Here is a 108,832-nt window from a genome sequence, read left to right as displayed (position 1 = left end):
TGTGGAAAGAGAGCAAAAGCCGAAACAGCCAAGCAGTGGTGGGAAAGCGTCCCCACTGAAATCAACTGGATAGCTTTCCCACCCCCCGTGTATTTATAAACGTGGTACCTCTCAGCTATCATATGCATTAAATATCAAACAAGGACAGGAGTGTCCCTTTAAAGGAGTTTTTAAATTATATCAGTATTACATCTCAAGTTAACAGTTGTCCCAATCTAGTTTCCTCAGAAAGTGATCGGAAAGCTTGGATTTTATGATATCGAGTCCTGTTTACAAAATCTAGAAGCTCACACATTCAGAATAATTTATCGGATCCCTTGTAAGGTGATTGAATAGAAAGAATCTACACTTGTAAGTCTGCGTTCAACCAACCCTCCAACTTACCTTCTTCTTTAAATATAAAACTATGCTTCCCTCGGATCCAGCTCATGTTCTCAAACCCCAACAACGTAGCATCCACCCGAAGCTTGGCGCCACTCTTCCATATCCGACAAACATCACTGGGACATACCCTGGACAGCAGCGGAACTAAGAAGAAATACAATATGTGGGGAATTTAATGTTAAAAAGCATTTATTTGGATAATAAAAGCTTGAATTTTACATATCTGTAACGTTTTATAGTGATAAAATAAAGATAAATTAATATTAGGGAAACAGTCCCTTATAAATATATGTTACCTAATTCACAAACACATACTAACATGCACTCCCTGAAAGTCTATATATCCATATAAACTTACACCCTGCTGAGCGATATTTTATATATGTTATGAATCAGTTAGCCACAATATTCGGGACAAAAAAAATCCCAAAACAAAGTATAGTATTAGAGGTGCGGCATACGAAGGGGATTAAAGTCTTCAAAAATAATTATCTGTAGACAGGTCATGGAGGGCACTGGTTATGCCACTTTCCAGACCACTAGTATAAGGGGTAACTATATTCCAAAGGAGGAAGAATGTTAGAAGAAGAAATCATCATCTAAAAGGTAGAAGGTCAAAGGCATACACGCAACGTAAGGAAGTTTTACTTCACCGAGAGGGTGGCACGTAAGTGAAAGTCTTCCAAGTGAAGTTTAAGGTTGATATAGGGAGGAAATTTAAACATCCATGGGAAGAACATAACGTTTGATGTTCCCACAGTAAAGAAAATAAGTGGAAAGACTAGATGGTTCTTACTTGCCATCAAATTATATGTTTTATTATAATATATATATATATATAAAAAAAAAATTCTCAGACAACTTTAAAAATCATTAATAGTCTACTGAAAAAAAAAAATGAGGAGCTAATTAGCAGATTATTGATGACCACTGAGCACCTACACTGCTTTTATACCTTTTACATGGAGCTCAAAGTGTAGTGGAGGAAACCCCTTGACCTGCAGGCTGATTATGAGAAGATTGCTAGGGTTGTTAAATGTAAATTGAAAGCTTAACCTAATCATACACAGTCATTAAGTCGCACATTTCCCCCTATTTTGTCCAAAATCAGAGTTGTCAGAAAATAATGCAGTTGATAGAAAGAACTATTCCTAGTTCATTCGGACGATTCCACCTTCGCCAAGTAAACAAACTGAATGGAAATTATTATACGCTTACCCCAGCTAGTAAACTCCCACTTCATTTCCACATAAAAATCCGAAGCCTGTGGTTAAAGAAAGAAAGAACATAAACATGCTTAATGTTTTGGCTAAAAGGACTCCCAAAAATGTTTTGGCATTCAATAGTCGCTAATCCTGCATTTCGTTATAAAGGTGTTGTGTCCAGCAAATTAAGTTAAACGGCAGCTTCCAATATGACCTTGAGAAATGTAATGCAGTCATTCCAATCAATATGGAGGTTAACTTTCATAAGCTTTTAAGATCTCGAATGCCCATAACGCATATAAAATATGTTTCTTATATGGTGCTATTTATGTGATAGAAATCATCTTCCTGTCTACTGCAGTGATTGCCGACATGTTAACCAGTCATCACAGGGTTTATATCTTGCCACCATTAACGCAAAATTGGTATAAGCTTTGTGGAAGGCCAGCTTAAGACAGTGTAAGCTACGTAAAGGCAGGATAACCAATAACATCAAAGACTATATTGTGTCTCTGCTCATTGAACCTCAGCATTCATAGAAGCTTGTTTGCTCATTTGATACCACCAGAAAATATTAAGGCTTCCCCTTCAGGTAAAAATTGGTTCACATAAAGCATGAAATGGGCAAAGTCATTACCAATGATGAACACTTTGGGAACATGCCCACTGTGGCCATCAAAACACCAATACTTGGTAAAATCAAGTACATAAATGTGAATTATCCCTAAAAGCTCTGGTGTATACTTTCTAAACCCATGTGTTGGGGACCATCCTGGATGAGAGGACAGGGTGGGTATAAAAAGTTACCTCTAGCGTTTTCGTAAGCAGCTCAGGGACTCCTCCAAGAGCTGTAGATGCTTTATAGAACTCTCGGTACTGCAGGACCATCTGGACCATTTCTGGATCTCCTGTGCTTACAGCCTCATGCAAAACTGGGAAACATAATAGAATGATGTGATAATTACTATCTATATGCCTATATATCTATATGCATATATATACACACGCACTATGGACAAAAGTATTATGACACACCTCTTAATTATTGAATTCAGGTGTTTCAGTGATGAACCCTGCTTCTCTGAAGTGCGAGTCTGGGTTTGGCCAGAAGAACGTTACCTGCCTGACTGCATTGTGCCAGCTGTAAGCTTGATGGAGAAGGGATGACGGTATGAGGCTGTTTTTCAGGGATTAGGCTAGGCTCCTGACTTCCAGTGAAGGTAAATCATTATGCTTCAGCATACCACAACATTTTGGTCAAAGGTATGCGCTTCCAACTTTGTGGGAACAGCTTGGGGAAGACCCTGTTCTATTCTAGCATCACTGTGCCCCAGTGCACAAAGCAAGGTCCGTAAAGAAGTGGAACGGAGATTGCGAACCAGGCGTTCAACATCAGTGTCTGACCTCAAAAATGCTCTACTGGATGAATGGGCCAGAATTCCCACAGAAACACTTCAAAGCCTTCCCAGAAGGGTGAAAGCTGTTATAGCTGCAAAGGGGGGGCCCAACTTCATATTAATGTCCATGTTTTTATGATGCAATTTCATAAATGTCCCTGTTGGTGTAATGGTCAGGTGTCCCAATACTTTTGTCCATATAGTGTATGTACACACACAAGAAAAGAAAATGGTGCTGCACCAGGAAAGTAATTTACTTCATACATGTCTGCGTTGTGAGGGTCAACCAGTGATCCCAAAAATCTTTCATACAAAGTGTGAAAGATGTGTATTTAAAATGTGGTTTAGAAGACAGAGGAGGAAGCAGGGTAAAGCTTTCAGAAGCAGGTTTATCGGTTTCTATAAGACTCCAAACGACTCCAAAGCCTTTTTAAAGTGGACAACATGTACAATAAACGTAGAAACAACCTTGATTACAAAGATTACAAAGATTACAGCCAATTCAAAAGATTACAATCACAAAAGAAACTCACTCAAGTGCAAACATACAGTATGTGCTTCAAGCTTACCTGTCCATCCATCGCGGTTCTCTTTAGTGACATCCGCCTTGCGCCTCAGGAGGACTCGGACCGACTCCAAATTCCCTAAGGAGACCGCGAGGTGCAGGGGCGTTCTGCCTCGTGGATCCAGCTGTTCTATATCCTGCGTGACACAGTAACAGGGACGACATGCTGAACCTTACACATTTAAAACGTCTGTGGAGTTACAGTTCTCTTAAAACATATCAACCACTATTCTTTTAATTATCGCCCAGTTCATTTAACATCTGGATATTTCATGTAAGTGAAAAATGACATTATCCCTCCTCGATCCACAAAGTATTAGAATGTACTTTACATTAGTCTGAAAGAAGCAACGTTCTCCCTGCCATTCACTGAATAAAAAGCAAGATTTGTAATAACGCCAAGACTGCGGGGTAGATCTCCCGTTAAATCTCGCCAAAGCGGTGATGATTTTTTAATCCTACGTAATTAGACGTTTTAGGAGACTAAGGGGATTACAAAGCATGGCTAGAAAACAAACACAATTAACGTTGTGTGTACAAGGACGAGCAACACCAAACAGGGGTGACAATCGCTACTGCGATCATTTTGCACAAACATTGGCACGGTGAATAAAAGGCGGTACGGTGAATATCATTATTAGAGAATATTTCAAGATAAACAAATACACACACAACTGATATGGCTTACAATAGTTTACCATTCCTCGGGGTTGGTGTATGCATATTTTTATTTATCTTTATTTTTAACACTTAATATTATAATAAAGGGGGATACAATATGTACAGTTATATAATAAGCACATTGTTGCACACAGATTTTGGTTGGGGTATAATAGGCAAGAATACATAAGGAAAGAAGGCCCCTGTCCCACAGAGTTTACAGTCTAACTACATTAATGATAGGATTAGCTGGGTGTTTAATCTCTGAACTATCAACCAAATTACACAAATTAGCAACGTCCTACTGAGTACCCTTAACATAAACGAGAGGTATCCGATTCCTCCAATGATTCCTCAGTTTCATATAATTATCCTCTAATAACAATAAGAAATCGCCAGCTTAAACACCGGGAAGACGAAATGACACAATGTCTGTGTGAAAGCAATTGGTTTTTATTCCCGTCCATGGGCTATAACAGCGAGATCGATACAGGAAACCCTGGCAGTCTCACTGCCTTTCAATAAACACTTAGGGTGCGAAATGCGTCGAGTCGGAGTCCGGTCCTGCCAGGGGTTTCACATACTATGTTTTCGCATTTCATTCTAAAATAAAATATGCAGCGGAATATAAGCCTGACCAAGTTTTTAAATAAAAGTTTGATGTGTCAGTAGTGTTGTATGCTGGCCTTTGGGGTTTATTCATTAAAGGGAGAGTTTTTTTTTTTTCCTTTTTTGAAGCCTCGAAGTTCAGTGTGTCGACGTAAATTAAAAAACAAACAAAAAACAAGGTGGAACAAGAGCCAAAGTGACCACTTAATCAGGACTGGGGTTAATGAGGCGGGCCCTGGCACTTTAAAGCCAGTGGCCGGCTAATGGCATAAGCGCGTCCGACAGCTGGCTACGACAGGCTGCGTGTACATTGTTGCGCATGCGGGGGCATATATACATCCGGTGGCTGGAGCAGCAGATCGGGTGTGTATGGAGAGATGACAAGCAAGTCTCCAATAACATATGTGACCCCCTTCCTTTCCTCCTTGGCCCAAAGGCATGCAGGAGGATCGGATTCTCCTGGCCCTTCTCTTGCAGGGAGATACCATTGGAGTCGTTTCAGGAGATTCGGCTCCAAAGCGGCCAATCCTTAATGATTTTTTATAAAATTCTTAAAATCGACAGAACAAGTGCACCAAAGTCATGTAAAAGGTGCTATTTCAGCCCCAGCACCGTAACAAATGTTCTGCATCGCTGTACAACCGAAAAGGCTGCAGCTAGTGATAGTTCTGTTTTGCTATACATTATAATGGGCCACCCCCAGAGAACTTCTACAGCAGTGAGAGTTTGGTTGCCCCAGATAACATATGGCTAAATCAGTGAGATTTCTTCAAACTCTCCCCTTAACCATTAAATTATACATTACAAAGGGGTAGCTCAGACCTTTACACAGGAGAAAGCTATCAGTGCTGGCCCTTCATAATGAATTGTAAAGTGAGGGCATTAAAACATTCATTTAAGTGAATAGGACATATAGTGGGTAGAGGGCACACACACATATACATACATACACACTCAGTGGCCACTTTATTAGGTACACCTGTTCAATTGCTTGTTAACACAAATAGCTAATCAGCCAATCACATGGCAGCAACTCAATGCTGAAGTTCAAACCGAGCATTAGAATGGGGAAGAAAGGGGATTTAAGTGCCTTTGAACACGGCATGGTTGTCTGTGCCAGACGGGTTGGTCTGAGTATTTCAGGAACTGCTGATCTACTGGGATTTTCACGCACAACCATCTCTAGGGTTTACAGAGAATGGTCCAAAAATATCCAGTGAACAGAAGTTGTATGGACAAAAATGCCTGATGCCAGAGGAGAATGGGCAGACTGGTTCGAGATGACAGAAAGGCAACAGTAACTCAAATAACCACTCATTACCACCAAGGTATGCAGAATACCATCTCTGAACGCACAACACATCAAACCTTGAAGCAGATGGACTACAGCGGCAGAAGACAACAGCGGGCGCCACTCCTGTCAACAGTTCAGGCTGGTGGTGGTGTAACGGTGTCGGGGACATTACATTATATTTATTTATAAAGCGCCGGCAGATTCCGCAGCGCGGTTACAGTCAGAACAATTTCATATACAAAAGCACATACAGTAACAAACTGGTGCAAAGGAGAAGAGGGCCCTGCTCTTGCGAGCTTACAATCTAGTAGTCAGTGGTTGAGGAAGAAGTGAGACAATAGGAGAGGACTGCTTGGATGGGGATGAGTTGATCTGGTTCCAATGATGTGTTGAAGCTGTTGATTGTTCAGATGGGGGACATTTTCTTGGCACACTTTGGGCCCCTTAGTACCAACTGAACAGTGTTTAAAACGCGACAGCCTACCCAAGTATTGTTGTCCATCCCTTTATGACCACAGTGTACCATCTTTTGATGGCTACTTCCAGCAGGATAATGCACCATGTCACAAAGCTCACATCATCTCAAACTGGTTTCTTGAACATGACAATGACTTCACTGAACTCCAATGGCCTCCAGTCACCAGATCTCAATCCAATAGAGCACCTTTGGGATTTGGTTGAACAGGAGATTCGCATCATGGATGTGAAGCCGACATATCTGCAGCAACTGCATGATGCCATCATGTCCATATAGACCAAAATATCGGAGGAATGTTTCCAGCACCTTGTAGGAGTATCAAACAAAGAATGAAGGCAAGAGGGGGTAAAACCCGGTACCAGCAAGGTGTACCTAATAAATTGGCCAGTGAGTGTGTGATATACATTTGCCAGTGCTACTACTAGTTCTTTGTTAAATCAGGAGAACATGGTGGACCCTGACATCTGCACTATGTCAGCTGCTATTACAATGAAGAAAGGGAGCAGCATCGTTAGTAACCTGATACACCCGCTGTCACCGCCGGCAGCAGGGTGAATGCAGGCCAAGAACAGGCAGCTCCCCCATACACACGGAGCTCTAACACAGTCCGCTGAGAGCGGATGCCCGCTTCCTGTCACAAACGAGGAGTGTCTGAGGCTCTTACCTTCCCTTCCAGCTCCCTCTCCAGTGCACGGTAGTCATTATTCCAGACGAGGGCATGCAGGGGGTAGTCGTCCTGGGGCTCCTCTCCGGAGCTCATCCTGACGGCTGCACCGGATACCCCTACGCTTCCAAGGCCTGAGTCCGGCGGCTTCTCACACGTTTCGAGCCGCCCCAGTGACGCCGGAGTCTCGGATAGAACTTTTCAAAACAGGGAAGCGACTGGAGCCTCACAAGAGACAGCTGTGGGGGAGGATTGTTAAGGTAACATTAGTCCATCGCCCCGGAAACTGCATAATCACGGCTGACATAACCACTGCAATAATGCGGACTATCCCACATCTAGCTCTGATTGGAGCTGTAAGTATTTTTCTGTGGTAGACGTAACAGCCCCACTTGACATGCAAGTTGCCCCTGGGAGGTGCTGCAGATGGTACAACCCAATTATGGTACCCGTCCATAAAGAAAGGGCAGGGAGAGAGATGCTATGTGTTGAAATTACGTTAACGAGTATTAAATACGATTTCCGGTTTTCAGAATTTGACAGGAACAAATTTGAGAGAAGCTACATGGGAACAGCTTGTGCGGGCCACTGGCTGGCTAGGTTTATGGTGCTAAAGTGAACCCCATATTACGTTTTGGGTGAACCCAACTCTAGATGCGTTATTGAGATAACATGGCACATACCAAACTGGAACTTACACCTCTGGAAATATCAGATAGCTGCTGTTCAGAAGGAATAAAAGCAACGACCATAGGCCTCATCAATAGCGAAATTTCCAGTAGTATATGGATATATGCGGAAACATTTGCGTTTCAGTCCCTGCGTGTCACGCCTCTTTCTAGCTTCGTCTGTGGACGTGTGGTTTACGTTCATAGGTCGAATAGTATGAAAAATGAAAGGGAGATTTCTGGAACGAGGCATGAACCAAGCAAGTGCAGGAATACCCGTTCGCTTGCGTATCAAGACGCGCTGCGGACGTAAAGCACGCCCCCTTGACCTGCTAGGGATTTTCATTGGCTGGCAACTCCCATCTTTTGCATTAATTACAATATCCGACAGCTTCTGCGGTACAAAAGGTAGCCGTTCTACAGGGCTGTTTGACCCTGTCTTTACTGAGGGTGTCTTGTGTCTAAAAACCTGAGGTTTTTCAGCATTTTTACTCTTTTCTTAACCACCCACAAAAATTATATATATATTTTTTTTTATTTTATACCATTTTAGTCCAATACAGTAAAATAGGGAAAATATTTAAAAAAAAACACACACGCACACACACACACACACACACACACAAACCAGTTCAGTTGACCAAAATACCACAAAATATAGAATATTTTTCAAGATATTGAATTTGAAAAGAGTCCAACATGCATTTTTATTGGTTTTGGAAGTTACGGGGCACAACATGCCTGTTCTCTTTCCCAAACTTGAGATTTTTACATTAGATTTTGTGACCCCAATGTTTCCTTTGGGACTGTTTAGCAGCCCACCAGTTCAAAATACCCCCATAAAATAGAAGGCAACCCAGGGTATTTCACGAGGAGCGTTTGGACACGTGTCATGCAACCAGTTGGTCACCAATCACTGGCAAAGAAAGCCGTGACGTTAACTTTCGTAATTATTCACCAAACTTTCCATATTTTTGGGGATTGGATTGTTTGCACAGATTACATGCAACTGCAATGAATGTATGAATGAAAAAAATAAATTTGGGTGTAGGGTTATTTGTGATTTATTGTATTGATTTTATTGGGGGGGCAGTGCCATAATGTCTGATGCCAGTCCGCTTATCTATCTATAGATCAGTTTGCAACCTCTTGGCACACGTTCCGACCAATCAGCTACCCTCACTTAACCCCTTCGCGACCTTTGCCGGTTCAGGACCCTCATGACATGAAGGTCGCTAAATGACCTTTGACGGTCCTGAACCGTCATAAAATAAAATAAGCTTAGAAAGTGATCAACGATCACTTTCTTCGCTTAAACGGCGTTACTGTAATGCCTCGATGTCGAGGCATTCAGTAACGCCGAGATCGGCATCGGGGGCCATGTCTGGCCCCTCCCCGGGGCGTCAACAGCCGCCATACATTGTATGGCGGCGGACGCCCGTTTTAAAAGCGTTTAGGAGGCGATCGACGATCGCCTCCTAAACTTAAATGGTGTCGCTGGAATGCCTCAATCAGGAGGCATCCAGCGACACCAAACACTTACCTCTGGGTGGGCTGTGACCGCTCCGGAGAGCGGTCACAGCCGCCGCTGCCGGTGATCTTCGCCATCAAGCAAGATGGCGGCGGTCCGGGAAAATAAACAATAAAGATGATAGAGTTAGCTAGACGGTCTCCAGACCCTCTAGAGAACTCTGGCTCCACTTGCAGGTTGAATACAGGTACTGCATTCAACCATGCAAGTCAATGGAGCCCAGCTTTCTAATCACTATGTGATTAGTAAAATATTAAAAAAAAAATAAAAAATGGAAAAAAAATAAAAAAAATGTGCTAACATTTAAAAATAATTATGCAGTGATGTCACTAGATGAACCATCCAGTACATTGCAAAATGTGTAAAAAAAATATAAAAAAGTATTAAAAAGATAAAATAAAATAAAAAAATAAGGTTTATTATTTTGAGCAAGTGCTAAAATTTCTCAAAAATCTCAACAAAGAGTTAAAATAAAAGCACTTCAAATACCCAAGGGGTGTCTAATATATAAAAAAATGGCTGATGGGGTAAATTGGAGTGGCCAAGCTCAAAGATAGGGCATAGGTCCAGACTGACCAAAACGGAGAAAAAAAGCGCACTTCCCAAATGTGGCATTTTAAATCTCAAACAACCCGACAAACCCATGCATGTCGGGTATCACTGCACTCAGGAGATGTTCCTGAACACATATTGGGGGGTTGTTTGACAGTGGCATATACCAGAACCTGTATATCTATAACTAAAGTACAATTTGTGTGGAAAAAAAATAAAAAAAAAATACTATTACAAAGTTTGACAAAGTGTAGTTCTATAATTGGTGCATGGAAAGGGTTAAAATAACAGCATTTGGAATACCCTGGGGTGTCTAGTTTTCAAAAATATATGGTTTAAATGGGTTAAATTGAGTTAACCCGCTTCAAAGATATTCCAAAGAGGAGATGGAGGCAGAATGACCAGATTTGTTAAAAAAGATTTGGAAATCATAAAACGCTGCTTGTACTTATTGCCCTATAACTTACAAAAAACAGCAAAAAAACATAAAAACATTGGGTATCTCTAAACTCAGGACAAGTAGTAGAATCTATTTAGCTAGTTTTTTTACTTGCTTTTTTAGGTGAGTAAAAGATTTTTCAAATAAAAGTCATAAAATGTGTTTTTTTTCAATTTTTCACCATGTTTTTTTAATTTTTTTTATAGTAAATAAGATGATACGATCAAAATAATGGTATCTGAAGAAAGCCCATCTTGTCCTGAAAAAAACAATATATAACTTATGTGGGTTCACTAAATGGGTGAGGAGAAAATTACAGCTGAACACAAGCACCACAAAAGTGTCAAAACAGCTGCGGTCCCACAGGGTACAAAACGAAAAATGAGCCTGGTCCTTAAGGGGTTAACATGAATGGAGCATCACATTTGTTATTTATTATTTTATCATATTCCGTAGCGCTGTACAATTGGTAAACAAGACGTAACAAGTAGTATATAACATAACAATTTGACTTACAGAAACAATAGGTGAGGAAGGCCCTGCTCAAACGCCCTTACAATCTAGAAGGAAGTCATCAAGCAAGACTCTCACGTGGGGAAGCACGAATGGCAGTTCCCGAGGATTGCCTTGGGCGAGAGGCAGTCTCCTGCACTGGGAACCGTCGATCATAGTGATCTATGGAAAACTTTTATTTTAAATTATTTTTATCATTTATTTTTTATTTAACTTTACTGAGGCTGCAGATCAGTCTCTGACCGATCAGCAGCACTCACTACACATAGAGAGAAGTCTGGTTTGACTTTCAGGTATGTGGCAATTTGTTTGGGCTAGTATCAGTGATGACCTGGACCTCCATTCCACTCCATTATGTTAATCCTCCAAACGTTAAAAAAAGGCCACCAGCTCTTTCACAGGGACCCCATGGAAAAGAAGTACACCTCCTGCCATAAGTAGACAGGGAATGGTTCAGGTGCGTGGATGACTGCTATTTTACAGCTTCTTTGCCGGGTCGGATCAGAGGATCTCTCCAACCAGGCCATGATCCCCATTGCCAACTAAAGGGGTACAGAGGGGCAGCACAGCAGGACAGGGCTAAAAATATGGACAGTACCATCCAAACCGGGACAATTGGGACGTGTGAGATTTGACGCAACCATAACTAGAAAAACACCTCATATAAGGCCGAATTTCTTTTATTTTAGACTTTCAATACATTAAGGAAATATTAATGAAATATATCAGAAAGCAATAACAGAACATACTATTTACATGTATTAGTAAGCGTTGAGATGCAGTGCAAACCCCAATTATATGGGAAAGTCAGGTTTACAGTAACAGCACAGTACAATTACATTTCCAGAAACAGCTCATATGAAGAGCAGACGTGGAGATTCCACTCCGCGTGCCCGTCCCACCCATTAATACGCATCCACGCGTCAGACGCAAAACAACACCGAGCGACTAAACGCGCAAATTGGAGGGGAAATTGGGCGCGCCCCCGAGTGTCGTGAACGAGCACCAGGGGGCGTGTTTTCCCGGGAGGGCGGGGCTTTGGTCCGACAGTCAGTCACGGCCCGTGTGTGCGGGCAGGGTAGCAGCTGCGAGCGTACTGCCCTACACCCCCCACCTCTCCCAGCCCTGTGTCTGGCCGCCCGCAGCCTTGCTGTATCTACTAGGTCACTGTTGCTTTCCCTCTTTTAGCCCCTTCGGGCCCGGGAGTCTCGGCTCTCGCCATCATGTCGAAGCGCCTGAGAAGCCCGGAGGTGTGCGCGGACTGCAGTGTGCAGGGTAAGCGGGGCTGTCACCTGGCCGGGGGCTTTGGGGAGCAGTCAAGTAACCGGAACCTAGCGGGAGAGTGAGGAGAGCTGTGACACCCCGGACACCCTTCCTGTGTCCGGGCGGCCCGCTAGAGCCTGTCAGAGCTAGCACTGAGAGGGGGGATGGGGACCTAGCAAGGGGACATATTTGGAGATGATGTGTTTGAGAGGATAGTGTTTCTCAGTAATGCCGGGCCATTGTTTGCAGGGACTCTCTCCACGTTGACATGAAAGGTGCTGAGACTTAACATCTCTTTATTTGGGGTCCTCACACAGTTGATTTATGACATCACTAGGTGGGATGCTGCCATGATGATAACAGTGGTGTCAGTCTCTGAGATCTGTGCTATTTTTGATAAATACCCTGTTTGGGCACTTAGCAAGTTGGATGTGTGGGGCGTTTAGCCTGTCACGGTTCTTCCTTGTACTGTGATACGTCATTTACACAACATACAAAGTTCATGATGTGAAGTTCTGGTTCTTCTGGATGTTTGTAAATTGTACCCATACATTTGCGTCGTCCCTCAGTGTTTGTACTATTTCCTTCATGTTATTTGTTTGGGAAAATGTTGTTGGCTGTTTACTTAACACTTAGTTAAGCTAACAGGTGGTGAGCATCAGATCCGTACCTGTTTGGTTACTGATGACCTTTACAATATCTCTTATGCCATGATCTCTAGTTAAATCAAAGCGGTTTGGATGGGGTAAGATAGCGAACCCTTCCTGAAGCTGCCCTTTTTGTAGCCTCTTGTAAACATTCTCCCGGTGCTTTGGGGTTTTGGTGGCGTGGGTTGTCGGTACATGTCTGTGTGCTCTTTGTATGGTGTATGTCATGTGTATCATCTTTTTTTTTTAGTATGTTTCTGTCTTTGCGCTTTTCTGTTCTTTGTCAGTCAGGAAGAATTGTGTAATTTTGCTGTTTAATGGATCAGTTCTTCCACCCCTGCCTGTTTGTGTCTTTCTCTCGACAGGCGACCTCTTACTACGTGTCTCTTAAGAGAGCAGGGAGAGCTGGCTGTGTTTCTAGACACATTCCAATATGGCAGCTTCCAGCAGATGCTATGATGTCATCAAACTGATTAAATGATACTTCCCCTTTAAGCATCTCTTGAAGTAGAGCTAGGGATCGAGGATATCATGGTGTGGCCTTTCCTGAGTTCTCAGGCCGCTGGTCTGTAGGTTTCATCAATCCTTGTATTTAGAATGTCAAACATTGTTCTCTTCCGTGTCTACTTAAGTTGGCATTTGAGTTAAGTTTAGCCCACAAGTGTGTCTGAAGGTAGCCCATTTAGAAATGAGCCCCTTTTGTTGCCTTTGCCTTCAACATTGCGTTATCTGTGTGTCTGTACTAAACATGGCATCTCCAAAACAAAGTAAAATGACAAAAAGTATGACATAAATCATATATCTGCCCATTCACACCCCCCATACCATGCATTCTTTTGCTATTTTAGGTAAAAGTAAGTACACAAATTCTGCATCACACTTGCAACAACTAATCAAAGTGGAGCTTCCTAACATTCCAAAACATTACATTGTTTCGAGCAAAATCAATGACTACTATTTGTTTGCTTTTATGGACTCTTAAAATTCTGCACTTAATTCCATGCAATGGTGATTATTATTTATTGGTTTATATAGCGCCATCCTACTCCGTAGTGCAGTGCAATGGGCAGACGGGACATAACAAGTAGTATATAACATAACAATTTGATTTACAGAAACCACAGGTGAGGCGGGCCCTGCTCCACTGAGCTTACAATCTAGAGACTAGGTAGGTACGTTCTGATTTGTGACCGGATACTTTTTGGCTTGCGGGCTTCTCGGGTGCTCTTGTGAAACCTTTTTCCTGGTGGCTATTTTTGTTTGGGCTTGTGACGCGCCCTCCCCGCCGAGCACAGGATACATGTGCATGTCTCTGCCTAACGTGCACCCGAATTCTTTGTGAGAGACATCCTGCCTTCCTGTTTTTAGTTCAGCTTTTTTTTTTTTTCTTTCTTATTAGTCACTTTGACAGCGATAGAAGCCAGTCGTTTTTTGGCTCGCTTTTGTGTTAAGAGGCCCGGTAGTGCATTTGGTGGCTAATAGTTCAGACCCGTCACGTCTGTGTATTACAGTTTAAACAGAAAACTGGATTTCGGCACAAGGCGGTAGACACGAGTACCCGTGCGATATCTGATCTTTTGTTGGTTAAGACAGGAAGAGGATAGCAGAAGTTTTCTCTCTTTCCTAACAGTATGTGATATGCTTTGATATCGGCTCTTCGCTCTGTATGCCAGCTGATGGCTGTAAAGCTGTGGTTTCTGTTCACACCCTAACTGAACCAACGAGTTTCTGCTACGGTAGATGCTTTTTGGAAGAAACTTGTATCCAGTGATATCCTAACTGAAAACAGATGCACATTTTTGCCATGTCAGCAATTAGCGTGCGAAGCGAAAAGGCAGATTTGAAACCTAAAGTGATTTGCATGCTGTATTAATTAATCGGAACGAGTTCTAGGATTCTGGGGATATGTGCGGTGAATGCAATATACAGCGTTCGTACAGATGTGTATTGCAACCGCTTCTTTCCACGAATAAATTGCGCCAAAATCATTAAATATATGTTTGGTTTAATGCTTTATTAGAATGTATGCAATGAGATGCATGAGATGTCTTCCTTGTTGTATCCTTATGTCTAGTCTGAGTGGCGTGTCATATACTTGTGCTTAAAACAAATGATGTCAGACTTTAAGAATGCCGCAGCTATGTTACTAGAGACCAGACCCGGTCCTGTTAGGTCTATTTTAAGGTTGGTCTGTTGGTTAACACAGCATACGATTCCTAGTCCGGGGTTGGACTCCAAATGTAATAATTATACAAATGACTGTTAAACGTGTAGTCACATCCCTGTAATCTGACTTTGGTTTTTTTGTCCTTAGCCTTTCATTATGCATCTTCTGCTTCCTGTAACTCCATGCCTCAAGCAGCTGGGGATCTTTGGCCACTCGGTCCCCATCACATACTTGAAACACTCATAAAGTAGCCTATTTTGGTTCAGTAATATATATTGCTGCTTAGATGCATATAATCAATATATATATTTCCATTTTTGCATTCACTATTGGCTCTCTGCCCTCTGAGTGTGTATGCGGCGCTGTCTCCCTCTCCCTGGGGTTTAGTAGCAAAGCCATGAGTTGTTGAAGTTGGTTGGATGCAACCAGCTATATGTTATGGGATGAGATCTGTGTCCTAGCTGAGAAACTGGTACAGTGAAAAATAGTTTGATAAGTAAAAGTAACAAAGCCTGTTTAAAATGTTTTTTTTAGACTGATATTTTATATACATTTTGTTAATGTTTTTTAGATCCTCGCTGGGCATCCATTAACAGAGGGGTGCTGATCTGTGATGAATGTTGCAGTGTCCACCGCAGTCTGGGTCGTCATATCTCACAAGTGAGGCACCTTAAACATACACCGTGGCCTCCCACTCTTTTACAGGTAAGATGTCAGAATGTCACAGGCAGGCATTGGGGTGTTTTGTCTGTGGGTTATCAAGCTGTAATTCAGATTTTTTTTCTAATATTATGATGTGTGAGTATTGCAGAAGCCTGTGTAGTTTAGTTTCCCACGGACATGACTTTACATAAGGAGCCCGCGTTCATAGCTTGTAGCTGATGCTAACACCTGCTCCGTATTATGTGTTATCAATCAAAATTTAAAGGGCCGCTCCAGGCATCAAATGCACTGTAAATGCATATGATAGCTGCGTGGTCCCCTTACATTTTTTGGTGATGTTCCTTTTGCAAATGCATGGGGATGATTCTGCAAAATCTCCTATATGCTTTTGCCCCTGCTTTTGCCAGGCACTGATGTTGGACGAGAAGGCCGGGCTTGTAATCTCAAAATAAGTCTCTAAATAATTAAAAGGTGTGTCCCAATACTTTTGTCCATATAGTGTACTTTCTTACAGTCCGCTCTAGAGCAGGCTTGCGAATACGGCAGACCCCTGTGCTCAGTAAATACTTTTACTGGTTTCAGTGGGAGCCTTTCCCTGCCACTGATTGGCTGCTTCAAGCTGGCAATCAGTGGCAAGAATTGGCAGACCACAGAGGAGGAGAGCAGCTACAACAGTAGGGCTGCAGTTTCTAGTTTTGAAGAATGCATGTTAAACTACTCGGAGTACCTTAATATGCATTCTTCTTTAGTGGGGGTGTTAGGAATATTGAACTGTCCCTTTAACGCATGAAGGATTAGTGGTGTACCATGCTGTTGTGTTTAGTTACTAAGGCTTGTTGCCCTGTGCCAGAAGAACATGATTTTTATTTTTTTTTACACCAACAAGGCTTTGCTCTCCTGGTACTAGGCCCAGGGTGGATTAAAATTACTGGCTTTATTTTTTTATATTTTATTATGCTGTATTTATTTTTTATATTGGATTTTATTGATTTAAATCGAATTTATTCTAATGCTTTTGGAGGAAAAATCTACGTAAAGATAAGATACATTATAGTTCAACGGTTATTTAGCATAAAATAGAACTGAGTTATGTACTTTTTTGAAAGATAGTTTCCATTAATAAACATTGACATTTAAGCAAACACAAGAATATGTATAGTATATAATGTTATTGTTTTAGTTAAATAAAACAATGTAAGTAGTTCTCCAAATATGAGGGATTAACCTATTAACTAAAACCAGTCGTGATGTAGGTGGTTTACTGATCTGACAGGCTCTTATTGTAAATATGAAATCTTCATCTGGTTGCAAATATTAAAGATTAAGAATGAGTCTTTACACACATGTACAAACACACGGTAACATTCTCCGTCAGCATGCTGGGGCTGAGGGAGCACAGGACTGCGGTATGAGAGAGGGGGTTGTTGGCGGTACTGGGCAGTAAGCAAAGTACGGTGCTCTCCTTTAAAACCGTGACTCTGCCTCACTTATCTTTGTTAGCTGAGACTAAATCTTACTGGTTCCAAGCTGGAAACATTAAATACAGCGAGTATGATCACTGTGACATGTAAATGCTGAAACAGTAGGAATAAACCCATACAGACCACACAGCAGCAGCCAGCAAAAGTATCATCTTTACCAGATTTGCTCATTTTGCATCTAAAAGACTTAAATTGTTTATGTATGTATGTATGTGTATATAATATATATATGTGTGTGTGTTTTTTTTCTGACAGATATGCTTTTTACATAAAGCCTTCTAGATTGTAAGCTCGTTTAAGCAGGGCCCTCCTTACCTCTTGTTTCTGTCATATTACGCTATGCACTACTTGTACAGCGCTGTGGAATATGATGGTGCCATATAAAACAATGAATAATAATGCATTCATATAAACTGAACAATATTTTGGATTTCTTTACCTTTTTCTTCTGTTTCAGATGGTTCAAACACTGTATAGCAATGGTGCAAATTCCATATGGGAACATTCTTTGCTTGACCCTGCATCCATAATGAGCGGAAAACGTAAAGCCAACCCCCAGGATAAAGTACAGTAAGCAAACCATTCAAAATTGTACAGGTCATATTTAAAACAGTGGATAATAGTCTCCTGTGATATTTACGTTTGGTATTGAATCCAGCCTGTGGACTAGAAATCGTTAGAGCCATCAGCATATTGTGCATTGATTGATGTTGCTATGTTAAGGCTTCCTTCTGCCAGTAATCAGTGTTAACTGTTAAGACAAAATACTTTTTGCTACACAATCTGGAAACTAGTACTAATGTTGTCAGCTTTAGATTGAAGCTACACACCAGAGGATATATTTACTTTTATGATATATCAAACTGAGCCAGGGAACTTTGGTGTGAATTTTATTTCATTGCATAGCTGGATCCCCAGTGTCCAATGCAATTGATCAATAAAGTTATATGTTTACTAATTACTTAGTAATTTTCTTTGTTGGTATGCTGCCACTCTGTCCCGAAGATGTACCCCCCCTGAGATATGCTGCCACTCTATCCCACCGAGATATGCTGCCACTCTACCCCCCCCCCCCGAGATATGCTGCCACTCTGTCCCCAAGATGTCCCCCCTCCACCAGACTTACCGGTGCAGACTCGACGGGGTCTTGCGGGGCCGGCTGGGGACATCTACACATAACACTTCCGGTGCCGGCACTTCCGCCGTGGGAAATACCGGCAAGGAAGATTGTTCGCGCAGACGTTCACCGGCAGCGGTGATGCGAGCAGAAACAACGTCCGCTGCCGGCACGTCTGCACGATGTGCTTTAACAATCTCCCTTGCCGGGACTCCCCCCGTGGGAAGTGCTGGCAGGGGAGGCTGTCTGAGCGCATCAGAGAGTAGGATACAGGTCCCCTGCACCGCTGCGGGGGATCTGCATCCTAACCCCGCTGCGGGTTATCTGCATCCTAATCCCGCTGTGGGGGATCTGCATCCTAACCCCGCTGCCTGCCCGGGCGTCGGGCGCTAGACCCCGAATATAGGCCGCACCCCCACTTTAAAGACTTAAACTGGGGGGAAAAAGTGCGGCCTATATTTGAGCCAATACGGTATGTGTGTGTGTGTGTATGTATGTATATATATATATATATTATATAGACTCTGTATATGGTTTAAGTATGTTTTTATTATATACAGTCGTGTGAAAAAGAAAATTCAACCTTTGAACAACAACAAATAATATATATCACATGGCTTCTCCATGTTGGCTTTATTTTTGTTGAATAAATCTTGACCCCGTGTAATATGTCATGTGTTGTTCATCTGATGTTGTATTTTTAGACCTGCTAAGGAACAGATGATTATGTCCTGATATGTAAAACCGTAGAATTCAAAGAGGCTGTACTTTCTTTTTCACATGACTGTATTACCACCTTCTTGTTTTGGTGTTCTAGAAAAGATAAACAGTATTCATGGTTACTGTACAAACCTAACTGGTTTGGTTGTACAGGCAGTTTTGTGCGCTTTATCGTTTGCAAATAGAACAGATGCCAGTACTGTGTGTGTACATTATGTTTCCTGATTTGTATGTGATTATTTTGTGTTTGCAGTCCTAACAAAGCAGAATTTATAAGAGCCAAGTATCAAATGCTGGCATTTGTGCATCGCTTGCCATGTCGTGATGATGATACAGCCAAAGACCTTAGTAAGGTGAATATGCATCTCCTCGTTAATATACAGTTGTTGCTTCAAAATCACTAACTGATAGCCCTGTGTTATCCTGCTACAGAACACAACAAATGTAAAGGCTTCTAGCTCACTGATCTGTGAAGGGGAAATACATTTAAATACCCAGTAGTATAATGCTTTCTAATTACGTTGCTGTATTGATAGGCGAGAGAATCGCTTGTTGCATTTAAATCGCGTAATGCATTCATTAATTTTCTAGTACTGTGCCTGGACTTGGAATTCCATCCTAGAATATCATGTTTATATACTTTAAGCACATTTAGAGTATGCAAATTATATACAGAAGTCCTTTACAGCACAATAAGACATGTCTATATGCAATGAACTACAGAATGGTATGTAACGTACAAAACTTTCTTTACATTAGATGTCTTTATTTGCATTGTCGTGTATGCTGTAACAAGAACATAGGATATCTATTTCATAATGTAGATTTATTTGAACTTTAATTTTAGGTATATTAAAGCTAAATCCTTTAAACATTATGTCATCTACTCTGTACATTAAATGCAGAAAATAAATCTAAATAAAAGTTTTGCTTAATTCCTTTTTCTTCATATTTTTATTGATAGGCTATGGTCGGTTGCCACACAGTTGTCATATTTTGTTATCCTCAATCTGTTTTAATTCCAGCAACTTCATTCAAGTGTGAGAACCGGGAATTTGGAAACATGTCTCAGGTTGTTATCCTTAGGGGCACAGGCCAATTTCTTTAACCCAGTAAGTACCATTGCTCGTTTTGTGAGAAGTATATATCAGGGACTTTAGCCAGTTCTGCGCTACAGCTATAGTGTCCCCACTTTTGTAACTGCAACTCTCTACATAGTTTAAGGGGAAGTCCCACTGAAGAATATCAGTCAGGGTTTGTCTAATGGGTTGGGCTGAGATAACAGAACTAGGGCACATACAAATGGCTAATATGCAGATGCCTGAAAGCATTGTATTATGCAAAAAGTAGAACTAATTTAAAAATATTTTTGGAAATGTCTGATGAAGTATCAAAGACTCTTTGTATATCCAGTCTATGGTGGGAGAGGCTAGTAGGCTTCCTATCCTCTCTTTAAGCATTGTTGTTTAACTAAAGAAATTGAAATTACTTTTTCATTAGTATTGAACATTTGGGTTATTGCAACTTGCCAAGGTTGTGTAGAGAGTTCTGTGTGCTTTGGTCCTTCCCGTTTTTAGTGAAAACCACACATTCATTTGTTTAGTTTACGTGCCCAGTGGCAAGGTCAGGAGAGAGCTGGGTTCAATCCTGAGCCCAGCCGCTGGAGGGAATGCATTGTGCAGGCACAAATCTGCATGTGCAGGGAGCCAGTGATGTAAACAAGCAAATGTAAGCAGGCAGCTGACCGAGCAGTTGTTTTATTTTTTGTCTTTTTTTTTTTTTTTTTTTTTTTTTTAACTGAAATTGCTTTTCAGAAACCCGGTTTGTGTCACTGATCCCTGGGCAAGAATATGTTATCCCTGCCTTTTTAACTTGCTGTTTCGCTGTAACATGATAAACTGCATGCGCTTAATTTTGCAGTGAAATAATGTGTTGAATATTTATATACACTGTTAACAGTGTTGTTTGTCTTCTTGCTCGTGTTTGTAGGAAAAGGGAAGTACACCTCTCCATGTTGCAGCTAAAGCAGGGCAGATCTTACAGGCTGAACTTCTCACGGTGTATGGGGCAGATCCAGGCACCCCAGATTCTGCTGGAAAAACACCCATTGACTATGCAAGGTGACATTATACCTAATTATTAAAAGCAATGTGGATTTTTATTTATTTTTGCAACTATATCTTATCTCGATACACTAGTTTACTAGTTTAAGCCTGGTTGAGATACTTAATAAATAGTAAGCAGTCTGCTCTGCTTACTATTTCATGCCTGGTCATAGTTCAGAGGCATTCTTCAAATGTTTGGTCCTACTATTATGATTTAACTATGGGAGTTACCCGAGGCAGTCCTGTGGCATAGCGATCTAAGAGGTCTGTACTTAATACAGCATCCCCATTCAAAATTTACATTTTAGTTAATGTTGCTGAAACCCAGAAAGCCTGATTTACATCTAAATACAATGAATGAACATCTATCTGCTAAAGTTACAATGATGAGAAAAATAGGGAATCAAGAAAACTCTAAATCTTTGTTTTCTACTTCTCTCATTTTCAGACCCTTTTCAGTTTTATGGCGGTGCTAGAATCAATCATTGCTTTGCCTCAGCCAATCTGTGGCTCTTTAACCCATACTACAGTTTGCATATAACTTCCATCACTAATTGTTTGTAGAAGTGGTAGTGTCTCCATCCAGTGTGGTGTTAATGCAGCCATGGGTATTTATTGTTCAGTTGAGCTTCTTTAACCTTCCATGAATATATGCATTTCATTTCGATCCCAACATCCCCAAAATGTATTTATATTTATGGCCAGATGGGATGGGATGTTAAATTCTTCTATATACATATACAAATTCAGTGAAGTTGGTTAGTATAGATTTGAGGACTCTTGTATTTTCTCTTTTTGACAGCAAATCAAATTTTAATGGGATACTTGAAAAAAAAGAAGTGATGGGAAGTTGAATAGGATGGTGTTTGGGTGCAACATTATAATAGATGACAAGCTTTCGTCATTGATTTTGTTTACTTACCTTAAAGCTTATTAGGTACTCTTAAAAAGAAAAACTCTTATTACAGTATGCTGCTGTAATAATCTGTGTGTTAAAAAAGGTGTTCTACGCTTCTCTTTTAGGCAAGGAGGCCACCATGAGTTGGCAGATCGACTTGTGGAAATACAGCATGAATTGACAGACAGGCTAGCGTTTTATTTATGTGGCAGGAAACCAGGTGAGTAGACATGTCTTGACTGTGGCAAATCGTCGGATAACTTTTTAGATGTCTGTGGCTTTTTAGAATAGAACAGTGCTCTAGCAGATAAACCTGTTTCCCATTGTACAGCACTATGGCATAAGTTGGCACTATGTAATTCAATACATAAAATTCCTACAGAAACTAGAAGTGCATCTTACAATTTCACTCAACCTTTTTGGTTTTCAGATCACAAAAACGGGCAGCACTTCATCATACCACAAATGGCAGACAGGTATGGTGCATTATCATTTTACATGTAGCAGTCAAACATCCTTTCGGACGCTAAAACAAAAATTAGTGCATTTTTGGTGCGCATTTCAAGTTTATCTGTTTAAAATAAAGCAGACGTTATTGATCCTACAAAAAGGTTACGTATAAGAAGTGATTTCCTGGGCGAAAATCGATAGTCACTATAGCAGCGAATGGAAGGCTTCGCCAGGCTGGGTTACGATGGTGATAACTCTTTTGAAATTGTGCACCGGTATCCATTTTCATGTTTAACCCCAAATATGTGCATTTTTGCATTTTACCAACCAAATACATTGGACATTATCAAAGAATAAAATAACAGCCTGTAAACATTGTTTATACCCCTATAAATATGACTTCAAATCCCGCCAGTGGTTCTTAACGCCGAGGCTGTAACTTAACACAGCGGCCAGATGGTTTCATGTTAAATGGTCAACATTTGGCACAATGATAATTATGAGAATTCAACAGCTGGAGAATCTGTGTGTGAATGCCATTAAATTACCGGAAAAACTATATAGTCTGGTTTTACATGTGGCTAGTTATGCTTATCAAGAAATGTATCTGAATAATGTTTCCTGCTCGCTCTATTGTCATTTCCACTTTTACAACCTATACATTTTGGTTTTGTTATTGTACAGCTAGCGTAGGCAGTGTATTAACCTGATTTATATCAGCTGAAACAAGAATACTTCCGCAAGGGCCTGTGTCAAAGTGGACAGTCTGGCTACGCTGGATGAAAGCGAGGGCCAAATGATGCCATGGCTTGTAAATAGCATGCATGGTTACGAATTAGCATTTCTTCTCAAAGGCTTGCAGTCTGTAATAACTACAGCTGTCGTTATGTTATTGGATGTGATCTGAGATACTGACAGCTGTACGCCAGCTGCTGAAGGACCTTGTAAATCAAATCTTTGTCATTAGCTCTGTTTTTATGTTGAAGTATTTTGAGCTGAAATCTGAAATTGCATGTCCTTAATACCAATTTTTCCTTCACTCTGCGGCAATGCATTTGGAAATAAGACGGCTGTAAGTAAACTGTTCCTGACCAGGATTGTGCATTTTCTACCCAAGATACAAACTAAGAATAATTAAGCAATGGCTTCAATAAACTGTTCCTGTTCAGAGATCCTTGGAAAATAAGTAGATTTCCAAGGAGTAGAAATTTGCAGTAGAGCCATCTACAAGAACAAAACAGTATCTGCTTATGGTTATTTATTATTATTATTATTCCCAGCTCCTTAAGGGAATACTCGCTGATGGTACCATGTAACTCTATAATTCAGCACCTACTGAAAAATGCATGGATCTGCTTTGACCCTTTTCGTAGAATGCTACAAAATAACGAGGTTGTAAATAGTGGCTTTAGAAATAGCAGCTGTGGTATCAATTCTCATCAATATGCTTAAGCAGACAAAGTAAATATACTGTTACTGAGAAACAATTTCCCAACAAAACATTGTGCAAGGCATACGTTAAGTGAACTCGGCTTTTCTCTTCTTAAACTTCATACAGTAACACCAGTTAAGTGCTCTTAGGTTCTATTTCTTGTGTAAAGGTTGTGTTGCGAATACGATATATGGCATAATGTCCTCTTTTTGCTTTGTAGTAGTCTAGACTTATCAGAACTGGCCAAAGCAGCAAAGAAGAAACTTCAGTCTGTAAGTATTATTTTTATCCCATGCATATCATGTCACTTATGTCTTTGATTCTTTTGAGCTCTCGGAGTACAAAAAAAGAAGTATAATAAATATTAAGATGGGGGAACTATTTAGGTAGCTAATACTTGGCCTACTTACATGAGTAAATTATATTAATTGAATCTGACATTGTTTTACATAGGGGGCAAAATTATTCAGTGGCCTTAGAAAACAAACTCTCTTTATTAATGTTGTTTCTATGGGGTAAATAAAAGAAACACCCTGTGCTTCCCCCACTTGTATACTGAATTACCGTATTGGCTCGGATATGGGCCGCCCCCGTATATAGCCCGCACCCTAAAAGTTTGGTGCTTTTTTAAAGAGTTTTTTTCTTTAAAAAACCACCAAAAAAACCATGCTGCCACTCTCTCTCCCCCCCCCCCGAGATATGCTTCCACTCTCCCCCCCGAGATATGCTGCCACTGTCCTTCCCCCCCCCTGAGATATGCTGCCACTGTCCCCCCCCACCCCGAGATATGCTGCCACTCTGCCCCCCACCCCACCCCGAGATATGCTGCCACTCTGCCCCCCCCCCCCGACTTACCAGAGCAGACTCCCGGGTGTCTTGCGGGGCCGGCGGGGGACATCTACGCAATACGTGTATACAACTTCCGGTGCCGGCACTCAGCGGATGTGCCGGCACCGGAAGTTGTATACACGTATTGCGCAGATGTCCCCCGCTGGCCCCGCAAGACACCGGGGAGTCTGCTCTGGTAAGTCTTTGGGGCAGAGGTAAAACGCATCGTGCGGATGGTCACCGGCCTTGCTTTAACAATCTCCCTTGCCGGGACCCCCCCCCCCCGGGAATTCCGCACGATGCGCTTAGACAACCTCCCGTGCCGGCACCCCCCCCGTGGAAAGTGCTGGCAGGGGAGGCTGTCTGAGCGTATCGGGGAGTAGGATGCAGGTCCCCTGCACCGCTGCGGGGGATCTGTATCCTAACCCCGCTGCCTGCCCGGCGCCCGGGACTGCATGTCCCGGGCGTCGGGTGCTGGACCCCGAATATAGGCCGCACCCCCACTTTAAAGACTTAAAGTGGGAAAAAAGTGCGGCCTATATTCGAGCCAATATGGTATATTATTGTCTAAAGCGTATGGTTTTAAGATGAGGTCAATGGGTTTTTTTTATTTTTATGGAACCTTTTTAATTTTCTATTTATCATGTGTGCGTATATGTATGTTATATATATAAATTAGTGTAGTCTAGATAATCACATAACTGATACTACAATGAATCAATCTATGTTCATTAACCCAGAAATCCACTTTAATAAACAGTTATTTCCACATTCACTGTCCTTTTTGTTTCTCCGTGTATTTCTTTTACTTCCAGCTCAGTAATCACTTATTTGAAGAATTGGCTATGGATGTTTATGATGAGGTTGACAGACGGGAAACGGATGCTGGTAATTTTATTCATATTGCGTGGCAAGGCTGCAGAGAGCTGTTTGAATATGTTGAATTTACTACTTGATGTTATGAGGTATATTCTCTGTGTTTGCAGTCTGGTTGGCCACTCAGAACCACAGCACTCTTGTGACAGAGACCACAGTTGTTCCTTTCCTTCCTGTAAATCCAGAATATTCGTCTACACGTAACCAGGCAGGTGTTTTTCTTTTATATCCTCCTTTTATCCAATAAAATAAACTAGCTTTAAGAAATGTCTACTTTTCTGTTGAGTTCCTTTTTGATGTATTGTGAGTGCCAAGAACAGGAGGCTAAAACCTGGAACCTTCCTCATGGAAGCCATCTGAGGACCAGAATAGGCAGTCCAAGCAGTTTCACGTAGGAGTCAGTGTACGCGCGCACAAGCATGACTAGGCCTGGACACGTACAGTGTCAGGGAAGGCAGTAACTTGTAAACATACTAAAATATAAAATTATTTAGTTCTTGTGTTAAAAAAAAACAAAACCAAAAAAACCCACAGATACTTGGCACTGGAATTAGGATTTAATGTTTTTAAATTGTGAAAAAGGCCACTTGATTACTTAGTACATTACCAGATGCCCATGTGTTGTGTTGTCTGCCAGGAAAGCCATAGCCTAACAATTCTTCTCAGAAAGTGTTCCTGAGATTTGGTTGCTCCTACGCTTGCTAAGATCAGTGTTATTATTATTATTATTATTATCTTTTATTTATATAGCGCCAACAGTTTACGCAGCGCTTAATACAATACATAAGTTCAAAGGGTATGACAAGACGAGAATTGACAGACTAAGACAAACCGATACATTAGGTGAAGAGAGCCCTGCTCGCAAGCTTACAATCTAGAGGGAATGGGGTGACAAACATAAGGCACAGAGAAAGGGTGAGAGGTAGTGCGGGGGGGTATCAGTGACGGGTGAGAGGTAGTGCGGGGGGGTATCAGTGACGGGTGAGAGGTAGTGTGGGGGGTATCAGTGACGGGTGAGAGGTAGTGTGGGGGGTATAAGGCACAGAGAAAGGGTGAGAGGTAGTGTGGTGGTTGTCTCAATGACAAGGAAGTTCTAGCAGCTAAGGTGGAATGCTGAAGAAGTGGGTTTTAGATTCCAAAGATATGGGGCAGCTCGAGTGAAATCTTGTAGACGGGAAAAGGAAGAGGTGATAAGTGAGGAGGAGAGCCTTTGTTAGGGAACAGTTAAGGATTGGAGGGAGTTTATGGTTGGAGATGATAGGAATAAAATTGGTTAGGTTGACCATGTTGGTTAAGTTTGGTGGTTGCGAGTGATAGGAATAGGGAGGAATATGTGGGGGACAGAAGTAGCAGAGCAAACACAGGCAGGTTTCACATATAAAGGTTAGTGTAGAGGTACTGGGATAGCTGTGATGGAGAGGGATGGTATTTGGAATGGTTTAATGGGGAGAAGTGGGTACTAAAGGGATCCAAAGTGTTGGTGCCCTCTACTGGCATGTTTAAATAGATCTGGTAATTTACTGTCTATATATTAGGACAACACTGGGGTAGGTGGGAGAGGGGCAGGGAGGGCGGGCAAAAAGTCAGTTGTTGTGGGGAAGATGGAGGAGTGTATTGCAGGCTTTGAGGGCTGTAATAGAGAGTGTTAAATAGTGTTAAAGTGGACGGGGGCAGTAAGAGGGCAGATATAGGAGATAAGGGGTTAGTGGAGCAGAAAGATAGAAAGTAAAATATAACACACTTAAAATCACATAAATTTAACCAACTAAAAACAATCGGTGAAAAAATGCTGCAATTCCCAGTTTGGGCATTCCTAGGCTATCAAGCACAGATAGACAGAAAAGGGTATAGAAACAGGAAAATTATAATAACAATACAGAAAACAAATAACAGATAATTATGGCGATCTCTTGGTCCAGTCTGTATACCTTTTAGCAAAGTATGGAGGTTTGCTTAGGCTTCAGTTGTTGTGGGGAAGATGGAGTGTTGGCATTTAAGCATATTATTGTCCTTCCCTATCCAGACAATTTATTTAGAGAGCCAGAGCAGGACAAGACTGACACAGACATCCCCAAATATCCTTACGGACCTCTGGAGCCCGGTGGCAGATACTATGCCTGCTTCCTCAAACTTCTATGTTCAACTAATGGAAAGTCTGCTAATATTTCTCTTCCTGACAGAGTTGACCTCAAAAGAGTTTGTGGAAGTAACGTTTTCCTGCAGATACCTAAATGTTTTAACTGATGACCTTATTCAGTTTCCTACAGAATCATTCAATTTATTAGAAGTATTTCTGTTTGTTTTGTTTAGGGAAGACAAAAATTAGCGCGTTTCAATGCACATGAATTTGCCACCTTGGTAATAGACATTTTAAGCGATGCCAAAAGAAGACAGCAGGGAAATGCCATTCCCACACCCAAAGGTAATTCAAATTTTGACCAAACGTGCACAACGTACATCCAGTAGTAGCCATTTCTTTAGTTCCTAGTGCTGTCCCAGAGCTTGTATTGTCGAATCATTCACTAGCTGCTGATATCCGATGTCAGTAAAACTGATGAAAATTGCAACAAATGAGAACCAATGTTAATCTTTGTGGCTAGCCTCTTGGACCAGTTCCAGCATTATTTATTTGAGATTTTTAATGTGCTTTATCAAAATAACTGCAACCACAGCGTTACGAAGGTCTAGAAATTAATAATGGAGTAATGACAGGCTTAGAGGAAATGGGAGTAGTTTGTGTGCATCCATAATATAAATCAATTTTGAGGTCAAAGTAGGGCAATTTTCACCTAAACATCCTCAAAATTTGTTCTAGAAGGAAGCAAAAAAGTGCTTATTTATACACCTACCCATGCTGTAGGCATAGAAATGTTTGATACTGGGAATAATCTAGTAAGTAAATATGTAGGGATGTAGTGAGGAGTTGAGGTTGCACTGGCTTTGGATGTAAAATGATGTCTGCTCAATATGGGTATTCCTATTTGAGTTTATGTATTTTGTTTTACTGTTTGAGATAATGTTTACATTCTCATTGATTCTCAAAAGGGCTTTTGCTATTTTTTGTTCAAATACTTCAGCTAAATAGTTGGAGAATTAGGAATTCATGTACTTGAATTCCATCAAGATTTGTTTAAATGTCTGATGATGACATTATGGGCTGCCCTTTTTGCTGAAGCTTCCTGATACAATTTTTTTCTTAATATTATTTGGAAAGGTATTCTGGTTTTATAAATGAATAATAGAAAATACAGCAGTATTTGATTGCGTCACACTTTATGCCTAACTGAAGTAGAAGACTTGATGCTTTATTAGGGCAAAGAGTTGGATTTATGATATGTACCATAAATCCATTCTAAACTTAATGTAAATTATTTTAATCAAAACCTGTTGAATTGAAATAATTACTACATACAAAAAGTGTATGTTGTACCTCCTATTTTTTAAGTAATGCATAGCAGTTCCACCTTTTTTATATGTATGGCTCTATAAAGCTAAAATACCTGCTGTATCTCTTGATCACAGAAAAGTAAATGAATTGTCAATTAACATTCTGATTTTTCTGCAGAAAATGTGGAGTTAGTATTGAAAAGTATTAGCAATCAAAATAGTGGTGAGAGCCAAGATAATGATCAACCAGATTATGACAGTGTCGCTTCAGATGAAGAAGCTGATTTGGAACCAACGCTAAATAAAACCGGTAGAGAAAAGGTAAACATATGTATTTTGTTCATTTGCTCCAATTGTGTGTGTGTGTGTGTGTGTGTTGGAATAACTATCAATAATCGCTAGATCTCAGGTTTGGGGGGCTGTTACTACTATTCATTCAAAATGTGCCCAGACACTAAGGATAAAAATAGAAAAGGAGCAGAAGGAAATATCAGAAAATAGGTTGAGCAAAGAAATGGCAACCAAGAGTAGGAAGACAAGAGGATAACTAGCAAGAGAGAATGCAGAGGATGGTGGTGCTGGTGTACAAGAGGAATGAATAATTTGTAGGAATCTTCACTATTTTATGCATGTGTTCAACTAAAGTTAACAGAAAATGCCGTAAGTTATGTTCTGCTTGACGTTGTCTGTGTGCTCCTTCGGCTGATCAGTTGTTAAAGGAACATTGTGAGAAAATTTGTTTTACTTTAAAGATCCCAAATTCTTTTTTAACAAAAGCACGCTTTTCCTTAATAAATTAAATAAAAATAATAATAATTCGAAGTATTTTATTATACAACTGTCCTTGTACCTCTATATGTAAACTCTGAAATACTAATAAAGGGATACATAGGTATTAGTATAGTATTGTACTGTTGGTGTAGTTTTGTTTAGCATTTTTATGAATGTACATTGTTATGGCTGTGTATTGTGTTTGTTTCGCGCTAGAGTTTGGAAGCAGACTTGTCAGATGGCGGAGTCACGGTACAAGAGTTTCTTGACGTAAAAAATGCTCTGGTTGCCTCAGAAGCAAAAATACAACAACTAATGAAAGTTAACAACAACTTGAGTGATGAGCTTCGAGTAATGCAGAAAAAGGTTGGTATGCTGTTTCATGATTTTTGTGATAGTGGCAGATTGAGGCTAGGTTTCCACTTGGGTTTTTGTCCTGCGTTTTTTTTTCTTGATGAAAAACGCCAAGAAAACTGCCACTGCATTTTCCTGCGTTTTGGCGTTTTTTTCTGGAGTTTTTTCTGGCGTTTTAGCCTTTCTGTGGAAATTGCTTTTTTTGACCTTAGGCAGTTCTTCCAGCCTTTACAAGTTAGAAGTTTCACCCAGCTAAAAGGGATTAGGATAAATGGCAAGTATCTGCCCCCTGATGTCATTTACTTGGTAGAGTTCTACTTAAACGCCCCGGCGGACCCTTCTGTCTCTTTTCTGTGGTTTGTAAGGCCTGCTTTATTCCGAATGTCTGCTCCTCTAGGAAGATTGGCCCCAAATGATGATGCAAATTGTTTGCTGTTGCTTTTGGCACGCAGGATCCCGTTGGCATGTTTGTTCCAAATGGTGTAGAATTCAATATGAACTTTGTTTTGTGTCAAACTGTTTGTTTCCAGCCTATTTCTCGTAGGACACACAGATACTGGGTCCATCCTCTGCATTGTAACTGTGGAAAAAACGCCATAAAAAAACGCCAAGGCAATAAACCCACATGGCTTTTTCATGGCTTTTTTTCTCTTCTATTGGAGAAAAACGCCAAGATTTCCTTGCAAAAAACGCCAGAGTGTGAACATGCTGCGATTCTGAAAAACTGCCACAGAGCCCAAAAAAGCAGAAAAACGCCAAAGAGGACTGAAAAAACGCCAAGTGGATATGGCATTCTGCGATTTCCTATTGAAGAACAGCTAACATCTGGCTGCTGCGTTTTTTCACAAAAAAAACGCCAGGTGGCGCTATTGGCGTTTTTATGGGCGTTTTTAGCTAAAAAAAACCAAGTGGAAACCTAGCCTGAATCTAGATTCACATCTCTCACCTTCTCCATGCACTAACTGGTGATTTAACCCCTTAAGGACAATGGGCGGTCCCTAAACCCATTAATAACAATGCATTTTGAGCCCGTACATGTACGCGCTTTGTCATTAAGGGGTTTAAAAATGTATATCCAGTGGTCTGTGTGAGAGAACAGAGAGGTAAACATTTGCTAGTGAGGTCAATAGATGAATTTTGTTTTTGGATAGTATCACAGACTTTGAATACACAATTATTTTTATTGCCTTCACTTAAGTATTTCTATTGTTTTTATTACATGTACAGTTATTTAAGATGACTGTGCCTAATGTTGTAATAATAAACACCCCCACCACATCCCTATGCCTGTAGAGCTGCACGGCCGTCTCTTTTTGTATTTTGATGGTACAATACCCGGTTCAGAATGCTACAGTACACTTGGCAAGGATGAGTACAAATGCTAGTATGTTCTCACGTGCGGAACAACCATTCATTCTGCTAGAAGACTGGCATTAATGAGGCAAAAAGAGATGCCTGATGAAAAAAAATCACTCTTAGTACTAACCTATGGGAATAGGATGGATAACCATATGTGAAGAAATAAGCAAGCTGCCAGCACTAGACCCCCAATGTGATTATATTATAAAGACAGACTAGAGAAACGCTTATAGCTGTACAGAGCACCACAAAGGGATTGTGTTCAAATGTCTGTCAGAATCCTGCATTTCAGCATCAAGCATGGTGTGTATGGATGCAGCAGATGGAAGGAAAGCTCTGTATCTCACATTCAGAATTTTGAGTGAACACAAGCCACCTACGCTAACAATGGTCTTTCTAGTAGACCCTATAGGAGACAAGGAATTGCATGCAGAGAAATTCCAGTCCTGCTGTTATATGCATTGCCTGCCCCCCTCCATATATTATAACATGTATTTTGTACACTGCAGCTTTAAAATACAATGCTACAAAGGAGGAACCCAAACTTGTCTCTCTCCTATCATTGTTTTTACCAACCATATGTTCACATTGATATATGAATAACATATCTTAAGATGTTTGCAATTTTAATAACACTTGCAGTGTTAATGCAGAAGAACATATTTAGATGCGTGTGTGTATGTGTGGTGCCATGTCTTAATTACATCTCCTACAGTAGCAAAGAAGGTGATTTGAAAAGTGGCTAAATGGTGCATGAGTTTGTAATTATGTCTAATGTGGCATATGAGAGTACGACTGGTCATCTTTTACGTTTGTGTTGGTTATTTATCCTATAAGGCGAATACGGTAAATGGAATCTGCCGTCAGAGTTTTCACCATCATATTCTGCCCCTGAGTTGTGCTCCAGTGTAGGGGCTGGATTTAAGCGATGGTGATAGTCTACTCTGATATTAAGGCATTTTCAGAGTTGGCAAGGAGAGGGTTTGTGTCAACCATGCTTTACCATTTTCCCTGATAACAAGCAGAAGTAAGGGGTGAGATTTGTAGACAAAGAGTAGCGTCACAAGAAGAGTTCATCCACAAAGGTATAATGTCACTGCGTAAAATAAGCCACTGTTGGGAAGGTGTCTGTTAATTCTAGTCTATATATCTACATATTGTGCTCTTGGTTGGCAAATCTTTTCTTTATCTTTAGTTATTTTTTGTCTGGTTCTAGTGCTTCAGAAGCCGCAAGGTTTTATATAGACCCACGTAAACTTTGCATTAATGCATCCCATAAAAGTGAACTTTTCTGTTGCCCATCGTGCTGGTCTTTTTTTCTTCCCCCTTTAAAAGTATACATAATGAGCGTACCTGGGAGCTTCGCAGGGGAGGTGAGATGTGGCTCCCCCTCTTATGGCTTTGTGAAGGGGGAGGGGCTAGCCCCAGACCATCTTCAGGGAGTGGGCGTGGCCAAATTCCACCCTCCTGTCCAGGGAATGACGAAACTGGCAACCAACCCAGTGACTCTGGCTCGCACCCCAAAATGATGTAACTGTAAACTCATCACACCGCTAGGTATGAGGAGTTTACAGAACATTCTGTATCTAGGTTGCAAAACATTTCAAGGCTTCATGTAAGCATGTTATTGATACATTAATTCATCGAAGCACAATGGATAATTGTGTGATTGGGAAAAAAAGTACCTGAAATTCCTCTTCGAAAGGGTAATTCTGGCAGTTTGTATTTCATACATAAAGTTATTCTGGTATATTAGAGTACATTCATCACACCATGATACTAGTACTGGTAGCATCATCTGTATCTGATCTTCCACAGTTCCTGGAAAAAGAGGATATTTAAAGAAGAGGAGAAGCTACTCCTGCTGTCAAAATGTTCACCTCAGGATGGTCCAACCTAATTAATTATACAAATAGAGCTCCAATTAAAAGACCTACAGTTCGCACCTGTAACCCTGGGATTGGGGGAGATGAGGTCACGCATTCCTTAGCTGGGTATTAGGTCATAGGTTATTAAACAAAAGCTTAAGCAATAGGATATATAATATATCTCACTTGCTTTTCTTTTGTTCCAACACTCACTTTGTACATTATACTTCTGTAATTAGAGAAAAAGCAACACTCTGATCCCAAATGCTACCATGCTAGTGCATTAGAGGCATTTTATTTTTTTGAATGCTAGCTCTTAAATCACACAGGTACAGGGGGTTATGTTTTATGAAGTAGACCACTCAATTAGCAGAACTGTATAACTTAGTGCATTGTGACTTCTTGTGAGTGTTGCTGTCCTACAGTCAACAATTCCACCCTGAGTATTAAAAAACGTAACTTGATTAAGAATTGTTCTATTGCTAGCTGCTGCTTAAGGTTTCTGAAAGAGGTGCAAGTAATTAAGGAATCACCCTGGGAACTTGTGAAGCGCCATATTTACCGACAAACCTTAGTAGATGTGTAGAACTATCCACCTCTTCTATGGCCACCTTCTAAACAATCCCATTTAAGGCTTAGTATAGGTTTCCCCTTTTATGTACATATATATATTTTTTAACAAGCAATTTACTACCCTTTTTTTTTTTAAGAAAATAAAACCATTTGAAATCATACTTGTTGCCTCATTATTATCTTTGTTTTTTTCAAACTGATTTTAAGTTTCCCTGTTGCTTTGCAAATTGGCTTTTTCATTTACTTTGCATTCTTTGCTTTGCTGCTAATATCAAGCAATAGTATTTGTAAAATCTTCCCAACTGGCAGCCTCACCAGCATTACTGATGACAAATGTGGGACCATTATCTAATCACACGCTTGATTTGATTGTTAGACCTTCTATAAAGGAACCACAATGTTACTGTCACTAGGTGACTTAGAACCTCAGCAGTTTCTATGACATCTTAATTCATCTTGTAGTCCACTTAGATTTTTAGTATTGCTTTAGGACCAATTACTTGTTCGGTGTACTAGATGTGACGTGGTTTACTTTTTCTGATAACGAATTCCATAAGACCCAGATAGGTATATGCATAACACATTTGTGCATTCGTGTATTGTATAGAATGATCAATGGTGTGCCACTGCCCAAGCACCTACTTTTTGCAAAACCAAATGGCAAAGTCCAACTACAATGTCTTTCAGCTTCAAACGCTGCAGTATGAGAACACGAACCTCAGGAGGCAGGCCACAACTAATCTCTATCAGGCGCCGGCTGGGTCCGAATACACAGACCTCTCCAACCCAGCTGCCTTGAAGAGGCGTCCTTCTGCAAGAGGCAGCAGGCCCATGTCTATGTATGAGACTGGATCGGTTCAGAAACCCTACCTCCCAATAGGAGAAGTTTCTTATCCAGAGGAGAATATTAGCAGACTGCAGCCTTTCCCACAACACGTAAGTACATACGCTATTCTCTTGCTCTGCATGCTTTGCTAGCATACTCCAGCCTGCTAACACAAATGTCCTGCCTTTCTTATAACACAAATGATACCATTGTTGTTTCGCTGTTTATTATGTGAAATAAAGCAGCAGGCGTATGTTTTAATTCTATGTATTGTGAGACAGCATTTCAAAGCCTGTCTAGAGCTGTGTGTGGGTTTATTGGAATTTGGGATATATATATACGGTATATAATATATACACACACAAAATATGTGGTGGGTCACTAAAACCTCTCAGATTGTGCAACTGTGTTCTTATACTAATGGTGTATGAAACGTTATCGCAGTGAGATAAAGTGATGGAAATAACTAATGGGCCAGGAGCTTTTAGATGGGGATCCAAAGAAGCAGAAAATATCCCAGATCAAATTGGTGTACTGAAGGCATAGTGTTACATCACTTTGTCCTGGCTGGCCATTAATATAAGAGGATGGCAAAACTCTCAGGGCCCTAGGAGGGGACAGGGGCAAATCTAACTGATTTAGGAAGGAATCTAAAAAGTTCAAAAAGGTGTATATTTCTATTGTGATACCAACTCTTGATCATGTATAAAGTCAAGTGATGATAAAATACTCTATTCTGAGCACATTTACAATATTCATTCTCCTTTTTATGTAGACTATACACACACAAATTCAATAAGCTAATGTTTAAAGGAGCATCTATTAAAGTATTGTAACCTTGGTTTTTGTTTTCTAACCCCCCCCCAAAAAAAACAACACAGTTTTAGTTTTGTAAAGTATATTTTTCAGGCAGCTGCCTTTTAGTTATTCTGTGTGTTCTGTTTTTTGTTACATTTGCTTAATCAACTAGACGGGATCTCTGAATCATTATAATACTGCCTTATGGTAAACAATAGAGTGCCTTGGTTGCAATCACCCAGTCGGACACTCCGGCTAACGCACATGTATTGAAGAATGGACTTTCCCCATAAAGAATCGGCTTTGTGTGAGCAGGGAATATCACCCCAAATATCCCATGAATGACAACAATAACAGCTTCCAGGTCTGCAAGGAAGTCCATTGAAGCAAACTTAAATAAAACCAGGTTTTAGTCAATGATCTAGATTACTGCATACAGCTCAAGAAGAAGATACAGAGGTCTCCTGTTTGAAGCTGTTCTTCTGGCAAACTATACTTTTCTGGTGTCCCTGCAAATGACCCCACGTACAACTTTTAATTTAGGGCTGCTGTTCCAGCAATGTTTGTGTGAAAGTACAATATTTAAGTGTGTATCAACCTGACATTTTTCATGTAAGTGTTCTGAAGGATTTTAAAGAAGCCTCAGAAATTATTCTGAAGTGTCACATGTTGGAACTTTAACTATTTTACCGTTTTGCAGTATCTGAGGTTCACACATAAAAAAGACTTGATTAATAATGGAGCAAAGGTAACATTTTTGAAGTTGGAAAAATAATTGATGCAAAATGTATCCATTTTTTTATACCATAGATCGGAAACTGGAAATCTGTTTGGGTTAGCCTACTGCTTTTGTTATGTATATACAGCATTAGAAACGGCAATCCTACCACTGCCCAATACCGAAAGCCTTCCTGTTCTCTTTTGTAAAACTGAAAAGTTGTTTCTTTAGAAGTTGTGTGCTATTTCTACATTGTTATACAAAACAAATAGTAAAATGCCAGATCTGCTACAATCTATTTGACTAACATACCAGGAAGTGCAATAAATGTTTTGTCAAGCCAGTATTTAGACCTTAATGTAATGCGGGTCCATTTCTAAAGCCTGCATCTGGTTTAGGTTTCCTAAATATTTTTTATTTTATTTTTGTATTTTTTTCTTTGTTTTCCCCCCTCAGATGGTGAGGAGTGCATTTGTGACCTCCTCTTCGTCCCTGCCTTCCTTCCCCTCCACGCTTTCCTGGTCAAGAGACGAAAGCACTCGAAGGGTTAAGTACCTTCCCAGTTAGAGCTACTCCATGGAGGCCTTGGCTTTCTCCATGGAGAGTGCAACATCTCTCCTCTTGCCCTTTCTGCTAACAGTTCTCTGTTTCTGCATGAAGCAACAAGGCCTCCTCATCTTAACCTCATGCACTTCTAGCCATTCACGCCTCACGCCCATGTAACGTTGGCAGCATGATCCATATAACCAGATTTTCACACCAAAGTAAAGTCTTGTTTCTGGTCACTTCTTTATAATCAGTAACCTGCATATTTATCCAGGCGCACAATGTAAAGCCTACTTAATTTCATGAAAGAGACAAACCAAATCTTGAGTTTGATGGCTGAAAGCCATTCATCAGCCCCTTGGGTCAAGGTGAGCATGGAGAATGTTGGAAATGATGGTCCTGATAAGTAAGTTAATCTTATTTTAGTGTTCACGAATGAAGTATTTTTTTTTTATGTGTTCTCAAACCTTTTGTAAGTAGCTCACTGCATCAGATCTATGCACTCAAAATTGTCTATATCTACACAGATTCCCTGAAGTAAAGAGAAATACAATTTTTTTAAATTAATCATCTCCGTGAGCTTTCCTTAAAGTTTTACTGCTTGGGAAAACTGCATTGTACATTTTACATGGCAAACTTGAATAAAAACAAAGCTTCTAATTCGTAGCCTCACTTTTATAAAATGCCAGTGATCAGCTTAACTGAAACGAATGAGACAGGAATTCAAAAAAACTTTTGGTGAGTTAACATACTTCCCGTCTTGCTTTCACTTTATTGTCTTTATACATTGTACTCTGTAGATCTGTTTATCCATGTGTCAAATGCAAAAAAAAGACATCTCAATTCTGGGTACAACTTGATCACTTTCTTGAGTTGCTATCAACAACTTGTAGGTTTCCAGGTAAAGTAAGAAGAGGAGCAAAGCTGAAGAGGAACTTGCTGCAATTAAAATAAGAAGTTTACCAAACAGAGTCCTTTGTATTCCATAGATCAGGCAATTTCAAGGGACATTTAATTTACTTTGGGTTGGGATGGAGACCTTGTGTCTCCTGAAAGCTATGATTCTCCCTTCATTGACTTTGCATAACACAGGGACATCTCAGACATTCAGCCATCAGAAGCTCACTTGGTCTTAATGAATTACTGGAATAAGAGGTCACAGGCAAACTGCCATTTTACTGAATGTACCTCCAATACAATACAGTCTATGAGTTAAAGCTTTGTTTAGAAGCCGTGTTTAGCTTAGTCCATTGATAACTTGCATTGATAGCAGTTTCAGGTATACATTTAGGGAACGTAAGCAGACATTCAAGCAAAGGAACCTAAATATAGTTGGGTTTTACTTCCTACCATCGTAAATGTGAATGAATGTACTTATTTGTATGTGCAACAATTTATAAAAACCTATAATATGCATATATTTTATGTAAAAAGCCCCTTTCTATTATTAAAGCTGGTTTCATTGGTTCTTGACTTTATATTTCCATCATTCTGCACCAGCCGGAACACTAATAATAATTTGAAAGCAGTCTCAAAGTGGAATTTAGTTTTTACTTTTTTTTATCTCATTCTTTCCCCCTTTTTCTATATTTTTTCCCCAAAGCTAAAAACACACATAAATAAGAAAAATCTATTTTCTCAATTTAGGGATCAAAAGTAGAAAAGCAGAGCAGCGTCCCAGAAAGTGATTATGATAATACCATTCATGATGCTGAACTAGATGAAACAAGGTATGATTGAAAAATATATATTTATATATATTTTATATAAAGTCAAATTTACTTTGATATTAATCAAGGGAAAAACACAGAGGAGTTTAGATACCCCTAATGTGCCCAAAGACTCTCATCACAGGCTGAAATCTCCTGTTACAAATACCTTTACAAAATGCTATGACATATTAAATGTAAACGTATTGGCATTTATTTTTATTTCAAATTAATGAGATATGATGTGGAAGAGGCACCTTAGGATATGCTAATGGAGATGGAAATAGTAATACATATTAGAAAGCATATCATACTGTATTATTATTCTCTTCCAAATCCTTGTTTAAAAACATAACTTCTGTCATAGCTTAAAACAGAGATTTGATCTGAAAATAGATGTTTCCACCAAATTATTTTTGAATATAACTTATTCATGTGCAGCTCAAGCAGGAAGATAAGGCAGAGAAGCATGGCATGGCAAGGAGACGGCTCCATCCCTGAAAGTGGTGACCCCGATGTAGAGGCCAGTTGTGTGCTACCCAGTACAGAAGACGTCATAAGGAAAACTGAGCAGATAACAAAAAACATCCAGGAGCTCCTGAGGGCTGCCCAGGAAAACAAGCATGACAGGTAAACTGGGAGCACACGCATGCATATAGCAATGTAAACATGGAGAATGCCCAAGTCTGTTCTGAGGCAGATGTCAATGCTTTTACAATAGCGACTGACTTGAAACCAATATCCTGATGTCTACTGTTTGTGAGGGTGAACTAGAATATGGTGTATTATACCCAAAGACCTGTTGCTTTCAGGGTACAAGTGTGGGCCCTTCACTAAGCTAAACAAGTTAGGTGCCATAATTGAGGTGCTATTTTATGGCATGGCAGCCATGGTAAAGTATACAGCACCAGATTGAAAACAAAAGGTGCAAGTCTCCACCTTGCTGAATGTATTTGAAGGCCAGTTTAGCAGAACTCTATGGCTACTGAGAGGCTATGTCAAGGTGCTAATAAGTTGCTAAGTAGCTGAGCTTTATGATTTTTGACTGTCCGCTAACTTAGTGAATAGTTTTCATGGAGACCAAATGACCTTCATTAATGCCTTAACTGGCTTATGAAATACGTGTTATGCTAAACATATGCTCATATACAAAATGTTAGTGATAATAAAAAATAGCAACACTCGCTTAAACATGGAGAGAATTAAAGAATCTACTTAGTCCAAGATTTCCTTAAACGCTGTCCATGAAGACGCATGACGTAATGATAGAATAAAACAGGAGCCTGAGTTAGTCCAGTGAATCACAACGCATCATTGTATCTACACATGAAAATAATTGTGATTCACTTTCAGACATAAGTTGTTTTGGTGTACGTAAGCTTAAAATGTGAAGTGTACCTGGTTAATGTCTTCCTTTTATAGAAACATTAAAACCTCTTGTGAAATCTAGTCTATACTTTGCATTTCATTAGACTTTATATGTTTTTAAGTAGGGGATGGTACTGTTTCATTGATCTCTTCTTCTGAAGTGGTTGTGAAGATTTAAATGACATCTCTACCACATAAAACGTAAGGTAACTAATTAAAAAGATGAAGAGACACCAAAAACAAACCAAGTACAGAGTGGATATAAGGAAATAGCTGCACACGCTCTGATGATGTGCACAGCATCACCATAATATAACTATGTAGGAAAAATAAGACGCACTGGTGTCAAACCAACCTTGAGCTGGAACTTAAATATATAAAAATGAAAATATTTTTGTTATACCGGTATTTAGTCTACAAGTATACAATATTTAGTATTGAGCATAACTTTTGTATTACAGCAGGTCATTCATCCTATATCAAGGCACATCATACTTTTTCCAAAATGTAAAATTACCTTAGTCCAAACATTATAAGGACAAGAAAGTTTTTGGGATTGGTTTTACTGATTTTGCCATTGTTGAGGGCTAGCTGGAGTATCTTGTAAGGCATAGTGAGATCTGGTGGCATTAACTCTTCTCGGTTTCTTTGGGCACAAAAAATAACATAGTGTGTGGGTATGTATTGACAACTATTCAGCCCTGGACTAGTATAATGATCGCTACGCTGTGATATACAGTTTAACTCAAAGTTTAATGTACATGGACAAGCTTCATACATTCTCACATGCTGCAGCTTAGTAAATGGACTCGTGTTAGTAGAGTGCCTTAGCCAGCATTAACTTTCACATCAAATATATTGATTCAGATCTACATGCTTAATGTCCAGTACCATTTTGAAGTCTCCTTATAGAAAGAGCAACTAGTACATCCCCTCCCACCTTGTGTTTTGCAAAGGCTTTGTAATGCTGTTATTAATTTTGTTTTGTTTCCCTCCTCTACCATGTTCATTGATCATCCTGCCTCAGACCCACTGAGCGTGAGGGGGTGCGTAAGCTGAGGCATAGCCTTGGCTGTTTTAGGCCACTGGTTCCCTGGGCAGAGAAAGCCCCCCTGCAGCCACTGACACTCCAGCAGTCTGACTCTACCGCCTGGTACTCCGGCCTCTGTCCCTGTTTCCCAGGCACAGTGACCTCTCTTCTTATTATGTGTTCTGCCTGCCCCTCTCTGTCCTTTCTACTAGCTGCCATGCCCAGAGGTGGAAGCCCTGTTCCCCCCCCCCCCTTTCTTCAGTGCAATTGGCTTTGATCGGGAAACAATGCTAGATTTTATTTGTTTTTGATGGATTGTGAGGGCATTAGAAAAAAACATTTATTTTAAAATAAGCCCTCCTGCTTCCATAGAGGTACAGCAACTTGACTGTTCCTTCTGGCAGATAAAAAGCATTGTTCATATATGTGGCCGTACCATGTCTTCTTCTACCCCTGGTCATGTTTTCCTTAACATAATATGCATGGACATAGAAATTGTTCGCCTTGGTGCTTAAATGTGCACGTTCACATTACATAGAGTTTGTGATGAAAAGTTGAGGTGCATGAAGCTTTAAATCGGTGTGATCCCTATATGTCCGTATTCGTAGAAATCACTAATGGATGGCATTCTGGCGCATTATGAATGCCAGAATCACTTGTTACAGCATACCGCCATCTTGCAGGAGATCATAAAAATATTCATTCTTAGTATTTAAGTTAAAGACAGGGTTAGGAAAAAACAACTGACCACCTCTATAGGCTTATACTGACAGCATGAAAGGTTCTGGACCTGTGGTAGTAGAGTGCCTTAGCCAGCATTAACTTTCACATCAAATATAATGAATAAAGACCACTACTTTGGGTGAATTCAATTATTTAATGTATGTGTGACTACATTGGCCGATACTTTTCACTATCCATTTGTTGTATAATTTTTGCTAATTTTTTTGTATCGCTGACGCACCTGACAGATCTTAGAGGGGCCTGTCGGCTTCACCCAGTTTGGTCTCTAGAAACGTACTTGGCCTACATATTAACAAAAAATACATGTTAAAAAGTCAGTGAAACTCAAGTAGATACCAGAGCTGAGTCACTGCAAAGGTGGTCACTGTACTTAACGGATTAACACTTCATGGGGCCCTAGGCAAGGTAGCTTGATTGATCTGGCCAGCCCCCCACACCTCAGGCCCTAGGCAAGTGTCTAGTTTCACTCGTGCAAGGTCTGTGCCTGCCCACATTCTACCTATTATTTGTTTTATGTAGCGCCATCATATTCCGTAGTGCTGTATCTATAACACTAGTTAACACTCATAGCAGTATGGATCCAATGGCCGATTGATAGCACTTGTACACTGGAAAGAAGACACGTGGCTAACATGTTTAGAGCAAAATCACTGCTGAGGAGTCTTGGGCTCTGAAGAAGGACTTACTGCATGTATGTTGTGTTCAGAAGTGATATTCCTCCTTAAACAGTGTGCTGTTACGTTACAACTGATAGGAAGCTTTTTCAAAGGCTTAATGTGTGCCTAACACCTCCTTTTGATGTGTGGAGTGATTTGTTCTAATCAAATATAGGTTGTATTTTTTAAGAGACTGTAAGCAAGACTTGCATTATCTCTCTTTGATGTTTTCATTCTGATTTACTCACAGCCAGGTTTAAAGGGGTATTTTGTTTGTGGAGGCATCATATTCTTAATGTATGCCTATTACCTAGATAATCATGTTAACAAAAAATCATCAGTAAGTGGTTTCCATGTCCTTGTGACACAATGCAGACATACCCCTACCCAGTTTTAACATTAGAAGTGACTGGCGGATGTCCATTATGTTCTAGGTCAAAGAGATGTCTCACTACTGCCTCCATTGCTGGGCCAGCGAGTGTCATCAGACACAATTGTATGCTAGATATGGTGCCCTTTTAACCCCTTAAGGACAATGGGCGGTCCCCAAACCCATTGAAAACAATGCATTTTGAGCCCGTACTGGCTTTGTCATTAAGGGGTTAATATGCAGATTCAGTGGTCCCATAGTTCAATTTTAAATAAATCCCAATAGTAAAGTTATACGGTAAACAAGATTGTCTTATGTAGAAGACAAGTGGGGCTCTGGCCACCTGGACAAAAAACAGGCACGTGGCCTTGAGCTTATAGTCTCTTAAAATTTCAGGAGGAAAATAACTGGCCGGTGGAAATAAAATCACAAGCCGGAGCCTTGTCAGTAGTTATATGTATTAATCTGTCTGACCTGCATCATAGATCCTCATGTGGCCATAAAATAGCACACTGTATGCTTTAATTATACCCAGCCAAAATAGTCTTTTAACGATCCAATGATTTTCGATGACGTTGAGCCCTGTAAAGAGGCATTCATCACAGCTTGTGCCCGTTTAATTCCATTGTTTCATCAGAGCGGGATCGTTACACGCTGCCGATGCATGGCGATCGGAGTGTCGGACGCAATCGAAATAGCTAATCTTGAACAACCTCACCAAATCGCCTTAATATACCTAGTCTGCGACATAGATATGATTCTTATAAAAGCTGCTTTAGAAAGGGTCCTCTGCTGTTTCAATGTGTGCGAAGGTAAAGCATATACTCGCTGTGCTAACCAGTGTTCACTTTGAGCTGGAAGTTTGTCACGGGGCGACCAGAGTAGAGTGTTTCTTATATTGCTAGATCAAGGTGTCATATTTTATTATCTGTTCTTACAGCTACATACCATGCTCAGAAAGAATACATGTTGCAGTGACCGAAATGGCAGCTCTGTTTCCAAAGGTAAGAATTACAAATGTACTTTATGATGACAACGATCAAGCATTATGAAACCAGCAAAAGACATTTACTTCTTTCGTAGGATGGGTTGGAGGATTTTAAAAATGTATTTGCTGCCTTGTTGTGATCATATGAAAGAACCTGTAGAATATTATTGCCATAGGCAATCCTTTGTCAGCATATAACCGTTTACAGTGATAAAGACCTTTTGTGGTAAAGTTGAAAATAATAACTATTTCTGGGACATCATTCCGTCCTTGGTACTCGGGATAGCCATATGCCTATCCCATGCACGTTTTACATTCCCTCTACCTCTTCTACGGGCTGTTTAGTAATGCTTTGTATTAATGATTTCTTGCAGACTGCAACATTTATCCCTAAAGGTATAGTAACAAAAACATAGTGCTTTATTAACGTTCATTAATGGTTCAGCAGAAGAGAAATGTAGTAACCTGTCCCTTACCTACCTTAGAACCGTATGCTACCGTTTTAGAGCTGTCTTTTCATTGCTTTATTTGTCCCAGAGACCCAAAAAAATCACAAACTGGGTATTTCTGAGATCTTGGAAGCTTGTGTGACACATGTTAAACATTCTGAACTGCCTTTTTATGTTCTACGAAGGGTATTTGTAAAAGATAGAATTAATCTTTTCGTGATTTAAGAAGTCAGGAGAGGCCAGTAAGAATGTGTGCTGCCCTGGCCAACAGCATAAGTACTCAAGAGGACTAAAAGTGTATCACCTGCAGCGTGTGCCTTATTGGACAATGTGCCCTGTAACAAAATGGTTTATTCAATCAATAATTTGGAATTTGTAGGCGAGTTCGGTCTTTCACCTCCCTGATTCCATTTAACTTAAGGACCATGCTCTGCAAGAGGTCTGAGCTGACCCTCCGTAATACTTTGTGCCGGGATGTTGCTTTCAGGTGCTGAAAGTTGTCTGAACTCCTGTTTTACCAGCTTCCACTTGCAGTGCTTTGATGCAGCTCGTGTTCTTATTGCGCATGAGACATTTTATTATACTTGCTGTCTTGTCAGAAACCGAAATCGGACATGGTGAGGACATCCCTACGGCTGCTCACGTCCAGCGCTTACCGGCTCCAGTCAGAGTGCAAGAAGACCCTTCCTGTAGAATCCAGCCCCGTGACTGACGTCCAGCTGGTGACGCAACAAGTGATTCAGTGCGCCTACGATATCGCCAAGGCAGCGAAACAGCTCGTCACCATTACAACCAAAGAGAATACAAACTGAGACTGTACATAAGAGGCGCGAGCGATGAAAGTTGTTCGTTTTGGGTTTTTTTTTTATGTAAAGTGGCGGGGTTCATCTTACAAATATCAGTATTATTTTTTTGCATGGTTTTTTTCTACTAAAAGTGTTTATGCTGGACTATTAATTTAACCCACTGCCTTATATTTTAACTGCCAGTTACGAAACAAAAAAAAATATATAAACTTGTTACAAGCAGGTACTATGTGCCATCTGCTTCTTGAATTGTTCTTGAAAACCTTCAGATAAAAATCATTTAATTTTATTTTACTTTGTTCCTCCATCATGGTGCCATTATTTGATGAGGAAAAAGAGTTTGTGACTCTATTTTGCACTTAAGATCAAAATGTCCTGCAGGTACCGCATTGTATTAATCTCCCTTTTTATGTATCAGAATTTTAACGTTCTACCTCTAATTTCCTGAAACCACTTGTGTTCATTCAAGACCAAAACCTAGAAATTTAACAAATAATGTCACGTGATCTGGCAAACCATGGGTTTTGGCATATTGGTGGTTGCCCGTCAGAGGATCTGGAAGCAGCATTTTGTACTGGGGGGCCTGTAACCTGCAGTATATCTATGCTTTTAACAGTAAGGGCAGTGGAGATGGCTTGATAGAAATCCCAGACAGAAGCAGCAGCGATATGCTGTCTGCGAGCCTAGATTCTGTAGCAGAGACCCTGTGCAATGGATTTTATCTTGCCAGCTTTCGTGTGATTTTGCACGTTGTCCTTACTATAGATGAGCCGTGTGAAGGAACATGGGAAGGGGTATTGGTGCCTAGCCAGGTGAGCACTTTTTTTATTCTATTTAAATATGTAACAGAAACTGTTTCGGACAAAGATGGCGTTTACAGATGTGACTTGTCTCATCAAAACCCTCTCAAACTGTCAATAAATCCCTTTGACAAATCCGACTTACAGATAGCCTGTAGTTTAATAGGAATATTGTTGTATATTTTTCTCTAGTTGATTGGGCACTGAAAATATTATCCTTCGGTTCTGCTTCATATGGATATCTAATGGCACTGACGCAGGGTGACCATATAGACACTTTTTCTAGGACGTATACATTTTACTGACCAGCACCAGTGTAAAGTATAACAGGGTAACCGACTGCTTAATGCTTTGATTCCCACAGTGGTGTAAACCATATCGGAGAAACAAAAGCCAACAGTTGTATTATGGAAAAATCCCATTTTCTGCAGATGAGGCATTTGACTGCCAGCGGGATACAGACGTTTCAAGCATTATTCCTTTTAAAGAGCTATGTAACGCAACATGGCGGATTATTATTGGCAGCATCCGCTCGGCGCTCTGACACATTCAGCTAATCCGGGTACCTTAACTGTGAGGAAAATGCAACATTTTCCACCTGATCTATTAACAGGATAACTAAAGGGACGACATCTTTTCTTTAAGTATTTGCAGGATCACGTTTGAATATCTTATTGATCTGAGGTCATGGGCTCACAAGGTTCCTGTTCTAGTGTTTCTCAGGCAGGTGCAGAGAAGAAACATTGTGGTATTGGGTTTTATTACAGTGCACTTCATGTTTACTATATTATTCAGAAACAATGGGTATGCTGGTGGTATCTGGAAACTGACATTTAAAAATGCAGATACAAAAAGGAGCTATGTACAAAAGCCACTATAGCAACCAATGGAATATCCCTGCTGACTGGTCTATTTAATTGGTTGATAAGACATTTCTGGATCCAACTTTGTGCATAGATCACATAACCTCAAAGCATCTGTCTAAATATACATTTTATGGAATGTTTTATTAAATTAAGAAACTTCCACTTGTGCCTTTTAGATAAATCACTAGCAGACTGCTCTACTTTTTAATCATGCAAGTGAATAGGTCAACTTCCAAGTATTTTTAGCATAGTTAAATTCATTTATGAAAACCACCTATAGTTTGTATGTCTTATTTTTAAATTGGTGCAGTTATTTGGCTTAGAAATATGGGACTATTTACCGAAGCAGATTGTTCTTCACTTAACACCTATTAATTATACTGAACATCTTTAAGGTGCTGCTCAATTTACTGTGCTGAAAACTTTTGCAACTAAATGCAGCATTAGAAACCTGAATGCCCAACATTTTCCCAAAAATAACCATTCAATCATATGATGGCTTTTTCCAGACAGATCTACTGAGTTGTGTTTTCTCAGCATACTTATTCACTAAAGGAAGAGTTTGCAGAGGAGTTGTAGTTTGAACTTCATCACTCTAGTTATTACTAAGGGTTGTCCCTGGCAAATTTCCCCAAAGAGACCGAGTTGGCCCTGTATAAGGAATAAAACGGAGACATTGGAGACATTTCAGGAATGGCATTTAACTATACAGAGCCAACCAAGTTCTTCCTGCGGCAGAAGCTCACAGGAGTTGGGCCTCCATAATGTACAGTGAAAAGTTGTTAAAAGCACCAAGAAAACGCCATTAATATTTGGACTAAGTAGGACAGCGCCTTTTAACTACAGATCATGTGATTATTTTTTTTTAGATTTTGTTTTGCTATTCCATATTATAGGAACTGATTGATCAGGCATCTTGCGAGACAACGGTCCCCAATGTTAACCTCAGACACTTATTTTTAAATGAAAAAAGGTTTTGCTATAGCCAAATGTAATAATGCGAGGTCAGCCTTAATGTAATTGAAGTTTCCTATTACTTGGGTTTCTTTATTAGTTTGAAATACCTGCCTTCAGCATTAACTTATTATATCTTAATATTTGCTTGCACATTGGTGTCTCCTGCATTTTATATCATCAGTTACCCAACTTGTTCTTTTCCGCTGATTTTTTTAAACGCATGTATGCTGTTTTTGCTCCAATAATGTCAATTTGAGTTCAGCGACCACTCGCCTTTTAGTGTTAGACTGAAACCTTCTCTCCAAACCCCCAATAATTGTGCTAATGCTGACTTATTTTCCCTGTCGTATAAGGCAGTAAGTGGAACATTTGTGAGCCATGTGTGAAAACTTATTTGCTGGGTCTGCTGCTGCGTATGTTTACACACATTATGACATTACATGCAACTAGCTCTTTTAGAGCTATAGAAATCAGTATTAATGGCGTGATTGCATTTTTTTCCCTCTGGTAGCCAACGGCACAGAGTACCACTTGCATTTTAATCGCTATCTTTAAACCCAAGTAAGTATTGTACTTTTTATTGAAGGTTTGCTGTGGACTTCTAATCCCTCATGCAATGCATTGGGCAGATAACATAAACAACACAAGACTGACTCTGATCTCTCCTACTATGTAAGGTAAATCATGGGACTGCAAGATCGATTGGTTTTTATTTTTTCGTTGAATCATTGCTTAAAATATTCCTTTGTTAGCTCTGCCTTGTGAAAATCAGAGCTAATGAGAAACTTTTTTATGTGGTATTATTCAATCATACATTTTTTGGACATTGTACACACTGTACACATATGTATACTTTTGTTTGTGAAGTTTGTTTGTTTTTTCCTACTAGTTGTGCAATAAACTGGCTTTTAAAGTGATGATTAAAGTGGTTTGTTTCGGTAGTGGAATGACCTGACTTCAGGAAGAACTTAAAATTCAAGCATCCACTTTTTTTCTTAAAAATCTCCATGAAAACAATGCATATTCTATGGACCCCCCCCCCTCAAAAAAAAACATCTTTTTAAAAAATCTGAATTGACCAAATTATACCACTATATAAAAATGAAGGGGAGAAATGGAGAGAGTAATAAAATGTAAATTTAGTTTTAAAATTATTGAAAACATTTTTGTGCTTCTAGATGGTCATGTCTTACAGGGGTGTCCTGCAGCAGGTTGGACACTCTAAGTAAGCAACTTGATTTAGCTGTACATCTGGCCACCTTGTCATTTTCATGGTAAACAAAAAATTAAATATACATCACTCCAAACTTATGTCGCAATCACTTCAGAGGAGGAGCTTTCTTTTTCCTTCTATCGGTCATCACAGTTGTCATGTCCAAGCATTTCTGGGGCGACTAAAAACCTGCAAGGCAAAAAGAATAGGGAGGATGCAAGAAGAGCAAAGGAGGCAAACCGAAAAACAAATCTACCTAAAACGTAGTTAGGATGGGGCCCTACCAGAAAATTAATATACAGAACGAGGAGCATAGCCCAAAAAGCAGAAATACTTACCTATTCAGATTTCTGGGTTGCTGCTAAATTAATAATGACCAATAAGTATACAAAAGCAGAGCAAGACTTCAGCGCATACCGAGAAAATATGATTAAAAAAAACAAAACACTAGTGCATAAATATTGGGAAATCCGTCACACTATATGACCATATATTGTTTAGCCAGCCACTACGTCAAAAGTACTCCTACCAACAAGTTAGATACGTTTTTCTTAATGAGTCCCTTAAATGTTAATTGTCCATTGCCTCGTGGTTCATCATTGGTAAAATTGGATTGACTTACCTTATTCTGATAGCCTCTCTGGGTCATGATTCCTGCTTCTTGCTGCAGCAAGTCGTTTTCCTCATCTTCTGCCAATTTAGTTTCTATCTCCTCTTCCTCTAGTTGCAGCCTTGCCTTCGTCTCTTCTAAGCGCCGCTCAGAAATCTAAAAGATTTTTGAGTGTTTACAAAATCACTTTCTGCTGAACAGATTGAGAAACTCAATATCTGTTACAAATCAGCAGAAAAAGAAAAAACGACCGCTTTTACTTTTTCCTGATGTGTAACGTTTTCTGCAGTATACAAAAGTTTTCATCTTGCTATCCTGTTAGGTTTTATAATTGCTGCGAGGACAAAGAATTTCTAGAGGGGAAGACAGTGTGCAATGTCATTAAAATAATGCAGCAGGTCTAGGTGTCTAAGTATATTCCAACTTCCTCCTGGGCTAACAGTAAGATTCCAATGCAAGCTTAACTGAGGAAGGAAAATAAACATGAAATGTCCTCGGTTCACAAATACAACCAGAAATACATTAAAAATAGAAATATTATACAAATGTTGGTGTAACTGCTTTGTGTGCTGGGGTCAATTGTTATCTCAACTTTAACAGTTTCTGCACTTGGAAAAGATTGCACTCATAACATGTTGAAGATATATATATATATATATATATATATATATCATGGTTGCACCCAGATTTTAGGATCTGATTGATTTCCTAACACTTTACCATGCATTCTTTGTTGATAAGGCTGCATGGGACAGAAAACTGTAAAGCTGTATGCTATATTTGAATACAGTAAGTGTGGCCACTAATTTGTGAGATAGGGCAAATAATATTGCTGTACCTGTGCCTCCAGCTCTAATCTACGGGCTGTTTTCTGGGCCTCCTCTGCTTCTTTTTCCCTCGATGTCAACTGCTTGACCAATTCCAGCTCGTTGATGAGCTCCTGTCGTGCCTTCAGCGACTCCTTTTGAGCAAGCTTGTTCTGTTCTATCCGTTCCTGGATCTGTAACTGCCTTCCTGATAATACCTAGTTAAAGGATCAAACAGATGAGCAGAAAGCAATAAACTTAAGCTGTCCACAAGAGCCTCTTAATATCTCTTTAAAAAAAAAAGTGTCCCAAACAAAAAGTGTTCCTTAAAAATCATACTAATTTAGGTTTTTAATCATATTACCAACCCCCGTTTGTCAAAACACAATATGCCGCACTCCTGTTCGGGAGCCTTTTGTTCACTTTACCTCTTTCATCAGGCGATTCCGCGCATTCCGCTCTCTTTCCCATTCTGCTTCTCTTTTTGCCCACACTTGTTTGGCTTCCTCTCTGAATACATGAATATTCAATTGTGAACAGAAAAATACAATGTAAGGACGATGCAGCGTATGCCAAGATGTGATAGACTTTTTCAGTGTTTTTGGCCATATCATTCCAATTCAAACAAAACCAAGAATACAATTTTCAGACTTCTAATATTTTGGAAGGATAATATCTGAATATCCTCATGGATAGAGTGAGAGGAAACAACCTTTAAAGTTCCCTTACAAATTCATTTCTTCTAGTGTTCGCTTGAAATTAGAGTCGGCGGTTGAAAGCATGCCCTGGTCTGTCACCTCTTCATTACATATTTACAGCTTGTCGCATAACAAATGAAGGGTCACTTACATTATATCATCACAACACTTTCCTTCTTTGGGACAAAGTTACCACATAGGTTTTATAATCCTCCATGTGACATAATGCACATAAACCAGCATACTATAACAAGGACATACGAAGGTCAAGGTTTTAACATGACCAGATAAAGCTAGGATCCAAGGCTGGATACAATGATTTCTATGTATTTCGCTGTTACCATTAATTTTAGGTACTCAATGCGAACTAGTTTCGGTAGATCTGGATTAGACGGTATATGAACCAGGTACGTTAAGATGTGTTATGTGGAGGGGGGCTCAGGAATCACAGTGCTTCCAGCAATCAAAATCTGTATGTTTGTCCACCAGCAGGACACAGCTCACCTCTTCAATGACAATGGTAATTTATTCCAGCATAAAGCAGATCATGTTTCGGTCCTCATGGACCTTTATGAAGCCATTAATTCATCTTATGAATCAATAAAGGTCAGTGAGGAGTGGTAGTGTGTATTCCTGGTTTTGTGAAATGACTATTATATACACTTTATTACATCTGTATGGATAACTATTAACCAAGAACGTGGTGCAAGCTGGTCTCCACGTGTTACAGTAACTGCTAATGTATACAATACCTCTGTGAGTAATGTGTGCGAAGCTGCAATTCACTGTTAGTGTTAGTCACCTGAAAAGTGTATCCAGCTCTGCCTCTCGCTGCCTTTCTATATGCAACTGCTCTTCAATGACCCGCTTCATCCAGGCAGCGTCAGCGGCAGCCTGCTCCCGTCTGGCTGATCGCAGGTGCTGCTCATTGTCCTCCTTGCTGATGAGCGCAGATAGAATCTGCATATCCATCTCCTGTAATGGAAAGCAGAAGTTAGCGAGTGTTGATTTCAGAATGGCCGGCATTCCCTTCCGGAAAGAAATCAACTTGTACGGTGTCATGAAGGACTATGGGTAGTTCTGAACATTACACTGGTTGCTGGTAACACTTATATAATTAGAGAGTTTAATAATCAATTATGAGATTTAAAGTTTCATAGATGCTGCTAACAGATGTATTTTATAAACCAAAAGCTTGCATCTCCACTAAACCTCTATACATTGTAAAGGCAGACCACTGGAGCTTGTGGGACGAGCTGAGCTGGCTATTCAGTATAGAATGGCAAAATGAGATTACAAAAAGGTTATTCACACAGGTGTATATATCTTACCAGTTCTTCTTGCACCATTTTAGCTCGTCTCTTCATCTGTGCATTATACTGACGGTTTAAAAAGTGACTGCAGGAAAAAAAAAAGGGAAAAAAAAAGCAGATAAATGTGAGTCATTCTGTTTGAGAGGCAAGCAGATCAAATCAATTTTATAACCCAAAACAGACTTATATGTAGTATTAAAAACTAATTCTAAATACTAAAAATATGAAAAAACATTTCTCAGGTTAGGGAAGCTAGACTCAAACATTTAAAATAAGAAAACACAATAAATATCATATTTCCTGCTACTACAGATAAAGCAGCTGTCTATACCCAAGCTCTATCTTCTTCCTGCGTTCCTCAATCTTTCTCCTTTCTTCTTGTAGCTCTTCTACCTCCCACTGTTGTCTCAGCAAATCGTCCTGTTTCTTTTTCAACATGTTTGCCTGCATGAAAGGGAAAAAACAAATTACAAACCAATCGATGCAGGTTAAATACGTTGAAATGGCATCATAGACAATTCTTCTTCCCAAAAGACTATTTCACAGAACATGAAAATATCTAACATGGCCCCCAGACATGTGAAATGAACACAATGCCTACTCCATTAAAACTTGAACATCATTAATGTAGATCAAGGGTGTCCAGCCTGCGGCCCTCCAGCTGCAGCACGACTACATCTCCCATACTTCTCTGCCAGGCCCAGGGCTGAATTATGGAAGATGTAGTCCCATATGGCATTATGGGAGATGTAGTCCTGCAGCAGCTGGAGGGCCGCAGGTTGGACACCCTTGATGTAGATAACACAAAGAGGTCAAATCAATAATCATTCTTATAAGAGAACAGTTAAGCAACCTCATGAGGATCTTTATTAAAGCACGAAGCAATGGTACTTTAAATCATGCGCACCTCTGATGCCCTAACATTATATCTCACAGTGTTTATGAGACTCTCACCTCCAGCTCTCTCAGTTTAAGTTCCTCCATTTGTTGCCGGAGAACCTCAACACGGTCCTTCTCCATTTGTCTGCGTCTCTCCTCCTCCATTTTCATTCTCTCTAGAGCTTCTTGCCTGGCAAGCTCATATTGGTTTTCATAGATCTTTTTCTTTTCCTCCTCTTCTGCTTTTTCCTGAAAAGGTTAGTGGAATCTAGAGAGACGTACATTGAATGGACAGTCCCGTGCGATACATTATTGAGTTATCAGAATGCTATACGAGTTATGAGGGATACTGATTTTTAATATCCAAAGCAAAGCTGAGAGAGATTCCAATTCTTCTTCTCTTGCAATCCTCTTGAGGATCTTGCTTATGTCAGGGAACCATTGGATAAACAGGGATGCCTTAGATAATCCTTGGCATTACAATAGAATACACACATTTCAGATTGCTTAGTAAAATGTAAATTAATGCTCAAACGGATACCAAATTGTCATTACCAATCTTATCACTATAAGTAAATATAGCAAATTACTGCAAATTATATTTTTTATAAGAAATTGCAGTATGCTCCCATTTTGCAGCTTGTGTGTTTCACAAATGAATTGTAAACAACATAATCTTTACCTGACTTCGTTCAGTAATCTGCTCTCCCCAAGCATCAACCACATATTTTTTATGCAAGCTGGATTCAATCTGTAGAGCAAAAAGAAAAAAACAAGTGATCTCAATGTCCAATATATCACGATATAGAGGATTATCGATGGTGAAAGTGAACAAACCATTTTCTACTGTGTTTTCTTTTGTGTCTGAATTACTTGTGCCACCATTAGGAAAATGCAGCACTTTAAATTTACATTTCAATGTAACAATTGTTACTCCTCTAAAGTGACAGTCCAGAGTCCCATTCAGACCCAGAAGCGTAGGTACTTAATTAAACATTTGGGCACCGCACTACTGCTGCGGCCCAACTTCCCATGCTAGTCTTGGCTGCTTGAAGCTGCAAATCGTGCAAACATAGGAACTGGGGGCCAGGGAATGAGGCAAATACATAGTGGGTGTAGATTCTATCGAATCCCACCATTCGTTAGAGGGGAAAAAATAGCAATTTAAATGGGACGCTCATGAAAGAGCATATGATGGTTGGAGTGTCCATTTAAGGCTGCAGGGGCTTACCTTTTATATACAATTACACAGTGCAAAATGGGTTGAAAGGGGAATTAGAAAGCAAACTCTGTAAAGAGAAATCTGATCAAAGGTTTTACAGTTGGCTTATGAAAAAACACTGGCTTATAAAATAAAAATGTACCTCACGTAGTTTCACATTGTTCTGCTTCCATCGCTCATACAATAACTCCTCTGCAAGCTTGGGGAAAAAAAGAGAGATAATGTTATCATAGCTATGTCATCAGCAGCGGTTCACGTCCTTAGAAGAAGCTGTAGTGGCAATGAACCTGCTTTCTCCTCTCCTCTCGAGCAGACTTGAGCTCCTCTGTCCTCTCTCGCATTTCCCTGATAACAGGCTCCTTGTCCTGATGAAGCTCCCGCAGCTCTGCCTCCAGCAAATCCCGTTCCTCTTGCAATAGTTTGCGCAGTTCTTCCCTTCTCCGTTCCAAGTTCTTCTTTTTCTCCTCTTTCTGCATCTCCCGGTGGTAGGCATTCATACTGCCGGAATTGTAAATATCATTATCAGCCACATCCAACATGGATTTAAGTCAATAAATAGCAATTACGTAAAATGGTGGTCCTACAATAAACTGCAAAAAATGTTTAGAGGGTTCGCAGAATAAAAATCCTGCTTTAGCAGAAACATCTCTATCCTCAGTTCATACAACAGTGAGAAAAGTAATTTTTTTTTTTTACTATTTCCTAAGCTTGTTTTTTTTCTGCGGGACAAATTAAAGTGCAACTAATAATTTCTTATGTAACCCCGAAGCTGAGTGTTTAACTGAATTTTAGGTTCTTTTCCAAGATATGATTGTAATTTGTCTAACTAATTCAGATACCTGGTTATAACCAAAGGGAATTATAAGAAGAATCTAAACAATCTAAAGAATTTGCAAACAAAAATCTCACTATTGTTTGATCTGCAATGAAAATTTTATTTTCCCAGAGATGATGTAGCTTTGGTATCTGGCTGTGTCGATGTTGAGGATAGCATCGAGAGTATAGTATGGATGGCTAGAACATTTTCTTTATCTCAACAAATAATGCAGTTTAGGTTCCTTGTAGGACATTTGTATAGAACCATTTAGAAAATATATCGCAGTAAAGTCAAATTACTCATTGCCTAATAAACTATGGATATTTCCAAGTTTAGCATCAGGTGCACTCGGCTAACATGCCACCGGATGCTTTTATTGGACTGCAACATTTTGTTTGACTCGCAGTGACTAGATCAGCTAATATTAATAACGTGTACGATCACTTGGAAGACTGAACACAAGTCAGAAATGGAAATCATATATTTTCTGGGTAGTCAGTCCTCCGTTTTACCTTCCAGAAATCTCCCCATGTTGACTAAGCTCCCATTAAACATTTACCGGGGGTGACTTCACAGCTCATGTCGAATGGATGCTTTTATCACCTCTCAAATCATTGTCTCGTAAATAAGCACTAGGGGCTCAGTCGTACTCGTTATCAGGCAATCGCAGAAGATTACCTGACCGATGCATAACAGACACTTGGCTTTGGTGAACCTCCTGAGTTTTTGGAATGTTAATAATTATAAACTTTCAGTTTTGCCTTTTTAAGCAACATAATCAGAAGTGTACATTTGTATTTGTTTCTATTCAATCTTTCATATTTAGGACGAACAGTAGTTTGTTTGTTTTTTAAAAGGCTCGCAATTAGATCACTTTTTTAGAATTCCAATATATTAACCTCTGCTGGTAGGACTGCCGAGAGCTCCACTGTGCCTGCTTACTGCTACACAAGCTGGACTGCTTAAAGTATCTGTTTGTGAGATCCCACTCATGACGAAATCGAGCCTCCTGTTCCCTCTGACGCACGATCTGTCGCTCCAAAGCACGGCTTCTACTGTGCCAGTGAGATGGGAGTGTGGGCAACGCCATCTGATTGGGAAACAAAAAAAAAAGAAATTAGAATCTTACTCAAATTTAAAAAAAAATATTTTATAAGGTCATGCAACAAAATAACTACTTATACAGTAAGACTTGGCACAAGAATACTTTTCATTTACAAATTAACCAGAAACTATTTTGATGAGTTCACAGCTAAGCCTAGTACGTTCAGAATGCATGATTATAATAAGCATTTAGAAAGATAAGTACCGTATTTACAGATAAAGGTAAGAATACATTCTAACAGGTTTTCTTTGTAAATTGTGTTTTAGCATCCCCAAGTATCTTATCGTAAGTATTACACTACACTACAGTAACACGCAAACATAATTTTATTCATCAAAAGCAGACATACTCGCAAAACAAAGCAATCTGAGTGAAAAGATGTGGGGCTCTTTCCACTAAACAGTGTGTTGTGATAGAGCATTTCACCTCACTGCATTAACTATGCATTACGGAGGGCCAACTTAAACCGCCCTCTTGCAGATTAGCTGTCCCTGATGTATACTTAATGTATTGCATGCTTTCACTCACGAGCAACTCATTATTCAGTGAGTAAAGTGTTAAGGAAACAGCAGGTATTTATTTTAGCTTTTCAGATTACTTTACTCTTCATACATACCTCTTCTACATATAAATACATTACAGAGCATGGATCTGATCTGTAAAACTGGGTGAAAAGGCAGCCCTTCAATAAAGCGCCCAAGTGCTAAAATGTGTTCTACTGGTTCACACGGTGACAGCTGCAAATGTAGAAGGCTGCCCCATAATAAGTCATTACACATGAGGCCCTCAGACTCTATCCTCTAATTATATATATAATATATACTTTGAAGCGGCAGTAGATCCATGCTAATGGTGATATGTGTAGCACGGTTATATAACTGCACTATATTACCACCAGACAGAAGAAATGGCGGTGCGTTACCCCATATCTGCCCTATTGTCTCTTCGTGCGCAAGTTTATTAGCAATATCCCATAATTACATATAACCAGATACCTGTAAGGCTCCCGCTTTCTGCTCCTGGGGGTTCTAATTTACTATACCGAAAACAGCAGCTTAGACCCACTTCCTGTTCCGGTGTCGTTTGGTAACCATGACAACCTCACATGCGCCGCCGCTTTAGCAGCAGAGGCGGGACTCTGCACTGACAGTTTAGGTGCGGTGTTAACGGTTCTCCCGCTGTATGTTGTGACCGTGGGAGCAGAACACCCGGGTATTTACAGAAAGAAACATCCATATTAACAAGCGTGGCACCGCTTCTGCTGCAGGCTGCTGATCCCACATAGAACATTAACAACCGCTGGCTTGGCATGGTGGGATATGTAGTCCGCAGTAGCTGACGAGGCAGATCATTGTGTTCTCAGGTGCTTTGCAGGGCGCACACGTTTCCCCTTTTAGTGACCAGCAAAGGTGCTGCCCTGCAGTATGTAGGATGTATCAACTTGTTCCATTGATTAAATAATTGATCCGCACATAGTGAGGAATCATGTGATCTGTGTCAATGTGTCATGGACAATGCAACAATCCGCAATCTGAAAGGGGGCAGCTAAACGTGTCCCATTTCTTCACTAACTTTGTTCCAAATGGCGACAGTTCTTAGAGATCCTCCCCATCTATAATGGCGACAGAGATCCTTAGAGGTCTTAGAGATCCTGCCCATCTATAATAATGCCAGTTAACTTACTTAGTAGAGCGTGGCCTACAAACATGTTCTTTTCTGTTTTACCTGCAATCGCACATAGAGACACCAATCCCACTGGAGACACATCCACCCTGGGCCTTTTGGACACCATGGTCAGGGGCCCAGCCTGAGGGAAACTCACTGAACCTGCAGTAGATTTTCCCTAAATTAATGAGAAAATATACACATTTCTGGTGCTCACATAAGGATGATGTCACAAATTTGCAGCTCCTTATATTATAGCTCAAAGATCAGGTAATAGAGCTCCAGTGACACGCCGCTACTAAAGAAAAACATTAAAGACTGCGCCGTTGTGACATGTGAAGTGGTCACCAATACAATCTTCACTCTTCTTTCTAAATACCTCTCTCTCTTCTCTGTTGACTTAAGCCTTGCTTCGCCTTTTATTACCTCCTCCATTTCTATGTGAAGTCCTTACAATTTTAAAACCAATGGTTTTACAAGCTATAGCAGAGCTGGAAGGAGGTTAGAATGTTCTACGTTCTTTTAAAAAAGAGACTGTTTTACTTAAGATACTTTGGGGGAATTATGGTTGATGTATAGCTAGGAGGAAAGAAGAGAAAGATGAGATGCGATAGAAACATTTAAATGTTTATAGGACTTTAACAAAATACCAGAAGGAAAGTGCAGACAGTAGTTCATAGAATAAAACTAGAGGTTTAAACATAATGTAAGGATGTTATACAGGACTGTGAGAGTGGTAGATAAATGGAACAGCCTCCCATCAGGAGTGGTGGAGGCTAATACAGTAAGGAAATGTAAACATGCAAACAGCTATCCTGAATCTAAGACAAAGCCAAAGACTGAATAAGATCCGACAATGACATCAGGGAAGGTTCCTATGTTTGTTGCAAATCAGTCCATCTTAAGAGGGATCTCATCAAGCACCCTCTCCAATCCTACCTTTAACACACTTAGAGAGTGGGTTGGAAGTTTATTACATTTGTCCTTAGAGGAAAATCTTTTTTTTTTTAAAAAGCATATATTACTATATATCTAATAATTCAACAGATAGCTGCATTTGGTTTATTTAAGCCAATCCAAAATAGTAATCGGTTGTGTTTTTCAGTGGGGAGACATAAAAGTAGGTGTCAATATAACATTTTAGACATCCTGTAATTATCCTGAGTAACATCCTGCTTTCCTTGAACTATATCATAATCTAAAGAGAACTGAGATCATTCAATATTATATGCAGGTATAAGGGGGAATGGGTTCCACCAATGAGCTGCTGTGATCATGAACTTTATTATGTGGGCTGGGTGAGCATGCTGCTCATCATTCAACGTGTTAACATAATCTTCTGCTTCCTTTTGTAAACTGTGTATGTTTAGATAATTGTTTAGAAAACATTGGATGGTGTTCTAGCTCACAGGTGAATCATTTCCTGTCTAACTACATTCATTTTAATTTGATTTTCCATTTAGCAACTAGCGCCACCGCATTCCATCCTACATCAGGAACGCTAATTCCTTTACTCTTCATTCCTTCATGCATCATCAACAGTCTCAGCCAGTCTACAACAGCCATCACTATTAGGGTCAAATTTAAAATCCTAACTCTAATTTGCAAAGTGGTCACCAATACAATCTTCACTCTTCTTTCTAAATACCTCTCTCTCTTCTCTGTTGACTTACCCTTGCTTCGCCTTTTATTACCTCCTCCATTTCTATGTTTAAGGTTTTAAAAACCTTGTGGAATGCTCCTTTAGACTCACCTCTATCTACTTCATGTTTGTTTACCCTAAATGCACAAATCAATTCACTCGTCAGGTCTCCTGTTTGTTTATGGGATTTTCTTACTCCAGTCCACCTGTAGGTAGCCATATTGTCCCCGATAGTTAGGTTAAGTTAAGAAAAGCGAAAATGTTTCATTCCAGAAGCCACATTAAGTTGAGTTTTTGTTACGTCCACGTTGATAATTACATTTTTGTAAGAACAGTGATATATATAATGTAGAGGACTGTAACATGTAGGATTTGGTAAGTGATAGATCCGCTTTAAAGTCAAGTGGTCAGATAACCAATATTACATCTGCAAAAATATCTATATAATTCACCTGTCCCACAACCATCACCAGTGGAGTAACAACAGTGGGGCCAAGCGACCTCTGCATCCATTTGTCTCTGGTGCTCTCACACTGTGCAAGCAGCCTCGATTCTACCACAGGGTCACGGAACGTATAATGTAACTATAATGTGTGAGTGTTAATATGAATGTGTATGTGTATGAGCATATATGTGTAAGTGGTGTGAGAGGGAGTGTGTGTTAGCATGAGTGGGAAAAGCTGGTCACAAAGATGGCAAAGGCAGACTGTCTAGGAGCACTGATAAGCTGGGACAGAGATGGCAAGCAGGCTGTTTGGGGTCTAAGATGGCACTGATAAGCTGTTTGGGGGCAAAGGTGGCAGTGGTGAACAAGTTGCTTGGTGAAGTGGGGTCCTGTGGTTTCTAGTTATGCACCTAACAATCACTTTGCTCTTAACATTTTGTACTCTCCTCAATACACGTTTGGGTTTATTCACCTTCTTCTTGCAGCAGAAGCGCAATGGGGTTGAAATCCAGCAGTTGAAACATAGCTCTCCTGTAGGGAATAAAGCCACTCTTCCTTGTATCCACAAGACTCCTTGTCATCCTATTAATGCGATTGATTGCGTCATCCTGTAACAGAATGTAGAAGTTGTACAATATACATCACAGCCGGTCTTTGTACTAACTGCTCATTTTAAGTCAGGGATCCGTGATCTTGATAACGAGTCTACTGAGAGTACAAAGTAAACTGCTGAGCCACCATGATATGTGCTGATAACGGGCAGCCTCGCTAAACGTTTCATCATCACCATAAACTCTCCCGTCTTCATCCATACATTATTAACGCAGTCAGCGGCAGAGTTTAACCCTGTAAGCTCCGAGGCATTCCGCATCAGATTACTTGGGAGTAAACGGAACGCTGTCACTCACAGAGTTAATACTGTTTATAAAGAACCTGATTGGACGACACGGCCTCCTCTGCTTTTTTTTGGGATTAGTCAAGAGATCCCATTACTTCTATATCGTAACCAAGTGGTTTGACGTCACCGTCCAGGCGTTTCGCTATTGGCCAGTGCCGCAGCTTCTAATTGGTTGGTTGCTCCGAGCAGCTCCTTCCCCCTCTGTCAGGTACATGGTGCAAAGGGCGAGTTGGAGAAAGTTCCGCAGTGAGTGGAGTCGGGCAGCGGCCGAGGGTTGTGCAGCAGACCGCGGAAAGTGTTATACCTGTATCCAGCATGGCCCTCCTTCTCCAGCACCAGTTCAAGCCGCTGCCCGCTGACAAGCAAGTCGACACACGCAACTTTTTGGATTCGGTTTCCCACCTGCCCGCTTTCTTTGGTGAGTTAATGGGGGTTTTATGTGATGAAGAAGCGACTCTGAGGCTTTCTCCGTGTACTGTTCGGTGTCCCGGTAACTTTATAATGTTTTCGTTAGTTACGTGAATTGTATCCACGTGAAACTTAACACAACCGGGCGTTTGTCTGTACATGTCTACCCCACACCGCATTCACTTTACATTCACAGCCGGTACTCTCCTGTTTAGAAAGGCTGAGCTGGTTCAGTGTTCAAGAAGACCTTTTATGAAATCTTACTCATTTCCCTATACATTGTACAGGGCCAGTGAAGCGCTAACTGCAGCAGAAACTCACTTGGGTTGGATCTTCGTAATGTAGAGCGAAGAAGTCAAATCGCAACTCTTCGTTTAGTGAATAAACCCCAGTTTATCTCCCCAATTGGCCTTGTGTTTATTTCTTATATAAGAACAATGGCTTCTTCTTTGCTGCCAATGCATTGCCTCGCTTCTGTATGATACACTGTTCGCTTTGACAGTGGGGGCAGATATCCAGCACAGCAATGTACTCTGTGTGCCTCGTTAGCACAGATTAAACGTGGGGCAGGGAAATAAAAGCGGCGTTAACATTGCTGTCAATGTCTCCGCTGCAGGGCAATTCGGCCAACTGTTTTATACTGTAAGAACCTTACTCTCAGAAAGCTAAACATGTCTAGTTATTATCTTTTATTTATATGGTGCCAACAGTTTACGCAGCGCTTAATACAATACATATATTCAAGGGTTATGACAAGACAAGAATTGACAGACTAAGACAAACCGATACATTAGGTGGAGAGAGCCCTGCTTGCAAGCTAGCTGAACTCAAAGAACGTGTGTATGTTGTATTTATGTGTGTATTTGTCATGCGAGGTGGCTAAGAGCCGTTATAGCCCTAAATCGGGCGTATCATAATAATTCATGATGTTTGTGTGAATGGATCTTTTGGACGTGTGGATCAAAGGCGAGTTGGATCCTAAACCCATCTTTTAAAGGAGAATATGTTGTGAACGCTAAGTGTCCTCAGTGTGTGGGGTTCGTGGCAGGCTGGTACAGAGTGATGTACAGGCACAGTGACGCAATCATGTTACCAGATTCCTGGGAATGACTGAAGCAAGCAATTACCTTCATTAACGTGAATTTCTAACGGGGGAACTGTAATAATTGCAGGTTCAATGGGTGTGTGATTATTGTACGTCTGAGTTTCATCCTAAAGGTATGTGCTGACCTCGCAAACCTAAATTAGGTGTTGGGTATGTAATTATAAGGTGGGATGACATAATGTAACATTAATTGAGTGTGGCCACTCGCACAGTTTGGCGAGGTGTGATGGTGAGTATGTTTTGGTGTGACTGTATGTGTAAGTGTGATTACTTACTAACATGGGGGCTTTACTCCTGGGTGAGAAGGTGCCAGCCCTCTCCTGCACAGCTGATCGCTCTCCCATTGATTCCCTTAGTGTTTGGTCCTGTCATTGCACCAAGGCACCCCTCCTTTAATGCTTTGGGTGGGATTGGAGCCATGTTTGTAACATTCTTGCAATTATGACACTGGTTTTAGGCCCTGATGATGATGTATCCCATATCGTTCAGGCACTTCTGACTCTGGCATTGTCCGGCCTACTGTTATTTACTAGAATTTTATTCACTGACTATGCATCCCATTTCTGGAATGACGTATATACAAAATTAGACCTTGATTCTTCTGTTGTAGTAATAGTCAACAATTTAATATAATTGAAATGAATAAAAATATAAGTAGTCATTAAAGCGATTACTAAGAATGAGGAAGTATGTCACGCGGTGGAAATACATGAAAGCATCCATCATCAAACAAGTGTGCTTTACATGATGGTGTCCGTAGAAAAAGACAATGTTCTATGTATTATGCTTTTTATGTCTCCATTCTTCTACAAGATTGCATTTGCGGATACATTTTCTCTTTGTAAAAGAAAGGGTATTATATGCTCTAGAACAGCAGGTACAGAGAATCTAACGGCGTGCTCCAGCTAAATTGGATAGGCTGTTGGCTTGTCAGTCTGTATCAATGGAATATTTAGATGAATTAGACTGATTGAATATATTGAATAATTTATTTTGGGGACAAATGGAGATAATGAGTTTCATTTTTCAGCCCAATGTGCACATAAAGGACCTACTAAATGGTGTAAATGCTGTCTAAAGTCCTTGTATATTAAGCTACCCTGGGTGATATTTTGGGGAGTGCAAGTAATTGTGTAAAAGAGTGTGGGTATGTGTAGATATTTTTTATAATCACTTGTCTCCTGTAAGCATAATAATGAGATATGTTGCCTTTATTTCAGTTCAAAGTGCGGTTTATTCTCACACATTCTGTATCACTATTTTCAATTTGTTTTTAATATTTATTAAAAATAAATTGACTTGTAAATCTTTAAGAATAACCTGCTTTATATCCAATGCAACAATAAACTTGAAAAGCAAATAGGTTTGCAGGGAAACTCCCAACAAATCTGCTTGCTCCCGCTAATTTATTGTACTGAACTTGATGTCGTGGCCATCATAAATTGGACATCGGTAGAGTTTTTCAAAGTAGAGCAACAGATTTTGTGAAGTTTCATGTAAAATCGCTGTACACGGACTCGAGTATCTAAGATGTCACCGTGGCAAAATAACTAAGCGTGCCGATTTGTAGGTTTGCATCACTTATATATGTGATTCTGCAAGAATCTTACAAATTCTATGAGCATGAGTGGTCTACATGGGAACAATTCCACCTAGGTTGGTTCCAATTCTTCAGGCACCTTGGCCAAACAAGCTAGCCTATTCCGTGAAGCTTTATTCCGCCCTGCTTTAGTAGCAATCCAGCTTGCATCATGTGTAAGCGGAAGCAAACCCAGAGCTCTGGGCGCTCGAGTGCAAGTGTAAGCTAAAAAGATAGGGGGCCAATATAGAGTGGTCGGGACCACTTTGCCGAACTTGTCCCCTAGGCCAAAAGGTCCCAGTCCCCACCTGTCCTATACTGCACTGGAATTATTTTGCTGTCATAATAGAGCACAAATGCTTTGGTTACTGGAATTCAATGGGTACATTAATATTTCATAAGGTACAAATAAGTAAAACCATTGCTTTTAAGGGTGATTGTCTTTCTTGGTAATATTGAGTTACACAGATGAAGGAGTGATAGGCCCAGCTAGCCTTGGCGTTGAACTTGGAGACGAGTCTTCGCAATCAGTCTCCACGCTCAAGCCAATATGTATTCAAATTGGGAAAACGCCCAATGTAGCGCATGATTCATCAATGATGTGCTTTCTATACGGCCAGTTCTTACAAGGAGGTGAAAGGGTGAATATTCAGGCAACCAAGGAAGAATTTCATTAAATGGCACAGAGCTTGATACTATAGCAAGTCACTTATCATAGCTATTTTTTGTGAATACTCATGTTGATATAAAAATAACCGCTTGAATGGTAGGGGTAGTGCCTTTTCTAAACAAGCATAAAAAAAGAACGTTATATAAAGAGTTTTGACTAGACTTCCATCTGTAATGTGTTGTGATGAGAGTGTCAGCTGGACCTGGATGAACAAGTGGAACGAGTCTCTCTGGTCTGGTCTGGTCTGCTGTAGAGCCTTTGATTAAATGCCACGGTTTGCTTTCAGGGCTACCCACAGTTGCATAGGGTTATTAAATGGCGAAAACACTTCGGGAGCTAAGACTCTGACTCACTGTGATTATTGAATGCTTGGATGTTTATTCACCTATGCACAGTGCATATCGCTATTTCTGCTATTGTCGTCATTTTTGTTTAAAAACAAACAAACCCTGGTGATTTTCTTTTGTGGTGGATGAAAGGGCTGCTATCTTGTCACTGTAGCGCGTTTCTGTTGCTAGAGGCTTGCGCTTTGTTTGCTAAATCGATGCGGGTAAAGTCCAGGAAGTTACTTCGTACTTGGACTCCTCATGGTAGGATCTCAGAAAATTGTTTGAGGATTATATGAAATACAAGGAAATGTGCATGAAATATCTTGGCTACGTATTTTGATGCATGTCAAAAATAACCAAGATAAATCTGAACAAACAGATAAAAATAACGCACGTGGAGTATGGTTTTCATTGCTGATTTGACTTATGGTTTTAACTCGGATGACGCGGTGCACCATTAGGTTGGCTTGTGTGACATAATTTACTTTTCTTTAGGAAGAAAAGTGTAATTTTACTCTAACCCCACATCTTTTTATTTTATTTTGTTTGGAAAAATATTTCATAAGGTACATCAACAATGTGGTTTCACCTTATTTGTTCCTTTTTTCCATGTACTTGGATTTCTTTTTTACTAGCATCGGGTGCTATTCCAGCTAGGGTTCATCATAAATGTGCAATAAGTTGCTGCATCATGTAAAAGCTTATTTTACTTTGTCATTTTAGTTTTCTCCTTAACCCCTTAATGATCAATGACGTGCCTGGAACATCATGGACTTAAACCGTGGACTTGTCGTCTTCGCTCTAACAGTGATGCTGCGATGCCTCCATATTGAGCATTTAGCAACACCAAAAAAGATGCAGGGGCCCCGTGTGACTGCTCTCAGGATCACATGATGGTTTGCATCATGAGACAAGATATGAAATCTTAATTACAAAAAGATATCCAAACATTACATATTGGTACCACTTTTATATCCTAAATAAAGAGATTAGCAGCACAAACTGTACAACTGTGTTTAGTTGCAGTCAAAACGTGCCCTTGGCACAGCATATTAATACCAGCCCTCCAGCCCCCCACCCATCAATTCGCACGTTGTGTACATTATTAGAATGATTACAGAAATGTGCTGAAACAAGAACACTACTCGCAGCACTCGGATATGCACGCCTACAGCACACAATCGCTCGCCCCAGTCAGACATGCACTTACACAAAAACTGGCCACACACAATGTTTAACACCCACCCACACACACACAACTTGTATAAGCACAATCTGCAGCAGACAGGCACTCATATTGTTCAGACGGGGCCAAATCGAAATGACTAGAAACCCCAACCCCACATAGGATATCACCATTATTATACAGCGCACCTTGCATTTATACCCCTACTGTCTTTATGATGCTCAGGTTCTTTATTAAACCCCCCCCCCCCAAAAAAAAATGCCCAGGGCTATTCTGAATTATTGTAAATTAAAAAAATAAATATATATATATATATATATATATATATATATATATATACCGTATTGGCTCGAATATAGGCCGCACTTTTCCCCCCCACTTTAAGTCTTTAAAGTGGGGGTGCGGCCTATATTCGAGGTCTAGCGCCCGGGACATGCAGTTCCGGGCGCCGGGCAGGCAGCCGGGTTAGGATGCAGATCCCCCGCAGCGGTGCAGGGGACCCTTATCCTACTCCCCGATACGCTCAGACGGCCTCCCCTGCCAGCACTTCCCACGGGGGGAGTACCGGCACGGGAGGTTGTCTAAGCGCATCGCGCAGGTGTTCACCGACCGCGGCGATGCGAGCGTAAACAGCCTCTGCTGCCGGCACATCTGCATGATGTGCTTTAACAATCTCCCTTGCTGGGAATTCCCACGGGGGGAGTCCCTGCAAGGGAGATTGTTAAAGCACATCGTGCCGGTGAACGTTTGCGCGATGTACGCTAACAATCTTCCTTGCCGGCACTTCCCACGGCGGAAGTGCCAGCACCGGAAGTTGAGTACGCGTACTGTGTAGCTGTCCCCCGCCGGCCCTGCAAGACCCCAGGGAGTCTGCACCGGTAAGTCTAGGGGGGGGACCTCTTGGGGCAGAGTGGCAGGATATCTCAGGGGGGGGGTAGAGTAGCAGCATATCCCGTGGGGGGGGGCACATCTCGGGGGCAGAGTGCATATCTCAGGGGGGGATAGAGTGGCAACATGTCTGGGAAGGGCAGAGAAGCAGCATATCTCGCGGGGGCAGAGTGGCAGCATATGTGTTTGTTTTTTTTTTTTTTACTAAGACATTTTTTTCTTTAAAAAAGCACCTAACTTTTAGGGTAAGGCCTATATTCGGGTGCGGCCTATATCCGAGCCAACACGGTGTGTGTGTGTGTGTGTGTATGTATGTGTGTATATATATATATATATATATATATATATATATATATATATACACAATCTATCACACACACACAAAGGGAATTACTAACTCTTGGTGAAACTCTATGATATGCAAGAGGTTTGCGTCTATATCGTGTTGCAGCATAAGGTGTCAATTAAATCTGGTGTCTTTTTACACCTAAGCGTAGAAGTAAGTTTGTGAGGCAAGATTAACACTTTCCATGAAAGCTGAGAGCTGTAACCTCTCATTAGTAAATAAAAAATGATGGACATGTTTCGTGATGCAGCCACTTTCTGCTCCTGGGAATTTGGGGTGAGGACAGCCACTTTGCTTTTTGTCAGGGGTACTGAATTTGTACATCCATACTGCATATAGAATAATTATGACTTGATTTAGTGACGATAATCTCTGAAACTAAACCTTAAACTCAGTATTGCCTTATAACATGTACTTACCAGGACTGCCAGAGCCACCTCACCCCTGGTACTCCCTAGATGCCTGCCTAGTGTATGGCCACCTCTGATACAGATTGATAAACATTTGCATTTTTTAGATGAGGACTAATGAACAGGTTTCTAGCAATTTTGTCTTTTTTTTTTTTTTGGTGTGTGTGTGTGGGGGGGGGCGGGTTATAGTATCTTTTGCAGGACAACATGGGGAAACTGGAGTATTGTAACCAGGTGAACCCAACAAGTTCCTTGGCAAGGAAGTGGGCTGGCTAAAATGGATCTATCACTTTTTCCTCCAAATTGTACCATTTTACAGTTCCTTACACAAAATAAATCCATATGATGGCGTTTCCAGGTTGAAATAAGCAATGTATTAAAACTCCACCTTAGGTGTTTGCCAGGGGAACAGCTACCTTCACGTCCTTTTTATTCTGGATGTGTACGATTATTCTTCCTCACAAGCTTGCATGTCTTAAGTTGTTTTTGGGAGCAGCTTTTGTAAGGGTAGAGTGAGGATAATGCTGGGATTTGCTTTATCTTGCTGCAGATCTCGGCTTCCAAGGGTGATCTGGTGAACTAAAAAAGCTATTTTTAACACAGGCCATAGGTAGGTTCAGCAAATAAATTGCTTGCGTGAAAAGCTGTAAGACCCTACTACTTCTACTTTACAAACACTGGCCTGGGAAATAAGTGTATTTCTATTACTTTTATCTCCCTCCTGTGGGTGTTTTATTTTGAGGGGGGGGGGTAAACCCCATCTCATAGAAGGGTCATCTTGCCTAATTTCTCTAAAGTACACAAAACATGGTCTGCACCCATCACTTTAGTTTGCTCTGGTATACATATTTGTAGTTGCTGATTTATCAATACATATATTGTACTCTGGTACAGATAATTTGGCTGTAGTTTCCTGATTAGTTTTTGTAGATGACGTGGTGTGAAAGGTTAATCGATGACAGAATGATTACACCCATCTAGTTCCTCTACTAGACCCAGATTAACTGTCTAAGTAAACGACGGGACAAGGTTACTTGATGCACATGAGCCCCGCTCTGCGGAGGTAACTGATCAGGTAACATAGCCTTTTGTTGCAGACGCCAGGAAAAAAAATAATTAAATAAATTTGATACAGATGGCAACTTCATTCTGACCTGAAGCTGCAGAAATCGTGATTCGATTCATAATTTATTCACTGTGTGGATGCTGAGGGCTGGCTGGGCTTACTTAGTATTTTTCCACTGTTGTGGGACGTCATTTCTTGGTGTCTCGTATACAGGAGCAAAGATGAAGGGTGCTAAAACACCAAGTGTTGGAAACCTAGGATGTGATGGAAGATGAGAACAACATTGCCCACCAAATGTGTTTCCATCCTTGTGCACAATGTAGATCTGGATCAGGAGGATCCCACTGCTTCTCAAGGTTTCAGCACCTAACACTAGTGACTTTCTCCATGACTTCCCCAGCCTCTTTGTGACATTCTTCATGGACAATATACCATAAAATGCTATTTAATAATTACAGGGGCTCTCATCATTGTAGTTCAAAATTTATAGAGAACAGGTAGTATGATTTCCTTGGATACAAATGAGCTGAAGCTCTTCCAATCTAGCCATGAGATTCACATCAGACATGTTACTTTTATAATAGATACTGTATATCCAAAGGGTGTTACAGCCAAGGAAATTAGCATTGGACCATAGGAATAATACTACTCCCTGAGAATGTTTGTCTTGCTAAAGAACAATGGCCTTTATTTCACCTTGATTATTATCTTCAAAGGATCTCCCATGTTGGCTTGGGAGAATACATTCTGCGATGAACACAAAACCAGTGTGCAAGAATAACTCTTATGAGTACATTGTTACTGTGCAAATATAAGATTAGCAGGTGTCTATCTTATTTGTCCTTTATGAAAGCCTTTTTTGTGACATCAATCATGGTTGCCAATCCTTGGAAAGGAACAGTGAAGCTACAACTGTACCTGTGCATGCTTATCTTCTCGATAGTAACTGGCTAATTTTAAGAAATGTAACCTCGTAATATAATCCAGCTGTTGTCTAACACTAAAGGCGTGAACTGTAGCCCAACAGGGATCCTAGTTTAGAGGATCATGTGTATATGTTGCTTTTTATTTTATTAAATAATGCTAGCCCTTCAAAAGGCTTTAATGCACATTTAGTTAAGCAACGCCCTGCCTTGAAGCTCTCTCTTCACTTCATCCAACGGCTGCCTGAACCAGTTAACAATAATCAGCAACTTAACAATAGGGAGAGATAACTTCCTGTTCTCTGGACCTAGATGATTACTCCTCATTGTTAGGTCCTCCTAATAGTATACACTAGGGCAGGGGTGTTCAAGTTTTTTCTGCAGTGGGCCACTTCATCGGAATTGTATACGTGCGAGCGCCGCACTCATTTTTCACTGCGTGAAAATATGGCCTTTAATAAGATATGCAGATTAAAATAAAGTAAATGACACAAAACCTTTACTTTTCCTCTCACTGATTTCTGGGCCTAGAAAGCTTTGTGACTACAAATTCTGGATAAGTTAAAATGAAATAGTTCTATTTATCCTAGGGATGCACCTAAATGAAAATTCTAGACCAAACCCAAAATTCAGGGTTCACTTAGCCAAAACTGAAAATGACCCCCCCCCCACATACTTTTAATAAAAGTAAGTCGCACACCAAAATTGTACAAAAAAATTATAAATTATGATTAACAGCAATCTCAGGCATACCCAGATTCCAGTATGTACTGGTTGGCTGGGCATTGTACCAGTAATTTTTGTCCAATTTTAGTGTGTAACCACACTTTTATTAAAAGTAACACACCACAATTGGACAAAAAAAATTCAACAATATGACTTGGCATGATAGGAGTGTGATTGCTAACAGCAAACACACTCTTTTCATACCCAGGCAACCAGTAAATGCTGGAACCTAGGCATGATGGGACTGTGATTGCTGTTAGGAGTGTGATTGCTAACAGCAATCTGCTATCATGCCAAGTCAGCCAGTACATGCTGGTACAGGGTGGCTGTAAGTGCAGACCCCATACTGCTGGCAGCATCAATACACAAGGGGGGCAGGTAGCCAGGTTTCAGCATGTACTGGCTGACTTAGCATGATAGGAGTGTGACTGCTAACAGCAATCACAATCCCATCATGCCTAGGTTCCAGCACTTACACATCCATGCTATCACACACACACTCATTCATTCATTCACACATTTATTCCCTCACAGGCATACTCATTCAAACACCCTCCCCCACCCCCTTACCTACTACAGCTCTCGATGCCGATCACAGACTTCAGCAGGGGGCGCGGCCTCCTTCGTTCTCCCCACAGAGGAGGCAGGACTGGAGCAGAGAATAGACCCTCCCACAAGTAAGCGGCAGGGCTTGTGATCCTGGCTGCCGATCTCACGCGGGCCGCACCTTGAGGTCACGCGGGCCGCATTTGGCCCGCATGTTGGACGCCCCTGCACTAGGGTCATGCGATTTATTCAGTTTTTTGGAATCAAATACAAATTGTCAAACAAGACTTCTATACATTTCAACCGGCTTATTTGATACTAACGAATCAGTCAGCAGAGTGGAGCCAGAGTTAGATGTGCCGGCAGAAAAACAGAAGTAGTAGCTGAACCGGTTGGTGTGTTTAATACATGAGTTCAGAGGGTCTTTCCCCTGCAGGTTGAATACAGGAACTGCGTTCAACCACGTGAGTCAAATCACAATGGGATTAGTAAAAACAAATTAGAAAATATTTTAAATAATAATAATAATTTGTAACATATAAAAATAATTCCCCACTGATGTCACCATCAGGGGAACCATCCAGTTCCAAATATAAAAAATATTTTAAAAAAAAAAGTCCAAAAAATATGAAATACTGGCATTTGAAAAGTCCATGGGGTGTCTAGTTTTTTAAAAAAATGTATGATTCGAAGGGGTAAATCAAATTGACCGGGTTCAAAGATGTCCCAACATTAAGACATGGGTACAGACTGACCAGATGTTGAAATTCCAAAAAATGCACGCCTCGCAAAGGTGGCCTTTTTTTTTTTAAACGCTTTTAAAATAGCAATATGCTAATTGTACTTGTTGCCCTATGAAACATTGGGTATTTCTATTTAGCAAGTTTTTACATCATGAGAATTTTGATTCAGTCCAAAAATTTGTAAAACTGTAGTATACAGTTTGGGATGCTTTTGATACATTTAATATACATTTTAATTTGTAAGCATAGTTACACAGGATTATTTAGTGTGCGCAACTATAAAGTTGGGTAGTGTTTGGAAAGTGTGACAGATTTGCTTAAGTTTTAGAAAGCATACCTAGTATTGTTTACTGGCTTGTCTCCTACACCCTTGTTGTCCCTATAGTCTATAACCTTTGTAAATGCATGAGTAGGTGTGACAATAATTTCCCTTTTTTTTTTTTTTTTTTTTTTTTTTTTTTTTTTCTTTCAGATTGTCTCGGACCTGCAATATTTTCTCCAATCAAAGCAGACATTACTGGAAATATTGCGGTATTTTAACTATTACTTTTTTTTTTTTTTTTCTAATGTATAACAATAAATTGTAAATGAGAATGGCCTTCTAACCCAAACTTATGTAAAATATTTAAATGCAACATTCACAAAATCAAATCCATTTAGAAATCCCTATACTGCTTAATGGGTAATGCTGGCATCCGCAAAATATTAACCCCTTAATGACAAAGCCCGTACATGTATGGGTTCAAAATGCATTGTTTTCAATGGGTTTTGGGACCGCCCATTGGTTAAGGCAACTCAACCCATTTTTATGTCTCCCTTTTTGCCAGGGGAACACAATTTAGTATCACGATCCGCATCAAATCTACCATTGGTAGAATTGAAAGCAATGAAAACACTAAAATAATGTTACTTTTGCCCATCAAATTAAATGCACGTGTGAAACACTTTTGCTGTGCTGTAATATAGTTCAATTTTTTTTCAAAATGTTAGAAAATCCGCACTGTTTATGAATCAAACCCTACCAAGTTCAGAACATTGCAACAGATTTTGGAAGGTGAAAAGGAGCTGCACGGACCACAATGGCCAAAAGTTGGGGCAACGCTGGCACTTATGTGGCTAAAAAGGTGAGAGGGCTGCATGAGTGAAATCTTCCTTTTTGTGTGTGTGTCTTTTTGAAAAGGGCACAGCAGAAATACACACAAAACATGATTTATAATTGTATGTATGTATATGTGTGTGTGTGTATACACACACACTATAATGTTGCTTAAGCATGTTTTCCGGATGCCAGACATATTCTCTTCCCTGGCTTCCCTTTGATATGTAATGCTAGTGTGCTGTATGCGTGAAAGTGGGATCACCGTGGGTGATAATGCCACAGTGAATGACATGGGTCTTTTGACAGCAGGTACAACTGAGCAAGGGGTACACCAGGGGATTTGCCAGGCCCTCGTTATCATTAAAGTTGAGATGCCTCTGCATATAATACTCATTTTACCTCTTAAAAGCTTTGGTTCTATGTTAACCATATGTATTTTACATGAGTGTGCTTTATATCTGGGAATTTACATCATACATGCATATGTATGATGATGGTGAGTGCACAGCCTATGATGTGGACATACCTTATTTGTATTAAGTCTGTATGTGATCTCTGGGGTACTAAAGTTCAGGGCCGGCCTTAGGGGTGTGCGGCTGCCATAGGGGTGTGCGGGGTTTTTTTTTTTGGTTTTTTTTTCTTTATTTAACATCCTCCATGTTAAAGTTTTTCTTAAAATGTATTTAACACGGAGGATGTTAAATAAAGTTAAAACAAAAAAAACCCAACCCATTGTTTTAATTTGTCGCGGGCAGGGGTGCCGAGCGGTCGCTTGTGAAGTTTTCAGCAACCGCTCGCGCCCCTCACTCTGTGACTCTGTCACGGTGCCGGCATTTCATGCTGAGCACCGGAATTATTCTGCTCCCACCACAGGACTCCGGCAACAAGGTAAGCAAGGATAGGGAGAGGGGGGTAGATAATGGGGCGGGGGGAATTTTTTTTTTTTTTTGGAGGGGTGGGGGGCGCCAGAGGAGTAGGCCGCACAGAGCGCCAGAACACTTAAGACCGGCTCTGCTAAAATTGGTTCTTACAAGTGGGAACGCCCTCACCGAGTATAGTTTAGTAACACCTAAATCCATGTTTTTGTCTGATCTGGAATAAAAATTGTATGAAACTATTTATTTTAATTTCTTTCATTTGCCCAGAGGCTTAAAGTTCATCCAGGTACTATTACAGAGCATCTCTGATGGGGAGAGAGATGAACAGAACCCAAATCACATAAAGGTCAATGTGACAAAGGCCTATGAAATTGCACTAAAGAAGTACCATGGTTGGATTGTGCAAAAGCTATTTCAGGTAAAGATCTCACCGGTGTGCATGTTTTTGGGTTGGGTTTCCCAGTGTCCGGCTTTTGACTGGTTTGGTAAATGCTGGCTGGACACACACTGATCTTGTGGATTCTTGTATAGGGTGCTTTTACGTTAAAAACATTATATGGAAAAGCTTGTCAACCTATATAAAATGACAATAACAGTTATTGCAGAAATAAAAATGTATAATATATAGTAGACTTGGGCGCCGGCCAACTCTTCGTATTCGTCTTCGTGGGGGAAAAAAAATCTTTGTATTTGGCGAATATTCGCCCGTTCCTGTCTTCTGTTCGGGAGAATATTCGTGTCCGTTCTTCATGTTCATTTCTTTAGGGGTCTATTTAATCAAATCTAAACTGCAACTTACATTTATACATGGAAACAATTCTGTAAAAAAAGAAAACAAGTCCCATTTTATTAAACTTATTGGGTTGCTTGGAATTCAATGACCCTTTATCAGAAATCTGTTTGATTCATGTAGCATCTAGAAAATTCCAACCTTTTGATTTTAAAGGTTACATGGAGTAGAGTATTCAGTGCTCTTAGGAGTGGTTTATTTTTCATTCCTGTGTGGTACATAGTGATGTATTTCCTCTTCCTGTATACACAAATCAATGATGTAACAAGTTGTAATATATTTTGTTCTGTTCTTGCACAGGCTGCTCTGATTGCTGCCCCATACAAAGATGATTTCCTTAAAGCTCTTTCCAAAGGACAGAATGTGAAGGAAGAGGAGTGCATAGAAAAAATTCGCCAGTTCCTTGTGAATTTCTCATCCACAATTGATGCAATCTACATAATGTACAATAAGACGAATGCAGAGCTTGATTACAAAGTCTAGCTACTCACGCAAAGACTCCTAACCAATTACTGCTTCTGACTACTACTCAGGACTTGACCTCTTTTTTAATGACTGTTTCCAGGAACTGTTCACTTTAAGCTTAAAGAATACAAAAAGTTGGAGAATGATTAATGTGTTCAGGCTAGTGTCCCCGTAATTGCTAAGAGCACCTTTTTGCTACTGGGGCTCTTGTACTATAGGGTGGGGTTCCTACTTCTCCGTCTGGTATGGAGGCAGACACCTGCTCTGGGGTCTTGCATTCACAATAGTGTCCTGCCTCCTCTCCAGATTCTGTTTTATTTTCCTAAGAACACAGGAGTAAGTGTAATGGCTATTGGTGTGTTTATGGGTCACTGCCCTAGGCCTGACCAACTGCCCTTCAAGACCTATCTCCAGAACGGTCTGTTCCTTGCCACACATGCTTTATGCTGAGCACTGTGGAACATTATTTAATATGCAGAGCTCTGCCTCAGAAAGAAGCATAACGTAAGGAATACAATGGAGGTCTGTGCCTTGCTGGTAACAAGGGAGGTCTTTGATCTCCCCAACTGGTCCATTTAGCGGCTACCACCCTCATGGACCTATTGTTCTATGCCTAGACAACCAAAGTACACCACTGAACGCAAGTGTAGTTTCCGCAATATATGTAATTCTAGATCTTTACATGATGAGGAAATTGTTGTGCTACATGTCTGTCTTGTTCTGGTGATTTATACGTGCAGAAGAAAACGTGTTACTGGTTATTGAAAATACCCTTTCTCTGAATGCATGCATTTTATCGGGACACCAACTGTTTTTATAAGCTATACTAGCTCTTTTTTCACCAATATTCCTTTTTAGATTATGCTTAAAATGTTCACACTAGTATTTTTCTATCGTATTCTACCTGCTAATAGGTTTTGAATTCTTACTCTATGCTGCTATTACTTTTGTCTTTTTTTCTTCTTCTTCTTCAAAACACTACCCCAAAAATTGTGGATTAAAGCGGACATGTCACGTTTTCATCAACCCAATGCAATAAAAAAAAAAAGCACACAATATAAATATATATATATATATATATATTCCCCCCTGATGAGAAGAAGCTCTGAAAATAGTTCTGTGACCCCCCCCATAATAGGTGAACATAATAATGATGTACTGTTAAATACCTTTTGATGATGCAATATTTATCCAAGACCGTACATCATATAAGAAATAATCTACTTAACTACCCTTTTAATAATACCCTTTTATTATTACTTGGCAGCCTTAGAGTTAAAGGCGACCCCGAGCGAACCATTGGTCATCCTGAGCATTTGAAGGGTAGTCAAGAGGCAGGTGTAGGTAAAAATGTTCTAAACAGAAGAGTCTGGTAAGCAATGAGCAAATTGCTTCTTAAACATTTTTAACTACTGGTCTGTTTGAAAAGTACAAGTTTTCTTTTCCAAATGACCGGTTCACTACTATCGACGTCTTTGTTATAATTTAATGATAATAAGCCTGTTAAGTTTTTAGGTAATATTTTTGACCGTTTATCAGCACTGAACAGATGGCGTATAATTGCTGTGACTTGACCAAACAGCTTGTTTTTAAGGAAGTGTGTGTTTATTTAAATGGTGTATTAAATTACTATTTCACTCAATGGGTCTGCATTTTGTTGTTTGAAAGACAAGCCTTTTGCTTCTGATTTAATTTGTTTTAATCTTATAGCAATATTTAGATTTAATGCATTTATAAAAGGTTGGTGTATATAGTTTCTGGTTTACATGGGAAGATAATATATACTTATAGCATTGCATGTAACAGCAGATAGGAAGCTAGAATTGTCCCTTTTCATCTGTTCGTCGCTATCTGGTATTCCAGTGGCTTCTGTCTCCTCTCATGGATTTAATGGATCAACTCATTTTTCTATAAAAGCACTCAGAACATTTACAGTTTGCTCTGTTACACTTTTATAGTACGTACAGGGAAATTTCAAAAGGGGAACAGGGAATGGGTATATTTATATCTAATGTAATTTCTGAGGGACAAGAGGATGGAGCCATCAGAACCTCATACCGTCACTATTTACAAGTGCTCCCACATAGCCACTCCCTGTTGAGCCCAAAGCAACACCTGATTGGTTGGGGACTCGCACGCCCATTTCAGGTTACCGACCAGACCTGCAATGAGTGCCGCCTCAGCTACATATACAGCCCCTGGAGTCAGTTTTTTGGGGGGGTTTTTTGCCTCCAGAAGTGGCACATATTGGCTGACCAGTCACCCACCACAGCCACCAGCAAACAAGCCTGGTCCATCCATACATGCTGCTAGAGATGCTTGCCCAGGGTTCAACCAATATTAAAGATGGCCCTGCATTGCTTGATGTGGTCTGATTTTTGTTAAGCATCGGCTAAAACTTTAAACTCCATTTACTAAAGGCCCCTAAAATACAGTTTAGATATTAAAACCCTTTCTGTGTACATCTGTCTAAAGGCAGAGTTGAATAGCGTAACTTCAAAACAATTGTGCTATTCAGGCAATGGAGGTTAACAGAGAAACAAGCTCGGGGGAAAAAGTGTTGGTTAAATAACCATAGCCTTCACATATGTCTCATTGAATTGGCCCGATGTCTCTTCTTCAGTCTTATTCCTTCTAGTATTTCTCCTGCTCATAAGCTTAACACGTTTTACAGCGTGTTTTTTTTAAATTATATTATGTGGCAATATAGTTTGGGTTTTTTTTTTTACTCGGGAGGATGTGCTCCAAGTAGGTTCAGCGGCACCGCATTGCCACAGATTAAAAGTCTATATCTGGGACAGTGCTCAACACTCCAGATGGCTTGGATTTAATGTTCATAATAATCCCATATTGCACAACGTGATTTACACGCCAATGCTCACAATAGGTTTTATTGTGTCAGGAAATATAATTTCCTGTCTATTATGAATCTTTTTTTTTTAAACTTACTAGCAAACTTAAAGAACCACAAATACTGGCTTTAGTGATTTCATAATGTTTAATTTAGAGAGGCGGCAAGATGGAAAGCCTGGTTGACATTATTGGCCCACAATATAAGATTCAACTAAAGTTTACAGATTTACACTTTGGATTCCATGTAATTCATAGCAATGTTAACCAATTTCACATTTTCACTCGATATGAAGCCAGCATTGGCCTTAATTCCGGGTGGTATTATTGCCAAATCAGCCTGAAGAGCTAGTTATTAACCAGACCCACTAATAAGAAAAACAGGCAGCTGTCTAGGATGCTGAACTAGTGCAACAATGTGGTTCTCTCCTATGTTAGCGAAGGCGGTGCCGGAGAATCGGTCTCCTTGGGCTCTAGGAAATGTAGGGCCAGTACTGCTCAGACCAAGTACAGTTCTGACATGGTCACATTCAAATATCGGGGTGTCATACTACATTTGATAAACCCAAAAAGTGCCGTACTCAAATCTGCTTTTAATGGTTAAGCTCAGAACTAAAGTGTGTGTGATCTTCATTCTTCCAGGCCATTGCTAAGTTACAATGTCTATGTATCTATCTTCTATTGTAATAGTAATAATTAAATACTTTATCCGTTTGAGGATTTCAAGTGACCCAACAATAACTGTCCTAATACTTTTTTGGTTTCTCTGCCTATTGTATCATTCATAGGCTTTTATTATTTAAGCGATTTTTAGCAGTTTTCCTTGAATAGAGTTCACCTCGCTTTGCAGGCATGGCTTTAATCTTCTTCCTACTGATCTCAAAATACCGATCAGAAAGGTTAAGGACATCTGTAAACATTCTAAAGTTCTGTAACCTGACAGCTGTTCTAACAGAATCTCCACGGAGTCTCACCGAAACCAACACCCAGCAGGAGGCTGGAGACCTCCATGAGAGTCAAAGAATCAACTCCTCAACATATTTTTTTTAATTATTTAAATTATTTATTATCAATATTCCACCACATTGACAGGTAGCAGTAGGGTTACAATCAATAACAAATAATGATCTATCGCGGAGTTCAATTCTTGATTGGCTCCCGTGGAGGTCTCCAGCTTCCTGCTGTGTGTTGGTTTCGGTGAGACTCTGTGGGTATTCCGGGGAGTGGAACGCTACATTTCTGGTTTTCAGTGTTTCCTGTAGCCAGCTTAGATACATATTACCACTCCGCCAGTTATCAATTCGCAACAATGGAGGGATTGTGGCTTCACATTGCATTGTTTATATCTTGATCTGGCGTCCTTTGGGCACATGGTGCATGTATAGGGTACACACTCCTATTTTAAAGTAATTGGATCCCAACTGATACGCAATTAACCTAAAATAAACAATCCGCTCTATTAGACACAGGCATTCCTAACATTAGAACAGTATTACATTTGCTATGTTGATTGCTTGTGAATCCCTAAAATCCAGAGGAAGGCTGCCAGTAACAGGCCCAACCGTGCCCCCATCCTTGTCTTTAATAACTGGAATGGACACAAAAAATACAACAGGCTTTTTTTCTCTCCAGTGGCAGGTAGAATACATGTTAACATCTTCAAATGATAAACCAATAAATTATTTCACAACTTCTGTCATTTTGCAAACAAGTTTAAAGCTCATCTTTCCACACATTTGTTGCTACACAATATAGAAATACCCAATAAAACAGATAAAACACTTCCTGCTTTTACAAAGAAGAGTTTCCCTTAAAGTTGTTCAAAAGTCTAACTAGCTATGGACAGAGAGTTTGGTTTTATAAAACTATTCACCTTTACAGATGCTTTTTAAATATATAAATTCCCTTAAACTACATTTGAGATGTACGGAAATTAGAATTATTTCCTCCCTTCTGCCCTCTGACATCATACTGCAGTAATTATGCATCATCTTTTACGGAGTGGAACTAGAAACAGCATCGCAATCACCAGTTTTTTTCTGGATGCAATATTCCATCACATACCAGTAGCACAAGAAGTACAAAACTTGGAAAGCAATCTCATCTCCAGGAATTAAGCAATGACTTATACGTCGTCCAAGCAGTTATGCAAACATGACTCAGGGGTTTGAAATACTTGCAATCCTATTCCACCTCCTTTGTGGGAAGCGGTTCAGACAGCCTTTATAAAGATTGGATGAAAGGAGGCGTTTTTGCAACAGAAGGTTAAGGAATATGGTATTTTGCTTGTTAACAACAATGCCTTGTCTTTGTCTGTAGCTTTGCTATGTTCAGAGCTACTATTATATATTATAGATATAATTTCAGCATATCTAAGGATAAAACAGGGTCTGACAAATTTGTGTAAGCGTTAGAAGCCAGACTCATTTTTTTGAAGAGTCAGGAACAGACACACCCACTGAGATTAATATAAAATGGCCAAAAAATCTTTTCCTGGCATATGTCAGTCATTTTTAACCAATATTCCTAAAATAATAATACTAATTGACAAACAAAGCATGTCCATCATTTCTGCCTATGCATAAAGTATCCACTTATTTAGTAGGTATCTGTTCTGTCATCTCTGGTGTTTGGAGCTGATTAACTTAGAAAACCTTTGTAAAACGGTTTGGAGAGGAGAGAAGGGCTGCCGGCAATCTCAGCTTCCACGTAAAGAACTTTTAGCTAACTAAATATCTCAAAAACAATAACACTGACTGACAACAAAAAAATGCCAGCGTGTAGGCAGTTTTAGTGAATTAATTTTCTTATGCTAGAAGCTTTGACGTGACTCTCAGGTATCTTAATCTTTTTACCTTAAACCATACGTATTGTCTCGGCCACAATGATCCACACACCCTTTATAAAATTAATTGTTATGTCTTTTAAAAGTCAATTACCATCATTGTGCTACGTGTATTGTCTTGTATTTATTACCATTACACCCCCAATCACTTTACATATGGCAGTTTAGTAGAGACTAATCCTACACTAAAGCCAACTGAAAAGGGGGTTACACATATACACACACACTATATGGAGAAAAGAGACTTTGCTTTGTGCCGTGGGGCACAGTCATGTTGGAATACAAAAGTGCCTCTCAAATGCTCTACTGGGTGATTGGGCAAAAATCCCCACAGAAACACTCAAAAATCTTTTAAAGCCTTTTTAGAAGCTGTTATAGCTGCAAAGGGAGGGGGGGCAACTTCATATTAATGTCTATGTATTTAGAATGAGATGTCATAAAAGTCCCTGTTGGTGTAATGGTCAGGCATCACAATACTTTTGTCCATATAGTGTGTGTGTATATATATATATATATATATATGTTTGCAGAGTAGTGTCAAATGACATAAACATTATAAGGATTGTCCCTCTATATTAATCCAATATAGCAGTTTAATCATGACAAAATGACAATAGCTACTAAGCATTGCTGAAAAGTAACAATTTAGTTATAATGTATCAGTCCCCTGGGTGTTCAAGCTTCTTCTATTGAAAAACGTCAGAACCTGCAACAGTAAAAATGACTCACTTGTGCAAGAAAATAGTTCAGGCTCAGCACGGCCCCTGTTTAACAGATTATTGGAATTGAGCAATGTGGGAAATGTCCTGCTCACTCTTTTTTTTTTTTTTATTTAAACTTGCCAAGGATAAGCGGATTTTTCGAGCCCCGCAAACACCAGTAAGATAACATCTAATTAACATAATACTACATACAATGGAAAGGCTGGGGCAAATAGGCAAACTTTTTCATAATGCATTGTCCGAATTAACAATGCTAGAACATGAGCAAATATTCCTTTTCGCAAAACAATTGTACGCTGTTCTACAATTTGACAAATTCACTAGAATTTAGGAGCAAAACAAATTTTGAGCAGAAGAAAGGATCATTACGTAGAGCCCGATGCAAACTTTACATAGACAAAAATTGGCCCTTATTCAACCGTTTTCTAGTCAGACAAATCTTTAACTCAGGGTCATGAAAAAATGAACACACATTAGATGGCAACTTTCCTTAAACTTTTGGCCAACTAGGCTGCCAAGAGTCACTCAAGTAGTCACATCAACATGTAAGTATGTACTGAGGACACCCAAGAGGTCACAGCAGAACCCATCCTATGGCTTCAGGGATAAAAGAAGGCCATTCTAAAAACAAAAAGATCTGAGATCTAAAAGGGGAAATGTCATGAGCGCTTTCAAGCAATGTGATGTCGCGCTGGTTGTTTCATATTGTTCCAAAACCTTTGTTTTTAATTTGAAAAGCAGGAGGTTGGTATTGCAATTATTCACAATATTTAAGTGATTTTCCATTTTGTTTTGAAAACAGTGCTTTGGAGAAATCCATAGTTTAAATGTAAAAGGTACAGTATGATGTTACTAGCATACATGCCCCTTTTTCTGTTTCCCCTCCTTTCTATCCTTCCCTTGAAACTCTATTATACCTTTGGCCCAACCACCTCCTCTTACAAGACTATTATCTCAGCTCACCTGACCCTATCATACTGGGAACGGGTAGCTATGGCCACTTGATGATTGCTGTTGGCTTCTCACCATGCCCATGGTGAGCTGCGGCCTGTACCCTGCAGAGGAGGAATGTGGGAGAAAACTAGGGACCTGGGCTGTAGCCTGGGCCATGCTCTTCAGTCCTTTTGAGGGTCTCTGTAGCCTACAGGAACCCTTTATTTTTTTTTATTTTTTTAAAAAGAAGTGTAAGAAACGGTTTGTAACTGTGGGGCAAACTGATCAACCAGAGTTCAGCAAGTACACTCTGATTGGACATTGCTTTAAGCCCTGCCGAGCATGACAATTCCAATGATGAACAAGACTGTTATATATTAGATAGTAGCAATAACCATAAAGGAGCAGCAGCCAAAGACAAGACAGTCTTGGCAATAGGAGAGAGAATTTAGCAGTGAAGTATAATCATGCGGTTTTTTTAATCTGTTATGACATTAACGTTACGTAGCTACAAAATATAGAAAATATGGGGAAGGGACAAGTCTCATTATGCTATTGCTTACCACAAAACTTTCTAAAGACATCTGTTAGGTAGTAGTAAGAGAAAAGGCCAGCATACAGATAAATGTTCTGATCTCACATGGTTTTAAAATAGAAAACACAACATCAGGAAAGCTGTTTTAAGGTGACACTGGCAACAAAACTATGGTGGTTGTTATTCTGAGATCCCTTAGAGTCATTAAACTGGCCTATCACCAAATGTGTATTAAAAGTACTTTGCAAGCACTTTAATATGCATGTAAGTAAAAATATAACCGATTCTTTTACTTTCACCGAGGTTGCAGTGCACCCACCTCTTCCTAGTCTGGTTGTTGTGCCACTTCTGGGTAAAGATGGTAATTTAAAAAAAGGTAACACTCAGGAATCATGTCTATTACAGTGCATACGACCGCTGAAGTCCCCCCCTTAAAGCAGGTCGGTCCCGTTTCCAAAATACTAGATTTTTCATTTGCGTAGACTATCTGTATTTAATAATGTTAACAGATTAAAAGAACCAATACACTTTATGTCTACACCAGCGGAGCAGCCATCTTCATTTCCTGTTTTCAGGACCAACATGATGTTTTCTCTCCATTACTAAATTCATGATGGCTGTTTAATGCTTTATGCAGTCTTCACAACGGTGGATTTGAAGGGAGAGTTCAGGACAACTGCTCAGTTAACGCTGGTAAATGTATTGTTTAGAAGTTTAAAAGCCAACAAACCCCAAAGTCAGAAATGGCAAGCAAACCAACAGTTAGAAAGAGAAACTGCATCTAACATAATAAATAAAACGTAAGCAAACCATTTAAAAAAACAAAAAAAGCACTTCCTTATAAATAAGCAGCACAAAGCAGTTTTCACAAGTTATTAATGGCTCTGTAAAGGGGAAGTTCCATTATATTTTTTTTGCTCCAACACCATGTTTTAGTTTTTCTTTTAGTTGACAATGCGGGCCGTCTCATGCTCAGTTTCTTAAAAGGATAGACAAGTTTGAAACTAAAGCGACGTTTATGACATCTGTTTCTTAAAGAACCGTAGATTCATTTTAAGTGGGACTCATGGGCAGATTCCATGATAAACAAAGCATGACTTTCCGCTCAAGTGCAGAAAGGTGGATATCGCAAACGGTTGGTGGGTTTAACAATATAACGGTTGAATTTCCGGAACCAAGCACCGCTACAGCCCGTTCAAAACAAGCTCAGGGATGTCAGTTGTCGTGCTCAGGAAGTTTTACATTGTTTCAGGCACAGCCGACAAGCTGTGAAATATACCGCTTTACATTTGTCTCAGTAAATCCAGAGTTTTCTTACGATTATACAGAATACAACACAAATTGTGGGTCATGGCACGTGCCTTATCCAGTATTACCTTAAACGCCTCCAGGAAGAAACATGGAAGCTATGGCGTATTAGTAGGGACAGCGCCAAATTACAGAAACAAGCATTAAACCCGTAGCAAAGGGATGGCTTTATTACATTTAGATACTGCAGTTCTTATGATACTATAATATACATAAGAAAAGAAAAAAAAAAAAACACCCTAAGCTGCAAACAGCGACATACAGTATTTTCCCTTTAATGAAAGTAAATAAACTTTAAAAAGATAAAATAAATTTTATTTTTTACATACTGCTACAATAGGTAAAATAATTTCTTTGGTGTAATTTAGGTAATTTAACAACACCAGTATGAATATTGAAAAGGTTTATAGAGCACATGGATATGGATTTATTTATTTTTTAAAAGAAAAGAGGAAAATTTAAACACTGACAGCACTGAAGCATTAAGCCATAAAAATTCAGCAATGATAATAAAAAATCCCAAAAAACTTTTACACAAGAGCTACAGCTAGCTAAAAGAAATCTAACTTGTTGAACTAGTCACTGTATTAATCTTTAGTACAGAGGAGGCATGCTGGATATGTATAACTAGCATTCTGATTTTAGGTCAAGAGAGGTCCAGGTCTCTTCACAGATGGTAGCGACATTACTTTCAGAACAGGGAGACAAAGGAGCATTGCACAAAATTCTCAAAAAGCCAATAACAGACAGAACTCAATAGCCATTTAAAAAAAATGCAATGGGATGAGTTTGAACAGGTACATAGCATTGTAGTTTGGATTGCAACAGACAATAGACTTTCTGGTGGTAGGAAGGGTTTTTTTTTTTGTTGTTTTTTTTTTTAGAGGGGTTACACTACTTGCTATGAAACGTTACAATACATTGGTACTAGAGGATTATACATAACCCGTCCAAATTCTACAAAAAGTATTACTGGTCATCTTATAAACTACATGGCAAAACAAACTTCAGCTGCTTCCATGACCATGTGGAAGACAGAGTCGACCATTTTGCCAGTTTGTTTTCTTTGAGTCAGACTGTAAAACAGTTGGTGGATCAGAAATAAATGTGTTAATGTTTAGTAGAGGGCCTCCTGAGACACTGGCTGCCCTTGAGCAATACTAAACATTATAGGACTTTCCAGGCAGATCTAAGTTACATGTAAAAGGAAGTAACAGTCGGAAAGACCGACTTGCAGCTGGTAAAAAGTTATGTAATACCCAAGGACTAAACAGTCAACAAAGGAGAGCAATATAGACTATTGACACAGAGTTTAACCAGTAAAAGTATGCACACAGTTGGTGGATCTTAACCATCTCTCTTCAGTTGTAGACTTTGATCACATTCCCAGTGTCAATATCTGGCAATCATTTTAACCATTTCATAGCAAGTAGTGTCTGTTATAATACATATAGAAAATGGCTGTCTCCAGGTATCAATAGGCGAAGGCAGTCATTTAAGTCATATGTACGATCAGTGATATAGGGTCTTATTTATCCACATTTCACCCCTTGATCCCATAGTCTAGAAGGAGCCCCGTTATACAGCGTCTTTCTGAGGCTCGGGGGTTGTTGTCTGACTGTATGGCGGTGGAGGGCTGTCTTTGGCCGGCATGCGGATGGCCTCTTCATAGGAAGGAAGGAGCAGAGGGTTCTTCTCGGACCCAGGGACAACGATGAGAGCCAGGCCGTCCTGTTCGCCCTGTGGCGGGCCCACTCTGGTGATCAGGAAGCGGTAGTATGTCAGCACACAGCGGATCAGGTAGATCTTCAGCAGGAGGAACAGCATGGCCAGCACGATGAAAAGGACGGAGGACTTGGCTTCCACAGCTCGCTCCTGCGACTCCAAGCCAACAAGATAGGGCCTAGTACTGACCAGACGGAGCTCCGAGGGGAAGCGCACAAACAGGCCGCAGAAGAGCAGCAACGAGCCCAAGAAATCGATTATCTGAAAGGCCAGGAAGGGCAGCAGAAGACCCGCTCGCCGGCGCAAAACTCCGAACAGAAGGCACAGGCTCAAAACCAGCAACACGACGGCCAGCGAATACATAACCATCACAGGTCCGGGAGTGCCCCATGGGCCTTCACAAACCCCGCGGCACTTCACCACCTCCACGGTCTGCCACACCAGGGACTGCAGGCTGACGAACACGTAGTAAACGGCCACTCCTAAGACCACCGAGTGCACACTGAAGTATCCGCAGCAACGCGGGGGCTCCTGCGTCACCATTGTAAAACTTTGCCTACAACAACTTTTCCCCGTTTTGTCGTCGATCAGACTGAGCAAGAGCCGGAAGTGCAAATTCCTATATGCCGCGAGACCCCTCCCTCCTCAGGAAACGCGAGACCAGGTTTGACGACACGGACGTCACAGAGTTCTACACACAAGAGAGCTGTGTAGATATGTCTCTGCGGCAGAAGATTCATCTTCGGATATAGAGCATGAAATTGAAGCTCGTGAGGCATTTGTCTCTTACGTTTGAAACTCCAGCGTTTGGAAACATCTTGTGGAGATACGATGAGATCATCGCTGTTACTAGGAGAAAGTAGATGAAAATAGTAAATCTAATCCCCATAGGATCAAACCTCCTCATTCATAAAGAACATTTAATAGAATGTGTGTGTATATTTCATGGCAGCAAATTGTTCTTGGACATACAAAAGAAAAAATTCTGAACATTTTCAATAAGAGGGCTCAAAACATTTGGTTTTATCATTCATATACGCAGTGCTGTCATATTCAGCAGCCCTGTACAATGAGTAGGCACAATGCCTAATGATGCGCTTGTGACATATTGTTAACGTATTGATGCAACGCTGCCCCTTACCATGTGGTGGTTAATTACATTTGGGGTTTTGGTGGAAATATTTGTACCTAATATGCATGTTATTGCATTATTTTGCACTCCTTTTACTCCTGGCTGAGTTTTATAATTCCACAATGTTACGTTAACTCTCCTGAAAAGTCCACCAAAATTTGCTCTGCTGTATTTCCAGATTACTGAAATACCCCACACATGCGTCAACTTGCCAATTACCGTTTCCAAACCTTTTCTTTTTGCTGGCCCCAGGGGCGTAACTAGAAACCTCAGGGCCCCGGTGCGAGAATCTGTTTAGGCCCCCCCCAACCCATCTATCCCTTTCTCACTATCTCCCCTCTCCCTCCCTACCCCCCCTTCTCACGATCTACCCTCTCCCTCCCTACCCCCTTGTCACGATCTACCCTCTCCCTCCCTACCCCCTTCTCACGATCTACCCTCTCCCTCCCTAGCCCTTCTCACGATCTACCCTTTCCCTTTCGTCATATGCCGGCGCTCAGCGTGAAGCGCCGGCACCCGAGACAAACGCCTCACGCTTCCAACACTGCACTCTGGGCAGCGCTGAGGCAGGCGGCGGTGGCGGGAAGCAGAGGAGTCCTGGATTTCTGTCAGTCAGGGGGGCCCAAGAGGTGCCAAGCGGTCGTTTTCAGCAACCGCTCGGCACCCCTTGGGCCCCCCTGAATGGCAGAACTCCAGGGCCCGGTCGCATTCGCGACCCCGGTAGTTCCGCCACTGGCTGGCCCTATGTCTTATTTGGGACTGCCGACTCCAGTTTAAAATACCCCCTCCATGAAAGTATATATTTCTATAAAACAGACCACCTAGGCTATGTTTCTAGCTGGCCATAGCTAAAAGTTTCTGCACTTTTTTCACCAATGTGTGGTTTAGTATTTTTTTTGCACAGGTTATGTACAATAGCAGACAGATCCATCAAAACGCACTCCGATTACTCCGGATTACATAATAACCCACATGCATTGTTTTTTTTTTTTTTTTTTTTTGTCTTGTGTTGTGTTGTTGAAAATACAGGAGCAAAAATTAGCACAAAATATGCCTATATATTGGCTTTGGATCTGTTAGGAGGCCTATGTAGTATTTAGAACGGTTTACCCACCCTCTAGATCAAAATACCTTGCAAAATGCTATATTCTGTAAAGTAGACAATACAAGGTATGTCACTACCAGGGCCGGCCCTACAATGGAGCCGAGTGGGGCAATTGCCCAAGCGGTTTTTTTTGTTGTTTTTTTTTTAAGCGGAGGAGAGAGAGGGGCGGCAAGTGGTTTTCGCTTACCCGCTCGGCGCCTCTGTCTATTCTCTGCGAGCCCTCTAGCTCAGTCTCGGTGCCAGCTTGTAATGCTGAGCGCCGGAAGGGACGTCAATTTCCAGCGCTCAGCATTACAAGCCGGCACTGCGGCAGAGCAGGGAGACCTGCCGCAGGACTGTTTAACGGTAAGTACAAAGAGGGGAGGGTAGATAATGGTGTCTGCGAAGTTTAAAATAAAGACACACACCCCCAGCGTAGGCGGGGGGTGGCATTTTAAACTTCTCCCCAGGCGGCATTAAGTCTTGGGCCGGCCCTGGTCGCTAGAAGCATTTGGACACTTTTCATGTAGCCATTTGGCCACCAATCACTGCCAAATTTTACCATAACAACAATTTCGTGCACTTTGTTTCTTCTGTGTTGCGTACATTTTTTTTTGCACAGGTTATGTGTTACAGCAGAAAATCCAGCCAAACATCCTCAACTTTATCTCCGGATAAGAGAAATAAATACATGGCACAAGTGTAGATTATGTGTAGGTTATGTGCCAAATTTAAAAGAATCCCACATTTTTGTGGCCTTTGAACCAGTTGTGGGATTGTAGAAAGAAAGAGGACATTTAACAGCCATGCCCCAGTCAGGGTTAGGGCAGCACCCAAATTAAATATATTGCTGCTAATAATTGCTGCTAATAATTGCTGGTAATAATGTATTAAATTGTAGTTATTCATAGTTAAGCTTCGCCCCAACCTTTGTGGGCTATACCATTGTGTGCTTCTCCACTTTGGCTTTATGTTTGTTGAATAAATCAGAACATGGTGTAATATGTCATCTGTTGTTGTTCATCTGAGGTTGTATTTACCTAGTTTTTAGACCTGCTAAGGAACAGATGTTATTGTATCCTGATATGGAAAACCATAGAATTCAAAGAGGATGTACTTTCTTTTTCACACGACTGTATATCTAACCTTTAAGATAGTACCCTGCAAAGATGTAATTTTTTTTCTAATAGAATCGCTGCCTCACTCTGTTGATCACAGTACATGCATGGAGGGACTGGCCAATATAAACGAGTGCTGCCCCCTCTGACAGGCCCAGTACACTCACAGAGTCTGATAGCCGGAATACAACATCATTTCCCAGCACACAGGCAGTGAGTGAGGGCCATGTGAGTGAGCTGTCATCAGCGGCTGGATGAGCCTTTCTTGAAAAAAGGAAGTAGGTAGGTGTGTGTATGTGGTTGTGTGAGTGACTGTGTGTGACTATGACTGTGTTTATGTGACTGTGTGTGGAGCTATATGAACACTTAAGAACAATTATTTTTTAGAAATAATCAACCAGATTCAGAACACAATAATCACAGAATAATAAAGGATGCCCATCAATTAATCACCTTTATATATATATATAAAGGCAAACAATGATTATGATAAGAGCAATTCATTTATCAAGGTTGATTAATATTTAACTGGGGCCAGTAATTTATTATAATCTGTAGCAGTTTTGTTTGTATTGCCAGGAAATTACATAAATTAAAAGGTGCTGTTCCATCTAACCTGCTGAATTTAACATTTGTAACACATTTCTAGAGCTGTTGAATACACAAGCCTTTGCCAGAAATAAATGGAATCATGCCTGTCCTGTTTTTATGTGATCAAATGTGAAGAACAGAATAAAATCACAAATCTGCTAAAGTTGTTTGCTTAATATACTGCAATTAAAGTGGAACTGTACAATTAAGAAAAGAAAATATTGTAAAAATTGTCAAACACAGGAAGAATTTATGAGACCTAAATAAGAGGTGTTTGGCTATTTTACATATACACTGTGAAGTATTTTCTTGGATGCAAGACAAAGCAAACCAGAAACAGACTTTAAAGGTCATACGGGGACATTCCCTACAATAGTGCAGTGATAAGCACATGTGTTACAGATGTTTGCCTTTTTTTGTAAGAAGCAGTGACCTCTCCTAAAATTATGTTTTTCATTTGCAATCAGGGACAGTTAGTCCCTGGCTCATCACGGTTGGAATGCCCAGGATAATAGACACTTGCTGCTATACACTTCTGTGACATTTGCCCTGCTTCGAAACAGAAGCACTACCTGAAGAATGGGAAGGGTGGGGGGTTCCTGCTGTCTTAGGATAAGAGCTTTGTCTAGACATGTTTCCAAAATAGTACTGCATTGAAACATTGACTCAGGGAAAAAAAGCTTTAGCTAGTGAAAACTTATTATTGGTTTGTTTGGAGCAGATTTTCATTTCCTCATATATATTAGTAGGAGTGGTACTATCTTAAAGTTTTTATTACATATAGTTTTAAGTTAATATTCTATAGTTAGGGTGATGGGAGTTAGTGGGGAATTAGTTACATAGGGTTAGGTAAGAGTGGTACTACCTTATAAGCACCTTAAGGTTTTTATTACATATACTTTTAAGTTAATATTCTATAGTTAACGTGGGAGTTAGTTAGATAGGGTTAGATTTAAGGTTGGGTAGTGGTTCAAAAAACAAAACATAACAAAATTGGAAAATAAGTGATATATATTATATAGTTTCCAACAGAGCAGGTTAACAAAAATATTATAGAATAGATTATATTTATATAGAATATAAAGTCTTGCATCTATTAATACAGTTAAAAAATCCCTACATTTGTGTGGGTTCACTAAATGAGGAAGAATTCCTCTGGTCCTTTAGGTGAAAAGCTGGCTAAGGGGTTAAAGATGAGCCCCCCTCCCCCAATAAAGCTTTTGCTAAGGGCCATCCCAAAAAACTACAGCGTGTCACATGGAACTGCACCTTTAGGAAAAATACTTTCATAAATCAGCCACTAGGCAAACATGACTTTCTGATACATACAATTCCCGACAAAAAAATGAAGCACAGGAAAAGTGACTTGGTTTATTTTACCGAACAGAGGAACTGATTTCATTACTTTCCTCAGAAATTAGGAAATGTTTTTGTTATACAGTATGTCACGTGGCAGTCTGATTTCTGAAATGCCAGGATTAATCAAGGTTCTATATGCAGGCTGACAAGCACAAGCCATAAACATTTCCTAAACTGCACCAAGGAAAGTACATTTGATTCAGTAGCGCTATCCAACACTCTAAGTATCAGGAAGGATGCAGGAGCGATGACTTATTATAGAAGCCCTGGACCGGACTGGCAATCTGGCACATCAACAAATGCCCAGAAGGCTGTTGGCCAACAGCTCTCCATACTCACCTGATCTGCCACTCTAGTGTACGGCCACCAGCTGGACATGCCTGACCACACCCTGCATGAGCATGGAAACATAATACATGGCCCCTCACCTACGTCATTTGTCAGTTGATTATGAGGAACAGCTTACTTCTTTCAAGACTATTCACTCAAGGTTGAGTTGACAGGGGAATTGTGGTTTTAACTACTTAACTTCGCTATTCATTATGAAGAGAGAACCCAAGTGAGCTTGGGCTACAGGAAGAGCTTGGCAGATCTCAAATAAATGTATGCATAAAGTTATGCATTCTACAGAGCCAGTTCAGAAATTCTTGTTGGCAAAATCTACCAGTGTTGGCCCTTTGTAATCAAATGAGGGAGTTGGAACCAAACTCTCCTGTCAACTCTCCGTTTAGACCACTGTTTCCTTTTCGATTATAGTGGTATAGTGGGGTCTATATCTTTCTTCACCTTCAACCAACCATCGACTTAGGTTGCCCAACAAGAGAGTCTCCAGTGAACTTGAGGGTTTTTCCATGTGTTTTGCTCAAGGCATCATTAACTACAGTACTACATAACTGGGCCACTGTAGTACTTGTTTGTACCAATAGATGGCAGCAAAGACCAACTTGATAAATCTCATGGCACCGAGTGGAATTCCTAAAATGTAAAAGTAGAGACCATAAATCATAGAAAACAGATTTATATTTCTGGCATTGATGAGCTCTTTTATAGTAAAGGTCAAGCCACGGGAGGCATTTAGTGTCCCAGTGCTAGCGAGGTTAGCAGGGTATGGGAGTACATTTGATGTGCTGTTTGTATGTATTGTAGGCATTCATTGTACATTGTTTGTATCTGTTGCACAGGTGAGATGCATTTAGGTCTATTCACTAAAGTTCACAGGTGAGTCACAGTTTCAACTTCATTACACATGGAGCTGGCCCTTAATGTATAATGCATAATGTCATTGGAAATGACTACTCTAATGAATAAACCCCTAGGTGTGCAGGCCCCACATGACTAATGCACATTATATGGTGTCATTGACCGTTTAAGTACCAGATAGGTATAAATGATGTATATAAAAGAACACCACAATGAGAGAATAAGTATTAGATAAGTTATGACCCATATTTTGATATTGGAACATCAGTTTTTAGACTACCATTTGTGAAAGGGAAACATCATAGCTGCACCACCATAGGCAGTACATCAAACACACACACTATATATATATATATATATATATATATATATATATATATATATATATATATATATATCAAACGGAAAAATAGCACTTTTTTCATAAAATTGAAGTTTCAGTCCCTCACATGGCCATTGAATGCAGTCTAAGGCCTCTGTAGGGTAAGTGGGCCATTTGGAGCGATCTCTTCTCTAACCAGCCCATTGAGCAGCAGTTCACTATGAGGCCTGATCACCCAACCCCTCTGGTTTTGCGGCAGGAAGACTGCTGCCCTAGGCCCATACGTTAGTGTCGCTGCTGCTGCTGCTGCATGTTCCATAATTCTGTGTCTGGCAGACGGGACTGGAATGGGGTAATCGCGGGATAGCTGGGAGATCTTCTCATTTGCCTGCACAGATCTCTCTTCTCCTATTCCCGTACATTCCTTTACATTGCTATGTTCTTAGTGTTGGGGTACCACATCCAGTGGCATAAAACTAAATGCAGGTACTCTGAGTTTCAGTGAGTTTACACTTGCTTGTGTACTTTTAGACAAACCCCAAGTAAATAATACGTTGCTGAACATCTTGTTCATGGTTTGGCAATAAATAATTAAAGACGCCATTAGCCGCAGTCACTTCACCTTTGTGCGCACAAGAGCCCCACTGCACAGGCTTACATTATACCAATGAGGACATTATAGCATGACTCCCAGCCGCACGCTTTACTGCAGAACCACGTAAAAGAGAAGCGGGTGCCAGTAGACATATATTACCACTATTACAATGTTTCCTAATTCTCTATATAAATCTATAGCTTCACCTCAATACAGAATACCCGTAGAAAAAATATTGCATGCGCCTAAAAAAATACAACAGTTAATATATAAAGAACAATTATTTATATCCGTATGGTGGCCGGAGGCAAGGATTTGGCTCTCTATTGTGTACTACGGCCCTAGAGAAGTTTGAAAGACCTGTTGCCTGAGCTAGTTTTGCCCCAAAGCCCAAAAATTGGACTAGACTATATGTTTTATGAATTAGCCTATATGTTTATTGTGCGAAAACACTTTCTATGCACAGTTTATAGTTTGATTTAGAAACTCCATAATGTACATTGCATGTTTATCACATCTTTGCTGTTTTTTATATGACTGGCTGAGCATATTGGGAGTGGAACTGGTTGAACATTTATCTGAAGGCACATTTCCCCAGGCATATATCAGCTATGCAGTGTTAAGGAAGAGGAGTCTGGTACCGGGATGTGAGATGCTATATACGAGTTATTTTCAGGCTGGGGGTGGGATTATAGTGGAAGGGAGGGAGTGGAAGTGACTGAGTGGTGTGTGGAGGAGGGAGGAGGCTTTTGTATACAGGTGGGGTTAGATCTTGAGTAAAGGGGCTGCTAACATGCTCTGCTCTGGTGCCTGCTTCTGGAATCCAGGGCTTGGATACAAAGACTCATTCTGTACCGGTTTCCATTCAAACTTACCCAACGTGTCCTCCTAGCGGCTTTCCAGTTCACTCCCAGTCCAGAGCACTAATTTCCAGTTAAATTAGTACTGGGTTTACCGCAGTTATTTACCCCATCAGGGATTCGCCTTTCGTAGTTCTAACCAGTGTGGATCTCTGTGTACGCTGGTTCCGGTCCAAGGGGATCTCTCTGTACTGGTTCCGAGTAAGTGGATCTGTGTGTGTGAAGTGACTCTCATCTGGTTGATACTCCTGACTCTGGGCTGGTTTTAGTGGATCGGCTTCAGGAGGGAAGGCAGGTGAAAGGTAAGTGTTCGCAGAAGCTCTGTGGGTCTCATTCATTGCCGGCTGCTGTCTCAAGCAGCGATCTATATGTCTTTTTCAGGCTTTGATGTTTTCTATTATTTTGTTTGCTTTCTTTTTGTTTTGATCGTCTTGTGAATAACTGTTACATTCATACACGGCAACTTTCTAAATGAGCTGACCCTGAGAGTCTTCCAGTATTTACCCCTCTAATCATGCAGATTCTCATCAGCTGTGTTAACTCGGAAACGTGCTAATTGAAACCTTGATTTGTGATAATTTAAAGAGACAAGCAAGCAACATCACACATTGCTAGCAAAATCACTAATTAGGAGTCTTAGTTAAAATCAGATCAGAGTCATCTTCAGATTGTGTGATCCTGAGATTTTGCCCCTTCACCTTGAGTTTGAAGCCAAAAACCACAAAACCCTGAGGGGTCGAATTCCCAGGTATTGTTATATTTCTGGAACTCAGGAGGGTGATCGCTTTAGCTTGCAGGGTTACAGGAGGTGGAAGATTTACTGAAGTGCCTCCGAAGTTGATGGGTGAAATATTATTAGGGATGTAGAACTGGAATACGTCTGTAGTGCATATTGATTTTTGGCAAAAATAGTCAATAGCGCAGCTAACAGAATTACAAAAATATTTCCTAAGAATGTTGAAAGCCATGAACATGTTGGCCATCATTCAATGGTATATTTGTCCCCCATAGCTTGTCTTTTTCTGAGGCAGACCATCTTTGCTATAATGTTATGCATTTCTGTTCATAACTAAAAAGAATGCATTGTTGCCGCGATGAAAGCAACCAATCCCTTCATTTTTCAAATGAAAGGCATCATAAACCTGGTATGATGTGCTGAATAGCTTTGTATGTTACTGAGGTCAATAAAGTAGAGAAATTATAGAAGATATAAAAAAGCTGTATAAAATGAAATCTCTTATTTGGGTGAATATCACAGCATTTATGAAGTACCAGAGCCAATGCTGGTGGAAAATATGTCTCCAGTTTTAAAAACTTTTTTGACATCAGCTGTTTATATGGTGAATACCCTGCTCTTAGGGTGAGAAAATTAACATTTTCTTTTCAGGACACCTGTACATGTTACATGTTGCTGACCAGTATGTATACTAAGAGAATCAATTACTAAATTACGTTATACACTACTTGTTATGTCCTGTTTACTCATTGTACTGCGCTACGGAATTTGATGGCGCTATATAAAATAATAATAGAATTTGTGTGTTGAAAAAGGTGTGATGGTGTTTGTGGGAGTGCATGTGTCCAGTTGTAAGCACACGGATCAGCACAGGCAGCCCACCTTGACCTATATTGTATGCGGCTGCCTAATGTTGATCCCTGGGATACCCTTACCCTTAACTGGGTAAATGCACTCCCACCCCATCATATTTTGTGTTTTAAATTATTTCAAGAGTCCAAGTTGTGAGTAAGAAGGAACATTAGCTTCCACGAGCCAGTCCCTGGAGATTTGATGGGATGATCTAAGAGCTGCACACAGTAAAGGGTGGTGGTGGCTCTGTGAACCTGTTAGACACTAGATTTGAAGCACTGTGTGATACGATATACGTGTATGTAGCATTCTCACCTGTCACAGATACGTAAGCCTGGTACTGAGATGTGAGGCATTAATGGACTTCTGGGACTCTGTGAGCAGGCAAACTAAGCGGTCCTGATTATTTGCACACCAGGCTATTCCCTTTTCATGATGCCGGGTCTGGGCAAGTGGAGAGCATGGATGGTCACACGTGGATGAAGGTGGCCTCTTGGCTTTTCTGTGGAACTCCAAGCAAGCAGTTTTTAGGTTAAATTAGATGTTTGAAACTTGGTTCATTTGTTCCAAACATCATAAATGAGGGTAATCTCTGTGTAATTATTTTGCATAATATATGATGGCACTATATAAAACCATAATTAATAATAATACAACTGTATTTTCTAATAAAAACAAGATTAGGGATTCTTTACCTTTTGTCACATCATGCTATTAAATTTGTTCTTGCGTAAGTTATTTTTTATTTTATTTATTTTTTAATGATTAAGAAGTGCAATTTACTCCCTAGAATATGTTTATCCATTTGTTTTTAACATTACAAAGATATTTCATCCCTGGTGTTTACTTGCAAATAAAGTCGTAATGAAGCAAATCTCACAGAAGGTAACCATATGAAGCTCTGTTTGATAAATTGTATCAATTAAACTATAGAAAAATTAGGTCACATTACATTTATTTATATAGCGCCAGCAGATTCCGTAGTGCTGTTATATACAATAAGGGTAATTCACTAAAGAGTTGTGATTTCAGCTCTCTCATGATTCCGTTTTTCAGTGTGAAGGGCTGAGCTGGCCCTGTATCACCAATAGTTTAAGGAAACTAAAGAAATTTCATCTGTTGCGCTATACATTATACAGGGCCAAACAAGCTCTTGATGCAGCAGAAACTCACTCTGTGTTGGCTCTTCCTATGTATAATGAGGTGATGGAACTGAAATGCAACCCGACTGCGAAGTGTTCGGTCAACTTTAGTGAATTGGCCCAAATGTGAAGGAAGCTGGATGTGTGGGAAAGAGCTGCGTTTAAGTTAAGAACTGGAAGTGGGAGCACTGATGTAATGATTAACTTGTAATTTTTACTGTTTAGTGTGACAAGTTCCTGATTCCATTTGTATGTGTTTAAACTAGTTGATGTTTGTCTCCGCTTGACTTTATCCTATGTCTGCCTTGCATTTAATTGTGTTAACAATTCCATTGTTTATATGTTGATCCTGCTCAGTGTGACATCACTTCTCCCCTTCCTGTAACATGCCTATTATATACGACGCAGATCTTGGTGACCTTCAAGGTTCAACTGTGTTAATTGAGGGTCTCACCCAGCCTCTGCAGTAGCATAATCTGTTCTGCTGGTCTGATGAATGCTATTGGTCAAAAATGCCAGAATTTATATTAGATACATTTTCTAGCTCTGTACAGGCTGCCAGAAGCAATATTATGAAAATGGGTGCACGTTTAACAAGTTTTTCACAGGAAAATGCACTGTGCGAAGCTGAGTTTTTCAGCTGGTTACTCTGTAGAAGAGACAGTTAGGTTGTCAAGTTAATATACAAACAAATGCTAATGCACATCTTGCTGACCGAAATCTAAAAAATATATCTGTCAGCTAAGCACTTTGTCTAGATATTCACTTAAACGGAAGTATTGACTCTGTAAGGGTTACGTCACGGAAAACCCTTTGACCTTCTTCCATACAGTGGCTATCGCCTCTCTCCAGTTTTCCAAACATTCATTCTTTTTACTTCCAGTAATACAATTACCTATTCAAGTCTCCTCCAACAGCACTCTCTGCTGCCACTTTTAATATACATTTGTTTTGGTGAAAAAAATTGAAAATTAAGTATATTACGTGTTTTGTTTTTTTTTGTTTTGTTTTTTTAGGGGAAACAGTCTCAACATAAGTAAATTCTTTAATTAACCTGTAGCATACGATTTGCAAGTCACTGTAAAAAATTTTTTAATACTTAATCTTAATGTACATTATATGACCATCACACCTATTTGAGCTTGTTGGCCATCCCGTTCCAAAGCCACAGGCAATAATATGGAGTTGCCCACCACCACAACCACCACCCTTTTTAGCTATAACAGCCTGTCTTGGGAAGACATTCCATAAGATTTTGTAACATGGGAATTTGTGCCATTTCAGCTACAAGAGCATTTGTGAGGTCAGGCACTGATGTTGGACGAGAATGCCTGGCTCACTCTTGGGATTCTTATTTATCCCAAAGGTGTTCGATGGGGTTTAGGTGAGGCACAGAGCCAAGTTCTTCCACCTCAAACTGGTTCAACCATATCTTTATGGAGGCACAGTCATGCTGGAATAGGAAAGAGTCTTCCCTAAACAGAGTTGGAAGTATACCATTGTTCAAAATGTTGTGGTATGCTGAAGCATTAAGATTTCCCTTCTCTGGAAGGAGAGGGCCTAGCCCAAACATTGAACTTTTCAGCCCCAGACTATTATCTCTAATCCATCAAACTTTACAGTAGGCACTAGGCATTCCGGTAGGTAGCGTTCGCCTGGCATCCACCAAACCCAGAATCATCCATCAGACTTCCAGGTAGTGAAGCGTGATTCATCACTCCAGAGAAAGTGCTTCCACTAAGTTATGGTGCTATGAAATGTTGGGTATAAATATAGCACAGGGCAGGGGGATGTTTCTTACGATGCATTTGGATACAAAAAATGTTCAATTCAGCAGAGCAGCTGTAACGGCACCTTTTAATCCTTTGTGTGACACATTTTTCCCTGTGGAGGCCAGGCCAATTTTTATAGTTATAGTTATGTGGCAGCCTTAAAATAAGTTTTCCCTTGGCAATATATAAAACAACCTGTATATGTTTTAAGTTATTATATTATTTAAGCGGTACTCATAGATACGTAGTAAAGTAAGTGCATCCCTTTTATCCTAATGGTAACCATACAAAAATTTGCTTGGGTTTTCCAATTATATCCCATAGATGCCAAACCAAATAGTAAATGTAACTAAAACAAAATTTACTTAATAGAGAGTCTGTATTTTCATCTACATGATTTTCATGTGCAAACTTATCATAGGGTGGGTATAGGTTTGCTAAAGAAACAAAATATAGGTAGCAGATTTCTCCTGGTACACCGCAAGCTTGGTGGAGAGCATGACCCTGTGTGCCCCTAGGGAATAGACGTGCGCTTATAATTCCTACCTCTCTGTTTAATTTCAATTAACACCACAATTTTCAAGTTGTAGTTTTCATTTATGCTCCTTTGTATTCTCAAATGTTGTTGGTACCTGTTTCTCTTGTTTTTAAGTAGTAATTTAGAGAAATAATGTTACTTGTACAAAACAACTCAAACATTGGTTGGTAGAGGCTTGTGATGATGCAACGCCTACTTGTTTCATTTTTGTTTTATCTTTTGTTTTATTGGTACCTTTCTGGGTGGGATTCATTTTGCAACAAAATGAAGCACCAAAAAGAGTAGTTTCATAGTCAATAGACATGAGACTCAGGGTATTTTGTATCCTTTGGCTGTCCCTCCCACCCAACTGGCTAAATCAACTATTACAAGTAAGATGCGCAACATTTGGATATACCCAAGCCTGAGACACCAGAGATATTAACTTCATGGCCCTGAACAATCTTAAGACTGTTTGTTAGCTATATTTTCCATGGTTGTTCTTTTAGAATCACTCTAATGGTGAGACACTCTGAAGAGCCTCTTGGTTCTGCCGCATTAAGCTTTATAACTTGTGTGTCTTTGGCATTATCATATGCTAAGAAATAGGCATCACCGCCTCTTTTTTGATGGCCAAAATGTATTTAAATTTGTAGAACTGACAGCTGGCTCAGGACAACACAATAGTTGCAGTGCCAACAAGGGTTTTAGGGCATTACCTTGCAACCCGTCTGTAGATTCCTGCGTGCTCCTCATTAGGCTAGCTGGGAACCTAATACTGTAACGGAATAATACTATACTTCTGTACTGTCATCTTCCATGTCTTAAAATGTATGCTTAACTAATGAAGTTTATCGATTCAAAAAGTTAATGGTTCTTTTGTGATTTGTCAAATCCCAATAGCAACAATGACAACTAAAAAGGTGATCATTTCTAATCTCTTAAGGTACCGTATAATGAAAGGTATAGTTTAAAGATTTTTGTGAGTACTTTTAATATGCATTTTTAACTTGCCTTATACAGAACGAACACCTTCACCGTGATACAATTCACAACAACTGATTGACTATGGCAGCCAATCGGTGGCAGCCCAATACAAAATGCGTAAATAAAAAAAGCAAAAACATTTCTACTGTTCTGTTTCTTTTCTAACACTAGTATATAAAACATTCCTTTAAATGTAGAAAAATATGTTACTGTTTATGAACTATAAAAATTCCTGTTATGGATTCAAGTCCCAGCTTGCACATAATCCACTGCTTTTAAATACAGTATAAATTACTATTGCTTAACCCTGTCCCTCCTGGAAAGGAGCCGAGTGCAGCAAATTTTAGGCAATTATGTCTGGCACTTAGAGGCAGTAAAACTTCATATAGTTAATTGCTTGTTCTACGTGTGTATCTGGATTGTGTCAGAATTAACTGACCCAGAGACCTTTGATGAACCCTGATAGAATTGGAATTTCAAAGTAGTTTTTTTTTTTTTTTTTTCCCCATTGGATAATGTCCCTGCTTAAAAAAGACACTTCATGGTCCCAGGAAGGCTCCTTAACAATGAATGTACTTTCATATGCGTTCATTTCACCTGCTCGAAGCGGTCATTCAGCGGCAGGAAAGCACCCCCCCAATTAAATCAATAGCAGCAATATCTACCCATGCTCCTCTGAGAATTCTGCATGGAAATTGTTGCTATTGATTTAATTGGGAGCGATTTCCTGCCACTGATTGGCTGCTTGATTTTTCATTTTCTCAAAGTATTTTCTGATAAAATGGAACATGCCAGTCAAACAATAAAGATATGTATACTGTGCCAGACAGCTTCTACGAAAGCTGGTCCAATTCCCCTAGTATCTCAACTAGTATAAAAAACAAAATGTAAAATGACTCGGATCGCTAACCCACACTGCCAGACAAAATGTATCTTGTGCTGGTAGCTGGTGGATTAATGCGGCACTGAAAGGGATACACCAGCCATCATATGCACTTTAATTACAGAGGATGTCCGTTATGAAATTTTAATGCATTAGGCCATTAATGGTTAAAAGGGGTGAATAACATATGTTATTACATGTTAAGTGTGGTCAGATGGAATGTCTACTGATTGGTAAGATGCTCCTAACACTGGTGGCTTTTTTTGAATTCAGTACCTAAAAGCTGATCCCTGAACTATGGTCAGTCTATCCTTTGTTTTCTTAATAATGGTTGTCGAACGCGCGCCGGCTATCTCGTGGTCCGTCCCAGGGAAATTTGAACTGGTGCCGCTCAGGGTTCCCACGGCTGATCGCGTCACTTTTTGGACAGGATATCCTCAGGCCCCGGAGCTATCCATCGGTACCCCGGGATATGCAACCAGGCAAAGGGGCATATGGGGGGATCCTGCGGTATCACCCAAGCATTTGCCAAAAGGATACCATGAAATCTTAAATCGACCACACAGCATTAAAGCGCATATGATAGCTGGAGTGCCCCTTTAAGTTACCGATGGGTTAGTGGTACCATCTTAGTGATCGCTCTGCTAGCTTTGAGCATAGAACTAACCCAATATCATAATTGTTGCAAATGCAGGGACTGGTGGTTTCCTGATAGGAAATGTATGTTTGTCTAGCAATCTCCTAGTGACAAAATCAGCAGGAGAGTCAGAATTGCTTTGTCACGATGTCTTAAAAAAAAGCACGCCTAATGTGGTACAATACTTCTGCATCATTCTCTCCTGCACACACCAGAGGTGTAATTATTAGTGTCTCTTGTATCATACTCTTTGTGTAAGCATGTTATGTTCCATATTGTGTTATTGTGGGTAGTAACAAATAGCTATAAAAAGACCAAGGAAGACTGCATGTCTTCTTACATATTGTCTGAACATTTTCAATAAAAGAACAAAAAGGATCAAAAATGCATTTTCTGCCAAAATAGGTTGGACAGGAAGACCTATTTGCCTTACGCTCTGCTATAAACTGCTTTAATTTTTTATTGTTATACAGTTTCATTTTTTACGTTGTATGGAGTTATGATGAAGTACTTATTTAAACCCTCTGTATACACAGCTGGAATGCTTTGGCACTCCGTACTGTACTATAGGTATGACATCACTGTTTGCATATTCCAGCATAGATTTGGAAACAGGTGGTGATAAAATAAACAAATGTTCTCTGTTCCACTGTTCCCCCTTGCTTCTAGGTACCAGATATTCACAATTTCAGTGTTCGGTCACCTTACTGAGACTGTCCCCATTTATTATATACCGTATATCTGCAAAAAATAGTTCCCCCAGTATATTATGTTTCTAAGAAACCAGATATGTTGCTTTAAATGGTTTAAATGCTATATAATCATACCTAGGAGCTTTCCTGAGTCCTGAGACTCTTGCAAAGATTTCATGTAGAGACGCCGAATGTGTTAAGAAAAGGGCTCTAATAGCGGCCCTCATGGACTCAATACCTTGTGATTGCTTAAACTAAACTTTGCGTTACCTGCATTTTAAGCAGGGATACCAACCATAATATACTGGTAGCAAAAGCACCAATTGCGAGTCCTTGGATATGATCACATCGTGTAGACCCTAAGAATCTATCCCTTTATCCTGAGACACTAAGACTGGGACAAAAACACTGGAAAAAATCCCCAGGCTCAAACCTTAGAGATATAAAATATCTACCATAATCTGTCATAAAAACGCCGGACAAAACACTTATCACATTTAAATAATATGTTAGAATTGTGAGTGATATGACTGGTGATGTCATTTGAAGCATCCACAAGCAGTTTAGTCCTTGCAGTGTCCTATTAGTGGAAACATTCTATCCATTACAGTAAGATTTCCCAAAAACCTGCATCTCTCATTTCATCTTCAGTTCCTATTTGAACTACTAAATTCTGGTGTACCCCTATACCACAATTTTTTTTCTTTCTTCATTGGAAATGGCCAGTTTGTTACTATTGTATTATCAGTTATAAGACACTAGCATATTTGGTCCAATGCTATCCATGGGGATGAGCTTAACATTTAAAATTTTTACGTTTTTGGTTCATGCATCTTCTGTTCTGCACCTACAATCAGGGAATCTGAAGGAATGTTTAATGAACAGTTACTGAGTTGTGTGACCGAAATATAATGCTGATTAGCTGTCTCACTTACCCATCTTAATTTTCAATGTGGGGGAAATTCCAGCCTACTAGTGCCCTGCAGCGTGTTTCTATGTGACACACTGTCATTCTTCCTTTTCAGCTCCTAGGGAAAATGTATTGAAATCCTTAACGGTGTACACCTAATGGATATGCTCATGCATGAGACAAGGTGAGGCAGCATGAAACTCTACTTGCAGGGACGGGTCAAGGTCAGGTGGGGCCCTGGGTCAATGCTGTTACAAGGAGCTTCCTCCAGAGAGATATATATATATATATATATATATATATATATATATATATATATATATATATATATATATATATTTATTTATACTCCTGGAGTCTCCAGGCTGCATACAACATTAGGGAGGGGAAGTTTTTTTGTTTGTTTTTTCTTTTTGCAAAGCTACATAACCGCTAACTGAATGTCTGCACGTAACCAAACAGTCATCAGGTGAGATAGTAAAAAAGGAACAAAAAGTGCAACAAGCACAAGCTCATGCATTCCTACAGAGATATCCCCACATAAACACACTCAAACCTACATAGACACGGACTACCATAAACCCAGCTCCTACCTACAGAGTATCTCTCTTGCTGCAGGCTGCTAGTCTGAGAGATCCTCGCACAGTAACCACAATTCTTGCCTTTTCCATACAAACAGAGAGCCATGAAGCTTCCACTTATTGACTGCAACATATGACTAAAAGGGAGCTTCTTGACTTACAATGCAGCAAGTGGGGGCTATTTACCACCAGGGGCCCTGGGGCAGTTGTCCTATTGTTAGCACCTGGCTACTTGTTTTAAGAGAAACGGTGGTCAGTAAATGGCAACCTGTTACCAACATAGTTTTTAGCATCAACAGACTAATATATATCTGTATGTTTTTATTTCTAGTATGTATTAGTGTAATAGCTTTTATGGTTACTGTAAAGGTTAGACACTATTTTATCGTTAAGAAGACAAACGGCAAACAATACAGTTTGAAAAACACATTGTGTGGAAAAAGTCTTGGGCGTTCTCACTATTGTGCACCATCCTCCTATCACTGTTGATCATTAAAAGAATCCATAAATAAACAACTTATTAAAGTGAGTTTTAATGCAAACTCTATTTAGCCTATTTCGTGCATTTGTACGAATCGACGAAAACAAAGGCGATCTCTGATGAAAACAAACTGCAAAAGTTGTGAAAGTTTGTCATGATTCTTCCATTCATCACCATTACAAGCCGTTTTTTGCACTCATTGATGAGGTAAAGTGGAAGGAACTGTGCATTGGAGGGTACATATCATTGACTGATAGGTAGAAGTAGCCAAAATAACAGGAGGTGGTCTCATTTATGACAATGACTGTGATTGATGGGCCCAACAACCTTTTCCATTCTGGCCAATCAGCATTTACAAGGAGAAGGGAAAAGCATCAGTGGTGTGTGCAGATGTTCAAAAAATCAAAAAAGACCCCTGGGCCGAACAGCCTTTACTGCCCATGCTCCATCTTCTAAATCAGAACCAATAGTTGTGTACAGAGACACATTTACCTTTCAGCGCTGCCCTAGGCCTAATCCAGAACAGGTCTGTCCCCCCTCCGCCATGTCACTGTCCTTCCTAGTCGGCGTCTGTGTTCTCCACCCCCCCCCCCGACTACTCTGTACCAATGTCTTTTAACGAAAGGATTATTGTATTTTTAGAACCTTTCCTTTGTCTGTTTCGAACTTCCTTGTTTTGTAAAATACTTGGCCTTGTGCCTTCACTCCCCCCCCCCAAACCCCCCCCCCCAAAACCTTGAGGTCTTGGAAGAGTTGCGTATAGTAATTAGTGATGCCAATCCTGTCCCTGCATCTCGGTAATCATTGCCTTTCTATACAACACGAGGCTGCTTTGAACACGCTATATAATCACTGCAGGGTGGGATTTGTAAACCAAGAAACAAAATGATCCAACATGAAGCCACATCACCGGGCTTTCATTACAAACTATAAGGGAACCAGTGCTGACTGACATCATTTCAGGACAGTAGAAGACACTCTGTCACCTCTGGAGCTTTCAAATACATCCAGCTTTTAAATAAGGTTGGTTGTGGATTCCTGTCCATTATTACTGGCGTCCTACAGTATATGGGATCTATAAACTCTTATTAGATGTCCTGTTGTTTAGGGGAGCAATTTGCATCTGCTATTCAGCAAACCTTGGGCCACATCAATATACATAATGTGAAGGGAAAGCGGAGAATCACTCTAAGCAGTTAATGTAGCCAAATGTCTTTGATATTACAAAATGGCATGCGATAGATGCTTTCATGTATAAAAAAAAAAATACATACATAGATATATATATATATATATATATATATATATATATATATTTGTGTATATATACTAATAAAATGTTTGTATAGAGTTTTTGTTTATAAGTAATAAAAGGTCATCTACTGCATTGACAGTATTGACATCTCCCAAAGAAATAAAAAGCTTTGTTGCTGGCTTGATTAATTTTAGGGAGTCTTTAGTTATTTATAAGTTAACAAATAAGTATTCATGCTTGGTGTTCACATCCCCTAAATGATGTAGTATATGGATATAGGAATATATCAAGCACATTAATAATAAGGCAAATTTATTGCCTTCAATCAGAAGATCTTCCTACTGCTCGCAAAAGGAGAACAGTGGCGGCAGAACAGTGCCAGAAAATCAGTAATGTCCTGTGAAAACTGGGACAGTCAGGAGGTGTGAGTTTTCCCTATGGCAATCCTGCTACTTTTCACTATTGATCCACTTATCCAGCTTTTCAGTAACAGAATGGCTCAGTCATAATCACCGTCGCAGTGACTTATGAAAGTCTATGGAGCAAGGAATGTAATTGGACAAGCAGAGCTTTAGCATTGTCATAAACAGCTCACTGTCGTGATTGAGCAGAAAGAGAATATCAAAAGCCTACAATGGCAAACTCCTGGAGTTCAATGTATCAATGCTGACCGACATTACTGCATACAGCACTGGGTTTTATGCTCAAATGAAAATATACATGGTTCCGTGGGATTCCCCTTTGAGGCCACGTACGCTATGATTTAGACCGGTTACCATTACCTCTTTTTAATTTTTAGTTCTTCTCTTTTTGTGGTATTATACTTTCATTTTAACATCTCGTGTTTTCTCTATATGTGTATTGCCAAACACATGCATGTCCTGTTTATCAGTCACTAAGATTGTTAATTGTTTACCCTGCTGGGCTTTTACCATTTATATAACTTAAAATGTCACTCATAGTACTGTTCTATGCCCAGACTTACTAACTTTTGCATCCCTGATAGAAGTCAATTATATTCCTCTTGGAATTCTCAGAAAAATATGCATACTTTGGTAGATACAGCTTACTTTCATATGCCTCGGCTAATTAATTAACAGCACGATCCTCCCTGTGAGTATTGGTTCACAAGTTGTAGAAGAATCTACTTAAAATCTCCTCTACTAATCAAGGTAAAAACTGTGTTGTTTAGTGAAGAAGCAGTTAGTGGCCATCAGTGGTGGATCATGGCCCATAAGTAGGCAGTGCTATTCTTCCCTAGAAGACAGCTTGCTCCTTTTGTAGAAACCACGGTTATTCTTAAAGTTTACTGGCATCTTAAATTGTGGTATGTCACAAAAATAAGCACTGCTAAGCTGTTGCTGTAGATACTAAAATGACTTTTTAAAAGTTACCATGTTGCTTCTATGTGGGTAAAGCTTCAAAGGACAGAACAGAGATCACCATTAATGTTTTGTCTAAGTGGAACACCACCTTTACACCACTCTTTCACTTCAGATTCCTCTTCTAAATAGTGAGTGATCTTTTCAAGTGATTGTGAAATACTGTATCATGTAGTCAGAAATCCAATACATACACAGCCTAGCAGACAATGTAAACCACGCAATGCTTTTCATCTAGATGTCCTGAAGCTTTCCAGTAACATTGCACAATACTGAAATACAGAAGTATAACCAGCTTAGAAAACCTTGTATTGCATGGCTAGGACTTAGTGAATGGTCTCTTTAAAACACTTTAAACCTAGTTTGTGTATATGAAAGTGGGGTTTGTTCCAAAGAGAAGTTAAGGAGTAGATGATTACCACCTCTGGGAATCCGATAGGCAGTGGTTTTTATGCTAGCCTCTAACGTAATGATCGTTGAAAGGCAAGAGAACATAAAATGTAAGCTGCAGTGGAGCACACCTATCCCTTTATCTATGGACTTTTTGTTGGGATAATGGAGTCCCAAATAGATTCCATTAGTCTAGAAGTCTAGCGTTTTTTTTTCTCTCATGCTTTACATTGATTTGCTGTCTTCGGTTATCTGGTGCATTTGTTCACGGAGTAGCACTGGGGATGTAAGACGCAGTTCTTTACACTACTTGGACTAAAATAATAATGGCCAGCACACTGAATGTGTTGAAATTGTGGAAATGTATATTTCATATCTCGATTGAGTTTTGTTTTGAAAATTATATATATTTATATCTACCCTACAATATGTTGTGCACCACCATGGGCTTGGCTAAGGGCAGTCCTCCAACTGAGGCACTCTATGCCTTTAGCGTTTAATAGCCTACCACTGTCCACTGTTTTCTAAACCAAAGCTTGATCTTTCTGCTACATAGTTCTGTCTGGTCCCATAAGCTGTGTAATATATTCTTTGTCAGTGAAAACATGTACTGAAGGAGTAATTTTTACTCCTTTTAGTCTCATCACTAAACCAGCTTCTCTTATGTTATAAATGACCAAGACTCGTATAACCAACTGTTGTTCTATCAAACAACCATTGTTATCTCAAAAAAGTTTATCTCTTTTATGATAGTGCCTTTTAAAGTGCTTTGTAAATATTAAGCTAAGTGATATCACTCTGTTTATATAATGCTTGACAAGCAGCACATACTCTACAAACCTCCTTGTTAGGTTTGCTAGAAAACCTAATTAAAACAGTTTGTTTCATTTTGAAGATAATACTTATTAGATTAGTTGTAGCAATATATTTGAAGAAAGCATAAAATAGTATTAGAAATACACACAAAGTCCGAACTGTACTACGCACATAGTACATTTACAAGAACAGTCGTAATATAGGATGGCATATGTGCCATGTCTGGAATTGTAACTGGACACTGCTTTTACTGTATATTACTGAGCTTTCCGTAAGTGAAGTTGTTCTGTAACGTGTATTGCCCTGCGTCGCAGTACTGCTTATCGACTTTCTGATTAACGTACTATTGTCAAAACTAAAGGGGGGAAAAAAGTAGGCATATAGGATGGCAAGATTTGAGGTTACAGGAAGAAAACGAACATGACTGGAAGTCTTCTCTTCACATATCTCTCTCTTTTCAAGCTTGTTGTGTATATCCCAGCCTCTGGAATTCATCTTCATCTTCATCTTGTTTATTCCATATATTCTCTTTGGCGCAAGTTGTGCTGATAATCGCTTGGATGTTCTCTGTTTAATTCATAAAGAATTTATGCGTGTGTAC

The 108,832-nt window shown here is 39.9% G+C and overlaps 5 protein-coding genes across 12 annotated transcripts in view; 2 read left to right on the top strand and 3 right to left on the bottom strand.

Annotated features, from left to right (window-relative positions):
• The window catches only part of LOC149290200 (ankyrin repeat domain-containing protein 13A-like), a 15,554-nt gene extending 8,202 nt beyond the window's left edge, over nucleotides 1-7,352 (bottom strand). The window contains exons 1-5 of one of the 2 annotated variants that reach the window (XM_089489577.1): nucleotides 7,257-7,352; nucleotides 3,556-3,688; nucleotides 2,397-2,521; nucleotides 1,603-1,648; nucleotides 385-528 (exon numbers count right to left, since the gene is read on the bottom strand). In XM_089489577.1, coding sequence (XP_089345703.1) covers nucleotides 385-528; nucleotides 1,603-1,648; nucleotides 2,397-2,521; nucleotides 3,556-3,688; nucleotides 7,257-7,352 — 544 coding nt within the window. The remainder of the gene's footprint in view (nucleotides 1-384; nucleotides 529-1,602; nucleotides 1,649-2,396; nucleotides 2,522-3,555; nucleotides 3,689-7,256) is intronic. The other variant, XM_089489578.1, reaches the window with a different exon arrangement.
• Nucleotides 7,353-12,182: 4,830 nt separating this feature from the next.
• On the top strand, nucleotides 12,183-44,932 carry LOC149290199 (ARF GTPase-activating protein GIT2). Of its 7 annotated transcripts, XM_089489513.1 has the most exons (21): nucleotides 12,183-12,234; nucleotides 15,608-15,741; nucleotides 17,638-17,750; nucleotides 19,271-19,370; nucleotides 20,043-20,129; nucleotides 21,007-21,137; nucleotides 22,146-22,240; nucleotides 22,451-22,496; nucleotides 24,123-24,174; nucleotides 25,546-25,618; nucleotides 25,717-25,814; nucleotides 27,917-28,028; nucleotides 29,172-29,314; nucleotides 29,981-30,130; nucleotides 34,606-34,854; nucleotides 36,717-36,806; nucleotides 38,454-38,536; nucleotides 38,957-39,145; nucleotides 40,911-41,036; nucleotides 43,624-43,687; nucleotides 44,720-44,932. In XM_089489513.1, exons 1-21 carry the CDS (start codon nucleotides 12,183-12,185, stop codon nucleotides 44,930-44,932), a joined length of 2,400 nt encoding a protein of 799 aa, XP_089345639.1. The 7 variants fall into 7 exon arrangements, with proteins under 7 accessions (XP_089345639.1, XP_089345640.1, XP_089345642.1 ...); XM_089489514.1 differs by lacking the exon at nucleotides 40,911-41,036; XM_089489516.1 differs by lacking the exons at nucleotides 29,981-30,130; nucleotides 40,911-41,036 and having other exon boundaries at nucleotides 24,126-24,174.
• A 3,986-nt stretch (nucleotides 44,933-48,918) lies between these two features.
• LOC149290198 (trichoplein keratin filament-binding protein-like) lies at nucleotides 48,919-56,197 on the bottom strand. Its single transcript, XM_089489665.1, has 12 exons — nucleotides 56,007-56,197; nucleotides 54,578-54,788; nucleotides 54,433-54,489; nucleotides 53,751-53,819; nucleotides 53,144-53,317; nucleotides 52,521-52,633; nucleotides 52,208-52,274; nucleotides 51,679-51,851; nucleotides 50,607-50,688; nucleotides 50,211-50,396; nucleotides 49,385-49,528; nucleotides 48,919-48,951 (listed from the first exon to the last, which is right to left on the bottom strand). The coding sequence occupies exons 1-12, from the start codon at nucleotides 56,195-56,197 to the stop codon at nucleotides 48,919-48,921; spliced, it is 1,500 nt and encodes a 499-aa protein (XP_089345791.1).
• A 4,980-nt stretch (nucleotides 56,198-61,177) lies between these two features.
• On the top strand, nucleotides 61,178-75,037 carry LOC149290197 (glycolipid transfer protein A). Its single transcript, XM_089489662.1, has 5 exons — nucleotides 61,178-61,280; nucleotides 72,260-72,318; nucleotides 72,778-72,911; nucleotides 74,032-74,182; nucleotides 74,855-75,037. Exons 1-5 carry the CDS (start codon nucleotides 61,178-61,180, stop codon nucleotides 75,035-75,037), a joined length of 630 nt encoding a protein of 209 aa, XP_089345788.1.
• A 10,753-nt stretch (nucleotides 75,038-85,790) lies between these two features.
• Nucleotides 85,791-86,480, bottom strand: LOC149290196 (lysosomal-associated transmembrane protein 5-like). Its single transcript, XM_089489437.1, has one exon. It carries the CDS (start codon nucleotides 86,478-86,480, stop codon nucleotides 85,791-85,793), a length of 690 nt encoding a protein of 229 aa, XP_089345563.1.
• Between the last annotated feature and the right edge of the window lie 22,352 nt (nucleotides 86,481-108,832).

The sequence above is a fragment of the Sceloporus occidentalis genome, unplaced genomic scaffold, assembly GCF_023333645.1.
Source record: "Sceloporus occidentalis isolate IW3139 unplaced genomic scaffold, rSceOcc1.0.p SCAF_40, whole genome shotgun sequence".
Lineage (NCBI taxonomy): Eukaryota > Metazoa > Chordata > Lepidosauria > Squamata > Phrynosomatidae > Sceloporus > Sceloporus occidentalis.
This window is presented reverse-complemented; position numbering and strand designations above follow the sequence as displayed.

Coding starts and splice junctions, on each gene's coding strand:
- LOC149290199 (XM_089489513.1), top strand. CDS start 12,183: ATGTCGAAGCGCCTGAGAAGCCCGGAGGTGTGCGCGGACTGCAGTGTG. Junction 28,029..29,171: donor TGCCATTCCCACACCCAAAG/GTAATTCAAATT, acceptor ATTTTTCTGCAG/AAAATGTGGAGTTAGTATTG. Junction 39,146..40,910: donor CAGGAAAACAAGCATGACAG/GTAAACTGGGAG, acceptor ATCCTGCCTCAG/ACCCACTGAGCGTGAGGGGG.
- LOC149290198 (XM_089489665.1), bottom strand. CDS start 56,197: ATGGCGTTGCCCACACTCCCATCTCACTGGCACAGTAGAAGCCGTGCT. Junction 52,634..53,143: donor TTAAACTGAGAGAGCTGGAG/GTGAGAGTCTCA, acceptor CCTTTCATGCAG/GCAAACATGTTGAAAAAGAA. Junction 49,529..50,210: donor GATTAGAGCTGGAGGCACAG/GTACAGCAATAT, acceptor AAAATCTTTTAG/ATTTCTGAGCGGCGCTTAGA.
- LOC149290197 (XM_089489662.1), top strand. CDS start 61,178: ATGGCCCTCCTTCTCCAGCACCAGTTCAAGCCGCTGCCCGCTGACAAG. Junction 72,912..74,031: donor GCACTTATGTGGCTAAAAAG/GTGAGAGGGCTG, acceptor TCATTTGCCCAG/AGGCTTAAAGTTCATCCAGG. Junction 74,183..74,854: donor TTGTGCAAAAGCTATTTCAG/GTAAAGATCTCA, acceptor GTTCTTGCACAG/GCTGCTCTGATTGCTGCCCC.
- LOC149290196 (XM_089489437.1), bottom strand. CDS start 86,480: ATGGTGACGCAGGAGCCCCCGCGTTGCTGCGGATACTTCAGTGTGCAC.